This window comes from Coturnix japonica, chromosome 2, assembly GCF_054131305.1.
Source record: "Coturnix japonica strain WE chromosome 2, WE-NBRP24, whole genome shotgun sequence".
Classification (NCBI taxonomy): Eukaryota; Metazoa; Chordata; class Aves; order Galliformes; family Phasianidae; genus Coturnix; species Coturnix japonica.
Genome location: NC_140664.1, coordinates 106,644,915 through 106,766,810, shown reverse-complemented (window position 1 = coordinate 106,766,810; position 121,896 = coordinate 106,644,915). Strand labels below are relative to the sequence as shown.

The 121,896-nt window shown below is 39.4% G+C and overlaps 7 protein-coding genes and 1 long non-coding RNA gene across 22 annotated transcripts; 4 read left to right on the top strand and 4 right to left on the bottom strand.

The window, feature by feature from the left end:
* Positions 1–6,909: 6,909 nt before the first annotated feature.
* On the bottom strand, positions 6,910–8,029 carry LOC146762113 (uncharacterized). Its single transcript, XR_014942967.1, has 2 exons — positions 7,694–8,029; positions 6,910–7,547 (listed from the first exon to the last, which is right to left on the bottom strand). It is a non-coding gene; the product is annotated as an uncharacterized LOC146762113 (long non-coding RNA).
* LOC146762112 (E3 ubiquitin-protein ligase PHF7-like) lies at positions 7,596–10,784 on the top strand. The gene is made up of 9 exons (XM_085538418.1): positions 7,596–7,840; positions 8,167–8,258; positions 8,354–8,455; positions 8,632–8,756; positions 8,944–9,106; positions 9,203–9,309; positions 9,533–9,646; positions 9,772–9,890; positions 10,023–10,784. The coding sequence occupies exons 1-9, from the start codon at positions 7,789–7,791 to the stop codon at positions 10,739–10,741; spliced, it is 1,593 nt and encodes a 530-aa protein (XP_085394544.1). The 5' UTR covers positions 7,596–7,788; the 3' UTR covers positions 10,742–10,784.
* Positions 10,785–16,402: 5,618 nt separating this feature from the next.
* LOC146762111 (E3 ubiquitin-protein ligase PHF7-like) lies at positions 16,403–19,444 on the top strand. Its single transcript, XM_085539266.1, has 9 exons — positions 16,403–16,543; positions 16,870–16,961; positions 17,057–17,158; positions 17,335–17,459; positions 17,647–17,809; positions 17,906–18,012; positions 18,236–18,349; positions 18,475–18,593; positions 18,726–19,444. Exons 1-9 carry the CDS (start codon positions 16,492–16,494, stop codon positions 19,442–19,444), a joined length of 1,593 nt encoding a protein of 530 aa, XP_085395392.1. The 5' UTR covers positions 16,403–16,491.
* A 624-nt stretch (positions 19,445–20,068) lies between these two features.
* Positions 20,069–37,289, bottom strand: EFHB (EF-hand domain family member B). 2 transcript variants are annotated; one of them, XM_015854008.3, is made up of 13 exons: positions 36,991–37,289; positions 36,666–36,728; positions 35,686–35,829; positions 33,754–33,934; positions 33,206–33,316; positions 31,259–31,388; positions 30,794–30,877; positions 29,136–29,203; positions 27,650–27,804; positions 26,092–26,299; positions 24,262–24,465; positions 23,505–23,686; positions 20,069–20,329 (listed from the first exon to the last, which is right to left on the bottom strand). In XM_015854008.3, the coding sequence occupies exons 1-13, from the start codon at positions 37,147–37,149 to the stop codon at positions 20,165–20,167; spliced, it is 1,854 nt and encodes a 617-aa protein (XP_015709494.2). In that variant the 5' UTR covers positions 37,150–37,289; the 3' UTR covers positions 20,069–20,164. The 2 variants fall into 2 exon arrangements, with proteins under 2 accessions (XP_015709494.2, XP_085394541.1); XM_085538415.1 differs by having other exon boundaries at positions 37,078–37,289.
* A 4,304-nt stretch (positions 37,290–41,593) lies between these two features.
* RAB5A (RAB5A, member RAS oncogene family) lies at positions 41,594–58,853 on the top strand. 2 transcript variants are annotated; one of them, XM_015853935.3, is made up of 6 exons: positions 41,594–41,853; positions 48,272–48,520; positions 51,431–51,582; positions 52,495–52,617; positions 54,442–54,535; positions 57,371–58,853. In XM_015853935.3, the coding sequence occupies exons 2-6, from the start codon at positions 48,358–48,360 to the stop codon at positions 57,484–57,486; spliced, it is 648 nt and encodes a 215-aa protein (XP_015709421.2). In that variant the 5' UTR covers positions 41,594–41,853; positions 48,272–48,357; the 3' UTR covers positions 57,487–58,853. The 2 variants fall into 2 exon arrangements, with proteins under 2 accessions (XP_015709421.2, XP_015709419.2); XM_015853933.3 differs by having other exon boundaries at positions 48,268–48,520.
* Positions 58,388–71,085, bottom strand: PP2D1 (protein phosphatase 2C like domain containing 1). Of its 3 annotated transcripts, none has more exons than XM_015853926.3 (4): positions 69,300–71,085; positions 66,669–66,791; positions 62,380–63,395; positions 58,494–59,967 (listed from the first exon to the last, which is right to left on the bottom strand). In XM_015853926.3, the coding sequence occupies exons 2-4, from the start codon at positions 66,689–66,691 to the stop codon at positions 59,051–59,053; spliced, it is 1,956 nt and encodes a 651-aa protein (XP_015709412.2). In that variant the 5' UTR covers positions 66,692–66,791; positions 69,300–71,085; the 3' UTR covers positions 58,494–59,050. The 3 variants fall into 3 exon arrangements, with proteins under 3 accessions (XP_015709416.2, XP_015709412.2, XP_015709414.2); XM_015853928.3 differs by having other exon boundaries at positions 62,380–63,471; positions 69,300–69,370; XM_015853930.3 differs by lacking the exon at positions 66,669–66,791 and having other exon boundaries at positions 58,388–59,967; positions 62,380–63,471; positions 69,300–69,384.
* Positions 71,086–71,140: 55 nt separating this feature from the next.
* On the top strand, positions 71,141–112,579 carry KAT2B (lysine acetyltransferase 2B). 7 transcript variants are annotated; one of them, XM_032443202.2, is made up of 18 exons: positions 71,141–71,518; positions 79,435–79,561; positions 83,687–83,832; positions 84,360–84,449; positions 86,521–86,702; positions 89,326–89,517; positions 91,646–91,752; positions 93,443–93,568; positions 97,284–97,420; positions 98,667–98,875; positions 101,439–101,565; positions 105,027–105,137; positions 105,861–106,004; positions 107,658–107,772; positions 108,550–108,586; positions 108,840–108,903; positions 109,001–109,085; positions 110,589–112,579. In XM_032443202.2, the coding sequence occupies exons 1-18, from the start codon at positions 71,282–71,284 to the stop codon at positions 110,780–110,782; spliced, it is 2,430 nt and encodes an 809-aa protein (XP_032299093.1). In that variant the 5' UTR covers positions 71,141–71,281; the 3' UTR covers positions 110,783–112,579. The 7 variants fall into 7 exon arrangements, 5 of the variants coding, with proteins under 5 accessions (XP_032299093.1, XP_085394536.1, XP_085394537.1 ...); XM_085538410.1 differs by having other exon boundaries at positions 71,142–71,518; positions 108,975–109,085; XR_014942965.1 differs by lacking the exon at positions 108,550–108,586 and having other exon boundaries at positions 71,142–71,518.
* Positions 112,580–114,108: 1,529 nt separating this feature from the next.
* SGO1 (shugoshin 1) lies at positions 114,109–118,817 on the bottom strand. 5 transcript variants are annotated; one of them, XM_015853931.3, is made up of 9 exons: positions 118,722–118,817; positions 118,413–118,555; positions 118,122–118,318; positions 117,743–117,847; positions 117,245–117,309; positions 116,936–117,099; positions 115,512–116,360; positions 114,902–115,073; positions 114,109–114,666 (listed from the first exon to the last, which is right to left on the bottom strand). In XM_015853931.3, exons 2-9 carry the CDS (start codon positions 118,546–118,548, stop codon positions 114,525–114,527), a joined length of 1,830 nt encoding a protein of 609 aa, XP_015709417.2. In that variant the 5' UTR covers positions 118,549–118,555; positions 118,722–118,817; the 3' UTR covers positions 114,109–114,524. The 5 variants fall into 5 exon arrangements, with proteins under 5 accessions (XP_015709417.2, XP_015709418.2, XP_085394542.1 ...); XM_015853932.3 differs by having other exon boundaries at positions 116,936–117,087; XM_085538416.1 differs by having other exon boundaries at positions 117,743–117,849; positions 118,127–118,318.
* Positions 118,818–121,896: the final 3,079 nt, after the last annotated feature.

Sequence of the window (121,896 nt, the reverse complement as noted above, 5' to 3'; positions counted from 1 at the left end):
AAAATATTTCATTGACCTTCAAGAAAATGTTACAAGCAAAATGTGGGGCAAAGTGGAAACTTCAGAACAAGGACTTTATTCTCTCCAGTATTAATCAAAATAAGTAACACTCAAATGGAGGACTGAGCTCAATTTTTTAAGTTTCCTATCCACTTAGGGACTTGCTTCTTTTTTACTACTTTTAAAGCAGAAATCAAATTCAGGAGCCCTACACCAAAGTTAGAGTATGAATCACTGAAAGAATAAGAGTAAGGTAATATGAAGACCTATATTGCTTGAAATATCTCTTGCCTTTGAGTGCCTACATTTCCAGTTACTCTGTGAGGAACTCTAATGGCATTTACTTTTAGAAAGTGCTGATAGCCTTTCCTTTGAAATACCAGACCTCTTAAAAGTAATTCAGGTGAGCCTTTAAAAAAAAATCTCCTGTTCCTTACTTAAAAGTTCTTTTGAACACAAGACAGTTTTTATACTTCATTCTCCTGTCTCTGTGATAATAGGGGAAGATTTCTTCTGGCTTCAAGTCTAGGTTTTTATTTGCAAAATTTTGCAGATGAGGATTTAACAAATATATAGATACACTCTCAGGATCTGCTTGATAAGGGAACAATTTAATTGATTTTCAGTTCAGTTTATTTTAGTTTTGTTTTGTTTTCTCTGGAGAAAGATGAACAGGTATTAACAAAGCTGAAACTTGAGAGCTAGAAACATTCCACAGCTCTGCTCACCTGCTCTGCAACAGTTCCCAAGGGCAGATATTTAACATGAGTCTATTAATGGGTGAATTAGCTTACACTACACTGGGAAGAAAGTTTATCATTGAGATGATATGAGAATCAAAACAGAAACAACATTTCCAGAATATGCTAAATCAATAATCACTCAGTAATGAAAATCAAATGAATGAAAATGCTGTAATTAAGTATTACAGAGCCAAATGATTAACTGAAAAATTGATTTGTTACAAAGGGTATCAGTAGTACAATATGATAAACAGTTTAAAAGATTTTTAAAGTCATTTTTCCGTTCTTTCAGTCTAGAAGTGTTTCATATTATTGCTGGTTAAAAATAAACAAATAAATAAATCCATCAAAAAAATTTAAAGCTTTTTGTTTGAATATTTTTCTAATATAGCATTCACTGATGTTTGGGCTTTTTAGGTAATTGTTAGGCTATTTTTAAGTGCTACTGTAATACATAAGACATACTGTGACTTCTGGAGGTCCATGAAAGATTTCATTATTTTTTTCCCATTATATAATTTTAACTGCTATGCTAGCCATTCACCATAGCTGGTACATAGATCAGATCACAAACTTGCCCTTAAAGGGACATGATTCTTTTTAATACAAGTTTCTCATTTTTTTCTAACAATGGTAAAATATTATGTTCCCTGAAGATCAGAGCTTAAATACAAGGCTATTATCAATAGGGAGATGCTAACCCTCACAGACAAAAATATTCCCAGTTTCATCTGCATTAGTAGTTCCAGATTGTTTTAACACTTATTCAACTTGATTGAAAGTCTGCAACCTGCTTAAATTTGCACGGTGAAATCTCAGCACAACTCAAGTCATACAAATGCTACAAAGGAAATATTATCAATTATATGACTGCATGGTGACTGAGAAGGTATGATAAGGTGTCTTTTTTTTCTTAGACAGTACAATAGTCAGGAATCACAGAACAAGGTTATATGGACCAGAATGAACTTGCAATACTAAGTATCCCCAAATTAATGTTTCCCTTTAAAATTCAGTACAGAGAAAAGGACATAATTATCTCCATTATTCTTCAGTTTACTTCTACCATTCAACAGAAGTGGAACGTGTTTATCTCACCTGATTTTCAGAATATGCAGAGTTAAGTAATTCTAACCTTCAGTTAACAGTTGCTATTCATATTCTCAAGTCTTTCTGTGCTGAATGCTGCTGCTGTGCATGCTATTCAGCACAGCTGAACAGTAACAGAGCTGTATTTCTTTCCTGTTCTGGAAATACAAGAATGCCCCCTACCGATGAAATAATTATTGTTTTTAGCCAAAGCTTCTGTCATTGCTAAATTCAGAAGGGAAATCATAAGGAGACACCACAGAAGAAAGAAAAAAAATTGCATTTTTCTGCTACATCAATATTCAATCAAAAATCAGAGGTGGAACGTTAACACTTAAATTTTATTTTGGGACAAGAGATTTTTCACTCTGGCTTCTCAGTCCTCCTACTGCCACCTAGTAAAAATAGTACTTAATAAAATAACTCTAAGTTATGGCTCATTAAAAGCAAATGTTGAGCCAACATTTTGCTACAGAGTAAGTCATTCAGTGGAAAAAAATGCAGTCCATCAAATTCACAAGTAAAGCAATCTCAAAGAAAATTATCCTCTTTCACATAGTAATCCCGTGTATGCATATGAGGAAGATACAAAGAAGGACTGGAGGCAGAATACAGTAAATTAAGTGCTGAGTTTGGAAGCATCCCATCAAGCTTGTGTGCTGGACTTCTGCACCAAAGTGATTATGAATCTTATTTTAAACTCTGACAAGTGAGAAAGACGCTTGAAAACTGAGCTGCCATAGAAGTGCACATCTTTTCTTCTATTTAATATAAAGGTTGCCTTAGGCAATCTGTTCCTTTGATAAATTGTCTGCAGCTAAGTGACAGGAATAGAGAGTTTGTGTTTAACATGACCAACTAGTTTATTTCAAAACGTATCACATTCATCATATTTATAGTTAAAAATGTGATGTATTCTTGACTGCTGGATGAAAAACAGAAATAAAAAAAAAAAAAAAAAAAAAGTCTACCTGAAATTTCAGGCTAATGTTAAGGATGTGAATGAACTCTATATAGTAAAATTAATAATAATAATAATAATAATAATAATAATAATAATAATAATAATAATAAAAGAAAAGAAAAGAAAAAAAAAGAGGAAGGGAAAAGGGAAAGGAAAAGAAAAAAGGAAAAGGAAAAGGAAAAGGAAAAGGAAAAGGAAAAGGAAAAGGAAAAGGAAAAGGAAAAGGAAAAGGAAAAGGAAAAGGAAAAGGAAAAGGAAAAGGAAAAGGAAAAGGAAAAGGAAAAAGAAGAAAAGTTGTGCTTTTTTACTTTTGTCAGAAATTCAAGGAGCTGTTGCTGCTCTCATGTCAGAAAAATGGATTGAAGCAATACAACATAGCATCCTGCTTGTACAAAACACCTCAAAATATTCAAGGCATCCATATTTTCTTCATTTCCTTAATAGAGGAGCAAGACTATAATCAATAAAGTGATAATGTGTGGTTAGAAAGAATAAAATATTGTGTTCCATTGCACAACTAACAACTAAGTGGAGAATAATCACTTATAAGCTTATTTCTACTGTCATTCAAGATAAAAAATCAGCAGAATAAATTATTCTAGTTCATGAGTCATATATAAGAAGCACTCTGAGTCTTGACAGTATTTCTTCAATGTATAAAGAAAAATCGTGTAAGGACACAGTCATCTTTTAGCCTTCACTTACTATTTTCTAATTAGGTGACTGACAGAATGAAATCCCTTGTGTGGAAGTTTCTTTAACAGTGTAAGAGTGTAAGAAGAACACATTTTGTTTTTCTTACTCCTTCCCTAACTTTCTCTTAACAGGGAATTATTCCTTCCATGCCTCTTGGGATAGCAGAATACTACCTGAACACCTCATGTGCCTTCTGTATTACAAATGCACACTTTGTATTTGAAAAGACTGATGTTGAAATTCAGGACTTGCTTTCTACTTTAAGGGAAAATCTATCTGTTAAAATTATTTAATTACTACATACATAATAACTTCTAGATAAATTCTACAGTCTTCTACAGGTTTTTGTTTTGTTTTGTATTGTTTCTTAATCATTGGACTTATAGTTGTAAAACAAATACATAACTAAACGTATAAATGTCTTTCCCTAAAAAAGTGTTGCATTTCCACATGCTGGGGAGTTGGGTTACACAATTCTGTCATCCAAACAGAATGATCATACAGTCCAATACGCAAGTTCTCAACTATTCAAATCATCTTTTAATAATGGATAATATCTACTACCCTGCAGACAAGTAAAATGCTTCTTTTCTTAAGCTGTCTTCTGGAAAAGGACAACAGACTTTGAGAAATTTCCTTAATGACTACAGCTTTCTTTCTTGTAGATTCTTTGGCAGAAATTGATGGAGCTGACTGAAGAGTTCCTTCAAACTTCATTCTTACAATCAAAGTAAAATAAAAGCTACTTTCATGCAAATATTTCTTTTATTGGAAAATAAATATTTCATTTATTATTAAATTTAAGTTTCCCTACTTTTTTTCTGTTTTCTTATCGTTGTTTTTTTCCTTCTTTCTTCAGTGGAGAAAAGAAAAAGAGTAGAGAGCCTGCTTTCTTTCCTCTTTTTCTTTTTCTTTTTCTTTTTCTTTTTTTTTTTTTAATGTTGTTGTTTTGCTTTGTTTTGTTTTTCTTCAACTGAAGGAAAGAATAACCCATAGAAAACACATTACAGCATAGAAAACTTTGGAGTATTTTCATTCCAAGTAGGTTTTTTCCCCCCACCCATTCTGTTAATTGGTTAACCAGAGGGAGAACTGGAAATGAGTTTTCTTTTGTTCCAAGCCCTGGGCTCAGACTTTTTCAGTTCATGCAAAGTTCCATTCAGGACAACCCTCTACTTTCCTAATTCTCTCTCTGAAGAAGCAGTAAAAATGGAAGTAATCATCACTTGTCTGATCCAGGCCTAGTTTTATGAACAAATATTTGCTGTGCTGATTTCTTCAATCATATCCCATCTCTTTTTCATACTCAACTAATAAGACTAATAACCATGACACTGGAACACTGGCAGCACATCTCCAACTATCTGCAAACGTTATTAGGCTGCGTGTTCATTCCTACTCTACTGCATTCAATATTATCCTTAAGAAAATTCTCTGAACTGGAAAAGCTGATAAATGCAACAAATGGTGGAAAATAGCTTGAAGAAATAATGAGTCAGTAATGAAGTACAAGTACCTTCTACGACAATATGATCAGTCAACTGCTATTGTTTCCAGTCATTAAAAAAATTAAAATAATAATAATAAAAAAAGTTTAAAGAAATTGTTATTCAAGTTGGAAATACTTATTGTGATATCTGAGATGTTGGTTATGATTTCCTCCCTGTTAATATTATTAAGCTTCATGTTGAAGCAGCTTTAAAGAATATCTGCATACTGTCTTAAGCACCAATGAATTAAACACTGATAATGTTTTAACATGGGTTGACTGATTTACTTAACACCTGTGTGACTAACTTTGGAAAAGAAAAGCAGACAGATCTGTGATAGAAAATTATATGCCTGAGTGCATTCAAGGACATTCCTAATGTTTTAAGTTAAGGGTCCCCCAAAAATGTGCAAATAGGGTTTATTTCCCAGTCTATAGAGTAAAAGCAAAAGAGGACCTAAAAAACCACTAAACATCATCATCACTATTTTTACTGTACTTTAAGTCTAGTTAAAATAAGGTGATGAATCATTACATCACTTTTCCTCAGGATTTTTTTATACTGCTTTTCATGCTAAAGATAGTATAAATAAGAAGTGCAAAAGAGATGCTTATTTCAGAAGTCTGGCATCCATTTACATTTGTCCTTTAGTGGTACTGTGCTTTGACAAAGCAAGTCATCCTACAAATGCTGTTTTGTTACCCATATAAATCCACTCAAATAGGAAGACCAAAACAATACAGAGATAGCATCATTCTACACTCCCACAGTGATTCATCAGCAAATGAAATACTGGCAGATAGAATAAGCTTTGGCTCCAGATCAGGAGACCTGGCAACCAAAAAAAGCTAACAGACTGGATATGATCTTTATTTTCACAATGTTAGTACAAGTTTGTGGCCTATCAATGATGTAAGAGATAGCTTACATATCAATATAATAAATATATCTCACTAGCAGCTTAAAAATTTGCTTTGCTTTCTGTAACATAATGTGACATTTATGAATGAAAAAAGACTGTCCAGGAGAGAAAACTGAACCAAGTTCTGTTTTCAAAGCAACATGCAAACAAGAATCAAATCCACTTGACAGATTTTATTTGCAGCTACAAACCAAGTCACAGAGGACTACATCTGCATGGATGCAGCTCTAAGCAGAGCCTTATCAGCCTTCACAAGCCACAATATAACTATACAAAAGATTCATAGCAACTAACCTTTCCCAGTACAGATTAATACTGATCAAAGAAGTTAAATCATTCATACACGTTTGCATACTTTCTGATGGCACATTCAAAATAAAGTTTTGAAGAGAAACAAAATTAAGAACCTACCCAATGAACCAACTATGTTGCACCTTGTGGATCTCTGTCATGCCTAAAACAATGCCCATCTGTTAGAGAAGTATTCTGGCCATTCAACAAGGTAAAATCCACAAGCAGATGGTGCCTGATGACATGCTGTCAAATGCAAATAGCCATATTTCCAAAAAATATCGCCTAACAACAAACATCAACAAATAAGGTGATATAAGCCACTAAAAAAAACATATCACTTATTCATTTTTGTTGGCAAGGCAGAAACATAAATAGTACTTCGGGGAACTACACTTACCACCAAAATTACAGCACAGAATGATATAAACAATCAAACAATAACAACAAAAAACACTTTAAAAAAAAAACAATGTCCACTCAAATATGAAAAGGCACACTGAAAAAACGTACTTAGCAAAACAACTGGAATTGGCAAATTGCAGAAATCCTAACTTCCTGGGAAAAAAAAAAAAAAAAAAAGGACTTTAATGACTTTAATCCTTTGCAGACACACAGTGATGTTACATGTGCAGCACATATTGAGGCAAGGTCTACATTTGATTGTATTACACAGATTTCCATTGAACATGGTTACAGAAGAAAAAACTGTCATTATTTTTATATCATTTTTATTAAAATGTTCTGGATGTGTCAGGAGGGTGTGTGCGTCACACGGTTCCTGCAGCAGTGCAAACACACCTGGGCCCACTGGGGCAGAGATCAGGGAGAAGCCCAGCCCACACCTTGTGGCCACAGTAGCACTCAGCAGCACCAGGCCACACTCCTCATAACTGTACTTATGCTGCAGCCATAGGCTCAGACCGCGGGCGTTCTCTGCAGCCAATGCCCTCGCATCAAAACTAAAATCGCCATATTAAGCGTGCTCAGACATGCACAATGTGGGGATGTCAACCCCACTCGGGCTGGTGTCCTTCTGCTACTCTGTCAGTCCGGGACCTTTCCTGTCCATGAGAGCTGAAACTGGGGGCAAGAGAAAGGCTGACCTAGGAAGGCTCCAGGGCTGCAGCCATGTCCTAGGAAAAGCTCCATTTGTGCTAATGGCAAAAGGAGCAATGCCAGTACGTGGAGGCAAGCAATCCTACTTCCTGCAGTCTGGCAAGCACCCAGCGTCAGCATAGACACAGCCAACAGCGTCCTGCTTAGGTGCTGAGGACCCTCACCTTCACCCCCCGGGCAGCGGCGACTCTGTCACAGTGGGTGGCAGGGAGCGGCCACTGTGACCCAGGCGCCTGCAAACAGAACAACCGTTGCCAAGCTCAGGCCCTGATTCAGTGCGACTTGGTGAGGTGCGGAGAGGGCAGGGACGAAGGGGCTGCCTGAGGCTGACAGTGGGAGGAGGGCTCCCACCCCTCAGAGGACTGAGCTGTAAACTCACCTTCATCCTGCTTCTCCCTCAGAGTTGGCAGAGGTGCGTGCGGAGGAGAAAGCCCAGCGCTGCCGGAGCTGAAACTCTGCAAGTGCTCGCTGACGATGCGCGCCACGTTCTCATGGATTCGGGACGCTCCCCGCTTGTGGGAACCTGGTGAGAGACAAGTATCCCTGTTAGCAGCTCCACGCTGCCAGGCACAGGCCTTATGATGCTCAGCCTGTGGCTAAGCGGGTAGGCAGGTGTGCTCTGGGACTCCCCAGCCACTGCAGGCAGGGCCCCTCTGCTCCTTGGCCTTGGGGGACCCGCTTGGCCTGTGGCTGCCTGCTGGGACCAATGGGCTCGCAATGCTCCGTTTCCCTGCATTGCCTTCAGCCCCATCCCTCATCCAGCAGGGCAGGCACAGTACAGGCCCCTGGGGACAGCCCTCAGGGACACCTGGCCCTGCACCGTGCTCACTGCTTTTGCTCTCTCCTTTCCAGCATGCATGCTGTGCGGCCAGACCGTTGCCGATCCGGACATCTGTGGGCCCAAGCAGCTGGAGTTTGGGATATGTGCTCATGTGTTCTGTATGGTGAGTTCCCCCGGGGCTCCCTCCTTTCGCCTTCCTCCAAGCAATGCTTCCTTCCTTTCTGTCCTCACACCATCCTGCTCTTTTCTCTTGAACAGGCATTTTCCAACGGCCTTTTCCAGCAGGCAAGAATTGTCGGCAGAACAGCAGAGGTGACCCCAGAAGACGTCCAGCGCGTAATCCAGGAAGCAGAGCACAAGGTGAGGACCTGACTGGAGCAGGCTGGTTTGGGCCAGGAGAGGCTCCTCAAGCTCGGCCTGCTCCTGAGGAAGCAATCCCCGCCTGCATCCTGTGTCCTGAGCCCTACCCAGAGGCAGGGCGGCCAGCAGCAATGGCCCTGAGCTTGCTCCTGATGACGCTGCTCTGCTCCTTTCAGCACTGCTTCATTTGTGGCGAACTGGGGGCCCCCATCACCTGTGCAGAGACGGGCTGTGAACAGAGTTTCCATCTGTCCTGTACCCGGCAGGGTGAATGTGTCACCCAGTACTTTGGAGAGTACAGGTAAGGGCTGCCAGGCCTCACCTGAGCCTACAACCCCAGCTTTCAATACAAGCCAAGAAAGTGAGGAACCTGCTGTGACACCTCTCAGCAGCCTGTAGAGCCAGGGCCAAGGCCCAGGGCTCCTTCCTGTTCTTCTGCCCTCCTTGCAGCTCTCCTCACCTTGCTTGTCCCTTCTGTCTTCCCCCAGTTCATTCTGCCAGAAGCACAGCCCTAAGCAGGCTGCGGAGGCGGCTCCAGAGCAGAATACCAACTGCATTATCTGCATGGAGCCAGTGGAGGACAAGAAGTCCTACCTCACCCTGGTGTGCCCAGCCTGCAAGCACGCCTGGTTCCACCGGGCCTGCATCCAGGTAGGAGCCCTCTCCTCAAACAGCGGGCAAGCTGCAGAGAGCTGCCAACAGCACCCGAGCCTGCTCCCACTCCCACTGACTGTGTTTCTGCTACAGGGACAGGCCATCCGTGCAGGCGTCAACTGCTTTCAGTGCCCCCTCTGCAGAGATACGGATGCCTTTCTATCCGACATGCTTGTCATGGGCATCCGAATCCCACTCAGGTTGGTGTTTTCTTGCCGGCTCTCGAAACATGAGGGTACCAGAGCTCTGCCTGCCCAGGGAGTGCTCACGCAGGCCAAGCCCTAGGCTGCCCATGAACCCTGGCTGCCCTCAGTCTTACAGAGAAGCTGGAAATGGGGTTGGGGTAGAAGAACAGTGCTGCTCTGGGTCAGCCTTAGTCCAGGGACAGTGGGAGCTCATCACGTATTCTCCATTCTCTGGCAGCGGGCCAACGTGGGAGGATGACAACGCATACGCATCGCTGGGATTGAGACACGAACGCTGCGATGCCAGCGATTGCCTTTACCCACTAGGCAGGGAGCAGGCAGAGGGAGAGGGGTGAGTTACCTCAGCAGCCCTCTGGGGCTACGCATGGGATCTCAGCCTCACCACAGGCTGTGGGAACAAGCATCCTTGGCTCCGCTGCCTTTGTCCTCACAGACACAACCCGTTTGTTTCTCCAGGCCCTGGGAGCTGCTCCTGTGCAGCTCCTGTGCTGCGGAAGGCACTCACCGGCGCTGCTCCTACCTGAGCAACGACGCAGACGCTTGGGAGTGCAAAGCCTGTGCTGGTGTGGGCACCGGTAAGAAGCAAATAGCCAGGCGGGGGGCAGGCAAGGCCTGAGAGTGGGTACGTGGGGCAGCCTGGCCAAAGTCTCTCTGGCCACACCAGGGCAAGAGGTCCATCCTGCTGACTTTCCTGCCTCTGCTTACAGCCTCAAGTGTCAACTCAGAGGTCACCGTCCCCAACACTGACAGCCACCGTGGACTGCTGCCATCCCACGACTCCACAGTTCCTGAGAGCAGCAGCTCCAGCACTGCCAGCCAGGCAGCAACAGGGCCTGTTCACAGTTCCCAGGTGCCTGAGAGCGGCAGCCAGTCCAGCCAGCCTGGGATAGCCCAAATGGATGAAGACATCCATAATCATCCCCGAGGTTGCCATGGGAGCAGCCATGCTGACAGATGCCCCACAACATCATCCAGGCAGAGGGCATCACGGTCCTCAAGGGCTTCCCTGGCAGTTGGCAGCCGCAGGTCCAGACTGGGAGAGCGGACTCGGACACGAAGCCGCACTCCAATACAATCTCAGGCCCTGGATTCCCACAGCCATCCCCGGAGGCTCTCCAGGAGGAGCCAGGCACCAGCTGCAAGGGCTGAGAGTGGCTCCCAACTCTACACCAGACGGGGAGCACTGCGGCCATCAGCGGATTCCCCAGCGGCTGGTCGCAGAGGACAGACCAGGCAGCAGGCCCAGACACGAAGCCGCTCCCCTGTGGAACGTCGGCCTGCAGAATCCCGGGGCCAGCTCCATAGACACCACAGGAGCCAGTCCAGGCGACGAGGGCCAGCCCAGGTGCAAAGCCGCACCTGGGGACGTCAGGCTGAGAATGCCCACAGCCAGCCCCAAAGATGCCACAGAAGTAGGCGAACATGACCAACACATGTTAGCTCTGGTCCTCAGAGGCCAGAACAATAAAAACTGAAGATCTTATACACATTTCTCAGTGAGGTTCTTGTATGCTTTTCACAAGGTAGCATGTGCCTGGGGCTGGAAGCACAGGGTTGTGTTCTCCCAGGCACCTATCCCCCCATACCTTCCTTCCTGTGCCTGGGTCTAGGCAGTGCTGGGTTCCAGCCCCAGCTCCACTGGGGCTCAGTATCTCCAGTGCCCACAGGTCAAGGCCGTGATAGAAGGGGCAGCTCTGTTCTGGTGGTGCTTCTGGCCTTGGGGCTGTCACTGCATTCATGGCATGAAAGTTGCCTCCCACACCACCCCACCAGCCAGCTGTGGGCTTGGCCAGTGCCTGCCTGTACTCTACTCATGCAATGGCATTGCTGCAATGGCAGCAGGTCTGAGTGGTGGTTCTGCTTTGGGGATGCTACAGTGTGTCGAGTGCCTGAACCACTAAGTTCTGTACCAAAGTCATTTTTATGCTTCCCATATGAGTCCTTTAGGCTTGCTTCAGGTACACCTGGGCTCCGTCTCCAGGCAGAGGAGCCATTTTTTTCTCAGCCTGTTGTCAGAGAGGAGGTGTTGCAGCCTCTGATGATCTTCGTGGCCTTCTTCCAATGTCCTTGTGATGGATGCCCCGGAACTGGGTGCAGTATACCCACAAGAGCGGAGTAGAGGAGCAGAATCCTCTACTACTCTGTTGTTCCTGTATGAACACTACAGCTGATAACACTTCTTGTATATACAATGGCCACCCACCACCTTCTTGATGCAGCTGTCTGCAGAAATATCCCATGGGCCTGAAATATCTTCCATGAGCCAGTGTGTTCTTTTAGCACGTCCAGAACAGTGTGACACCTTCTGTGCACGTGTCAGTCAAAAGGCTTTTCGAGATTTGAAACGTTAGAGCTGCTTTCAATTGAATAAAGGCAGTTTGCTGTTCTAGGTTCCATTCCAAGAATTCTCCTTCTCATTATCGGCTTAAGCTCACAAAGGTTTAATGCTCAGTCCGTAACTTGTTATTCTTCATCTACACCATCCTGCTACACCTATCTTAAGAAAGCGTGCCATTCCTGTTTTGACTTTGGCTCTGTTGGTTGATGCATTGCCTCCTTTCTCTCAGTCCCCAGGTTTTGGTTTCCTTGAGTGATGATACAACATACATACATCACAGGCTGGGATTTCTTCTTTGGTGAAGAAGAATTGTTTTGGGCTGCATATAATACACGTAATGTATCCAGTGTACTCAACCAACAGATTCTTTATGTTTTCATTGAAATACCTTCAAAAGAGAGAGCAACAAAACATATAATAATAGTGGGAGACAATAACCTGTTCCTTGTGAAACTAATGCATCGGTCTACTTTGATGGAAGTGGTTACTTGTGTCTGTCTATGACGAAGTGATGGCATTGATTGACGAAGGGAAGGCGACCGATGTAATTTACCTGGACTTGAGCAAGGCCTTTAACACGGTTCCCCCACTGAATCCTCATCTCCAATTTGGAGGGATGTGGATTTGATGGGAGAATCACTTGATGGATAAGAAAGTGGTTGAAAGGCTGCAGACAGAGGGTGGTGATCAATGGCTCTATGTCCAGGTGGGGGCCAGTAACAAGTGGCATCCCCCAGGGATCTGTCTTGAGACCGGTTTTCTTTAACATCTTTATCAATGACATCTACGATGGAATGGAGTGCGCTCACAGCAAGTTTGCTGATGACACCACACTGAGCGATGTGGTGGACATGGAGGAAGGAAGGGATGCCATTCAGAGGGACCTTGACAGACTTGAAAGGTGGGCCCGGGTAAACCTAATGAGGTTCTACATGGCAAAGTGCAAAGTTTTCCACTTGGGCTGGAAGAACCCCAGACACCTGTAAAGACTGGGAGGAGCAGTCCTTGAGAGCAGCTCGGCAGAGAAAGACCTGGGGGTACTGATAGATGAGAAACTTAACATGAGCCAGCAGTGTGCTCTTGCAGTTCGGAAAGCAAATGGGATCCTAGGCTCCATCAGGAGAGGGGTGGCCAGCAGGGATAGGGAGGTGATTGTCCCTCTCTACTCTGCTCTTGTGAGGCCCCATCTGCAATACTGTGTCCAGGTATGGAGCTCTCAGTACAAGAAAGACATAGAGCTGTTGGAGAGGGTCCAGAGGAGGGCCATGAGGATGGTCAGGGGGCTGGAGCACCTGTCCTATGAGGACAGGCTGAGGGAGCTGGGCTTGTTCAGCCTGGAGAAAAGAAGACTGCAGGGTGACCTCACTGCAGCCTTTCAGTACCTGAAGGGTACCTATAAACAGGGAGGGAGTAAACTCTTTGAAAGGACTGATAATAGTAGGACAAGGGGAAATGGTTTTAAGTGGAAAAATGGAGGATTTAGGTTGGATGTTAGGGGTAAGTTCTTTACTAGGAGAGTGGTGAGGTCCTGGAAAAGGCTTCCCAGGGATGTTGTGGATGACCCGTTGGTGGAGGTGTTCAAGGCCAGGTTGGATGGGGCCTTGGGCAACCTAATCTAGTAAACATGGAAGATTGGTGGCCCTGCTGGGCAGGGGTGTTGGAGTTTCATGATCCTTGAAGTCCCTTCCAACCCGGGTCATTCTGTGATTCTGTGATTCTGTTACAGTTCTTAGGGAGGACTCAAGGAGTTGTTGGTCAGAGATCTTTGATGAGATTTTACTCTCTCTGTGGCTCATTCTTGAAAATAGATCCAAATATACGCATGGCCAAAGAGCGATGACACAAGGCATGACTGGGAAGCCAGAGATTGTTTCTCTGGTAGGATGGGGCTTATAGGAACCTGGTAAAGAGACGCAATCAATTGTTTGATTTGAATATCTGATGGCAACTCCCTACATTCCATTTGAGAATGTCTTTAAGTCAACTGACAATGGAGACACAAATACTCCAAAAACATCAGTTATTTTTTAGGCACTCTTGAAAACCATTCCCAAATTCCTTAATTAAAATGGAATGCATGAGTGTGTACGTTTTGCTATTCACAGGACAGTGTTTATCCAGTGTATCAGAATTCATAAAATGATTTGCCATGATTTGAGTTAGCACTACGCTGCACCCTACTCACGCCCTGGTTGCAGCCCAGGCAGAACTGATCACACGTCAATGTTTAGACACAGGTGAACAGTTAGTGCTCTAAATGAAAGCTCTCCCAGGCTTTTCTGACCACATGGCCTGTGTTTCTATAGCACCTTCTAATATTCTTTAAAATATCTGATCTATTTTTCTTCACTGTCAATGTGAACACTATCAAAGTGAACGCTACCAACTAATAGCTGCCATAGACAATGGGAGTCCTCAGCAATGCTACTGGGCATTTAGATTTGTATTTAATTCATGGATTCTTAACAGAGGCTACATCATGGCAACACTACAGGTCCAACACCCATGACTAAGTACCACAATGTGAAGCACCGCAACCTGTGGATTTTTAAGCACATCTAGTAACTTACCCTAGCCAGTTCTCTGCTATCACTTTGCTGACAAGAACTAACAGAACATTCAAAACAGTGCTAGATGTCATTCCATTCAACGATAATAACACCGAAAATGTCTTAAAATTAATTAAAAGAAAAAAATAAATTAATAAAGGGGCTAGACCTAATGCGTTAGGAGCTGTATTTCAGGGAAAATAAATAAATAAATAAATAAATAAGTGAGTAAGTAAATAAATAAATAAATACAACAACAACAACAACAAAAGTAGAAAATATTGTAAGAATGCTGCATCCTCTTTTCTTCCTTCGGAAACTAACCGTAATGATGGCAGAAATAATCATATAGACACGAGGTGAAGGGGTGATTCTGAGAGATCAAAAACAGCACATTCTGGTTATGTAAGCACATCTTTCTAAAAATGATCAAAATAGGCAATTCCCAGCAATCTTAACTTACTGGGAAGAAAAAGAGAATATGGTCTTTAATCCTTTAACGACATACAGTTATGTTACCTGTGCAGCACCTATAGAGGCAAGGTCTACGTTTGCTTGTATTACACAGATTTCCATGGAACACGGTTGACCAGATCTTTCAGCATCCCAAAAACGAGTCATTGCACAGAGGCACTGTTCCACTGGACAACAGTAAAGGGAATAACTGAGTCCAGCAGCTGCTTTACACAGCACAAGTCTCGGTCAAATCTGTCGTATCTATGTAATGCGTATCTACGCAATACTCACATGCAGAAAATACCAAACAGAAACATAAAATTAGTAACACAGAACTTTGTATATTCAAAGCTTCAGCCCTAACTTTAACAGGTGCTCTCCACTACTGAAATTCGGTATTCCCGGCAAGGCGTTGGGAGAGAATAAAAATCTTACAGGAAGGAAGCTCTTCCAACTCTGTCACTGGAAACTCAACACATTTCAAATCAAATAAAATCAAGAGGAGCTCTACTCCTTAAGTGGAACCAAGTAAAAACACATTATTTATAAAATATACCATTCCTTGGGTGAAACAGGTGGTGACTAGTGATGAAAAAAGAGAGTGTGCAAAGTGTCTGAATGGGCCGGGTCTTTTAGCCACTGTCTATTTTTACTAAAAGTCTAAGAAAGATATTTGACCAAATAATTTTAGAACTCACTATTTTGTTTTGTTTTTACCAAAACATGCAACTCTGTCAAGATTTCCTGATTACTTGTTCCATCTAAGAACTCTAAGTCAAGTTCTTCCCAGTCTCTCTGACCTTATAACACAGCCACTACATATAGAAAATGCACTCAACAACAAAATATGAGTGTTTCTTCTCAGAAAGCTTAACTTTTCATTCACAGTGAACGTTGCTCTCCTCCTTTTCAAGAAAAGTTTGCCTTGGGCATTGCCCTTGCCCACAAGAAACACAGAAGTCGTGAGCTTGCATCTCTGAAGCTTATTAACCTATCATAAATTCATAAAGATAGAAAGTGTCAACAGTGAAATCAGAATATGTCCGCTGCGAGCCCAAAGCACTGAACAAAGGGAAGCAAATGACTGGGAAACTGCACAGACCTAACTGGCTGTGTCGCAGCAATTAAGACGTTCTGAGGTCTTGCATGCGTATTGCAATGGCAATCAAATACACAACAAGTAGACTTTGCTGCTGTGTGCAGCCATAATCCTTTCAAGCGTGCATGTCCACCATTTAAGCCATGCAAGGACCTGCCAAATCCATAATGAGTGAAGAAGAATGGCCTTTGACCACATGTAAAATACATGTCAGAGGTAGGTTACAGAAGAAAAGATATGTTGTTATTTTTTTAATGTGATTTTTATTAAAACATTCTGGATATGTCAGGAGGGTGCGTGAGTCACACAGTTCCTGTAGCAGCACAAACACATTTGGGCCCATCGGAGCAGAAATCAGGGAGAAGCCCAGCCCTTAGTCTAGACACAGCCGACAGCGTCCTGCTTGGGTTCTGAGGGCCTTCACCTTCACCCCCCGGGCAGCGGCGACTCTGTCACAGTGGGTGGCAGGGAGCGGCCACTGTGACCCAGGCGCCTGCAAACAGAACAACCGTGGCCAAGCTCAGGCCCTGATTCAGTGCGACTTGGTGAGGTGCGGAGAGGGCAGGGACGAAGGGGCTGCCTGAGGCTGACAGTGGGAGGAGGGCTCCCACCCCTCAGAGGACTGAGCTGTAAACTCACCTTCATCCTGCTTCTCCCTCAGAGTTGGCAGAGGTGCGTGCGGAGGAGAAAGCCCAGCGCTGCCGGAGCTGAAACTCTGCAAGTGCTCGCTGACGATGCGCGCCACGTTCTCATGGATTCGGGACGCTCCCCGCTTGTGGGAACCTGGTGAGAGACAAGTATCCCTGTTAGCAGCTCCACGCTGCCAGGAACAGGCCTTATGATGCTCAGCCTGTGGCTAAGCGGGTAGGCAGGTGTGCTCTGGGACTCCCCAGCCACTGCAGGCAGGGCCCCTCTGCTCCTTGGCCTTGGGGGACCCGCTTGGCCTGTGGCTGCCTGCTGGGACCAATGGGCTCTCAATGCTCCGTTTCCCTGCATTGCCTTCAGCCCCATCCCTCATCCAGCAGGGCAGGCACAGTACAGGCCCCTGGGGACAGCCCTCAGGGACACCTGGCCCTGCACCGTGCTCACTGCTTTTGCTCTCTCCTTTCCAGCATGCATGCTGTGCGGCCAGACCGTTGCCGATCCGGACATCTGTGGGCCCAAGCAGCTGGAGTTTGGGATATGTGCTCATGTGTTCTGTATGGTGAGTTCCCCCGGGGCTCCCTCCTTTCGCCTTCCTCCAAGCAATGCTTCCTTCCTTTCTGTCCTCACACCATCCTGCTCTTTTCTCTTGAACAGGCATTTTCCAACGGCCTTTTCCAGCAGGCAAGAATTGTCGGCAGAACGGCAGAGGTGACCCCAGAAGACGTCCAGCGCGTAATCCAGGAAGCAGAGCACAAGGTGAGGACCTGACTGGAGCAGGCTGGTTTGGGCCAGGAGAGGCTCCTCAAGCTCGGCCTGCTCCTGAGGAAGCAATCCCCGCCTGCATCCTGTGTCCTGAGCCCTACCCAGAGGCAGGGCGGCCAGCAGCAATGGCCCTGAGCTTGCTCCTGATGACGCTGCTCTGCTCCTTTCAGCACTGCTTCATTTGTGGCGAACTGGGGGCCCCCATCACCTGTGCAGAGACGGGCTGTGAACAGAGTTTCCATCTGTCCTGTACCCGGCAGGGTGAATGTGTCACCCAGTACTTTGGAGAGTACAGGTAAGGGCTGCCAGGCCTCACCTGAGCCTACAACCCCAGCTTTCAATACAAGCCAAGAAAGTGAGGAACCTGCTGTGACACCTCTCAGCAGCCTGCAGAGCCAGGGCCAAGGCCCAGGGCTCCTTCCTGTTCTTCTGCCCTCCTTGCAGCTCTCCTCACCTTGCTTGTCCCTTCTGTCTTCCCCCAGTTCATTCTGCCAGAAGCACAGCCCTAAGCAGGCTGCGGAGGCGGCTCCAGAGCAGAATACCAACTGCATTATCTGCATGGAGCCAGTGGAGGACAAGAAGTCCTACCTCACCCTGGTGTGCCCAGCCTGCAAGCACGCCTGGTTCCACCGGGCCTGCATCCAGGTAGGAGCCCTCTCCTCAAACAGCGGGCAAGCTGCAGAGAGCTGCCAACAGCACCCGAGCCTGCTCCCACTCCCACTGACTGTGTTTCTGCTACAGGGACAGGCCATCCGTGCAGGCGTCAACTGCTTTCAGTGCCCCCTCTGCAGAGATACGGATGCCTTTCTATCCGACATGCTTGTCATGGGCATCCGAATCCCACTCAGGTTGGTGTTTTCTTGCCGGCTCTCGAAACATGAGGGTACCAGAGCTCTGCCTGCCCAGGGAGTGCTCACGCAGGCCAAGCCCTAGGCTGCCCATGAACCCTGGCTGCCCTCAGTCTTACAGAGAAGCTGGAAATGGGGTTGGGGTAGAAGAACAGTGCTGCTCTGGGTCAGCCTTAGTCCAGGGGCAGTGGGAGCTCATCACATATTCTCCATTCTCTGGCAGCGGGCCAACGTGGGAGGATGACAACGCATACGCATCGCTGGGATTGAGACACGAACGCTGCGATGCCAGTGATTGCCTTTACCCACTAGGCAGGGAGCAGGCAGAGGGAGAGGGGTGAGTTACCTCAGCAGCCCTCTGGGGCTACGCTTGGGATCTCAGCCTCACCACAGGCTGTGGGAACAAGCATCCTTGGCTCCGCTGCCTTTGTCCTCACAGACACAACCCGTTTGTTTCTCCAGGCCCTGGGAGCTGCTCCTGTGCAGCTCTTGTGCTGCGGAAGGCACTCACCGGCGCTGCTCCTACCTGAGCAACGACGCAGACGCTTGGGAGTGCAAAGCCTGTGCTGGTGTGGGCACCGGTAAGAAGCAAATAGCCAGGCGGGGGGCAGGCAAGGCCTGAGAGTGGGTACGTGGGGCAGCCTGGCCAAAGTCTCTCTGGCCACACCAGGGCAAGAGGTCCATCCTGCTGACTTTCCTGCCTCTGCTTACAGCCTCAAGTGTCAACTCAGAGGTCACCGTCCCCAACACTGACAGCCACCATGGACTGCTGCCATCCCACGACTCCACAGTTCCAGAGAGCAGCAGCTCCAGCACTGCCAGCCAGGCAGCAACAGGGCCTGTTCACAGTTCCCAGGTGCCTGAGAGCGGCAGCCAGTCCAGCCAGCCTGGGATAGCCCAAATGGATGAAGACATCCATAATCATCCCCGAGGTTGCCATGGGAGCAGCCATGCTGACAGATGCCCCACAACATCATCCAGGCAGAGGGCATCACGGTCCTCAAGGGCTTCCCTGGCAGTTGGCAGCCGCAGGTCCAGACTGGGAGAGCGGACTCGGACACGAAGCCGCACTCCAATACAATCTCAGGCCCTGGATTCCCACAGCCATCCCCGGAGGCTCTCCAGGAGGAGCCAGGCACCAGCTGCAAGGGCTGAGAGTGGCTCCCAACTCTACACCAGACGGGGAGCACTGCGGCCATCAGCGGATTCCCCAGCGGCTGGTCGCAGAGGACAGACCAGGCAGCAGGCCCAGACACGAAGCCGCTCCCCTGTGGAACGTCGGCCTGCAGAATCCCGGGGCCAGCTCCATAGACACCACAGGAGCCAGTCCAGGCGACGAAGGCCAGCCCAGGTGCAAAGCCGCACCTGGGGACGTCAGGCTGAGAATGCCCACAGCCAGCCCCAAAGATGCCGCAGAAGTAGGCGAACGTGATCCCCTTGTGCTAGCTCTGGTCCTCAGAGGCCAGCTCAATAAAAATTGAAGATCTCATAGACATTTCTCAGTGTGGTTATTTTATGCTTTTCACAAGGTAGTTTGCATCTGAGACTGGAAGCACAGGGTTGTCTTCTCCCAGGCACCTATCCCCCCATACCTTCCTTCCTGTGCCTGGGTCTAGGCAGTGCTGGGTTCCAGCCCCAGCTCCACTGGGGCTCAGTATCTCCAGTGCCCACAAGCCAAGGCAGTGCTAGCAGGGGCAGCCCTGTTCTGGTTGTGCTTCTTGCCTTGGGGCTGTCACTGCAATCAGAGCATGCAAGTTAACTCCCCCACCAGCCAGCTGCGGGCTGAGCCAGGGCCTGCCTGGGCTCCCCTCCTGCATTGCTGCAATGCCAGCAGCTCTGAGTGGTGGTTCTGCTTTGGGGATGCTACAGCGCGTCGAGTGTCTGAAACACTAAGTTCTGTCCCAAAGATCTTTTATGCTTCCCATATGAGTCCCGTAGGCCTGCTTCAGGTACTCAAACATTGCTGAGTTCCACCCGACCAGCCTGTCCTTCAAGGCAAGGACATATATCCTTGGTGAAAGCACTATTCAGGAAGACCAGAAGCAGTGAATTCCAGTTATGTAAGCACGTATATCAGAAAATATTTATTGCATTTAGCACCAGAATTATGACTGATGTCAATTTAAATAAATGCAGAGCTCAGAGACTGGATTTAGCAACTATCTTTTGATTCTGATGAATGCATCTCATACAGTATATTTCTGATATCTTCTACACATACCTCTTCTTTTTCTTGTTTCATACAGGCTTGCTTCCATATTTCTTCAAATCTTTCATCTGAAATGTTAGCACCAATGTTTTGAAGTATTTGTGCAACCTACAAAATAGTACGACTCCAGTTATTCTGATTAGTAATTTCTTTACACTGTAAAGTCTAGTTTTCACATACATTTGCATTGCACATCCTGGATCCTTAACCAAAGATGTTCCCATTTCAGTGAAATGGAATCTTATTCTAATGAAAACAATGGTGTACAAAACTCTTAATAAAGTTGATATAACTTTAATGTTGAAAAATCAAATACAAATACTACTGTACAGAGGATAAATGACTGTAAGTTCTCATAACTTTATTTATCAGTACTAAATTATTTAAATGTAACTGTGTCCTAATTCATCAACAGCCATAAAATAATCACTGACTAAACCCTACATTATCAAATGCACACGTAGTTTAATCTGGCTTTTACTATCAACATGATCATGTTGGCTATCAATTACATGCTATTACTCAGTCAAATAATTTCAGTTCTTTATTATAGACTGTTGAATTCCACTGAAGGAAACAGCATGTTTTTAAACACCGTTCTTTTGTAACAGGAAGAGTAACATTACAAAACTGCTTTACTGCTTTGAATTCCCATTAATTACTACATGCCTATTCACAAACTGATATTATGACATGATTTTGGGTTTTCATATAATAATTTTGTTAGCTCCTAAATGTTTCAAGATATTAATGATCCATGTCAATACAAATCAAAGAACATCACCAACACTGAAGCAATCTATTTCATGAGTATTGGATGATTTAATGTACTCAGAGATAGTTCTGTACTGCACTCTGTATAGCCTGTATAGTCTACAACAGGGGATGACATCTCCGGCCACACTGTAACTCCAGAGATCTATCTGGTGCTTGACAGGTTTAATGGACTTTGCAGTGAAGCATAAATTCTATTTACAGTTTGCTATATTCGGCACACATGGATTTCCTTCTTGAGAGCTATGTTACAAAATGGTAAATGCTCATTAAAATGCTATTTTAAGTATATTTATGGAACATGACACTAAATCTTTTACGTCCCCACCACTAATTAGCAAGATTCTTTTATGTAAAATATATACACAAGTTCCAGATCTACTTTCAAATGACTGGATATTTATCTATTAAATGGCTAGGAGAGTTTGTTAATGTTTTTTTTTTCCGTTTCAGGTTGGAATTTTACATTTTCCTATCACTGGCTCATAAATCATATTACAAGTAATCAAGTGATCTATTTTTCATTAGAAAATGCAGACAAATAAAATAGAAAAACCATAAGCAACATCAAGTAGGGGCAACACTGTTTTAGCATTTATGCTGGATGAACTTTGTGTTGGGAAACAGGAGTGGTAGCAGTCCCCAAAGATATCAACTAAAAAAATAGCTTGTAAATTGCTATTAACAAAACCTGGCAATTCAAGGGAAGACAATCTGGCTAAAGTTTTCCACTGAACATTCCTGTGTGATAGAAACTAGTTTTACACATCTGTAAGATTCTTTCTCTAGGAAAACAAAAACATTAACAACAAGAACTGCAAACCCTATTCATATATTTCTTTTTATATAGACAACATACTGTATCTACTAATAGAATTATACAATAATTTATGTGGAAGAGATTTTGGAGATAATCCACCTAACCATACAATTGAAGCAGGGCTAAATTGACCACTAAACCACGTTCCTTGGGATGTGGCTCAGAATTTGAATACATCCAAAGATGGAAATCTAAAATCTGTTCTGCATTACAGAATCACAGGTTCATAGGGGTTAGAAAGGACCTCTGCAGATCATCTTGTTCAACCCCTCTGCTAAAGCACGTTCACTACAGTAAGCTGCATAGGCAAGAGTGAAGGCATGTTTTGAGTATCAATACAGGAGTCTCCACAAGCTTGTTCCAGTGCTCTGTCACACTCAAAGTAAAGACATTTTTCTCCATGTTCACACGGAATTTCCTGTGTTCCAGTTTGTGCCTGTTTGATCCTTGTCCTAGCACTGGACACCACTGACAAAAGCTTAGCCCCAGCTTCTCGTCACCCACCCTGCAGATATTTACAAGCATTAATAAAATCCCCTCAGTCTTCTCTTCCCCAGGTTGAACTGGCCCACGTCTCTCAGCCTTTCAGTCTCTCAGGGAGATGCTCCACACCCCTAAACATCTTCATGCCCCTTCACTGAACTCTCTCCAGTAGTTTCCTGTTTTTCTTGAACTGAAGAACCCAGAACTGCATGCAGTACTACAGGTTTAAGAGACGGAACACCTCCTCTGTGAAGAGAGGCTGAGAGAACGGGGGCTGTTAAGACTGGAGAAGGCTCTGAGGAGACCTGATAGCAGCCTTTCAGTATTGAAAGAGGGGCTTTAAGAAAGGAGACAGACTCTTTAAGCCTCTGTTGTGAGGCTGGTAGGAGAAGGGGAAATGGTTTCATACTATAAGAGTTGAGATTTAGATTGGACATAAGAAAGGTTTTCCAATGACAAGGGTAGTGAAGCACTAGAGCAATGTGTCCAAAGAGGTGGTGGATGCCCCATCCCTGAAGACATTCAAGGTCAGGCTGGGCAGAGCTCTAAGCAACTGCATTTAGCTGTGGAAGTCCCCATTCATCGTAGGGGAGTTGGGCTAGATGACATTTAAAGGCCCCTTCCAATTCAGATGGTTCTGTGATTCTATTTGACCTCACCAAGGCAAAGTAGATGGGGAGGATCACTTCCCTCATCCTGCTGGCCAAGCTCTTTCTAACACACCCCAAGATACCATTGTGGTTCTTAGCCACAAGGGAACACCAGTAGCTCATCACCAACCTGTTGTCTACCACAACATTCAGGTCCTTCTTCACAGAGCTCCTTTACTTTAGGTCAGACCCTAACCTGATGCAGGAGGTTGTTCTTCCTCCTCTCACATTACAGAAATGTTGAAAGAGACTCTGAAGTCCTAAATTATCTACCAAGCATCATTCAACAAAACAGCATTTGAGCACATGAGCAGCAACAACCTGACATATTTCCTTATATTACACATTTTATTGAGATATGACTTCAGGCAGTTTATGAATAACTTTGAATGTGAAGAGCATATAATTTTCAGATATCTGAATGGGTATTAAAGGAAGGTAATGTCAGAACAATGAATTTTAAATCTTTTACAACTTTCCTCTCCCACATGGCTCGAGGCATCACATTTATCTAGAAAAAAAGAATATTTTGAAAAGAAATATATATATATTATACCTCTGCCTTTGGTCTTGATTTAAAGATGTCTCCTTCATACACTCCCTTTTGACTGAAGACAGAAGGGAACAGTAATGCATAAGCATTGGCCTCATCACCATAATTATTTCTGTCACTGACGCGGCGAATTCGAGGAGCTGGAATATCTGAACGAATAGTTGGAACACCACATGCTCGATAACCTGTGGAAATCAATCAACAGATAATATGGAAAAGTATGTAAAGATAGTCTGAGTAAGGATAAAAGATTTTGCATTAAATAAGAGCAATTTTGATCCTTTGTCTCACACAACTTCAAGTGCTTATATAATTTTCCCCCTCATCTTTATTACTTCTAGAACTCTTACTTCCAGCTATAGCATGACACATGAGAATGGGAAATATTTTAGTAACTTTTAAGTATTTCAAAGATGATCTTGTTTTCCTATAATTACATCCTTAATTTCTGAAAAATATAAAATGGTTTGAGTAGAAAAGGATCTTAAAGATCGCCTAGTTCTAACTCCAGAGCTTTCTCTTCCAAATCTCTCAGCCTATCTTCATAAAAAATATCTTCAAGTCCTCTGATCATCCTCATCATGATTGTGCCAAATATTCAAACCGACAAATTCCAAGCCACAATCCTAAACAAATCTATATTAGATAAATTAACTCACTATTGAACATTAGCAATACCTGCAGCAATAGTTTTCAAACTTACTCCTGATTTTTTCTTAAATAATGCTTGGAAGCATGAGGTATGGTCCATTGTACTTACAGTCTGTTGGAAGACCACCTACTACAGCATTATACTGGGAAGAAGTTGTTTGATAGTCTGCAAATACACTGTCTGTTGGTCTTGTAAGTGTTTTTGGTGTCTTTTCTGAGCTTCCTGCTTCTTTTAATACAAGATCTTCTTGCTTCAACAGTGGCTCATCATCTGTCTTTGTGTCAGATTGAAGAGGAACATCTATTTTTTTCCCTGGTAAGTAGAAGTTACAGAATAGCCAGGATTTATTAGCAGCACATCATAAGAGATTTTTAAAATTTGTTTGAACTTCTCAGAATTTATAAAATAGATAACATAAGATAAACAATTTACATGCTTTATAATTATTCTAGGAAATTTTTATTTCCTCCTGATTTATGAGACAATCTCCAAACACAAAATCTGAAGGTGCACAAGTCCATGGGACCTGATGGGATCTGTCCCCAGGTTCTGAGGGAACTGGTGGATGAAGTTGCCAAGCAGCAATCCACTATATTTGAAAGGTCATAGTGGTCTGGTGAAGTTCCCACTGACTGGAAAAAGGGAAACATCAATTTTCAAGATGGGAAAAAAAGAAGATCCAGGGAGCTATGGGCCAGTCAGTCTCACCTCTTTGCCTGGCAAGATCATGGAGCCTGAAGGCCCTACTAAGGCAAATGCAAAGATGAGAGATGATTGGTGGTAACCAACATGGCTTCACCAAGGGTTAGTCCTGCATGACAAATTTGTTGACCTTTTATGATGGATTTACAGCATCCATGGGTAAAGGAAGAGCAACTGATGTCATCTACCCGGACTTATGCAAAGCATTTGACACTGTCCCACATCACATCCTTGTTGGAGTGAAATGGATTTGATGGATGGACCACCTGCAATTTAAGGAACTGGCTGGATGCCAATCAGAGAGTTGTGGTCAATGGATCAATGTCCAAGTGGTGATCAGTGATCAGTGGTATTCCTCAAGGATCGGTGTTGGGACTGGAGTTATTTGGCATCTTTGTAGATGACATGGGCAGTGCGAACAAGTGCACCCTCAGCAAGTTTGCAGACAACACCAAACTGCATGGTGTATTTCCATGATGGAGAGAAGGGATGCGTGCATTTGACATGCTAGAGGGAAGGGATACCATCAAAAGGGACCTGGGCAGTCTTGAGAGGTGAGCCCATGTCAACCTCATGAAGTTCAACAAGGCCAAGTGCAACGTCCTGAATCTGGGTTGGGGCAATCCCAAGCACAGATATGGGCTGGGCGGAGAATGGCTTGTGAGCAGCCATTCTGCTGAGAAGGATTTGGGAGTGCCAACCAATGAGAGAGATAACGAGCTGGCAGTGTGTGCCTACAGCCCAGAAGGCCAATTGTTTCCTGGGTTGCATAAAGAAAAGTAATGAGGGGAAAGAGTTTTAAACTGGAAGAGGGTAGATTTAGACTAGATATCAGAAAGAAATTATTTACTCTGAGAGTAGTGAGACACTGGAACAGGTTGCTCAGCGAGGTTGCGGATGCTCCCTCCTTGGAAGCATTTAAGGCCAAGCTGGATGGGGCTCTGAGTAACCTGGTCTAGAGGGAAGTGTCCCTGCCTATAGAAGGGTGTTTGGAACTAGAATCTTAAAGTTCCCTTCTGGTCTAAACTATTGTATGGTACTATAAAAACAACTCCAGGGTTCTGTCATTTGTATATAGCTCTCTACTATCACTGGCCAACACTGATTGGCATACAAGGGCTGTATGTACTCTGTAAATCCTGCTCTTCTATTGGAGCACCTAGTCTACTTCAGAAGGATTCTTGCTGTTATAGTAATAAGCTCAACTACACAGTTTCTCAGTATTAATTCACGTACCTTTTGTGATTACTTTTTCTTCAAATTCTTTTATAGCCATTTTGTCTTTCCAGTTCAGAAAGTTTGCAAACTCCAGATAATTAATGAGACCATCTTTATTCAAATCACAATAGTCAAATAAGGAATCCAAGAGCTCACTATCTAGTTTCAGATTAAGTTGAAAGCAGGCTTTCCTCAGGTCGTTTTTGTCTATCTTCCCATCACCATTCTATTATAAATAAAATAGTTGTTATAACAAATGATATAAATATAATCTAACATGTTTTATATATATACACACCATTTCCAAAGAGGACAAAAAAAAAAAAAAAAATTAAAAAATAAATACACAAGAAAATTAGAAATTCAAAATCTGAATACAAGAGTAATAATAATTTTTTACCCAAATAGAGTGACTTCAGATTAAAAGTCAGTGTGATAATCTATCGTGCTGAAATAGCAATCTAATCACAAATTTTAAATGAAAACCAAGATTTCTTTTGAAAGTCAGACATCAAACATTTTGCATATGCTATCAATGTTATATATGAAATGGAAATAATATTCTTTACCCATAGAGAACAAAAAAAAAAAAAAAAAAAAGAGAGTGATTTGAAATTCCAGTGCTTGGCAATGCAGTAAAAAACTGCAGTTTGGAGGAAAATATGAATAAAATTCCTTCAATCATTTTTCTTCTGAGGTGATACCAATAAATAAATAAATAAAATAAAATAAAATAAAATAAAATAAAATAAAATAAAATAAAATAAAATAAAATAAAATAAAATAAAATAAAATAAAATAAAAATGTAGAAAATGGTACGGTTATTCTTTCTTACTCTTCTCCCTTGTTTGCCTTTATCTTGGACACCCCAAATACTATTTGGTAAGATTGTTGCAGTATCTACTTTGGTAAGTGGCAATTTGAGAAGCTGGTTTTCAGAAGACTGTTTTCTTTAGGAAAAGCAACTTATCACTGTAGTATATGATCCTGCCTGTACAGTAGATTTGCTAGACCATATGGAATTTGCCTATAACTTTATGCTAAGTATAGAGCCAGTACAGCAACTACAACTTTCCAGAAGTTTTCTTTTGGTTTTTAGGTCTGAGTTGTTAGGTTATTTCTTTTTGGTTCATTGGTTGGTTGTTTTTTATATAGTTGTTTGTTTTACTTTTTAAATGCAACAGTAGGGGTGCAGATTTTGGCTGACAATAGGAATGTGTATTATTAACATAAGTATTCTCTGCAATCTTCTGCAATCTCAGAGGACTGTGAGAAGAAAAAACAGTCATAAAAACAAAAACATACAGAAAGAACACATAGGTAAAAACAAACAAAAAAAGAAATACATGCTCTTTGTCTGTTATTACACAACTTTTAACATAGATTTTCATTTATTCATTATTTAGTTCTTTAGCGTGTGACACTACATCAAACATTCTATAACCAAGCAATCTTGTCTTCATATTATTCTATAATTGCTTTGTTATTATTACCATTCTTCATATTTGCACCTTTGCAATAGAGAAGTACTAATGACACACAATACGCTTACTTTATTTTTTCTAAAACACTAACCTTATCATAATGCTTGAATGCTTCTAGTAACATGTCAAAATTTTCATAGTTAGCTTTCTTCAAGGCTTGTCGAACTGCAGCTAAGACAGCTCTCTCTCTGTCCTTGCCACGGAGGAACTCACTTGGAACCCTGCAGTGAAGAAGGTCTCCAACGCCTACAAGAGTAAACACTCCCTCCATTAGTTGTGCATATATAGAAAATAGACATTTTAAAAAATGACACAGAGTAGAAGAATTTTAATTTCAATATGCTGATTTTAATCAGTGATGAATATTTGATAAGGCTATCTCATTAGAAGATTAAATGGTCCACACAATTTCACTATTTACATGCAGTTAATGCTCAGTACTTTGAAACATCTAAATGCAGCTTAATATATTAAGAGTTACTTAATGTCCAAATAGTTGAGAACAAAATAATACATTATTAACACATCACCACCAGCTCACCATGTTTGAGAATACTCACAAGAACCTAAAGAAAATTCAATGCAATATCTTCAAGGGCTTCAATATCACCAATTTCTAAAAAGACAATACTGTTCTTGGCACTATTTTTGTGTAATTCTTCTAGGTCTCTATGTATCTTAAAACCGTGAGCATTTTCAAACACTCTGACACACTGATCTACAATTTTCATCTAAGTCCCCACCACAACACTGAATATGATACAGAGTGCAAGAAGTTCAGATTTCAATTAACAAACAAGTATAGTTCACCTAACCCCATTCAAACAGGAATGTACGTGCACTATTTTCTACATGTAAAAAATTAATTTTTGCTGTCATTCTGCCTTCTTTTGTTTGTTCTGTTCCTTTTGAAGTTCCTTATAAGGCAAGCATACCTACATTTCACTTATTACCCAACATAGTAAATCAGGTACACGGGCTTATGAGAAATTTAAAATAGGTACTCTGGTCTTGACTTAAATAATGACTTAAATACATTTGAAACACTTAACTTTTGTTGCCTAACTACTTGCAGCAATTTCCTTTGCTTCAGTTTCCAAGTCATTAATAATTATACCAAAACAACAAAAATTTCAACAACAGTTATTTGAGTTAAGCAGCTTTCAAAATGTTGCCACAATGAAAATTAATCTTTTTTTTTTCTTTTTTTTTTTTCCCCCTCATTCCATTTTCTGCCTCTCTTCCAATTTCTATAGATTTCTATTTTTTCTCATTTATTGCTTGTTATTTTTACTCTTGTGAAAATGTACTGGAAAAATCATTATGAAGAAAAACACAGAATTGAGGCAAATATCCATTTTTAGTTTGTCACTTAGATGTCAATATGAGTTTCTCGTGTTCTTCCTGCTTTAGATACAAAAGCTTCAAAAATTACTAATTAAAAAAAAATAATTAAAAGTTACTTCATTTATTTTCAAATTGCCCCTTCAAAATGTTTGTGTTACCCTTAGGATTTTATGAAAGTAATATACTATATTACTTCAACATAGTTTCATCAACAAGTCTGCAAGACTTACCATATTCATCTGGACGGAGTAACATTCCAAAGGTATGGTTTGCAGGCACATTCATTGTTTCCGCTATGCTGTCAATATGCACATTTCTTTGTTATTTGCCAAACAGTTTATTAGTGGCTAAAATAAACTGTAAGCTATTATTAAAGAAACATGCAAGCCTGTTATACAATTAAGAATTATATACATAGTTAACCTGGATTTTTTTTTCATTACTACTCTGCAAATTATAATTGCAGAAAAGCATCCCGTTATAAACATTTAGAAAATTGACTGAATGAAATGAAAAATGATATAAATGAAAGAGTGAGGAAAGTTTTTATAGCATACATGACAGATATTAGTAATGTTTAGGGCAAATAAGATCTCCATCTGGAAAAGTGTCTCCAAGATAAACTACTTTTGACAACAGTAGAAAGATTTAATTACATCTGCTTTTTCACATGTAATCTTTTCTACAAAGCATAGCAACCAAGCAAATATCCATCTAGAAAACCTGCCTCCATTTTATTAATAGAAAATTAAGATGCTGTTGACTCTAAGAAATTATTTGCTCATTTGGAGAAGACGCAATGTTCATTTTATCTTCAGGTTTAATAATTAAATCCTTGTTACATGAATTAGAAGTCTCTGTCAAAAATGAAAAGAGAAGTAGGGCTTGGTTATGAAAAAAACAAACCCACAAACCCAGCAAAAAAGCCCATATAACTACAGAGATGGAAGTATGATAAATGAAATACTACCATGCATTTTTCCTCTTTTCATACTATATGATTGAGATGGTGTAAAACTCTCAAAATTAAATGTTGTTAGGTTATAACTTTCTTGTATTATTAGTGCTGGATTTGAGCTTACATTGCAACCTGTGTTCCCTGACTGATCACACTGCCTCATACTGCTCATAGTCTAAGTCTTCTTCACAGTAAGGACTGAAAGGAGAGAGGATAAACTGGCTCTCCCTAAGAAAGGGAAACGTGTTCACTCCTAGCAGGTACTATCAGCACAATCTGTCAGGGCTGCTGAGCCTCTGATTTTGAATGCAAAATTAAATTTGGTATTAAAGCCAATAATGTTCTGGGTCCCCATATAGTTGTAAAGAAATATCAGGCATCTGCAAAGACAAACTTTGCATTCAGAAACATCAGTTTAGTAGCACAGCTGAATCCTGACCATGCCATGCCTTAAGACTATTGCAGTTCACCATAAGTACTGTTTTGAGAAATAAAAAGTTGTTGTAGATCACCCAAGATTCATGAAGCATTGTAACAATATGATTAAGTACATGCTGCTAGATAATATTACAGTTGAGTTTCATGCCCTTTTCCAACTGAATACAGACAGCCTAAAGCAGGTCATCAAATCCACTGTCAGAATAAGCAAAATAGTTGTTTCCAAACAATACACGAGACATTTCAATTCTTTCAAATCTTCCTAAAAGCAAAAGACTAAATAAACACTTAACTTCATTATACAGACACAACACAGCCTTTATTACTAACTTTCACACACACTAGGGCAGGCAGAGTACCACCGAGTAATTGAGCACTACAGTAGAAGCTTTGAACACACATTTATATTGCTTATCTTAGACAGAAAAAGAAACTGGGGGCTTGGCAAGTGTGAATAAATTTTGTTCTTGGAAGGTAACTTTGCTTACTTACGGATCAAAGACTTTTCCAACCTGAGGCTGAAATTTTTCCTTGAAATCATCATTCCTTTTGGATACAATCTGTGCTGCTCTTTTCCTATGAATTTTGAGAGAACTCTCAAATAGTTGCTTAACAATATTCTACAACCACTCAATAATATTAAAAAAACATATATGCTAAAAGGAAACAGCAACTTTGTGCAGGGGAAATAAAATTCAGTAACTGAAAATTCTTATATTTCAAAAATCAAAGACATCCTTATGTAACACTAAGGAAATGCCAAGTTTTGTGCTCTCATACTATAGCAAAATGGGTTTGAATAAATTATTCTAAAAATTAGTCCTTGCATTTACTATTCAGTTCAATAAACCTAACAAACTGAGTGATAGGATAGCAAGATATAAAATTATATTCAATATGAGGATTCTTTTTTAAAACTCATACTGCTGATTTACTATTTAACACATTGTAACTTACAATTGCCAATCATAGAGCCAATTTAAGGATTTGGATACATTTCGTCCATCTTCAAAGTGAGGGGTTTCTATTCCATACACATGAGACTTGTTGAAGTTTGGTGAGTCATACTTCCTATTTATTGCTTCCCCTATTGAAGAAAGAAAATATAGTGTTTCAACTTGTTTAAAACACTTCAGCAGGAGAAATATACAAAAAAAGTATATTCATTCAAAAGACATAAAAATAGAGAAAGAAACATTAATAATTATTATTTTCAATTCAAGACAAGAAAATTGTGTAACTCACACAATACATAAGTATTTAAGATTAATCTCATTGTCAAAAGAGAAGACAAAAGGCAACAAAAAAGCCACACAAACTACTTGAGTTATAAAATAGCGGGATGTCCACTATTCTCTATATGTCTGAATAAAGACTAAGGAAAATCCCAACAGAATTAATGAAAAAAAATAAATAAAACACAACTGCCTAATCATGCAAACAAAAGCACATTATAATGTCTGCATGTAAGCAGAAACAAACACCATTCAATCTGTTATTTATTATAAATTAATACTAAGGAAAAAATACTTTGACCTGCTGCACTTTCAGATATATACTTCCTATATTGAATTAGTAGAAATTTTGCAGTAATTCTTTTCTTTTGAAAAGAACTGCAATTTGAACTTTCAAAAAAAATATTATCCATGCATGCTTCCTAATAAATGCTTCCTCTGGCTGTAGTGTTGCATGGAACTTTTATATTTGGTTCAAAACTAGAGCATAGCATTGATATTTTTCCCTTTTACATAAAGATGGTGTGTGTTCCTGATGCTTAGTTTGTCTGTTCTTGTCTTGACTTCTCCATGGTCCTGTGGATAAAAGTTATGAAGGAGGCAGAAACAGACAATACCACTTAAACTTCTAATGAAGTTTGGGAGGAGAGGAAATAAAATAACACGTTTGGCCAATTTATAGCAATAGTGCCATATTCTGTAAGAGCAGAATTTCTCAGTGAGAGACCACAGTACTATAATTTCACTTCTCCAAAAACAGTCTCCATGCAAAATTATTCATTATTACAACTGAAATATCTATTTCACAGTTTCTTACATTCTGGGCCAAGGCTTACTAAATTGTTGGTATTAGCACTATAGGTAACTTTATCGTAATGCCAGTTTTACAGACTAACAACGTAAGTTTCACAGTGTAAGTGGAAAAGATGGACATGGGAAAAATAGAAGTGGTTGCATAACAAATATACTTGCTGCATATTTGTCAGTGTTCCTGTGTAGACCTATGAGATATCAGTAACTACTAAGGACCAACTCAAATAAATATAGTCCCTGAAGACTGAAGCAGTGTAGGTACAGCCCACTGGAAGATGATAAACCAAGACGGCGGGGCAGACTCACAGGCACTGTGCTGCAGACTGAGGAATTTGCATTTCAGAGTGACAGACAGCACACTGAAATACACTGTAGCAAGCAGAGCTTGATACTGAGCTTCTATCAGAAGACTAGATGACCATTGTATGAATCCTCATGAAACAGAGTAACTAGAAGAAGAAGTACTGGGACAGGCTGGGCTCAAAGTCTCTGAGCCTGAGACAGCTCTCAATGGCATAGATAACACTGAAGTCACTAAGCAACTAGAGCATCTAGATGTACCTACATTCTTGAGGATACTTTGTTTTCCAAATATCTCCCAACATAAATCAGTCTTTCAGCACCTTCATTCAGCTGTTATACTGCCTAACACACTGACAACGCACCTACAATTCTAGAAATAGGTACTCTTTCAGTTGTATATCTGATTTTTTTTTTAAAATTATTATTTTTTGCACCATTGCTTTTAAAACTGATTTATACTCTATAATATTAATAAAGAAATAAACAGTACAGTTCTTATGTTGCTTCTTACTAGCCTTTGAACAGATGAGAATTATAATCATTGTGAACATACCACAATAATAATCATTGTGTGACACAACATACAAATCATGTCCTTCTCTGGCTTCTTTGTCTACTTCCGCAAAAGTTTTTGGAGGATTTATAAGCACTCCAGCTGGTATATCTGAAAAGTAAAGAATATATGTATGGGTTTATTGTTGGTTTGCTTTTAAATTTGAAACAGAATTTGTTGGAGATGTGAATACCATGGAAATATGACATTTTTCATCATACTTGCAGAAAATCAATAGAACAGGAATCTTGTAACATGATGAGAACAGGGCAAGAATCACAGAAACTGAAACGAACAAAACCATTGCAAAGGGGACTACATGATGAACATGTGATCTGCTTGTATCTGTGGAGGAGAGACTGACAGGTCATGGTAATATATCTTACATAACTGAAAAATATCAGTACATTTTTATGCCTTTCAATATCTTTTACAATGACTTTTCTACTAAATCAGAATTGTTGGAAGCATACAATTCAGGCTAGATATTAAATTGCATTTTATCTTGTATTTACAAGAAGTACGTTTTAGCATTACTTTTTTCCTACCTTGGACAGTTTTTGTTCCAAATGTGGTATTGGTTACATCCAAGCCCTCGGGTAACATAGGAGATTGATCATGTGACCTGCCCAAGGGTGCTTCACGATTACTAAAGTAGATTGCTTCTTTTCTGTCTTGCATTTTTTGTTGAAAATTAGTTTTAGGAGGCGGATTTACCAGTGATTTTACCTAAAGGTGTCACAAACAAAAGAAGCAAGAAAACCAGTACATTTTAATCATTCACATATCAGGATGGCTATCCCCTCACATCCACAAGAACAGCAGAGTAATAGTAAGTCTTCTAAAGACATTTTAGATTATTAGACTCTCAATTTTATCTAACAAGTTGTAATACAGAACTGTATTGTAAGATAAGGCCATTAATAATCAATGCTATGCTAAATCTCCAGCAAAATAAAACACAGACTCTAAGACAGAACTTTTTAATTTTATACAAGATTTTTCACTTGTTCATAAATAAAATTTCAGGCTGCAGTTTTTCTGCTCTTAATGTATATTAGAAACCATTGTCAAAATACAATATGACTAAACCGAAGTGATAGCTGTAACATCTTTTGAATGAAGTCTCCTAGTGCTTTTGAGGAAAGACATCTGTTGTCTAGTGGTCAAGTCTATTCACTAAACGTCTGCTCCCAGTTCTGCCAGTGCATATTTTAAGATACAGACTAATACTGAGATTCAAAAAGAAGTATCAACAGAAAGGACTTTAGGAGGGTTTCTCAAAGCTTAACACTAAGTCGGACAACATGTCTCCCCAGAAGGCTAGGGTCAATAGAAATTATTTGTAAGCTTAGGTCAATACAAGGAGAAAAATAAAATCTCAAAAAAGTAAAAAAGGTTCAAAAAATATCAAAACGGGCTACAGTGATCTTCTTAAATCATTCAGTTTTTCAGACTGACCATCAAAATAATGGGGACCCTAAAGAAGATTTATTAAATATTTAGTAACTGTTACATGAATATATATTGGATTGGAGGAAAAAAAAACACCATAAAATAACGAAATAAAAAGCAGTAGTAGATAAAATGATCCAAATCCATGCTTAGAAAACTGACTCCAACTCTTCCTCCAGTTAACATTTAATTAATAATACAAAGTAAAATGGACTTCCACAGATGATACAAACTGAACAAGTCAATCTCTTCAGCATGAAACCTCTGAGGAGGTACAGCACAAATCTAATTGTTTTATTGTTACTATTATTTTGGATATGCCTAACGAATGTGCTACTCAAATATCAGGTCTTAGCTTTTTCAACCTCAAGACTAAGCCTATAAGGTGACCTAATCTACTTTTGCCTAAGCTTCTTCATTTGTTAAACTGAAAACTGCGAATTTACAAGCTCTGCTAAGAAGACAGAGCAGCAAGTGTCATTTACTAACAAATTGCTACTCTCAGAGATTTGAGTATTATCTGATAAAATTAACAAGAGCTCTTCAGTTGTTCGATTACATCTTACAAAAATAATTTCTGAAAAATACACATAAAATAGACTGTCATGTCCAAAATAGCACTTTTTAACTAACAAAATAATTTACAACTCAAAAGTAAGAAAGAATACATAAGAAATTGCGAAACATTGTCTGATAATAGTCTACTTGCCAAGAGCTCGTTTTGCATCTGTATTTAGAAAAGACTAAAGCAGCAATATTTGTGAGCAGAAGACATTAAATGCTGAAATACAATGAATATTCATTACTCACTGCAAAACTGAAGTTCAACTGTTTCCCTATTTCAATCAAGCTCACTAAATCCTACGAACAGACCTCAGAATTCAGATAATCCAAGCAGCAGTGAAATGTTCAATGAAATCACTCAGCTATGACTTTATCTCCAATGATGAAGGAAACAGCTGCATTTATTAAGCACATTCTTAAGCATTCATCCTCAAACAAAAGTAAAGAAGTCACATTCGTACAGGAACTGAAGAAGGTGATGCTATGCCGTGCGTCAAGTCAGCTGCAACATCAGGATCATCTGCTGTGCCATAGAATATTCTTTTAGCACCAGGAGCTGGATTTGTCGTATTTCGAAACTTTTTCACAGTATCTGGAGTGATGGGCTATATATAAGGCAAAGAAAATTACAATTTTACAGAAGATTTCCATAATACAGTAACAAAAAGAAAATGTACCACAGCCAGTTCAGCACAATTCCACAGATGTAAGAGCAAAATAGATGTTTTAGGACTATAACACATACCAGAAGATGTTGATACACTGAACAGAATGTCAACACAACCCAGACTAAATTTAATCAAATCACCAACAGAAGTAAGGAGAGAGGAAGCTTCACTTTTCTGGTTTAGACTTTTAAAGTGGATAAGAGCTTCCTTACATAAGTTACATTTACCAACTTAAGAAACATTTGGCCTAATCTACAACAGTTCCCACATCAATTATGCAGTTTGAGAAATTACTTCAAATACTGTCTTTTTGGATTATTATTATTATTATTATTATTATTATTATTATTCCTCTATCAGAAATCATAACAACTTCTCAAAATAATCACTGTAATTGTAAAATGTAAAATGACCCTCTTTAATCCTACTTAACATATGATGAACTTCGTAAAACTTACAGACAAAAAAAAAAAAAAAAGAAAAACATAAATTAAAAAAAATAGAAACTTTTACATTCCTACTAGCTACTTTCTGTGATCTCTTTAAACAATAGGTATATATATACGTATTTATATATAGTTTTATATATATATATGTAGTTTCTAAAGATAATGGCTGTAGAAAAAATATGACCATGATTTCATTGATGTTCTTTATTTTAATAAATAGCAGAAGATAGGAGACGTAACAGATTTAGGGCCTGGCTGAAAGCACAATCACTAATATAAAGTTATATAGAAGCTTAAAAGCAAGCATCTCAAAAGCACACTCACCTTGGGCAAAGCTTCAGTGAGGCACTGTGCAACTGTATCTCCTGTTGGAAACAACTTCCCAGCCTAAGCAACACGACAGCAACAACAAAAACAAACAAACAAAAACCAAAAAACACAAGATGTAACCAAGCCAAATGCTTCAGCATCTCATACAAGATGTTGGCTAATTGTCCTCACTGTTAAAAAGGAGCCTCCCACTTTATTTTGGGAGTGAGGCAGGACTGCAGTGAGAGGAGCCCACTGGCCCCACCAGCTGCCTCTGCTTCAGCCCCATGGCCAGACTACGACCCTGGTAAGGCATAAAGAGCACGCAGGCTTCACTCACAGCCAAGATGTAGGGAAATCTGTCCATGAAACTCCCCTTGTAGACAGGCTGTGGTGGACCCGCCATGGTGCAGGTGGGACAGTTTACCTGTTGGCCTGGTAACGGCTGCACCCTGGGTAGCAACCACCAGCTTCTGCCACACCTCCCTCGCAGCCACATCACACACTGATGGCCTCTTGGCCTCAGCTCCTCAGGGGAATGCCAACACAAGTATCAAACCTGCCCTGTGGAAACAGATTATTTCCAAAAAGTAGCTTAGGTGAGGCAGATCAAGTTTCACTGCCGTTTAAAGCTCCTCTGCTTTCAGAAAGGCCGATTTCCCCTCAGGTGACATTAGTAAACTCACCACTTCCCCCTTAGTGTGAAACCTATTCCTCTGTTAAGTACAACACGGCCGCATTGTGATTTGAATAAGCCTGCTAGTGTTAGAAATGAGGGATGAATTTTATCTGATTGAAAGGAATAACTGAGCAAGGATAAAAATGTCAACAGAAGAGGGAACTACTTATTCAGGGAGAGAACAAAGCATAGTATTGCAAACCGATACACTAAAATGATTATGTACAAAAAGCTGAAACCAGGACTTAAACTTTTATTGTTTTATGTGTTTGTATTTCTACTTAGCCTGTACTCAAGGTATTACTGCTTTGTACATTGCTACTTGTGATTTATTTTACAGTGTTCTTCCCCAGCAGGTGGCCACACCTTCTAACTGAAAGAATCCCTTCAGCCTTGCTGGATGGGTTGCATTAAAGGTGGAAAATAGTGCATAGCAATGTGAAAGCAATACCTATTGCAGAAACAAGTAGAGAAGTCCCCAGCTTTTTCTGTTTTGCCCCTGTGTTTTTCAACAGAGATGAAGATCCCTACAAATCAACATGAAACTTACTACCAATATTTGTGCTTCTTGAAGCTACCTTCAACACAACTCTTAGAAGCAGATCCTGAACTTCTTTAGACTGAAAATGTGCTTTTAAAAATGTTCTCCATTAGTAGCTTCTTTATGAAAGAAGGTGATGCCTCACTGGCTGCTTTCAGTACAGGTGACAAACAAAACAGGAAAACATTTTTATCTACAGGAGCTACTTCTACCATAAATTATTATAGGGGAGTCCATAAACAGAAAATGGGAAACTAGAAAGATTGAGATTAATATTTCCCTTTCACCTCCTACATTTAAATATATATATATATTAAGCTGAAATAAGTGCATTCATATTTTCACTGCCTGTTGGGATAAAAACAAAATAAAACTAAGAAATAAAATTAAGATAGTATGGGATGAATTTGGAGAGATTTTGCCTGCATGTGATTTGCCTTAAAGGTAAATAGGATTCACTCTGTTAGAAGTCAGGCTAAATGCATTATCAGCATTTTATGGGTAGATACACAATAGGAAAAAGAGGCAAAACTTCCCATTTTTATTAACCTATTTTCAAGATATTTTCCTACATCCACAGAGCAGAGACAAAATGTGAACTCAGAGTTCAATGTATCCAACAGAAGAGCTGTCCTTTCTCCCTATAATTCATGTTATTTTAGAAATCACGTTATATTCATACTTAGATAGATTGAAAGTTAATTAGTGCATAGGTTGAAAAGGGTAGGAAAGATGTATAAATTTTAAGATTAAGCTGACAAATTAACAAAAAAAATTAACTCAATTTTAGAAAAAAAAATATAAAAATGTCTTCAGTCAAATCAACTCAAGATGACTTTGTCATCTCCTAGGTTAAAAACAATACAAGCTCTAGAGAATTCTGTTTTGGAAGAAACTGAAAAAAAATATTCCTTTCTACAGCAGCACTATTTTATTATTATTATTATTATTTTAATAAACAGTGCTTGTCATCTGAAAGTTTCTATTATTCACTGCCATCTGACATCCAATACCCACAGCACCATCTCTTCTTCCATCTCCTATGGACTAAAACTGAGGAAAATATGTAAAATCTTCACTTTCTTTACAAAGCACAGTGATCCCATGTTCTACAACAGTTTATCAACCTATGGTCTCAGTACTTAGCACTCCCTAAGTCTGTAAAAGTCTGAAGGCCAGAGAACTTCATGTAAAATGCTTCAAGTTTTGTGGAACTCTTGATGAACATTAGCCATGCTAACATCCTTTGTTGTTGGCATTGCTCGGTTACATTTTTATTTATTTATTAAGCCATTTACAGATAGAAAATGACTGCTTCTGTGTGCTGCATATGTTCTATATGCTATATTATGACCAAAACTATGGATGTAAAGAAAACGTGCCCAAACAGAAGAAAGGCAGAAAGGAGGATACTGGAGCAGGTGGAAACGGATAGGTAAACATGATCACTGGAATGGCTAGTCTGGTGATTTCAGACCTGTTCTTAAATTGCTATTAGTCCAGACTTAAGTAGAAGAACCTCATCTTCAGCACTAGCATTCATGGACTCATTAACTCCAAAATACGGCAATGAAAATTCATTTAATTACTGCTCCATGCTCTCTATTTCACACATTCAGAGTGAATCTTTGCTTATGTCAGCTTCAACCAGCTGTGAATGACTCAGGGTTTCACAAAGCAGGAGAGACTGGGTCTGTGTTATAGTCATAGCCAGTGGGAACCTCGTGCACATAACATATGCTTTCTAGGAGCACAAAAGTAACACATGTAGTTCTACCGTTGTAGACAGGTTGCTTTGAAAGTAATACTTATTTCCATGTGAACTACAGCAGATACTACAAAGAACACACTAACACTGTTTGACAGAGCAGATTCTCAGCTACAAAACAGTATTTTTTCATCACAGTCATCAACATTAGCTATTCATTTTTGCCAGCAATGAACAAGAACCTGCATGTTGTGCTTGTAAAAATTTGCAGCAGTGGAGGTGACCCCCACTGTCACCAGTGCTGAAACATATCACCCACTACCTCGTGCTCTCATCCACTGTTTGATCTCCATAAAGGTCCAGCAAGCATTGATGAATGTCAGTTGGCACTATTTTTTCTGCACAGAGACTTTCAATTACAAACCTTTGCTTCACATGCACTTCCATGTCAGACTCCAACTTGTCAGATTGTGCCTCTGCTGCCATCTATCACATGACAACAAAATGAAGCAGAATATTGGTGGGAAGGTTCAGTCTTTACTGCCATATCACCAACATCCTCTTGTGACATCATAGGCCAAGATAAAAAACTAGGCAGCATTACCTTTGGCTCACCCTAGTGTATCTTTCATCCAAAACTGTTCATTTCTTTACTGGCTCTGGCCAGGATGAAAACAACTCTCACGTGGTTGAACTAAAGCATAGCTTGAGAGGAAAATACCACTTAATTTTGATTCAGTATTTCCAGCAATGGATTTTCTAAACAGCCTTCATTAAATTGTACAGATGATTAAACGTCATGAATTCTGAACTCGTATAATTTCTGCTTTTGATTTCTTTCAAATGCTAACTACAAAACCTTGATCAAAGAAATAAAATAAATATAAAAATCAAAGATCAAATAAATAAAATAAATATTTTATATATAAATGAAATAAATATAAATAAAAGAAATAAAAGAAATATTCTTTGATCAAAGAAATATTTATTGTTGCCCTCTTGTTTCCTATGCAACTCACTCCTTAGTCGCACACGTGGGACCAAGAGATTGATCCATTCTACTGTCACTTATGAGGTTCAGCACATCTTCACCTTTTCCTCTTACAGGCCATCCTTACAGGTCTTCCTTGAAGTTTCATCTAACCTTTCAATATTCTTCCTTTATCTCCCCAGGGAAGTAGTCACGACTTAAGCCTGCTGGTGTTCACAGAGTGTTTGGACAAAGCTCTCAGACACAAGAGTTTGAATTTTGGGTGGTCCTGTGTGGCAGGAGGAGTTTAACTTAATGATCCACGTGGCTCCCTTCCAATTCAGGACATTTTACAATTCTATACACATCACAAAAGTATGTGGGATTGTGAAGGCTTCAAACACGCCAGTAACAGAACATCAGTGACAGATGACCAACAGCCTCTTGAACAAGATGTGTCACTCAGTGTCTGCACGTATTACTAGCAATTAAGGCTTGCTCTGCCTTCACAGAATCACAGAATGACCTGGGTTGGAAGGGACCTCAAGGATCATGTAGTTCCAACCCCCCTGCCTGGCAGGGCCACCAAACATACACCTTTACTAGATCAGGTTGCCCAGGGCCCCGTCCAACCTGGTCTTGAACATCTCCAAGGACGGGGCATCCACAACCTCCCTGGGCAGCCTGTTCCAGGGCCTAACCACTCTCCTAGTGAAGAAATCACATCCTGCCATCTTCAGTTACAGCACTCACAATACTAAGCCCCTCTCTAATTTAAAATATATATGGCTAATACAAAATATATACTGCCAATATAAAATATATACTCCTAATTTAAAATATACGTGGCTCCTAGAGGAGAGGCATAGAAAATGCCTGTTCACTGCAAAAGCCTGTTTCCTGAGGAGGGACGGGAGGCATCAGCACCCAACCACCCTCAACGCTAATAGTAATGAAGGGGAGAAAATGGAGGAAGAAGAGACAAGACGAAGAGATCATATGACTCGCAGGACGTGGCGACAGTGCCGGAACTACGTGTGCGTGTGTGTTTTGGTCGGGGAACAGGCGGCGGCGGAAATCGGCGGCGGCGGCCTCTGGGTGAGGCCCGGCTGCGCCCCCGCCCCTCGCCCCCACCCCGCGCCTGCCGTGGAGCCGCCTCCCCGCCGCCCCCTCCTCCCTTGGCCCTGCTCCGACTAGGCCTCCAGCCCTACTGGACGGACGGACACACAGACAGACGCTGCACCGCCGCCGCTTCCTGACACCCCATCCTCCCCTTCCCCTGCGCGGCCGTCGCGGCCCGGCCAGGTGAGGCGGCGACGGGGCTGGTGGGTCGGGGGCCTCATCGGCGGATGTTGAAGCTCCGGTGGTGCCCGATGTGGGGTTGGGCTGTACGGGCTTCTTTCCCTTTCGGCCGCCGCCGGGCGCTGCGGGCAGACTGGGCGGCAGGGCGGGCTGCCAAGGTGGGCAGCCCGATGCTGGGGAAAAGAGGCTGAGCTCTGTTCTTCCCAGCTCAAAATGGCGCCCCCGATTTTCCCACTTCCCCTTATTCCTGTGCCTGGAAGGGAGCTGCGGGGGAGGGGAGGCGGTTGGGCTGGTAGGGCCGGGCCCGGAGCCGTGGCGGGGAGGGGGATCCTTCGCTGAGATACAGCGCCGTTTGGTCCAGCTGCGAGGGGAGGGTTGTGCCCTCCGAGTTGTGCGTGGAAGGGTTGAGGGCGGTGGAACCCACGATTTCCGTTTCGTTTGCGGCTGGAGGAAGGCCAATGAAAAAGGTGGGAAGTAAAATACTTGGACAACGCGTCGCTATCCAAAGAGTACTGACAGGCCTAATGGAAGGTGTGTGCACCCTCTGAGTCTCGGTTGAAACTAGAGATGAAGCTGGAGCACTGTAGAAACATATACCCCTCCTATTTTAGAGCAGAGCTAAACTGTAAAATTACCAGAATATTTCAAGAAACGGGACCTTGAAAGGCTGTTATTCTCCCATGATTTTCTGTGATTCTTTTCAATATTATACCTCTTTCACAGCCTAGGAAAAAGTCATAACAGCTAACAGCTAAAATTAATGTGCCCCATCCACACAATATTCAGACTCGAATGGAATCTTTTTCTTTTCATTCTGGTAGTTGCAGGCAGGCTGGGTGTCTTGCCTAGGTGGTATTTTTATCATGTAATAAGAGTCGTCAATAAAAGGTAGATGTTACCTGAAGTGAGGTAGTTATGGACAATGATAGTACAGTCATCATTACTTATATTTGCTGTATGATGAACCAGTTTGCCTCAAAGCAATTAATACAATATATCACTTAAATGAGCTTATTAAATAGCTGTTGCATTTAATTGGAAATCAATGAGTTTTTTTGTGATGACTGTTGATTCACATCTTTAATTTACAGCTTTGTAATGCTTCAGCGCAAACTGGAACAAATGTTTAGATAGTTATGTGTGCCACTGTCTTGAATGCTGCAGAAGGATGGCATAATAATTATGGCATAATAATTTTGCCATAATTAATAATTCTGGAAGAGAGTAACAGAAAACTTTGTTAGCAGGAGTCCTAAATAAGTAAATTTATTTTGTTACTGCTTCTTAAAACAGACCAGATAGTCCAATATAACCAAATTAGACAGTGGTGGCAAGCTCGATGCTGTATGATCTCTATTTGTGAAGCATCAGAAAATTGACTAGAAATTAGTTCAGTGTTAATTAAGTTCATGATAAGAAATATTATCATTTGCTCTGAAATGTGAAGGTATCTCAAGTGATAGAATGTTCCATGTTTGAATTAACCATTGACTTTTCTTGAGGCCTTTGATTATGCACTTAATCACATTCATTGTAGGAACAGTGTTAGCTGTCTTAATCCCTTTAGTGGGCTGGCTTTTGTCACAAGTGTTATTTTGATACTTCTGTATTGGCTTTCTTGTTGTTTAAAATAGACACTGGTCTCAACACTTGAATGACTGAATTATTCCATTAAGCTGTGAGTTTGTAAGTATTGTATTGTTTTATTATAGGTATGGTATTGTTGTATTGCAAGAACTGATAGAATTCTGCGTATGAACTCAAACATGAGAAATTTGCCATGAAAATAATCATGACCCTTTTCTTTTATCTAACAAAACTTGTTAACAAAGACTACCTAGAAAAATACAGATTTGACTTCTAGAGGGATGGTAATACCATACCCAGCATCTGGTAAATTACCTGGTAGGATTAACAGGAGCACTTTCCTGGTAAAGGCAAGGCTAGAAGGTGGTGCATTTAGTGGGTCTTTGCCTGGTGCCTTTAAGTGAAGCTAAGAGGGGGTAGGGACAGCTGCTAAGCTCTGGAAGTAAGTGTTCAGAATTGCCTTGGAAGTTATTTATCAAAAAGGAATTAAAGTTGCAGGTTGTGTTTGTGAGATACTAAAAGTAACATTCCTGTCTTCTGTGTGGTGCTTTTTTATGATTCCCAAAGCCTGTATTGTACAGATGACAGGAGCTGGAGAACAAGTGTGGCCTGAGTTGTGGAACCTATGTGGGTTCTGTAGCATTGAAATCTGCCTTTGCATTCTTGTGAGTCAGTATGTTGAGTGCAGATCTAAAAAGAAAGGCCAAGAATGTGATGTAATGACTGTCAGACTACTTCAGATTAAGAAGATCTGTAAATTCCTCTTTTGTCATGTTTGTATGATGTCACTTTGTGAGGTTACTGGACAGCTTCAATGTAATCTGTAACTTTTAAAAGATGATGATTTACAGACATACTTATGGAAAATGATTGTGACTTTATGTATATTGAAATCAGCTGGATATGCTCTATCAGGTTTCCAGTTCTTTTTTTCTTTATTTATTAAAAAGTGTGGTACAACTGTGGTAGGTTTCATAAGTTAATAGGCATACTGATATAGCTATTGAAGGAAGGCTGTTCGCAGGATGTTTACAGGCAGAACTTGTTGGCCTTGCAAGTAGTGTGATCTCTGTCATCTAGACAGCTAGTTATTTTTGCACAATACCTGAGTGTATAGAATGCTTTCTTCTGAAGGAGGGAGGGGTATATAAATTTCAGAATTTTCTGGTTGGGCATTTATAAGTGACTGGTACTCATAATGACAACTTCAGCTTTGAGTCCTGAAAGAATTTTGAAGGGAGTAGTAAAAAATATTTTGTAAGTGAATAAATTATTTGCTAATCTCAATAACTAAAGTCTGTAAGCTAAAGTTTGTAAACGACCAATTTAAACAAGTAGATATTGCATAGGATAAATCAGTCTTTTCTGTTTTTCTTCTATATCTCCCTTTGTATGTGAGGCAGCAAGCAAAAAGATGGTCATAGAGACTAAGCAGGTTGATTTTTCACACTGCACATCACCTGGAAGTCACTTACTCCAAAGAGTAATTCACTTGGTTTCACTTGGATTTAGCCCTTATATTTTCATGCACCAGAGTCTAGAAGAACATGGGGTGAATTAAGATTAAAGGTTTTAAAATTATTTCAGGTTTACCCAAGCACACTAAAATGCTACAGTGCAAACAGATGTTTTATTTTGAAACAGAAATAACTTGCCTTCATCTTCCAAAGGAAAAACTAAATGAATGGCTAACATTCTGAGCTATCTGTATTTTGGCCAAGTCTTGCTGCTTTCTCTTGTGTTATAATTAGGGAGAGATTCAATGTTTGTCGCTGATCTACTTTTATCCAAGTTCTTCCACAACTTCTCGAGCTTGTGGGAAAAAAAAGTCTTGCCTGAAAACTAGTGCAACAGCTGCGTGTCACTTTTTATTTGCCTTTCAGTGCTTTAAGGATGAAAGACCTGGTGTTCTTAAATCAGCTAGATCCATTCCTGTAGTCTAAAGTATTCAACCAAAACAGATTTAATGAGAGGACTTTAATATATAATCATAGGGGCTAATGGTGGAATATGCAGTGGTTTTTTTGCTTCATAAAACTTTCTTACATTATTGCAGACTTTCTTCCTAATGTTTGAGAGAACTTATGTCTGCAACTGAGATAAAAATCCATTGATTTTTAAGGATAGTCATAACTGTCCAACAGATCACAATCTTGGAACAGTCAGGTGAATAAAATATTGAAATATTATAACTGGAAGAAGCTTAAATTATTCTAACAAAGGAAAAGGAGCAGCATGAGCTAGTTCTGTTTACAGTGAGAAAATAAATTTTTCAGCTTATTCAAAATGTTATGTTCAATAATAAATAATACTTATATTTCTTTATCATTTAGTACTTGTGAAAATTAGGTTTAAGGGAGTGTTTCAGTGGTGGGTTGGGTTCTGCCAGAGCTGTGGAGCTCTCACAGAACATTCCTCAGAACTTGTGCTGAGTTTACAAAAGGGGAGTTAGGAAAAGGAATGAAGGCTTAGTCTCTGAGGTAGGTGTGTAGTAAGTTGGAAGGCTCAGATGACTGATAGAGAATCATCTTAGCTATGCTTTAATGTTTCAAAGTGGGAAGGTGGCTAATGATTAAGACTATTGTTTGATTGATAAGGTGCTAAATTTACCATAAGGAAGACAGAGTAACAACTTCTCAAAGATAGTACCTTTGCTTGTGTTTTGCAGAAGTATTAAAGCCATTCTCTACATTGGGATGCTACGCTCCAACCTAACTTGCTTTTTGTTTGAGACGATAGAGAAGCTATATCTTTAACAAATGCACACAATTCAAGTAGGAAAACAACTGTTGGAACAAAGTTGTAGGCTAAGAGATTTTTTTTAATAAATTACTTTTAAGGAAGGATATAGGTTGGATGTTAGGGGGAAGTTCTTCACTAGGAGAGTGGTTAGGCCCTGGAACAGGCTGCCCAGGGAGGTTGTGGATGCCCCGTCCTTGGAGGTGTTCAAGACCAGGTTGGATGGGGCCCTGGGCAACCTGATCTAGTAAAGGTGTATGTTTGGTGGCCCTGCCAGGCAGGGGGGTTGGAACTACATGATCCTTGAGGTCCCTTCCAACCCGGGTCATTCTATGATTCTGTGATATAAGGAGGATACATTTTTCTTGCCAAGATTTGAGTAACAGTCAGTTAGGTAGACTTCCTCCAGATTCACTTGGAATTTTGTTTTGGAAGAGAGAAGAAAGAAAATGCATGGAAAAACTGGAGAAGTATTTTCTATACCAGTACCTACCTGTGAAAGTTTAATCTCTACTATTAAATCTGTGTGTAAAAACACCAGTCTTTGACTCAGAAGTGAGAACAGCAGAGACTCAGTGCTTCTTCATCCACATGAATAAATACTGTGATTTTTCTTTTTCTTTTTTTTTTTTTTTTTTTGAAAGAGTTTTCAACAAGAAGAGATAAATCGAAGGAGAGCACAGTTAGCATCTGTTCTTGGCAAAGATTTCTTATATCCTAGCAGAGCAATATTTATATTTTTGCTTTGGAATTTTTGATTTATTGCCATTTAATAGATGTCTGGTGGCTTGCATAAAGCAATCAGAAATTCTTGACAGTCAGGGCTGCCCATTTTCCCATATATGCCATGCTTTGGGTTTTCACTTCTAAAACTGCAGGTGTTAACTATAAGGTATATTAAAGCTTTGTACATCAAGATCTGCACTTCCTAATATGTGGAAATTGTATTGGATGTGTGTGATAAAAGTGAAACAATAAAGTGTATTTGGAAAGAACTCTATGTATTGATTGGGTTTTTCCCAGTTCTCTTTTTATTTTTATTTTTTTCTTGTTTTGCATTGTTTACTGTTGCTGACTTTTGAGTGTTGCTTAGTATTAGAAAAACAAGTCTAGGTTATTTCTTGCGTGTTATTGGTAAAATATCAAATAACAGATCTGAAACTGTGCTGTTATACCTTGATCTTGATATGTTATGAAGTAAGGGACTAGGTTGCATGAATGAGGGTTGGTCAGCAGGATGAGGGCAGTGGCTCCCTCTGCTCTACCCACATGAGTATCTCCAGTACTGAGTGCAGCCCTGGGCCCTCCAGCACAAGAAAGATGCAGAGCTGTTGGAACAACACCAGAGGAGGGCTGTGAAGATGATCAGGGGGCTGGGAGCACCGTTCTTATGAAGTAAGGTTGAAGGAGCTGGAGAAGGCTCCTTATTGCAGCCTTCTAGTACTGAGGGGAGCTTATAAACAGGAGGGAAATTGATTTTATATATATATATGTGTGTGTGTGTGTGTATGTATGTATATATATATATATATATTTTTTTTTTAACATGGTCTGATTGTGATACGGCAAGGGGGAATGGCTGTAAACTAAAAGGGGGGAGATTTAGTTGGATATTATGCAGAAATTCTTTACTCTTTACTTTATAGTGAGGCAGTGGAACAGCTTGTCCAAAGAAGCTGTGAGTGCACCATCCCAGGAGGTGTTTAGGGCCAGGTTGGCTGGGTCTTTGGGGAACCTAATCTAGTGGGAAGTGTTCTCGCCTATGGCAGAGTGTGGAGCTAGTTGGTCTTTAAGGTCCCTTCAATCTCAAGCCACTATATGATTAAGAGACTGAAGTCTTGCAAGAAAAAGCATAATTCGGCTTTAATGTCATAATTGAAAGCTTTAATGGGTGGTTTCGGTATTGAAGAAGATAACTGTTTTGTTTATCATAGATTTTTACCTGGGAGGGTGGCAGTTGACCCTTTTTACCTGGGGGAATGTTGACTGCTGTAAATATTAGTACACTTAGATATTCTGTGCTACAATGGTGAATTAGGTTTTTCTTACTTGCCCTGTAAATCTAATACCACACATTGTTTTTTTTCTTAGCCAGGTTGTTAACAGCAGAAGCACCCGAGTTCTGAATCCTGGAACTTGCTTTCAAGAACTTGAAACAAAGGACTTCTTTCTAATTTGGGCATGGCTAATCGTGGAGCAACAAGACCCAATGGGCCAAATGCTGGAAATAAAATTTGCCAATTCAAATTAGTACTTCTAGGAGAGTCTGCAGTTGGTAAATCAAGTTTGGTGCTTCGTTTTGTAAAAGGACAGTTTCATGAGTTTCAAGAAAGTACAATTGGAGGTGAGAAAATTATTCCTTTTTATGTTGTGTTTTTATTCTTACTATTCAAGGCAGTCAATGGAAAGAAAATAGAAAGGCAGTTGCAGAGTGGGCCATTGACAGCAAGGATCGAATCTGAACTGAGGTCTGTAACTTATTTTGAAGGGAACTGTAGTTGACACGCTTTGATGTCAAGCAGACGAAGTAAACACATGCTTGAACTGCATGGCTGTGGGAAGTGGACTTCATGTTGAATTTTGTTTGTATGGGCGGGTATGTGGGTATTTGAGTTGTGCTATGTGCATAAAGCATAGAATATTATATAGATAAATATAGATACCATTCAAGTATTCTGTTGTTTTTGACACAATGAACTATACATCTTTCAAAAAGGTTGTAGTGTAATTTATGCAGCCTGTTGTTGCTTTTGAACTGGGAGAATTTGTACGTTTACACACGAATGGTTGCTGAAATGTAAAAATCTGCAAAGCTTACAAAAATAAAGCCAACCTAAATTTTAAACATCACCTTTTTTACACTGTTCCTGAGTGTTAGGTATATATTTTTTGTATATCTGTCAGCATACACAGAAAACTTTTTTCTCCTTAAACAGTTCTGCTTATTTTTTCACTTGGTACCTTTTGAAATAGATTTAATATAGGTGTTAGCGTGAGAGGTTTGTGTATCACCTCATGTGCTTTATGGTGATATAGAAGGAATTCCAAAAGATGTATTGAAAAGTCAACAAAAGAAAGTCTGGGTATAGTGAATAATAATGATAATAAAACTAATATTTTCCACTTCTGATAATGATTATTTTTATTATTCATTTAAAATCCTTTTTCTTTTCCCTTTTTGTGTGTAGGTAGGATTAGGAAAAACCTAAACTGTTTCACAATATAAAAGCTATGCAAAGGTTAGAAAAGACTTAACTTCGAGCCCATGTGTAGGCTCAGTGTAATCTCTCTATTAGTTTACTCTTCTATTTAGGAACATGGAAATGCCATACTTTACAATTGAGAGATATTAAATTCAGCAGTGTTGGGATTTCTGTGTAAGTTTTCTGTAGAGGAAGCTGTCCAACTATAGGCTGCATTTGCTTTAGGCATAATTTTCTTTGTGTTCAGAAGGGCCTTTTAACAAAGGGAGGCTTATCTGCATTGTGAGCTTGAATAAGAAGTTCTGAAAGAATGCAGTGGAAAACAGGCATCGGAGGGTGCTGTGTTTGATAACCGGCCTTTGCCACTTCAGACTAATGCAGTGGTGCTTGTTAGCTACTTAAAGCAAAGTACGGCAATAAAGGATTGTAGGCTTTCAGATAATTAACATAGTTAATTATCAATTAAGTATAGTCTTGCAATCTAGAAGAAAGTTGCCTTGTTTGCAGAAATTAACTGACATTCTCTTGTAGTCATTGAATGGTTCCTTTCAACAAAAACAAGAGGGTGACAAAGAATAAAGCGCTTGTTTTAATATGTTTCTCTGTGAACCCCTTCCCTTATGGAAAAGTAGGTACATTCTTCTCTTGAGGACAGTAATATCTTGAAGACTTCAAATTCCACTTTTTTAGCAGCTCGTCTCCCCCTTGGAGAAATGTAACATTCTGATGACTGAAGAGGAAACCCTTAGTATAGCACAGAATGGGTTGGTTATAATTATTCTTTTTTATCTTCATTATGTTTCTGGACTGCTTAAGTAGCTGGTGTGGGAAGCCCATTTTACCAGTGCTTGGATATTTAGCATTCAGAGACCTAGTGATTTAACATTGGAACATCAAAGCCTTTTTCTTCTCCAGCCTGCTTGCTCATCTCTGGTGGATGCTTGTACCTCTGATGCAGGAGCATCTGACTGCTTAGTAGTCAGCTTTTCTACATTAGTTTAGTGTCATATGTATAAAGCAAGATTGACTTGCTTTTATTGAAATAAGCTGAGTTAAGGTTACTGCAGAAAGCAGTTCAGGAGAGATTCATAGGCTACGGTGTCTGTACAGTATGTGGGACAGGATAAGCATCCAAGCTGTGTGTGAGTTACTGGTCAGTACCACTAAAGGCATTTGATTTAAACTGACTGTTGTCTGCGAACTGTGTTGTTAAGAGTCCTAATTTCTTTCTCTTCCTAGTAGGGGGCTTGTTTTCAGCATGTTGTTGAGATTTTTAGCATAATTTTGAAATATGGTTTTTAAAGAGACACTTCTGTGTTTCTAGTATGTAACCTTAAACTGAATGGAAAGCATTTTCTAGGAGTTACTGTTTGAAGTCTTGCTATTAACTACTTACTGTTTTTCTGTAATTATAAGGTAACTCAGGGTAATAACAGATGTAGGTTTTAGATATGCAGATTAACATGTTAAGCTGTAGTGGCAGAAAATACAAGTTGCCGTGAAACTGCAGGTAGTGGAAATCATGCCTTGAAACAATTCTTGAGTTGACTTGCAAGGGAAAAAACACAACTATATGACTGCTTTATGAGCAAGAAAATTTCAGAATTTATTTGTACTTCTGTAATCTTTAACCAAGGTGGGATGTCAGGAGCTGGAAATCTTAGCTATAATATACTGTTCAAATAACGTAGATTTAGTCCAGAATTGTACATGTCAGAGCTATTGGATTGTAGCATGAAGAAATACTGTTTGTTGCATCAAGGTGAGGTGCATCTAGAAGATAAGAGAGAAATCTTGTGGTTGCTGAAATGAACTGTTAGAAAAGAATAATGGGAGTTTTTCCTGAATTTTGTTTCCATGTATCTTTAATGTGAGGAAAGTTTGCATGTTGAATTCTTCTGTGTCAATCAGTTACAATCTAAAATCTTCAGACCTGCTGTATTTTAATAATAGGCTTCAGTTGTCAAGGAAATCGTGCTTGATTCATCTTTTGTGAACATAATTTGATATGAGCAGACTTCTGGTTTCAGCCCTTCTGTCTTTTTTTTTAGCTGCTTTTCTAACCCAAACTGTGTGTCTTGATGATACAACGGTAAAATTTGAAATATGGGATACAGCTGGGCAAGAGCGGTATCACAGTTTAGCACCTATGTACTACAGAGGAGCACAAGCAGCTATAGTTGTATACGACATTACAAATGAGGTAAGTACAATGGAAGAGGGAGTTATGGGGATTCTTAGTGGTCTCGTATCTGCCATTTTTATATATAACTGTCTCATGTGTATCTGTATCAATTCATCTCTTAATGTTGGGCTGTGTGATATTAATTTGTGCCTGGAATCTTTTCTTACCAAGAGACCCGTTACTGTGCTCTTTATATTAAAAAGTAATCAAACAAACTAGAGAAAGCAAATGCCTTTGCAGAGTTTTTTCCAAGCCCACATTTATATCAGTTCGTCTGAATTGTTACTCACCAGGCTACTGGTGACAAATAATTTCTAGTGGTGAAAGATGTTGCATTCATTTGTTATTGTTGCAAAATAAAAGGCAGGTATTAAAGGCAGCATAATCTACTGATGCTATAACATTGTTTGATTTCATTTTGTTTGAGCTGGCATCAGACAAGCTTTGTATTAAACAAGGTTTAATATAATAAATATAAATAATAATATATAATTATTAAAATAATAATATATAAAGAAGGTTTTGGTAAAAATGAAACTTAAAATACGAAACCTCCAAAAAACCCAGCATACCTCAACTGTAACGGTGGTCACTAATTAGAAATGTTGAAAATTGTTGAGTTTATGAATAAACTTGATTCTTCTGGAGGAGAAAATAAATTTCCAATTTTCTCTCAACTGTTTCTCTACTTCGTCTTCATAAATCTTTATATCTTCATTTATTTTCTCGGCATTGTCATGACTAAGAACATCTGAAAATTAGGGTAGGAATGTATCATATAAAAAAACTCTGAGTGTATCTTTGGACAAAAGTAGCAGCCTTGCTTTAATTGACATTTTGCTTGAAGTATAGATAACAGAGATTGGGATAATTGGTGAGTGCAAAAGGATGGTAGAGACTCAACTTGCATCATTTTGCAATCATTAACAGGAGTCCTTTGCCAGAGCAAAAAATTGGGTCAAAGAACTTCAGCGTCAAGCAAGTCCTAACATTGTAATAGCTTTAGCAGGAAACAAAACTGATCTAGCTAACAAAAGAGCTGTGGATTTCCAGGTATGTACATAACTTCTGTTTAATAGAAATAGTTTGTTGTTTTGGAGGAGGAGGAGGAGAAGGTAAATAGGCCTACTGAGGAGCTTACATGCATAGACCAGGTGGTTGTCAAGGAGGTCATGCTGTTAAATATAAACCTCAAGTGAGAGTAATTCTAGGTGCTGCTGAAAAATGTTTTTGTACAAATGATATATGGCAGTAGACTTGTTTTGGATAAGGAATTAAGTATGAGGAATAACTAATTTATTTGCATATCTTCAAGGCTAATTGAATTCCTGTTCTATGATATGATCTCTTCCTGTCTTCCACTCAAAATTATCTGTAATTACAGTGTTAGTGGAAGCGATAGAATGATCTGCACTGAATTTGTTCCTAAGCTCTCTGACGTGTCCAGAGGGAAATTTTGAGAATCTTATGATACAAAGTTGATTGATAGACTTAGCTTGCCTAGGGTATACTGTTGAAGCAGTGTTCAGCTTTAAATTCTCCTTTTCATGGCATTGTTTTTGTTTATGTTGATACACATGTGCTCTTCGGTTACATTTATCTTCTTGAAAACACTGATTAAACTTAGTTATCAGAAAATGACTTCCAAAACAAATGAAATTCACTACAGATGTTCTCATCCATGCAGCACTGATTGATCTTAAGAAAACTGATTAATATACGCATTTATTCATTAGTAATTAATTATGTTTCTGTTTTCATCTATGTCATTGTGTTAGTTACTGCTGTGTATGGTAATGAATCCTTTTATAACTTTAGAAGTCAGTCTGTGAAGATTAGGAGCTATAGGTACTTTTCAACCTAAATTCAACATTGTCAAAAAATTTTATTCTTTCATGTCAGTTGCAACATAAAAACTACCACAGAAAAAGCAGGCATTCTGTGGAAAACTTGTGGTTTGTGACAGATCCTGTGTATCTGTATAGATAAAAAACTTAATCAAATTTTAAATATCTACACTTTTTTTTTTTCCATTAGTTTTGTTTCTTACAGTTATGTACTCAGCATTTTTTTGTTGTTATCTTCTCTTTTTTGCAAACAACTATCAAACCCATTTGAGATTAAGTACTGATTAATGTGTTATTTCTGTTGTGGTTACATAGGTTTTAGCACACGTTACTTAAATGAATATTGAGCTAGACTGCAGTTTTTCTTTGTTTCATCATAGGTATAGTTTGGCTTTATGCAGATTTCTGTTGGATTCAAAGACAGTTTCATAATCTGAAGATACCAGGGATTCGTAGCTGAACTGGCTAACAGGAGGTGGCAAAAATAGGGAACAGAAGTATTTCAGATGTGTATTTCAGATAGAAATTCAGACTGGTAAAGGAGATCATATGACAAGACATTAGATTTTCCTAATTAGTTTTATTATCCTGACAAAAATCCTCTATTCTAAAACTTCTGATCAATCTGCCTTAGTGGATGAAAGATTGAGTAAGGATGAAAGGTAATTCTTCATAGCAGTGATAATGGGGCTTTTTGGCATTTGAAGGCACTTTCTGTTGCTTATTCTTGCTATTACAGATAAAGTCTTGTGGTAGGGTTGTCCTTCTAATATTTACTATTTAGTTTTGTATTAGGTTTGATCTGGAATATTACTTTAAGACAAATAAGGATTTCAAGATTGCATTTCTTTTACCTGATGGAGTTACAACTTCCCTATAGCTAACGAGTAACACACAGTCATGAGTGTTTCAGCAAACCTTTTTTGAAAATGGAATAGAAATTCTTCCTTAGTAGTAGTAAGAGTATGGTTTGTAATAAAGTGATGCTTTGACTTTTTTAAGAATGGACCAATGCAGTATTTTCTTTCAGGAAGCACAAGCTTATGCAGATGATAACAGTTTGTTGTTCATGGAGACGTCTGCCAAAACATCTATGAACGTAAATGAAATATTTATGGCAATTGGTGAGTTGATGAGGGGAGATGGGGGGGAGTTAGAAAATCGAATATAATTGTTTTCTTGAGATTCATGTAATCAGAAGCATCCTAACTAACTAACAAGCTCTTCCAGATTTTCACTTCTTTTTTCTTTCTGTGGCACTGATGTTTCCTTAGGCCCCTTAGACTCTTCTATGATATTGTGATAAACTTATTTGAAGCATATTTGCACAGGTCTTCTGTCAAGCATTTAAAGCTTGGATTAATTTGTAGTAGCTGAATGAGCTTAGATTAATTAAAATTCTGTCAGCAAGTTTCATGTAACTGCCTTTTTGTTGTGGTCAGTGATACTACTTCAGGTTGAAGTAAAATTAAGCTGTAGTTGCTGTTCTGTATTTAAAAACAAATCAAAAGAAAACCTTCCCATGGCATAGCTTACCATTAAAAGTTTTGCATAGTTTTACATTACTTCAACAAGTCCAAAATATATTTTATGGTTATCACGTTAATATAGAATGTAAATAAAAATGTATAAATTAGTGTCTCTTCACATTATGCTTTTTGCAACAGATCTCATACTGCCTTGAGTAGGTACAAAAGTCATAATATTGTACTTATAATACAATCATAATTGAAGCTGGAAACATCAAAATAGGAGATGACAGTGACTTGCTTTAAAGATATCAGGAGTATTCATTTTAGTCTAATCAGCGAATTTGCTAAATACTGTTTTATAATTAAAAACTGTTTGAATTCCAAGTGCAGCAATGTAAGATGCAAAGGGTATGCCAAGAATGAGCATGTGTGTGTTTAAATTCAAAGTCTGAGTACAAGTGAAGGGTACTTTGTGTGAAAAGTGAATTTACTAATGGATTTTTAGAGCTGACACTCCTTAGGAATTTCTTTAAAGTTGACTACACATAAAGAAAGTTGAAATTGCCAACAGCCTTGTTAGTCATCTTTCCTTGATGGATTTAACATATCTCATTATTAAAAAGGAGGAAGAAAGTGGGCTCTTCTAGGTGGGTTACTTGCCCTATTTAATAACCTTAATTAGAGTAGTCACACTGTTACTAGGAGGAAACAGTATAGTGTCAAATATCTGTATTAATCTGTTTCTTGTGTTGCACTATGATGACCTCTTTTGCTTTCAAAATAAATTCTTTTTAAAGAGCCCTTTTTCTTTGCAAACCAGTTAAGTAGAAGGTAACCTAATGCAGTTCAGACTTCCAGCAAATGCATATTAAATTATGGCTATAGCAACATTTTACAGCAAATACTCTCCTTATATTAACTGTAATCATGCGGGTTAGGGGGGTTACAGAATTCCAAGTAGAAAATGTATTTTTGTCATAAATGCTGGAGGTAGCACTGCATTTAACGATACAGAAATGCTCAGTTATAATCCTCTTTGTGGGACTGCTGTGCAGCTTCAAAAATATTTCTTTTAATGTCATGATGCAAACTGCATCTTTAAAAGTTATGTGCAAAATGAGTCTTGAAACTCTGTTGGGATTTTGGTAATTTATTACATAAAGAGAAATTCTTACCTGTCCCTACTTTTAATGAAGTATACGCAATAAACATGACAAAAAGTATGTACTTAGTACCTGGATATTTAGTCTGCAAGGTTCTTAGTCTGTGTGAGTTATTCTTTGGGTGAAATGGGTGACATTCAAACTTAGCATTGCATCAGAACAAGATCTGTGCAGCGCTGAGCTTAGAATAGCCTTTTGCACAACATGGGTTCATTTCTGTGGAACCATATGTAAGTGTGATCTTCCAAAAATGTGAGAATAGTCAAAAATGAGAACATGGAAAGGAGTGGATGCAAGCTACAACTGCTTGTGAATTAACTGCCTTAGAGCTTGTTCAAGGCTTCTGGTTACTGAAAAAAATAAAAAATAAAAAATATTCATTTCCGATATCAGTGATCTCAAGCAACAGTGCTTTGAAGATGGTTTGCTGACTCTGTGTCTCTTCATGCCGTCTTTGCAGCATAGTGTCATGAGAACTCTTGGGTTCTGTTAACCGAGTTAATTATTTTCATGTGCTAATTTTCTTATTGCTTCCTGTAACAGCAATAAGTAGTTCTTGAAAACGCTGGCCAACATTATAGTTCTGGAGTCAAAGTGTACATCCAGAAAGTAGAACAGGAGTGTTGTTTGGGTCCTGATAATATGAACAAGACAGTCCCGTGGAAGTCCTCTGAAGTAGAGCTTACCTTTCTCTCTATCAGAAAATTACTCCAAGGAGTTGCTACTGAGAAAGGCAGTGCTTGTCACCTGTGTTTTCCTTGTCTGATTGAGAGTTATCCTTGAGCTACAAGGGTGACAGAAATTAGCGCAGTAAATTGATTTATGAGAACTGGGCATAAGATGCATCTTTGAGGAGTGGAGGGAAAGAAAAGGAGGGGTTTGGTCTTGGGCTGAGGACCATTTCTTAAGTTATTTTGCAGCGTTTACACTGCATAGTTATCTGGGCAGTAGATTGACCCATTTCTGTCTGTTCTGTCCTCTTTCATTCTTTCAGTATCTTTTACCCTCAACATTCTTATCTTAGACTATTCTGTGTAGATGAATTCCTGCAAGAGCTGTCACTTTGCAACACAGCACAGCATGCCCAGGCAGTTACTTTTTACTGCTCAAGATACTAATGCATTTTGCTCTTGAATCTTAGATGTGATAGTTAATCATTAAGAAGTGTCTTAACTTCTATTACCACCACACTGAATTGAATTAGACTTTAAAATGATTACATTGATATGTTTATAGAGTAACAAAGTGCTGACTGTTTGTGTACTCAGATGATTTAATCTCACTACAGAATTTAACTTCTTTTTTGTTGTTGTTCATTTTATAGCAAAAAAATTGCCAAAGAATGAACCACAGAGTACAGGAGCCAACTCTGCCAGAGGGAGAGGAGTAGACCTTACTGAACCCACACAACCACCCAAGAGTCAATGTTGTAGTAACTAAAACATCAATTGCTTTAAACTGTTCTGAATATTCTTCTGCTTCCTAACTGTTAATAACCATGGAATTGGAGTGCTTAACCTGGCCCAGTACAACTTCCAAACAGCGAAGAGACTTACAATAATAGTCAAGTTTATGATACAGAATTTCCTTTTGACCTAAAATTTTAACGTGCATGTATCCACCGCTGTCTGTAATGTTTCAGCATAGAGGAGTGATGGAAGCGGAATAAACTTCCTGCAGTTGAAAGGTTTTAAAAATGGCTTTCTATTAGGGATATAGGAGATCTACTTTCCGTGGACCTAATTGGCCAGTTCCTGTTGCTTCAATACTGATTACTCCTACAGTGAATAGAATCTGAACTTTTCATAATTCTCAGTTGTGCTTTAAAAGAGTTTTAGAAACAGGGTCTAAAAATCAAACTCTTTCACAGTATTGATGCAACCACTTGTTTCTGCAGGTATCTACTGTTTAGTTATACATTCCATAGTTTAATAACTTAATCCCAAATACTACTTGCATTAACAATTTTAAGAACTCTATGCTTGCAGGAAAGTGGATTTTTAGTTGGTACACTGTATGTAAATTATATCAACCCAATTAGTTACTTAAAGAGAATAGGAGAAATCAAGTTTAACTTCATTTCTAATCTGTTCAGGAGGTACAAACCAGTCAATTCATCTTTACAATATAGGATATTTTTCCTTTACAAACTGTAAGAGCTCTTCAAGTAAAACCACAACAAACTTGGTGTCTGTGACTTTTTTCTTGTTTTTTGATCATTGCTGGCCATTACAGTTTGTTTTTCCCCTGAGGAAAAAAAAAAAAATAGCGCACTAACTATTACGGACATTCAACTTGATTTTAAATTTGGATATTAATGTACTGTAAATAGGTACTCTGCATTGTAGTCTACATTTGTTTAATACTTTCTGTAATATTTAAGAGTTGCTTAAAGGTATACAGAATGTACAGTTACTTAAAGCTAACATTTTTCCTCTCTAATCAAAGGGGGTTTTAAGTTCTTCCTTTATGGCTAGAACAGTAATAAATGATGCTCCTGTATCTGTAACATAAGTACTGCTGTCTGTCAATAATGAACTTTGCAACTTTGTTTTCCAAAGTACATTTTATTTTGACCTGTCCAGTATATTGCACTAATTCTTAGTTATTTTCATTATATGAAATCTACCGAGTGTGTCAGAAGAGATGAATTAGTCTATTTAAATGTTGAACTGATAGCAGAAACTTACTCGTGCAGATTTTTAATTTGCAGTAATCTGGGTTTAGCAAGGCAAATGACAGTTCACCAGTGTTTAGTTTTATATTGAGGTGCTCAGGTTTGAATAAAGTGGTTAAAAAAAAAAAAAGTTTGTGGTTACTGTTTCTTATTGTGTCTTTCAGAAGTGTTTATTTCGTTTGAACAGTTTGAGCGTACCTGTCAGATTTGCTATATGGGTCAGCACTTAAGGTGACTGCAAGTAACTTCATGACCTGGCTAAATATAAGCTTGTGCTGTGTGTTCTGTGGAACTCCATTTGTCACATGATACCTTCTAAATGTTGAGTTAGTTGGGTAACTTATCACATCCATTTAGAAGTACAATCAAAATAGTAATGTTATCTCTTGAACCTGCATCTAATGCAGCCTTTACCAATTGTTCACTGATGTAGCTTGCTGCATTGTCATAGAGTGCCTTGGAAGCGACCCCACCTTTTCCTGCAATTTGTGATTCACAACTGGACAGATATGTTTTTGTGTCCTCTGACTGTTCCAGTTCTTCGGAGCTGACTTGTGTGCTAGAAACAGATTGTTTTATCCCCCTTTTCTCCAGACCTATCTCATCGTTACTGAAAAGTGTCGGTTCTGAATCAGCTTGATCTTTGTGGTCATCAGTTTCCTTAAGAGCAACTCCATTTTCACTCTGCAAATAGCTCATCCTAGAACATTTTGGCTGTCCATGTGTAAGGCCACCTTTTGAGTCAGGGAGAAAAATCTCCATGCTGGAGTCCAGCATCTCTGTTTCAACTTGCTGATAATTCATAGTCTTTGGGTCACTTAATGCTTCCTGAGAGTGAGGTAGCAAATGCTGGCAGTTATACAGAGAAGCCTCATTTTGTTGAATACCTTCATGCATTCTCAGATACTGAGTGAATGTTGTTAGTGTTAATGCACATACTTCATTGTAATCCAAAACCTCCCAAAGCCCGTTAGAAGCCAAAATAAGAAATTGACAAGAATCATCTATTGGGACAGAGATGCTATGAGGTACGGGTATAACAGATCTTTTTAGTACGGGATCTCCATGATATCCAAGACCTCTTGTGGTTCCAAGGTGACCCTCTACTAATCCATCTGGTTCATTAGTGCTGATGTTTCCACCATTCTGAAGTATGCGTTTTTTCTCCCTTACATTAGAAGTGCTGTGCTCCTCTGAGAGGCGATAACTCTTGCCATTTTTACATAAAACTGCATGTGTGTTACCTAAAAGTAAAATAAATATTTTGAACTATAACAAACTGATTTTTCTTCTTACACTGCAGTAATATCAGCGATTAGGAAGGAAAAAAATAAAAAAATAAAAAAAAAATAAATCATAGTTCAGTTTTTCTATTGCAGGCAGCGATATGACTGCAAATTAATCCAGCTCCATTTTACAGTAACATTTTGTGGATTTTTTTCCCCCTCCCATTACTCAGAAGTCTGTTCCAGAATCTTGTTTTTTTTCTGACTGCAGCTAAACTTTTGTGAGGAAACTGACATTTCAAATTGACCTAATATTCAGTCTGATAGAAATGTTGCAGTTGAAGCTCCTACTTGAGTACATAAGGATGGCGTCAAGTACTCTACTTCTCATGTACTTTCCTAGGAGAGAGCGTGCTCTCAAAACATTGTGGCTGAATTAACCCATCAGAAAGCAAGTTCAAACTTTTTAAAGCACTCTAAAATATCAAGTAACTGAAAAATAATTTGGACATTATTTTGGATTTACAGTTCAGTAGCATGATGCCCTAAGTCTATTCTTTGGGTAAGGAACTCAAGGGAGCAGGATTTTTTGCAGTCACTAGGCTTCTTTCTTTCCTTTAGTAGAAATAGTTGCTTTCTTTCATTTAAATGTATTAAAATCCAGAGGATGAGAGTGGAAAAAGTATTAAAAATCGCAACACTCCAGGTGATCAGCCTTGTCAGATTTGAATGCAGGGTATAAAGGAAAGCATCTCTGAAACGGGGTGTGCAGTGTTTGAGATCACCTGTGGTTACACTGAGAGGAGGAATTTTTTTGTTGAGGAGAGTCTTTGTCTGATCTTTTGACATAAGGACAAAAAGTGATGTGCTAAAAACAAATTGAGTGGGATTGTAACTTTCCAGATACTAAGTTGGCCATGGTGCGTTCTTTTGCATTTTGCATTTTCTGACTAGAGGAGGGCATGAAAGCACGAATACAGTGAAAACAGTTGTGGTTATTGAATCTGAAAACATTGACCTTTATGTGTATTGCTTCTATATACCATTGTACGTGTGACTGTATCTCTTTCAAGAATAACGTGACCTGGTGCTAAACTAACAGTTTTGATACCAGTTATAGTTAAGTGGTGGCTGGAAAAATGCTTTGTTGAAGATAAAGCATGGATGTAGTTACAAGTGTTGGGAGAATAGTCAGGAAAGTTGGGTAGAGCACAGTAACGTCTTCCAGTGTCATTACGTGTTCAGGTTGGCTTAAAATCCTCAGATCCGCAAGGAATTGCATATTATTACTATAATCACTTTTTAATCTTGTGTGAATTGGATACCAATGTGGTATTTAATATTTCTGCCTCTTAAAGAAATGAAGTATCTTAGAAGACCATCCCTTTCCTTCTTATTTCTGACCTTGATTAATTGCGATCAAATTTGAGAGGAAGAAATATGAAGAAGTCATAGAAACTTTCTGAAAATACTTATCGAGGAGGAGAAAGTACCCCTGTTGATAGAAAATTACTGTTAATGTGCTTCCTGATAATGATCCTTGAGAACGAGATGAGAGTATTAGTGCTGGGGGTCTAAATCAAGCAGAGACTGGAATATACTTGAGACTGTAGACAGCACTTCATTTGAAACTATTCATCAAGCAGCTTTCTTTAAAAAAGAAAGAATATTTGCTTGTGTATTTTTTCTGTGGCAAAGCATCTTCTGTCATGTGTATACAAGAACTTAGCTGATAACAAGAGTCTCCATGTCGGTAGATGTAGTGACTAGTATTGTAAAGGACTGCATAAACTTTAGTGTGCTGCCTGCAGCAAGGCAGGGAGGAGAGGCATTAGGAATATAACAATATTTCTTATTGTAATTATTAATTTTCTACATAATAAAAAGGTGACCTCTGAATGGAAGAGGGACTGAATAGGTTTGACAACAGTAGATCACTGATTTCTGTTTATGTTTTAATCAGGTAATCCCTATGGTTCGTATTTCCCAGTGGCATATGAAATGGCACTCAGTGAAACAAAAATGGCTAAGAGAAGAAAATAAATGTGTTTCTTTGACACTAGGGATTTATCAGATCTAGAATGTTATGTTTGTGTTCTAAAATGATTGATAACTTAAGCTTCCTCTTGATTTTAAATGAATAGTTACTACTTTTACACAGGTCACTTGCATATGAGCAGAATGCTGTCCAGCTGTATGTCTCATGTTAGTAATCTGACTGCCTTAGTTCAAGAACCATATCGAGGGTTCTCATCCAATAAGCCTGATATTATTCCTTGATGCTGTTGTCAATTACAGTTTCCTTCACATTGACAAGTTAAAGCAACAACGGCTTTTTATCTCCAAATATTTACTGCCAGAAAACTTGTAAATTAACTTATTTTTCTTACTGGGTAGAGAGGAAAAAAATCCAGTGTGAATCATACGTACCTATGTTAGCAATGTGCAGGAGCCCAGCAGCATCCTCAGTTGTGCTAGTTAATGAACTTTGCATGCTGCTTTCTAAGTTTTTTCTTTCTTCGGTGTCATCCGTATTTTCAGTGGGAAGTCTTTCCATCAGACACGTTACAGCCGAACAGCCACTCCATCGAACTCTAGAAACCTCATTCCTTCCTAGCTGTAAAAGTCTGTCCATTCTCCAGAAGGCCTTGGCATATGCTTTGTGAATCCATTCATAACTATTTGTCTTATCGGTCTTGTTATCCTGCCTGTCAGAGAAAATCTTCTCTTTTTCCCTGTAGTCTTCTGTTATTACTGTGGCAAAAGAGTCTAGAATTTGCTGTTCCTCCTCGGTCATTCTGTATGAGGGATCTGTTTGAGCAAGCTGGTCAAGAAATAAAAGTGGAAGCTCTGCTGCGACTGTTTCTGCAGCTGTCATGCCATGGTGTCCATCAATTAGTCCGAGAAAGCAGGTATCTGACCTACTTCCATAGTTGTCCACTACAAAAAATCTATCTTCCATGTCTCTCTGCCACGTGGAATTTTTATCTTGGCAAATTGATAATGCTTTTATTGAAGAGTTTTGTACTTTCTTGAGAGTGTTAACACTGTTTGTATTGTCAGGATGGCAATATGATGTAGAAGCATGACTATCCATAAGAAATTCAAATGATTCATTGATTTTCTGCCGATGTCTTTCAGAATTAGTAGGAAGCTTGGCCACCTTTGAAATTAGCGCCTGTCTCTGAGCTAAAAGGGTTTCATTATCCACCATCATTTGCGAGCTATCATAGCCCAACAAAGTTAGGGCTTTGTGGGTTTTTTTGTGGTTATAAAAACAGCGTGGATATATTGGTTGTTGACACACTGAGCAGAGAATTGGAATGCCTATGGAATCTGCATTCTCAGGCGCCATCATGATCTTCTCCAGATGATCTTCCTCATCTCTGCAGCTTTCATCATAGGGTGGTCTTGCTTTGTCCTGTGATTTTTCCTCCCACGTCATTCTATAAAGGAGTTTAATGTGCTGTGAATTTTCACTTCAGTATTCAATAAGTACGACATCACTGTGTAATAGGTGACCTGTGTTTGTATAAGAAATTATGTAAAAGGTGTAAAAACTGTTAAAACTTAGTCACACAGCTAGTTCAAGAACTGAAAAAAAAAATAAATATGGAAATAGTGCATTATGCAGTTTGTTATCTTACACCTGCTATGGTCTCTGTCACATTTGTTTCCTCATTGTGACTTGATGCATAGCTCTGCACCTTCACTCTGATGCTGCAGGTATGATGTAGTTTCTCGTCAAGTTTTCTGTACCTAATCGTCACTTTGCAGACATGATAGTGGAGTAGGAGCATATTAAAAATTGAGAGATGAAAAAATACCTGCCAATTTTGTGTGGACCAGTAGCACTGATATCTCTCTTTAATCAAATGTGCTTTAGGAGTAACTGGAAAAACATAAGATTGTATATAGACACACAAGATATATTACATTTACATGGTTTATATTCTATTGGGGTTTTTTCTCACAAGAGCCAGACTTAGCAATGTTAATGTTCTCATAGTGTAGAATGCACTTTGAAAGTGTCAATTTCTGAATTAAGAAGTAATAGGGAAAAGCAAAATATTACCAAGCAGTGTTTGGGCCTTTAGATCTCTGGGAAACTGTCTCTAGTGTCTTGTCAGCTTCCTGTGCTGCATACCCTCTTCTTCAGCCTAACTGATGTTTGGCAGCGTCATCCTATTTCAAGTTTTCCAGAGCTCCCTATTTAAACTTAATACAGCCGCACTTTAAGTAGTTATTTGGCAACTGTTACCTCTTCTAGAACTTTAGCAGGGAAGAATGTTTTTTTTCTGTCATTCCTTTTGTTCATCTCCTCTGAGTTGTAAGAATCTTAATGAATTGAAGTGCCTATGTGCAGCTGAGGCAGATCAATCATAAAATTTAACAAAGGAAAATTTATTCTATAGGGAGTGATAAATGCTAAGGTATTAGCAGAGCTACTTAAACCCTTTTCACACCATTGTATGTGTTGTACTTACGGATGTGAGCCTGCATGTGGCTACTGCTCTCAATCTACTGTGGGACCAGTTTATGGTAAGTTCACCCCTCTATTGGAGTAGAGCATCAGGGTGCTTCAGAAATGCTACACTGCTTCAGTGGGCAAAATATAAGGAGGTACACGTTCAGAATACCAGCAGAAGGCAATCTTGAACAGATCTCTCTCTTTTGTTCTGCATAATCTGAATTTGAGCCTGGGAAATTGTACAAGCCTTGTCACTGCTGTTCTGGTAGTGATGCATTCCTGTCCAAGGAAGGTTAGGGCTAATATATACAGAAAGAAGGGTAAGCTGCTTTCTGTCAGCCTATTAAATATACCGCGTGTAATGTGAGTTCACATGTAAAAGCTTGTAGGATTACAGACAAGAAGTTGAAAATTTTCAACAAAATGTTAGTTTGGCTTCAGGAAAACTTAGTTCTGAACACTCACTGTTTATAAAGCTGGAAGTGGGTGTGAGTGCTAACAAATGGCTATTTCAGAGAGCCAGAACAGTCCTGGCTGATTATAGCATGAAATAATCAGGATAATATGTGTAATAATTCATGTAGAATAACAAGATGTGCTGCAATTCTTCAGTTGCAATTTGGCTCAAATTATTAAAAGATCAGCCACCTTGTCAGATTTTTATATACGTATATTGATTGTGCATGCTATATATATATATATTACAGTCTGTAAACTTGGTAGCAATAAAAAAAAGGGAAAAATTCACTTTGATCTTTTGTGAAGGAAAATGACTTGTTTATATTGTCTTCTCTCCTTGCTTTTCCCTCACCAGAAACAGACTTGCAAATATATTGCTGTAGGTTTAAAGGATAGCAGTGAGATATTGCCATTGCAATATAGGAAGCTTATGCTCTAGTAGCCTCAGAGAGGGAAAGAGAAAACAGTTTTCTAGCTCGCTGCAGTTTCCCTCTGCCTATTTAGGGGGCCCTAACCTGGCGTGTTTAATGTTCTGAGCTAAAAATAGAAGTGCAGAGAAGGAAAAAAATAAAAAAATTAAAAAAAAAATAGAATAGACAGGAAAGCACTTTTTGAGATCACTTGTTTTCAAGGGTAAATATTTTCTCTACTCATTGTGTTCCAGCTAAGAATGTCTTGGTCAGCTCTCAGTCTGGTTCCAACAAAGGTAAGCTGTCCTGCTGCTCTGCTTGCCCATCCACTGCCATATGCAAGGGAAGAGGCCAAACAGAGGCAGAGCACACAGCTGTGGCCATGAGCTTGTGTGACAGAGCACCATTATCTCAGTAACCCTATTTCTGGCAGCACCCTGTAGCTCTGGCACTTCTAGATGCTTGCTGATCACACAGCAAGGAAACTACTTTTTTTTCCTTCAGTTTTGCCCTGAAAAGTGGTGTTTGTTATTTTGTTTCTTTTTTTAAGTAGTTAAGGTGTTGCTCATGGAGATTTAATGATCCAGGATCTGATTTGCCTCCAGAAGAGTCCCATGTGTCTTCATCTCCTTCTGACATGTCATTCATGTCTCCACCCAGAGCATGCTTCTTCCTGTCCTACCTTTGTCACAGTCAGCAATTAACTTAGTATCTAGCTGAAAACTCCTTCCTTCGTGAACTCTGTATTACTGTTACAACTAGCTATGTGTCAGTGGCCTTAGAAAACTCATGGATGCTGAGAGCTGTGCCAGGAAGGTGCCTGCAGGCCTGAGGGTGACAGGAGGAGGCAAAGAAGATTTGTATGGAGATTGTTGTTTCACTGAGCTTGTAATCATGATTTTACCATCTAATGTGTATAAACAGGAGGCTCTGCAGCCAGTCTTCCTTGAACAGGTGAATTCCTCAAACCTGCATACTGAAACTGTGACAGGGACTCTTGGCATCATTGGGACTGTGAGGAGCCAGTGTGAGCAGCTGCTGCAGCTGTAGTTTTGTCTGTGGCACAGTCCTATGGTTCTTTGCAAACCACACCCTGTCCTAGCAGGTGCTGCCAGCAGACCACACGTTTACTTGGGCTCTTTTTCATGTGGTCTTTAGCCAGAGCAGCCACAAGTGTATATCTAGCAGGAAAACACTTTTGTAGCTTTATTGAATGCATATACATCCTCTTAAAAACCCTTTATCTGAGAAGACAAAGCAGCTGTGTCCTATATCTTCCTCAAGGTTTAAGAGGGCTGGGCCTCCAAAACCTTCTGCAGGAAGAACCATGCATCTTCTCCTAGGTGTGTCAGCCTAAGTCAGCATAGCATCTGACTTACTGTGTCTCCAGCAGCAACAGCATAGCTCCACGGCAGCCCTGTTGTGAAAGGTGGGAAGTGATGGAGGTGAACCCAGTGAGTCACATGCTGTACTGGGGCTTGGGAGCACTCCCTGCACTGGCCCTGATAATAGGCAAGAAAGAAGGAAGTGATTAATAATTAAAGTAATTATGGAATAAATTAAGGTAAATTGGCCTCCTTACCTCTTCATGTTGTCCAAAACTGGAACCGTGGGATTCCAGCCCCACTTGTTTCAAGCTGACATGATACTGCTTCCTGCATTAGGTTCTTTTAGAACTGCCTTTTGTGACTCTGTCCTCCCAGATAAAGGCAGCTCTTCACCAAGAGACAAGTCTTTGAAGTGGGAGTTAAATAAACTTCCTCTACCACAGGAATCCTGCACCTGATGGTGGTAGCTGGACTTGTTGTGGTGGGGCAGAGGTGCCAGTCTGTTACCCACCAGAGGCCTACTGTAACAATCATCTTATGGATATAAAAGGGTTTTTCTCTTTGTGGCTTCTCTGTTTGGACTGGTGTGACCTTAAGGGTTCAGCTTGGAGGAGTGAATCCACATGATGACAGAGTTGGGGCTGTGTCAAGATATCAGGGATGGATGATACCACCACTGCCAGTGGGCCTGCTCCTGGTGGGGGGTGGTTGGGAAAAGAGCCCCAGAAAACTGCAGAGCTCTCTGTCTCACAGGAGAGAAGCAGAGTAGCAGAGAAAAGGATGTTAAGAGGACGGAGTAAACAAAAAAAAGAATACGGAGGCAGAAGGAAGAGGAGGTGAAGGAGAAATAGATGATGCATCCCGTGCCTGCATGAAGCAAGGTAGAGTTTGCCACCTCATAACAACACAATGTGGTGCTGTACAGTGTGGACAAAGACTGTGTTAAGTGAAGCTGCCAACTTCGCCCTGATTTGTGCCTTTCAAAACTGGCTGTGGCCCCAAAGAGTACACTTGGGTAAGAAGTGAATAAAAACAGCAAAGTGCTTCAGCTCTGTCAAGAAGTTTTAGCAACACAAACAGCCACGGTTGTTGCACTGACATATTCTCCATTCTTTTTCTCTATTTCTTTTCCTTGAAAAAAAAAAAAAAAAAAAATTAAGAAAATTGAGTAATTGGGGTGTGATGTTCTCTTTAACAAAGGCCTACTGGTAAGTTTTGTAATCGGCATTATTAAAGTTGCAAGTAAGCACCATGGGAAGTTGACAAGCTGCTGGAGACATTATAATGAACGAAACTGTTGTGCTGTTGCTACTTCCAGTGACTCATAAAATATCGATAGCAGCCCAGAATGCCTGCTGGCCAAGAGGAGGCTGCTTCGTGCACTAAGAATGTGCTAATGAAAGAACACAATTGGTTTATATACTCTGAGCAATTCACTGGAAGGGGAAGATTTCCCCTTTCTCCATATGCATTGAATTCATGAATAAAATAGGTGGGACAGCAGGAGGAGTCCCATTATGAGCAAGAAGGGAGGGAGGGAGAGAGGCGTGGGTTGGGCACAGGGCTCTGCCTGGGCTGGGAGCTGGGGTGGGCACAGGGCTCATGGAGCTGGGCCCTGGGCAGGGAGGCTCCTCGGATTGCTATATATCAGGCTATTATTAGTTGAGTCATTTACGTGGCCTAGGTAGGCCCCAAAAGCTCCAGATGAGCAGGTATCAGGCACACCCTAAGCTTCATTATTATTGTTATTATTTTTCCTGTTCTGGCATTAGGAATACAGTCATCTCCTTTGCTAGAATAGTGTGTGCACTTCTGCATATAAGCTTGCCTGGTGTTCACAGTGAGTCCAGGCATACTGTGGATGTGATGAGGGATGGGAGCCTCAGCTGTGAGCAGAGCTTCCCTGGGGCAACAGCAGGCTGAAATGAACCTGAAGAGTGTGGGATCTGGTGTGGACAGTGCCCAGCTCCTGGCTGTCTGTGGAGCAGATGATCAGATCTTCAAGAGTCACAGGGCTGCCCACCTGAGCTCATAAGCTGAGTAGGAGGCAGCTGGGCTCACCTGGCTGCTACTGCTCCTTGCTGGGAGCTACTTCCAAGCTTGGCTTCTCTTGAGCAAGCCCACTGAAATGCCCCAAAGGATGGAAACTGAAAGATGTAGCAAGGATTTTTAAGACAATGCTTTGAGTTTGATTCTAAGTTAATATCTTCGTATTACATACTTACTGATTGAAAATAAGCACTGCAGCCATTCTGTGGTGCTCAGATTGAGCTACGTGTATGTTTTAAATGGGAAATAAAGACGCACTTGCTTGTGAATTCTGTCAACAGAAAAACTCAAATATATGAAACTTAGAATAGCGTGTATACTGTCATACGTCAAAGCACAATTTCTTCTGCTTTTCCAGTGTAGTGTGACTTGTTATTCCTGAAGCTACTACAAGGCAGCTCAGCCCATGCTCTACCCTATGTTTCTAGCCAGCAAATTGTCTTTTCTTCATACCTTTGGCCATTCTTGCTGAAATTTTAACTGGCCCTGGAGCAGTTTAAGGCAAATCCTTAGGGCTTGTTTTGTTTTAAAAAACATAATAGCACAAGTTAGATGGAAACAATGATTTAATAGATGTCACAGTTCTTTATGTCTCTCTCTCTCTGTGTATACATATGTATAAAGAGGACTTACCTATCTTCAGTTTAAGTGTGTTTTCTTTTATGTTGCTTCATCATGATAGCGGGCAACGCTGCATTTGTAGTGACATTGGTGTTTATAAATGTTACTATAGTAACTGTATCCGTAGCCACAGTCTGGTAGACTTACTGTTCTGGTAGACTTAGTGCACTGGTTATCTGGCGAGCAGAAGGTAAAAAGCAGAGTTATGGTGTAAGGCAGACGTGCACTTGAGGCTTCAAGGAGGAACTGTAGGAATATTGAGTTTTGCCTTTATACTAATCATCATGCAGCTGTGCAATGCGGTTTTGCAATAGACCCTCATAAACACACTGTGAAATGTTTTGTTTCAGTGGAAGTAAAAACTTACTGGGCTTTTAAGAACCTTGAAAAGAGTGAGAAGGATAAGTTCATTCACCTGTGGAACGATCCTGCAAACACTTGCCTGTGCAGCTGCAGATCTAAAGGGCCTAACATGTGTTGGTGGAATCTCCCATCACAAAAATAGTAAACGCATGTTGAGAATTGAAACGGGGAATTCATTTGTACAAGGGTGTGCAAATGATAGTGGGTTACATAAATGCTATTAACCGTGGAACGGCTCCAGCAGCTCCCGTCAAGCCCAGCAGCCCGTGTCGCTCAGCGGCCCCCCCCGGCCGCTCGGAGCCAATTATTGTTTCGGAGGATCTGCTCGGTCGTCACTAAAGCGGAGCGGGGTAAAGCTGAAAGTGAAACTGCGCGGTAATAGTTTCATTTTCAAGTCGGGGGGTAGGGGGAAGTGGAAACGTCGCCGACATAAAAGAACGCGAGCGGAGAGGCTGAGGAAACCGTTCTTCGGTGGTTGTTACAATACAGCGGCTGTTTGTCATTCTTTAAAAGCGATCCGACCACTTCCAGTAACAACAAAGAATTCTCAGATTTAACAGAAGCGACTCGGTTCATTCTTTTTATTCCCGTTAATCATCTGCTCAGCCAGGGGCTGCGTTTCCCTTCGCCTCCGAGCGTAGCGGCTTCTCCACCTTAACAGTCCGTCTTAAAGCAGCGGGGATGGCAGCAGCCATCTTACGGGTCGCTGTCACAGCTGCCAGGCTCCGGGGCAGCTTTAACGCCGGGCAGGGAACGGAACGAGGCAGGTGCAGAAATCGGGAGCTGCTTTTTCTTTTTTACAAGTGCACGTTTTACACGCACCGGGATCCCCCTCCCTCTCAGTATTGCAGCCCGAGGTTGACACATCAAAGAGCTGCGGATCGCACACCAGAGCCCAGCCTCAATCCCGACCTTTTAAGCCGTGGTGCCCCGCTGTGTTAGTGCCATTTGCGGTTTCTCACGGCTCGACCGCGATTTTACATACGTGCGACAGAGCGTAACTTCCTCGGGACTCCTGAGCGCTCAGCGCAGTTACTGCTGTGGGATCACTTGCTTAATTGTTGCTTTCAATTAAAAGGCAATAGACATAGGATGACCCGCTGTCAACACTCGGTCCGGGACCAAAACGAGACGTTCCTGGACCATGCAGGGAACGGAGCAGAGGATCTTTGAGTTTTACGCTTAAAATAAACTGACAGATATGTATAGACTGACTTGGAAATCACCTACAAACCCGTTGAAAAGCAGCCGCAAAGTGCAAAGCGTGGAAAAGCACCGCTGAAGTCAAACAAACCGTGGCCCTACGAGGGGCAAAGGAGGCGCGTGGGCTCCGCCGGTGAAGCGGCTCTGCCGCCCCTTTGCCGGGCTCCTCAGCCCCTGGGGTCGGGCCCACACTCGGCGCCCGTTGCCGCCGCCCGCCACCGCTCGGCTCCGCGCTTCTCAGCGGCGGGAGGCGGGCACCGGCTCCCCCCGCCCGGCGGGACAGGAGCCGCCCGCGGAGCGCCGGGGCCCTCCTCCCGCCCCCCCCGGGGCTCAGCCGGCGGCGGCGGCGCGGCGAAGGGGAGGGTCTAGGGCCGGGCGCACCGCGCCGGCCGGCCGGACGGGCGGGCGGCAGCCGCCGCGCCGCGGGCATGGCGGAGGCGGGCGGCGGGGCCGCGGCCGGTGCGGCGGGAGGCGGCGGGCCTCAGCAGGGCTCCCCGGCAGCCGGGGGGGTGGCCGCCGCCTCCGCCGCCGGGGGCCCGGCTCGTAGCGCCGCCGAAAGCCCCGGGGGGCCTGGCTCGGCGCGCACGGCCGGGAAGAAGGCTCAGCTGCGCGCAGCTCCGCGGGCCAAGAAGCTGGAGAAGCTGGGCGTCTACTCCGCCTGCAAGGTACCCGGCCGCGAGCGCCCACCCGCCCACGGAGGGTGGGGATTGACGGAGGGAGGGGAAGGCAGTGCCGGGCCGGGCGGGAGGCAGCATGGCTGTTAGCCCGGCGTTCCCCGCGGAAACGGCGGGTCCGGCAGAGCCTCGGGTCCCGCTGCCCCCGGAGCCTCGGGAACGGCGGCGTGCAGCCTCCGCCCAAGGGAAAGTTGCGGCCCCGCCGTCACGTAGCGCCCGACGGGGCCCTGCCCTCCGCCGCGCCCTGCCCCGGCCTCCTACACCGCCCCGCGTTGGGCGCTGCCGCCCTGCGCTGTGCTCCGTAACACGCCCGTCCCTACACCTGCAGCCCGCTTATGGACGCGGGGGGGGGGCCGCGACCTGCATGTTCTGTGCGGGTGCGGAGAGCGGTTAGAGCTGTGCTGCCCCGGGGCTCTGTGACAGCGGGAGCGGTATCGGTGTGTGTGCGGTGCAGGGCTCAGCGCAGGCCGCGCCGGGGCTGTCAGGGCGATTCCTGGATGCGCAGCGAGCTGACACGCTCGGGTTGGCAGCGCTGATGCAAAACACTCCAGTAATGCTCTCGGTGCTGAAAATAATTGAGCAGTTTGATGGAAAAGTGTGTTTCTGTTCTTTCTGTTCCCTTACTTTGGGATTTCCAAGAAGGCATGAAGTGAATATCCCAACTAAATGCCCACTGACGCGAGGGAGCATCCCTGTGCAGGTCCGCTGTCCTGCTTGGTGATGTGAAGAGCTTGCTGTCTGCTGGGGCCATGTCGCAATACTGTCATTTGAGGGCAAGCTCAGGAAGCCACGCGCCTCAATGTCTCTACAGTTCACCAATGTGTGAGCATCTTTGCTTTGGCCTGGTTGAGTCCATGGCATGATGTGAGGTTACACTGTGTCAGTCAAAACCAGCCAGTCTAGAAACCGGCTGCTCTCTTGGAAGGTGGGGGAATGTGGTTTGAAGCTTTCCTAGTGCGATGAAACAGTGTCTCTGCACTCTGTGCCTCAGCAGCCCCTGTGCGCTGGGGGAGAGGTGGGTGTTTCAGGGAGGGCAGGGCCTGATGCCAGCCCTGCCAAACCTCTCCCAGGCTGCTGGTGGCACAGTGATCACTCACCTACTCATGCCCTGCAGGGGTGTCTGTATTATCCCAAGGGTCCTGCAGGGAGGCCCACTTGGTGCTGTCTGGTGGACCTGGGTGTGTGGCTGGAGTACCCTGGGCTTCATCCTCATCCCTTGTCGGTAAGCAGGCACAGCACAGTACTCAGTGTGACTCCCTATGCACATTCCAATGCAAACCTGGCCTCTGCTACCTAACTTTCCTTCGGGAATGTACTGGCAGACAACATTCCTTCGGGTCTCAGAACATCAACAATGAGACACCCTTGTAAACTCATCAAGTGCTTTCTCCTGTGGGACAGGGAGAGGATGAAGCTGGGTGGAAGGATGTGTTGTTTTTCTTCCTGAACACCTGGCTCCAAACTGCTTGGGCATACAAGAGTCTGTAGCAGCACAGAGTGGAACATTGAGCTTTTTCTTACTCTGGGTTGCAACTCCTGTTCCACTTGTTCTGTGTGCGTGTGAAAGCTCAAACAGCCTATCTCTGAATGAGGTTTCTGTGGTAGCAGCCATGTTGATCTGCAGATCTATGTAGAGCTGTATAAGTTGGAGGGCAGAAAATGTGTGACAGTTTCCTTAGTGTTAACAACCTTTGCCTAAGTAAAATTCACCCCACATTGCTGCTACTTCAGCACACAAAATGTATTACAAACTTAACCCCCAGAGATGCAGGGAATGGCAAAGACCGTGGGTTCGCTGGGGTGAGCAGCAGCATGAGAAGATGGAGAGATGTCAATGGCTGGGAGAATGCCTGGGGTGGGGGAGGAAAGGTGCCATGGTGGAGAGAAGGCTGCAAGCAGAAAGGGGTGGGAGGTAATGCTGAGCTGAGTGAGAACTGAGGTTAGGTATCTGCTGCCCTGTCCTGGGACAGCAAATACATGTTTGCTTGTTTTTGTTTGAGTGGTTTGTTTTTGTTTTCCTGCTAAGGAATTGAGGCAGGAGAGTGGTCACCATGGAGCTTCACTGCTTGACTTTTCTCCTGTGAAATAAAAAGCTCGGGGTAGAAGGGCAAGAACAGACTCTTCTGTGTAAAACAGCCTTTTAAATGCCCGAGTCTGTGTGGGAAGAATGTGCATTCTGAACAATAAGAGATATGTAAGGAGTTGGCAGAGTATCCGTGACTTTTAGAAGTACACAGTAGAGCTGTATTTGCACAGCATTTTGCATTTGGCAGTCACTATATCTGCACACATATGAATGACCGCATACATCGTTTTGGCTTTGCCCGGTGTGAAATTCAGCATTGGATACATGAGTTTGCAGCACTTTCCATAAAAGCAGCACTGTGTTGCTTACACACATCAATATGTTTAATGAAGATGAAGGAGGAAGTCTTTTTATTTTTTTTCACACTATTGGTTTGTGAAAACACAACTTTCTTTCCAGTCCCACTGGGAGTTTTTCTTTAAAAATATGTTGAAATAGGTGCTATTTTAGTAAGCTAGATTTTCTGTGCAATTGGTTATTTCTCACAGCGTATGTTGCAGTAATACCTAGATGCTTGTTAATGTAATTAGAGCCCTATCACTTAAGGCATTTGCACAAGCAGCAGGGAATAACACCTCCATAAAGACCCCGCGCTTTAAATAACCGAAACATCATGAGCAGGGCTGTGAGGGGATTTGGTCAAGGCCCCAGGAGGGGCAGAGTCTGAAGTGTGATCTGGATCTCTGTGCTGTTGTTTTCTGGAGAAACTGAGGAGACTATACAGGAAACCCAAACCTTCCTTATGATTGTTTTTGAAGTGAGATGAATATGTTTTGTGGCTACTAAAGTCGGACTTAAAGCATCTTCATTTAAATCAAACACGAGATCTACCATTAACATCACCAGGTGGGAAATGAATCCCTGTTTTTAATAAAAACCTTTATACAGTAGCCTACATCTATCCTGTAGGTGAGAGAAACCAGAACAAAAAATGTGACATAAAAAACCTGGACTGATCTACAGAGGAATAATGTGCTTAGAGCTGATCATCAAACTGTTTACTTTGTACTGTTAAAGGCAAATGGGTTGGCTGCCTTCCTGTTGCATAGAGTAGATCTGTGAGCAGCATCTGACTGCCTGGTTGCTGGGTGCTGTACACCAGAGTAGGAAAAATAGGCATTTAAATTTCATCCAGGTTTTTGTTGTGGTTTGTGTGGTGTTCTTTGTTACAGCAACAATTTGAGATTATTGTTGTAGGAGGCAGCTTGTTACATTAGGTTTTTCTGCTCGGCTTTTGTGCTGGGAGAAAAAGTAGTTTTTCTGGAGCAATTGTACTTGCTGGAAACAAGAGCCACAGTTCTGTGTATCTGCAATGTGCTGAGTGAGCTTGGCTTTTCGGTTACTGGGCAGGGCAGGCTGCGTGGTTTGGAGCTGAAGAGAGCCCAGAGCAACAGCTGCTGTGAAATTCAGTTTTAAGGCTGCTGAAATCTTTCACTTTGTAGTTAAGTTAGCTTGAAGCTTGCCTTCCTTTGCCTGTTTCACAACTCCAAAAGGGGATAGATTTTTTAGGCAATAAGGTATTGTAACAGTGCTCATTCATTTAGCCATCATAATTAAATAATAACAGCTTCCTAACAGGGCCTGGGGAGTGCAATGCTGTAACTTCCAAAGGCACTTCTTTCGAATGACATTAATGTTACCTTTCAAGATCCATTTTGGACTTTTGGACCTGACATGGGTATATTGGGTATTTTAAAGAAAATGGTAACTTTAATTTGTCCAGAGGTGCTGTTTTCATGGCCTTGAGCTATTGCACTATTCAGTTTTTCCCATTATGTCTAACATGGAAGGAATCTAAAAAATTGATTGAAAATACATCACTTTTCAGTTCAAAATGTACGTAATTTCCGCACTGGATTTGGGGGGAGTGTGTGGTTATTGTATTTAAAAATGCCAATTAAGATGCTGTGGTCATCCTTGGGCCTGGCAGGACGATGCAGGTGACTTTGTAGGCCTCAGTAAGCAGAAGTGCCCATCTTTCTGCAGTGTCTTTATCAGAGCTCGGCAGATGTCCCAGAAAACAAGACCCGAGGACTGGATGTGCAGCTTAAATGCTTCTTTTCCTTCCTCCTTCCCCCACTCCCCCCTTCTCACTCCCTAACTCTTTTGATCTTAAATGAAGTTTTTGTGGAGGTGAAGTCATACATTATTTTCAAATGAAAAGCAGATGAGTGACATTAAAAAAAAAAAAAAAAAAAAAAAAAGAGAAGAGAAAAAAAAGAAAACTAAAAAGCTGAAGATAGTCAGGGAAAGGACCGAATTAACAGAATACAGTGGAAGACTTGAAACCACTCTGCAATTGAAGTCACTGAGGAATGCACATTGAATATTCAGTGCAAAATACTTGCACTGTCAACATCTACAATGAAGGCTTAGTTTTAAAGAGGACCCTTCTGGGCTACGTTCCCTGTTAGTTAACAGAACTTTTATGATGATTCTGGTGTTTTACAGAGAGAATAAAAGGGAAAAAAAAATAAAAAAAGAAACAACCAACACCCTGAGTTGTTAGAGAAAGATCTCTGGAGTAATTCAGACAATACAAATTAACATCTGCTTCAAAGTATCTGGCAAGGAAATGCTACCAAGGGCTGAAAAAGATCTGCCACTGAACACACTGTTTTTATTCTGCTGTGCGTGGGTTGATATTTATTTTTGGCAGCTTAACTGAGCTGTTATCGCCATTCATACATCTGTTTGTTTGCATCTTTGCTGTTAATTATCGTGTGACACTAAAGTTTGTGTAGTTACTCACTGTTTATAGATTTTTAGGCTTTGCCATAAACATTGTGTGGTGAGCTTCTGCAAAATTGCTTTCACTTGGAAAAGAATTTCTCAAAACGCTTGTGCCAAGGTTTGTGGGGTTTTTTTTTGTGCATATCAGTTTTCACTGCGGTATGGTTTAAAGCAATTAATAATGAGCATTGTAATATATCAGTAATATACATAGTTCAGTGTTTGTTCAATGTCTGTATGGAAAGGATCAAATCTTGCTTCCCTAAACTAATATTCATTCTTTTTTGTTTGTTTGTTTTTTGGTCTTCTTGGGAACTTAAAACTCTCTCTTGAATTTTCTTTGGCAATATTCTCATTTTCTGACAGTCTTCTCAGTTTCTCTTCTTGTTTTAACTGCAAAAAACTCTCATGGCAACATTATCTCTTTCACAAAGCAAATGTGGATAGATTATTCGGCTTTCTTTTTGCCTAACTTGAAGTGCTGATTGAAAATGTGGCTTCAAATCATCTCACTTGCATTCCTAGTCCTCACAACAGGGCAATCCTTGGTTCTCAGGTGCCATTCAATCACTGTACTCTCTTTCTAGTCATCAAACATTAATAGGTCCTGTAGGTTTGGATAACAAACAAAAATAGAACTCACTCAGCGCCTGAGAAACTGCAAGAGATGGCTTCTACCACAAAATAACATCAGCCTTTCTTCATTTCCTTGCCAATCCTATTACTCATAGAAAAATAATGTGAAATTCACTGTAAATCATTCCAGGTCGCATTTGCTGAGACTTAAAAAAAGAAGCAATTTTATTTTCCCTAGATTTCCTCATGTTTTATGTTGAAATCTCCCTGATGCAATATTTTAAATGTATCATTTGCATACACACAGTATGCTGGGAGATCCACTGGATCCAGACAATGCAGCAGGTCCACTTTGCAAGGGGAGTATGTGGAAGTGGCTTTGCTGGGCACTTGCAGGTGTGTTTCTGAGTCACCCTGGTGCTGGAAGCACCACTCTTCCCTTCTACTGTGCCTGAATGCCATCAGAAACTGAGGCCAGGAGTCTGGTTGGGTAAACAGCTGTGCAGTAGGAATGGTAAAAATATCACGTGGTGCTCAGCAGAACACAGGCAGCAGTTGTCCCAGTGCTCAGGTTTCTGAATACTGAAATTGGAGTGGGGGAACATTTTACCACCGGTCTACAAAGCTGTCAGTTTTAGGTGCTGTCAAGCCACAGTCTTTTCTGCTTCTTTTGGGTACTACCTCCTTAGGTGAGATGAGATTTGGAAATATAATAGGGAAATGAAATGGGTTCCTAAAATAGATTCTATTAAATGTATTCATAATCATTTTGAAAAATGTCATGTTAGTGCTGAATGTATTAACACCACCATTTTTCCTACTAAGGTTGATTCAGTCATAAATATCACACAGCAGTTGGCACACTTTCCTCACAGAGCTCTTGGCATTGCAAATTCATGAGGATCTCGTTACGGCCCAGTGCACAGATATCTCTGAACAGTAGAAAAACATTATTTTCTTCTGATTAGATCTTCAAATGGGAATATGAATGCTGTTAGAAGAACCTTTCTATCAAAATTACTAAGAACTTTTGGATGTACAGAAAAAAATCTCTTCCTGTAAAGCTGCTCTTCAGATAACTGGAACTGCTTGGACTTAGCTGACTGATTTGCAATGTGATTACCCAAGACTCCACCTCCCCGCTTCATGTCCATCCCTCTTAGCTGCAAGTCCTTGTTGTTGTTTCAGTTAGTGACCATAACAACATAGGTTGTTCTGAAAGTAATGCCTCCTATTTATTTCTATGTAAATTACAGCAGTTACAAAGTCCACAACAGCAGTATTCAATAGAGCAAATTCCCATCTACAAAAAACTTTTTCAACATAGTCACCACCATTAGCTATGTGTTTTTGCCAGTGATGAACAAGAGCCTGAATGACCCCGTCATAAAGAATCTGTGTGGCCATTCAGAACTTGGCTTGTGTTTCATGTTGATGTCGCTGCTGCTGAAATGCACCACCCACTGCCTCACTGTGCTCACATCCACTCTTTGATGTCCATAAATGCTCAGCAAGTGTCAGTGAAGGTTAGTGGGTTCTGTTTTCTCCGCATGGAGGAATTCAATTCAACACCTTTGCAATTCCATATCAGACACCACTTTGTCAGACTGCCCCTCTGCTGCCATCTGTCACATGGCAACAAAATGGGAGTGTTCAAGAAACGTCTGGATGTTGTGTTGATGAGTATGATTTAGCCGGGAAGTATTGGTAATGGTTGAACTAGGTGATCTTCTAGGTCTTTTCCAACCTTGATAATTCTGTGATTCTGTGAAAATGTAAAGGCATATTGGCAGGAAGGTTCCACACCACCACCATCTGCCTCTGGTACGTACCAACATAATAAAATAGGAGACATTACTTTTGGAGCAGCCCTCAAAGATTTTCGTGGTTTCAGGGTCAAGGTCTTCGGCATTTGCTTTGTTGATGATGTGGCCAAGCCTTGCCCCGGACAGCTTTTTTGACTAGCACTGTTGCTGTTTGCTTATTTCAATGTTTGGTTAACCCTGCTTGGCCTGTTATGTGCTTATTTTTAGTTGCATTATTTCTTGCTGCCAGTGCCGTTGATAAGGTAGTGATAAACACATTGCCTGCTGGATAGCCTGTTTGTGTCTAAGTCATTAAACTGTCATGGTGGATCTGTATTTGCTGATATGATCTATTTGTGTTGATATACTGGTAAATGTTTGAATGCTTCTTTTATACAGAGCCTGGAATGAGGGCTTTCTGTAAAGGAATTGGCCAGAGTTTGCGTATTTATACAGTTTACATATCATGATATACCATGACAATCTCTATATTTGGAGTAATAATTCCATTTCTGATTTTATCTAGAATATAAAACCTAGCACTGTGTTTTATTAAAAAGAAATGACTTGAAAATAATAATATTGTTTCCTGTTGATTCTAAAATAGGACAGTTTCACCGAGTTCTTTTTTTCTTGTCGTTGTTCTCATTGGTTTGTTATTGAGTTTTTAAACTCTGTTGGTTGATACTCCTTTCCTTTGGTTTCAGGCTGAGGAATCATGTAAATGCAATGGCTGGAAGAACCCCAACCCGCCACCCACTCCCCCTCGGGCAGACCTGCAGCAGGCAGTTGTGAGCCTCACTGAGCCGTGCCGCAGCTGCAGCCACACACTAGGTAGGATTTATCTTCTGGAATCCACATGTCTGTACCCACAAGTCTGCATTCTTGCAAGACAAAATTTAAGATGCCGTGCCAAGACCTGGAAACTGTTGGACGTAAATGTCTTTTCACTTCGATTAAAATATGTCAGAATTATCTCAAATGATTTTCAAAGAAATAGAGCTAAAGTACAACTTCTAACAACCCAGGTATTTTAAGCTGTTAAAATGCAAAAGCACCATTAAGATACACGTAGAAATTTCAGTACTTCATGTAAGACATGTATTAACCTCATGGTGTTGGGGTTTTATTTGTATATATTTTGGAAGTACCTGCACAAAATCCTCAGCTACGTATTTTACTTCTGCAAATGAAAATATTTATTTATTGCACCAATTACCAGAAAAAGAAGAGTTTATCACTATAGTTTTTTGATTTAAAAATCGTGCTTATCCAAAATAAAAGCTGATTCCTTTTTTTCAGTATACATTAGCAGATATTTGATAAAAATTGAGCTGTCACAGAAGTCAGAACTAATTGAACAGAAGCAGTTGCTTTTAAATTTTTTTGACATGACCATAACTTAGGACAGTGTCATACAGAAAAGGAAATCTAAAGCCTTCACAGTGGATCATTTATTCACTTATTTTATTTAAATAACACGGAACTCTGAAGGGAATGTTTTATTTATTTATTTATTTTTCTTTTTTTTAATGAGGAGGTAGAAGGACAGGGAGGGTACAACATTTCTTTTCTGTTCCCTTTTCATGCCATCATTACATTTGACCTATTTCTGGGCTTTTCAGCAGTTTCCTTTCTGAGTGTCCCAAATCCCTGTTTTTTTCTTGCCAAAAAGATTAACAAATGCATAGTATCACAAAATGCTTGGTCTCTTCACACGTATCAATTTCAACCTTTCATCACACTGCTTCTCTGTGCTGCCCTTGGCTGTGCAGCCAGGGTAGCTTGTGTTACCTGTTCCTTTCATTCCTGGCCTTTGACGGAAGTGGCTTTTCATTTTTTGTAAATGTTATAAGATGTTGTATCTCTTGGTTCCCAGCTTTTTTTCTGGAATTTGTGGATACTAGTTTATTTTATTTTTTTTCCTCAGAAAAAAAAACCAACCTGCTTTTAAATTGGAGCCTGATTTTGGTCTATGAGGAGTCTTAAATCTCCCATTAACTAGGGATCCAGGGAAAACCAGTACCAGTGACAGCTACCTTATGAAACACATTTTAATTTTATTGCTTTTTTTTTAGAAAATGTATTTTTTTTTTTTTTTTTCTGTCAACTGTGACTAATGAGAATGTTTTATAATTTGAAATGAGTAGCTGGCTGTTTCCTAAGACATAATATGTCATTCAGTGGTCTTTTCCAAGACAGTGTTCATATTCTCCTCTAAATGTTACTGCTGAATGCCCTTAAAACCAGGCTGAGTGCAAGCACAAGGTGTTTAGGCATCAGACTATCATCTCTGTTGCATTTCTTTTTTCCCTCTGGGTACTGCTAAAAGAGAGATGTATAAATTCCACTGCTGGTTAAAACCATACCTGATTTAAAGTATGGGACATACTACCCCCCTTTTTGTCTTTCCTTTAGAAGGTTAATCTAGGCATTGGCCTTGCATAAGACATCCCTTTTTTCGAGGAGGTAGTTCAGTTTTCAAAACAGTACAGTTTTGGGTGCTGTACATGACTTAGCTTATGGTTATTTCTGTCTACTTACCTACAGTATGTATTTTTCCAACAAAATTTAAAATGGCTTAGAATGCTTCTCTTATTGCATTGTTCACACCAGTCCTACTTTTGTCTTAGGACTTAAAATTTGTCATGACATCAAAAACTCTGCCTGTTGCTTGTGGTCTTGGCCTTTTCAACCGTTGCTCTTTGCCTCCCTAGACTGTGCAACCATCATTTACACTTTGTATGCCAGTGTTTGCTACTGACAGTTCTGCTTCTCATCTGCTTTTCTTCAGGGATGGCATTGGCTCAGTCTCTTTCAGCTTGCCTTACATCTGGATTTTTACAGAATATTTTTTTTATGTGGGCAATATGCAGGGTCACTGGCATGAAACTGAACTGGTGACCAAATTGTGTGCCAAAAGAATTTGCTGCCCACCAGCCTCAAGGCCAGGTGTTATGTACTCAGAGATTCTTCTAAATTTAATTAGTTTCTCTCATTTAACAGTGCATTTTCTTGTTGGTAAACATTATAAGTCCTAAGGATAATACACTGGTTAGTACACTGTGTATGCATTCAGGCTTCCCTCTTCCCAGTTCTGTCCACAGTTCCTGCTATGCAACTTCATGTAATGTGTTTGAGTATTTCTTGGTTTGCCTGTCCTATGTATATTACTTGTGTTTTTACATAAACATAGGTTTTGAGATAGACTGCAGAAAACATTCCTCCTCAGCCTGCTTTCTGATTGCTATTTCATACAATCAAATATTTTGTTACTGAAGTTGCACAAGCAATGTACTTAACCTGGTGTTTTTCAGGTCTTCACATCACTGAAATCACTGCATTGACCTTCTTCTTTCTGCTTGCTTTCTTCTCCTGTGTGCTGCAGAAACAACCTATAGTTGTGGTGCTTTTTTCCTATTTTTATTTTTTTTTCTGGCAAACATAACAGCAGCTGAGGTAGCAATAGAGCAATGCAAATGAATGGTACCATTGAACACCAGTTAAAAGTAACACGGCATTTGATATCAGCTTGTTAAAGCTTTTATTTTAATAAAAGGTTTATTATTGGCTGCAGAAATTTGGGAACAGTTATCGGTTTCTCATGCAGTGCTTGTCTAGAATTGAACTTATTACTTTTACAGGATGAAAATAGACAGCTGGGAATATTAAACTGTCATGTCTGGCTCAAAGACAGAAAAGAAATAGTTTTATTTTGCCTAGATTGCTGAACATTTTTCCTTAAAGAAAGCCTTTGAGGGCCACCTTGCTTATTTGCTCTGTTACAAGCGTTCATTTAAGCATAAATGAATGCTTGCATCTTTTTCATGCTCTGAACCAAGGCGTTCTTTTTACTTGAAACTGCATGAATTTGTTGAATTTAAATGTTTTGGCAGCTGTCACACTGAACTACAACTTTCTTTGGTATTTCCTCGGTGGCCAATAAATATGTTCATTTTCAAGTTACACTGAAATTCTTTTACTAGTACTGATCATGACATATGATGATAATATAATAATTGTCCAATAAGAGATGCATTGATAAAAGTTAACAGAAAAACATAAAAATCAAAATGCTCAACTTTTAAATGCTTTAATTTTCTTTTAAAAATATTTCCTTGCCCTTTCTGAGAAAAGGATACTCATACCATGTGCATTGGCCTGGGGTCAGCTAAGGTTGTTGCTGTTTAGTGTAAATGTCTTCTTTTCTGGGAACTGACTTTTTGTTTCAAATTGCCTTTTAACTTCCTGAGGCCAGTTGCTTCAACTAGCTTTGCATGAATATACCACTTCACAGGTACCAGTCTCAAGCTTTTTGAAAATCACAAACTTGTTACTTAGAAATTATGACATGTTAAAAGAGCGTTGCTCATATATATATATATATATATATAATTTTTTTGTAAGCTTATGAACAAATGAGTGTGTACGGTCCACAGAAGCTGTATTAGTATAACATGCACAAAAAAATGTCTAAATTTACATGTTAGAAAGGTTTGAAATTTAACTGGTAATGTCCAGTTTAAAATAAAAGGCCTATTTATGGAGCCGAGTTTTTTAATCTTCACAAAACTGGGTGCTACTTGTATCAGTCAACACCTGATTTACCTAATTTATGTGAGTTTAATTGAGGAACTTTGTCTCAAAAACATAGTTCTCAGAAAAAAAGGAGCGTAATTATTTATATATTACAGCATATTAATACAGACAGGCATCACTTTTATTGTCTGTGATTCCAGTCAGCCATGTTCGTCGTGCTGTGGGAATTACCTCCTCGAGGCTCTGGTATGACTTACATTTCACTAGACTCTGATAAGAAGCTCTTTTCAAATAGTTTTTGTGGGGTCTTTACCTCTGCAAATTTGGCTTTGTTGGCTTAGTTTGAGATATCTTGGGAAATTCTTTTGATAAGGATTCTGTCAATAGGCTTTCACATATTTGAATTTTTATTTTATTTAGCTGCTCATGTTTCCCACCTGGAGAACGTGTCTGAAGAAGAAATGAACAGGCTGCTGGGGATTGTACTGGATGTGGAGTATCTGTTCACCTGTGTCCATAAAGAAGAAGATGCAGACACCAAGCAAGTTTATTTCTACCTGTTCAAAGTAAGCTGAACTTGTGCAGGATCTTGTCAGTTTTTCCACTCTCACATGTAAGCCACTGCTCAAAATGCTCCACATACATGTATTGACTGTATCCAGTGAGAGATTTTCTTTTCTTCAGCTTTTCTTCTACTTTAGCAGCTATCCCTGGACTAGAATTGGTAGTGCTTGCAGTGTATCATATCTTATTCCAAAAGTCATCCAGATGATTCAGGAGCTGACCCTGACTCCCATCTATAAACTGCTTCCACCCACATTTCTTTTTGTCTTCACTCACAAACTGGGAAAAGTCACTTGACATAAATGCTAATTAAGCTGCCTACGCATACTTAGAAACCTTTTGTATGAGTTTCAAAGAAGATATGAAGCAATTCATGGTGAAGTTAAGGAGCTATAAATTTATATGACTAAGAAAACAAATATGTAGCTAGGAGATTTTCAGCACTGCTTGCAATGTGTTTTGTATTCCAGCGACTTTCACTGATCCTGCATACATCTGTTAAGTTTCCTAACTTTACATATTTTAACAGCTTTTGAGGAAGTGCATTTTACAGATGGGAAAACCTGTTATTGAAGGATCTTTGGAAAGTCCCCCATTTGAGAAGCCTAGCATTGAACAGGTAAACAAAAAACTTTTTTGTTGTTTTTTTTTTATACATAACCAATTTCAAAATACAGCATTTCAGGCAGTTTACAGATTTTCTGTATATTTATTAATACAATGACTGGATCTGTAGGAGACTTCTGCAACTTCTTCTACTTTAGCACTGATATGATAGTCGCATTATTTCACTTCACTCATCATTCATCTTATGCTTTACTGAAACTGACAGGCTTTTTGTGGGTTTAGAGAATGAAACTTAAAAAACTACTTTTTTGTGTGGCGGTTCTAGTCTTTGTCTTGTGTGATGAAAAGTGCTGACAAAGTTTTGAAATCCAATATTAAAATGACTTTTGTCTTCAGTAAATCAATGTAAGTGTTGCAATCCAGTTCAGTGAGATCATAGCCTTATCTTTCAAAGGGCACACAACAAAAAACAGCCCCAAAGAAAGAATAGCTGAGGCTTTTATAATTCTCAGTGGATAAAGAGCATATGACAAATTCAGATTTTGGTTTATCAAGTTCCTGAGTATGCGTTTTTGGCATACAAGTGGGCCCATTAACTCCAGGGACACTATGTAGAGGCTTACATACCTCACTCAGTCAGGAGCTGAATTTGTTCCCACTGGTGGATGAATGGCTGCTCTATTGTTAAACAAGACATTTTAAATGTGAAGGCTATTTAGTATAGTATGTCTATCCTTACATATTGCATTTTATAATTTATTGTAATAAAAGTTCTTTATTGCTGAATTTCTGGGAAGACTTTACCTTAGGTTTTCCTTCAGTTTTAGTAATAAGCAATAATTCATTCATAATTCACCATACATTCCTGGTCCTTGAAATATGCTACTAAAAAGGTTTTGTGTAATATAATGTTTTTTTCCCCTCATTCTGCTCAAGGAGGTAAAGCACAAAGATGAAAGGATAATTGTTTTTACAGCTTATTTTAAAATAATTTTCCCTCAAAATAGACTAATAATTTCACATTCCTGTTTTGGTGGTTCAGCAACTCAGTTACACAAAGCAGCAGTGTTATAACTGATTTTCAATATAGATGTATTTTAGCAATTACAGTCTTGCATTTTAACTATTCACAATATTTTATAGAATGATAAAATTGCTAAGGTTGGAAAAGACCTCTAAGGTCATCCAGTCCAACCATCCATCCATCACCAATGTTTCTCACTAAACCATGTTCCTCAGTACAACAACTACCCTCTTCTTGAACACCTGCAGGACTGGTGGTTCCACCACCTCCCTGGGCAGTCCATTCCAGTGCCTGACCACTCTTTCAGAGAATGAATTTTTCCTAACGTCCAACCTGAATCTTCCCTGGCACAACTTGAGGCCATTCCTTCTAGTTCTGTCACTGGTTACCTGGGAAAAGGGGCTGACTCCCAGATTCTTTGGTTCTTTGTTTTATTTTATTTTATTTTATTTTATTTTATTTTATTTTATTTTATTTTATTTTATTTTATTTTATTTTATTTTATTTTATTTTATTTTATTTTATTTTATTTTGTCTTAATGTAGACAGGCATACAAAGTGCACTGAAGTGTTGAACTTGTGAAATACTGGCACTTATTGAAAAAACAAAGTGCTGCATAGACTAAAAATTAGATAGAAGCCCACAACACCAACTGTACCACTTAAGGTGATGAAGAATACATTCTTTGTTTACAGAGAAAATGTGTAAATCATGCAGCATGGTTAGCAGCAAACTTGTATATATATGAACACAAAGAGGAAAAGCCTGTGCATCTTTCTCTGTTCCCTCATTTTTTCTTTTTCTTTTTTTTTTTTTTTAATTTGAAAAGCAGTAAAAATTAAAGAATCTTCCTTCTCTCCCACTAATTTGGGTCCTAGAGAGGAAAAGAATAGAAACACTTGAATGCACTTAATTCTCTGAACAGAAGAATCAGCTTCTGGCGTGTGACTCAGCAAGGAGTTCTTGGTCTTTGGTACTTATTTTCTTTCCCATATCTTTTTCCTTGTCCAGGGTAAATAGACATAAAGCGATAAGTGTTCAAGGACGTGCCTACAAAAAATCTGGGTAAATAATTAGATATTTTTCTTCTCTTTCAAGGGTGTGAATAATTTTGTGCAGTACAAATTTAGCCACTTACCTTCAAAGGAAAGACAGACAATAGTGGAACTGGCTAAAATGTTTTTGAACCGCATTAACTACTGGCACCTGGAGACACCTTCTCAGCGAAGACTAAGATCACCCAATGATGATATTGCTGGGTATAAAGTGAATTATACCAGGTAATGGCACTTTTGCTTGTTACAAACCTTGCTTACATGTACACAGAAAGCCTGTACTTCCTAAGTGTGCCATGAGAATTCCTGTTGGCATTGAGCTTATTGAAAACCTGATGACTTTAATGAAATTGTATTGGAGTTCTGCACACAGAACAGTGAGAGGAGCGCTTTATCAGCCAAAGAAAGGGATTATATATTTGTAAACAGCTAAACATGACAGCTCTTTTGCAACTCGTGTTTGCAAAGTTGTCAGTCCAGTTATGATATGTGGCTTTTATAAGGTCCTTATTTCATGTAGTAAAATTAAGACAAGTTCATACTCAACTTTAAAAATATGTATTAAACTTTGCAGATCATCTAGTTTGAAGCCAAATCATGGAAGATATGAACAATTAAAATAATTTCCTAAGTGTGTGGTTGCCAAATTGTGAAGGGGTATCAGGTTAGTTACAATTATAGTTCCTGTATGACCTTCTGATACTCCACCAGAATTCAGAAGAATGACTTAGTCACTGGGGGAAGAAAAGCTAGTGTGAAAAGCCAAGTCTCTTTCAGTTTTGCTTTCATCATTCATCAAACAGTGCTGTACCTTTTCCAGTTAGCACAGAGACAACAGGCAATAAGTTCATGTCAGTGCAGGCAGCAGTTAGCTACCACTGCTGTAAGCAGTTAATGTGCTGTCAGCACAACTGTTCCAAGGAATGGACAAAGGCAGTTTCTTTCTGTTGAGGATGTGCATGGACTTCTCTCCACTTTTCAGATGTCCTTTCTCCTCAAAAACTCCATTTCCTTGAAGCAGAAGAGCAAAAACCTGTGTAAGTATGTACTATCGATAGTGCATTCAGATGAGAAGTCCTGTGACTGTGTGAAGCAGAACACTGATCTGTACACTGTCTCTCTGCCAAGTCACACCTCTTCCCCAAAACCGGAGGGGGTTTTTGTTAGTCCTTGACCTACCATAAAGCCTGGACATGAAGAGTCATCCCATCAAGATTTTTTCATGCACTGCAACATGAAGTAGCCATGCATGCTGTAGCAGGGTGTCATGGGTGATTTGAGTGAGTCAGTAGTTTGCCCAGATATGGCCCAGATCATACCTGTAACACTGGGAGATGTAGCCCTATACAGACCTGTCGCCTCAAATAGCTGCCTGACATGAAGGAAGAGGTAATGATGGGACTCTTCAGGTTGTGTTTGATATCTCTGTTTTTAATAAAGATGTCATAGCCAGTTAACCGGGGTGTATGTTTTTAGGAATCAATAGCTAGCACTGTTTGATGGCTTGTGTTTTTAATCATTTTGTAGCTTACAGTTTCTCAGACCTTTCTGTCCGCAGATCCTAAGGCTTCCTCAGACATGAGGGCCTCTTTCCATCTAGTTCCAACTTCTCAGTATGAGTTTCTCCCTTCTGCTGGGTTTACGCCCTGCCCTGTCACTAGACACACTGCTATGCGTGCTGAGGAACACCTGTACACCAAAGGTGCCATTTGGTGGCCCTGCTAGGCAGGGGGGTTGGAACTACATGATCCTTGAGGTCCCTTCCAACCCGGGTAATTCTGTGATTCTGTGATTCTGTGATTCTGTGCACCATGCAAATTCTCACAAACACTGAGCATACTGGAAACATAATGATTTCTGTGTAACTTTATCAGAGTTTTACATGTGTTCTTGTGCTGTAAGAGGAGTGCTTTATCAGTCATGAACATGAAGTAGAGGTGCGTGAACAACTATATTGAACAACAATTTTGCAACTCTGATGTTTGAAAAGTTGCCCTGTCTGATTAAGATAGAAGAGTTTTGAGTGAGGCTGTACTTTGGATCTGAATGAGATAAGCAGTACAGAAGCCAGAATGGCCTGTTTATACCCAGATATCCAGTTTTCATTGTTTTTATGATGGTTGTAATCTAATTTTGTTAAAGCTATAGATAACCATTGGCTCTGTTCACTTATTCTCCAATGTTAAAACACTGGAGTCCTTCTGACCTAAAAGGTCCATGTTCTAATTTACCTCTTCAATACTGCAATGCCTTTGCCAAGAACAGTGACATGACACGCTACATTTTAATATTTGCTTCTTCATACAAGACTTCTTATGCAGTGAATTACTGGTAAAGGAGAGCATTGAATCATGGCTAATGTGAAGAAGCTAGCTGGTGGGATACCAGAATTGGAGTCTAGTTGGATTCTGGTGGAGCTAGTTAAAAGTGTCACCTCTTTTGTATATGTGTGGGGAAATGCAGAAGTTTAAAGAGGGGGAAAATAGACCAAGCTAAGGACAAAGTCATTGGAGTCACAAGGTGCAAGAGGCTTCATGAATGACTTGAGATAATCCTTGAATTTTACACAGTGTATGAGTATTGTCTATCACAAGAGCACCTTGTGGAAACTGTAGCATGGAGAGAAAGAATATATGGAGACTTAAGAGGACTTGGCTGATAGTTCCCTAAAAAAAGTCGGACAATAGAAACGCTGTTTAATTTTGACCAGTCTTAATGTGGAAGTGGTTTATACAATTATATGGCTCTTGGTTGTACTATAAATGATGTAGATAGTGCTTTTAATGCTTTCAGTTATTAATTTATATATTAGATGGTGATAACTATCTGACTGTTTTCATCCTTACAGGTGGCTTTGTTATTGCAATGTCCCTCAATTCTGTGATAGTCTACCTCGATATGAAACCACACAAGTTTTTGGTAGGACATTGCTTCGCTCTGTTTTTACTGTAATGAGACGGCAACTGCTGGAGCAGGCCAGGCAAGAGAAAGACAAGCTTCCTCAAGAGAAACGGACACTAATCCTCACCCATTTCCCAAAGTAAGGTGTCACAAAGCAATTATTCAAGGGTAACCACTTTTATGTGACTTTGACATGGAAACATCACTACCTGAGGAAAAGAGGACTGGGAGGGGATCTGATTAATGTTTATAAATATGTAAAGGGAAGCAAAAGGCAAATGGATAAGGCCAGGCTCTTCTCTGTGGTGTGTGATAGGACAAAGAACAATGCCTTAAAATGAATATATGAAGTCCCATACAAACTTGTGGTAGAACTTCTTTATGGTAAGGATAATGGTGCACTGGAACAGGTTGCATAGAGAGGCTGTGGAGTCTTCTACTCTGGTGATATTCAAGACCTGTCTGGATGCCTACCTGTATAACTTACTGTAGGGAACCCTCTTCAGAAGGAGAGTTGAACTTGCAGATTATTGTCTGGGGCTAGAGTTGGTTAATCTTCAAGGGAATGAAAAACCACGTGGACTTTCTAAGGTTGGGTAGAGATAGTTTTTCTTGCCCCTAGTTTTATTAACAGTGCCTTTTAACACTTTGAAGTGTGCTAACTCTTTCTGGAGTAGACTGAGTGCTTGGTATATATGAGAACAGGATTGTGATCTGACCCCGAGACAGGTATAAGGAAGATTCAACACCACATTGGTACAAGGAGCAGATTTGCGCAGGGAGAAGCTGCGCATATACCCCTATGTTTCCACAACCTGGAAAAGTAATTTGGACAACATTAATTGTTCACTGCAGTTGGGGAAATAAGAGAAGAAAAGCTCTGTTTGCTGAGTGTTTTAAGTTTTCTACAGGCTGCCTTGTCTGAAGCACTTGTCTCTGACTGCTGATGTTATGCAGTGAGATATGCCAGAGCACTACATCTCGAAGCACGGAGCAGGAGTCCTGTGCTGGGGCTGGGCTCCCTCCTGCTCCTCCAAAGAGGGTCTTCCTGCTCTCAGGAGAGCTAGGTAGATGTGGTTCAAAAGAAATATAGTTAGAGACTTGTCATGCAACAAAGCTGTGAGTGTGCTGCCAGCAGTGTGGGTGACCAATAGCCCACAGATAAGAATGAGAAATGATATCTCAGGAGAGTTTCCAGGACTGCAGATTTCCGAGTTCCTTTGGCACAGTGACATGTCTGTCTTAGCCTAGGAAACAGCTACCTTGGAGCTGAGTGCAAGTCACACTACCTGAAATACAGCTTTTCCTGAATTTTCATTTGTGCTTGTAAGAGGTCACAGGTGGTGAAGTTGCTTTCTAGCCATTATTAGCTGTAGGAATAGCAGCTAGCACCACATGTTGCTGTGCTTATGTATAAACACGTTGTGTATAAATATATCAGCAGCACTTGATCTTGAACATCCTTCCCCTGTTCATGAAAGCATTACTCAGCAGTCTGGTTGCTTTCAGCTGGACATTTTCTGTATATGCAGATGACTATAGAGAGTAAATAAATGTCAGATATCTTCTGGTCTGAAAACTCCTGTTGTGCAAAATAGGATAAGCAGCTATGTTGCTTCAGAAAGGGAACAGATGTATTAGCTGCATGAAACCAGGAGTCCTGAGCAGTCTGCTCTGGAGTTCCTTTTGCTTGCAGTAAAACTGAGAAAGGTTTAGAGTTTCTGTAAGTGTAACTAAGTGAGATAAAAATTATTACTATGGAAGCACAAACATGCAATTAAATGTTGCAGTAGCACACTTAAAGTAATGAAAATGTGCTCCTATTGTTAATAACTAACACTGTGATTTTATAAATCTGTAAGACATAGGAGGCAAATACATCTACAAAACACTGGTTTATTTAGGTAGAGATCATCTTTATATAACATCAATGCTTATAATCTGCCTACATTCAGCTCTCTTTTTAGTGCTCAGTTTTGGTCTAGTTTCTACCTGTTTATTGTTATTTTTTTTCCCCCATAAAATTAGGCACATATTGCTTATAATCAAGGAGAAATTGTTGTAGATATAATCTCTCTACTGAATTAAGATACTTATCGTCTTCTCCAGTTTGTGATACTGTGCGTGTGAATTTATTTGAAGACTGACCGACAATGTTTTTTATACAGAGTAATTAAATATTTTTTACTTTAAAAATGCTTATTCTAAAAAAGAACCTGTTATGAATTCTCCTTTTAAGTTAATATTTCATCTGCTTTTGTGCCAAGGTTTCTGTCAATGCTAGAAGAAGAAGTTTACAGCCCAAATTCTCCTATTTGGGATCAGGATTTCCTGGTGTCTACATCTCGAACTGGCCAGCTGGGAATCCAGACAGGTAGGTTGGGTTTAGTGACCGATTAAAGAGCATCTATATGTAAAGTACAATACACCTCCTCAAGTGAGGAATTATAAGGAATGAGAATTAGATATGAAGCTTTATCAGTATCTGGCTGCATCAAAATGAATCTGCTTCTAGTGAGAACAGGTGTTTGAAGCTACCATGTTTCTTCCTACAAAGATCCCATCCTGATGGTTGAATCCAGCCAGTCAAAGGCACTTGTGGAGCAGACTGGCTGCAGGGGCATTTCTCCTGAGTATGCAAGTGATGCAAGTGAACTCATTATAAGTGAATGAGAACACTGGGTGGATAAATAGCTGCAGGACGTGCTGGACAGTAATCCCCTATGCTAGTCCACTTGCTACCTAGCAGCATTTTACCATCTACTTTGGGTGCAAACATGCACATGATTTTTTGGCATTTGAATAGCTTTTCCTTATTTTGGTTCCTGTTCGTGTGCTTCATCATCTGTTCTCCAGCTCTATTCACTTCACACCTAGGTAACCGAGAAGTCTGTAAGTCACCCTTGAAACTGCAGGAACACACTTGTGATAATTTTTTTTTTGTTCTCCTTGTCTCCCTCTCCATTCTGCTCAACAGCATTTAAAATCTGCTTTTGCAGTTTATAGGTTGACTTGATTTTTCATTATTTTAGGAAGTAAGGACTAGAGTCATTTAATTCAGTATTTTGCAACAATTGCTGATTATCAGTTGATTAAGCTGTTATGTCAGGACTTCATCTGATAATTGCTTTCTGAGATTAGTAGAAAAAATTCCACTGTAAGAGAAACACATTTTTTTTTTCTTAGAAATTCCTGATTTCTGAGTTCACAAACTGGTAAATTATGCTTTGGGCACAAATTTATTACAACTCTAAAATCATCTTGCTCTCAGCATTTATTCTTTCATGTATATTTCTGAAGTGCTTCATTTTAATTTGCAGCTCTTAAGCACTGGATTCTTGGCACAAAAGAGCTGTTGCTGGTGATGACACCAGGATAAAGGAATGCAAAAAGAAAGACTGCAGGTGTCCAGGCTGTGAGCTGGCACCTCATTTCTCCTCCTCCCTCCTATTTTGGCCTTCCTGCCAAAAATCCTGAAACAGTTGAAAGCTGGATGATCTTATGTGTAGTGTTTGTTTGTTTGGTTTTGTTTGTTTTTAAATTTAGAGAGAGGTTAGACTGTGACTTTCTGAAAGAGCAGTTTCAACTTCTTAACTAGTTTAACAAGTTCTCCCTTCCTTGAGTTTGATTTGTCCAACCAGCCTTTAAATGCTATTCAAGTGGACAGATGAAGCTGAATGATGATATTTTAGTTTCCAGTGGACCCCTACAAAAAGTCTTTTCATGAGGCTGAATGCCAGTGACCTTGGCAGACATGTGAAGGAAGCTCATTTTCTTAATACGTGCTCAGCACTGCAGAATAATAAAGCCAGACTTTTGCAGTGAAGTGAAACTAATGCTGTCATCCAGCAGTAGTACAGTTCCTCAATAAGTTTAGGAAAAATATGTTGAGGTAAAGCTCTAATATCTCTGTTTGCCCACCAATTGCTCTGTTGGTATTGTTAATGTTACTTTGTAGGTGAGTTGTGGTGAAGCTGAGTCCATGGTCATGACAGTTGTTTGATCAGCGCTGTAATTGATTTTGTATCCTGATTTTGATTTGTGTGACTTTTGTGCCATTGCAGTTATCAATCCTCCTCCTGTTGCAAGATCTGTTTCGTATTGTGCAAGCCCGTCATCTTTAGAGCAACCCAACAGTGGAAATATGAGTCCTGCTTGCAAAGTTTCTTCTGTCCTCGACCCAAACTTAGGTAACAAACATGAAGACTCATTTTCTTGCCTTTGTTAATGTTAACAGTAGTTATAGTATACGATGACCATGGCCTTCACTTTCCCATGAGGTGGTTTTACTAAATGACACAGACAGACATGCATAGCTTTTCTCCACTGTGGTAATATTTAACTGGCATATATGGCAACTGCCTTTGAAAAAAAAAAAAATCCATCAGTTTGTTTAAATTGTAGTTATATGGTAAAGGTTCTGTATGTGACAGAGGTTACTGATGAAGAAAGATTTCATTTAAATAGAAAAGGTGGAGTAGAAGGGGCCATTGTTTTTTATTTTAAGATTTTCAAGTTATTGAAATTGCATGCTTATGAGCAATAAAGTAAAGAACAAATACACACATGGTTAAACAGAATACTGGACTAAGGTCAGATTATAAGGTATTTTAGGGAAAATAAAAAGGTGTTGAATAAGTTCTCCTCATAAACACTTTTCAGATACCTCAATCATGAGCTTGTCAAAAGAGTTTGTAGGTGAAAGAGATGATCAAAAGGTCGTGTGAAGTAAGTCTTCAAGGAAGCAGAAGAAACTAAGTGAATTGTTAGTGTCCTCTGTAGAGGAACTTAAGGAGTCTCCTGAACTGCAGCCTTCTTTCTGAAAAACAAGTTGGGAGATGACCTTAAAAGTGATAAAAAGAAGAAGATTTTCTTACTACAGATCAGTAAAATGTGTGGTAAACAGTTACAAGAAAAAAATGATATTTTCTCAGTGTGTGAAAATAAATACAGGATTGAGAATCTAATTAAGTTGTGCAGCTGGGCTGTCATTCGATTTGCCTTCAGCGCTGTAGAACTGAAACATCACAGATACAAAACTGGTTTTTAAAGGGATCCTAAGAAAATTCAGAAAACTGTTTAATTGTAAGATTCCCATTTCAGATGGTTAGAAGAGAAAATAATAAACTGATTAAGAATGGAATGTGTATGTAACATGATATGTGGAAATATGACATTTATTTTATAGAACATAGGGATGTCCATGAGAGAACTGGTGAACAATTGGAAAAAGTTTTGAATGATGTAATGTACCTGGATTTCCAGAAACCTTGTGACAAATTACTTATAAATAAATAAATAAATCTGATTTGGGAAAATAAATGAATCCAATCAGAAACAAGGAGGAAAGTTCATTCATATGTGGGGAAAGAAAAAATAAAAAAAGAAAAAAAGAAAAAAACACCCACTAAAAACAAACAAACCCCAAACCTCAAAAAAACTAGGAAATAAACAGGAATAAACAATTTCCACATTGAATTAAGGTTAACAATAAAATTCTATTGCTAATTAAACAATTACGCTGCTTGAAAGCTTGAAAAGGGGAGTGAAGAACTTAATATTTGTGTACTTAAAGTACTGTATCTGTGGCAAAACAGTCTGTACAATGTATGTAAAATATTGGGCCCTGAACTATCTGGTGGTTTCAGAGGTAGCTCAGCGTTATTGTGGATTTTCCTTAGAGTAAAACAAAACGAAGTGAAAACAAACAAACAAAAATGTAGCTCATTGATAAGTGCTGTTCTCAGACAAAATTCTGTATCCTGGCTCTGAAAAGAAGCACTAGCAAATCTCTAGGCAAAAATAGCTATAAGAAAGAGGTAATTCTGGAGTGAAATTCCTGTTTGTATGCTTTCCTAGTATTTGTCTGTCTGCAGTTTGGATAAATCCTGAGCTAGTGACTGGATTTATCAGTATTATTGTACCCACTAGTCTTTGCTAGATGCTTCCTTCATGAATTTGTTTAATTAGTTGCTGTTGCAATATCACATGTTGGTCCACAGTTAGCAGTGTGGTTAATAATTAACATGGTGTGTTTTGATTTGGAAGCTTCATATGGATTTTCTAAGTCAAATATGTATGACGTGTCAGACTGCTCTTGTTTGGTATAAACTAAGAGTGAAAAAAATCTATAATGGATATTTAATTCCAGTGAATCACAAAATGAAATATTATGTTATCCAAAAATATGTATTGAACACTTACCCTTGAGGTCAACAGCATAGAATTTCACTGCAGAGTGCTGAAGTAAACAAAGAAATGAATAATTTCATTACGATTTTGAGAGGGAACAGAACAAGGAGAGGTATATTCACTCTAATAGTATAGGAATAAAAAAATACATATAAATCTCCATGCTTCACATACGAGCCAAAGAACATAGCAGAAGTACTGGAGTACAGGACTATTTAACAAAAACGTTTTTGAGAAATGAGATGGGTTAGAATACAGAACTAGCAAATAATAAAAGCAAAAAGTATTGAGAGAGGAAGGAAGGGAAGCAGGGGAGAAGTGTTAATTGGTCTTTCTAATATGCATCAGTCTGATGTAAGGCCTGAGATGTAAGAAGAGAAAGACCAGGTGATAGTCAGAGGGACAAAGATTCATAAGAATAATAATCATTATTGTGGCTTTCCAAGATGGAAAGGAACTTCCTCAGGATCCACTACTTATTTTTTTGTAGTTACATTAACTCTTTGCTTGTGACCAAAGTTAAAATAATGCTATTTTTTTCCTGCTAGGTTATGCGTGTTACACATGTGTAGGTTCAAAGTGTTATCAGTATCTTATTATATATTGTATTTACTCTTGAAGTGGCAGTGGAAGAATAATACTTTATTAAAATACAGCAGTCTTATGAAAAGGCAAAGATGTTCAATATTGTGTGTGCAGTAGTGCATGTTAGTGAGCAAAAGTCAGTTTTGTTGGCATTTTTGTGACAGTGCAAGATGAATTTTCCATATAATTGCATCAACTAAGGAATATTTCACACTTTGTACTTCTGTGCTGACCTAACTTCACTGACAATTAGGCTTCAGTTTAAGAGCATTGAGGAAAGGGTTCTTAGTGTGATTTTTTTTTAATCATTCAATTTAAATGGATCAGGTAAATCATAGTTTCTTTATTTATTATACTGGCATGTGTATTTGTTGGAAAGTACTGCACTTTTCAGATACGCTGCCAACTAATCTTGCTATTTTGTTCCCGTTTCTTCTAATTTTGTATTGTTTGTGAACAGCTGTTGTCAGATGTTGTTGTCCTGTTATTTTTGGAGGGACAGCATGTCTCACGGTCTACGTGCCTTTGCTATCTTGGGGAAAAAGACGCGAAGGTCAAAAGAGCTGAAAGGCAGACCTGTAGATATTACCCAACCTCATTCTCTGTGTTGGCTGAGGATGGATAGCATCCTGCTCTGGAAGGCTGAGCTTTGTTAGCACTGCTCCAGGTTACTTTGTGTTGGTTTTATCAGAGGTTAACTTCTGTTCTGTGTTCCTGAAGCAGTGTCTTAAGCCCAGCACTTGTGATTAAAGAAATGGAGTCTGAAATAACTTGCGTTTGCTATCTTGATAATATATTCAATATTGCAGTACTTCTTCATCCACAATGTTTTCTTCATTTACAATTTTTGAACAAGTAATGCCATTCAGGCTTTCTGTATGTATGTACTTGGTATATTAGTATTTAAGATTCAAATTTCTTTTCTATCTATGAAAAAACCTTCAAATCCTAGCTTTTTATTAGAGAGTGATTCATTACAAAAGTGATTAACCTTCTCCTTGTATGTGAGAATATCTAAATTGATTCACAGTCATGCTCTGCTTCCTCTTAGCTGGTTTCATGAGCATAGTGATTAAACTGTTTGTGACAGTTTGGTCATTCTTAATTTGTCCTGGTTTTGTTTTATAGGGGAAAAGAGAAAAAATAACGAACCGTATTCTCTGGAGGACTCAAAAAGACCAAGGGTTGTAGGAGATATTCCTATTGAGTTGATCAATGAAGTGATGTCAACAATCACAGATCCTGCAGCAATGCTTGGGCCAGAGGTGAGGAATGTACAGATCTGATCTGTCTGTAAAAGGCCAGTTTTTAATAAATGTTCCACATGAACTGAGTAAGACAAGAGTCCACAAAACATGCTATACTTAACAGTAAGAAACATACAGTCTTTAAAAGCGTATTTTTAGATAAGTAAACACTATTGGTGAAATGCATCATTAAAATGATGAATAGTTCTAAAAATTTTTAATGCTTTGTGTGCTGTTTGCAAAGAGATATGAAACTATAATAATGAAGAAGAAGCTTTGAGGTTATTTTGTAAGGCAATTCTTTAGTAGGATGATTCCAGAGTACACTTTTTATTGTTAATCATAGATGCATCATGTCAGACGAGGCAAAATATGTTCAAGTCCCACAGAAGGATTAAAGACCCAAATTTAAATCTTCTATCTAGTGCAGAAGAGCTGATCTAAACACTTAGTTGCTCCTTCTTCCACAGTTGCTCTTTTTTTTCTCCTGTAAGAGAAAAACAAACAGAATTGCAGAATTGCACACTTTTTTTTTTGGCTGCCTTTTCCTCCTTCTGTTCTCTTTGCCAGGCTATGTTTTGCAAGCAGCTCTTGTTTGCCAAGATTTAGCTAGAGAGTGCTGAAGGTTTGGAACCACCTACATTTCTTGCTCAACATGTATACTGTGACTGATGGCTTTGCATATTTGCAGTCTGGATGTTGGGGCTGGCAATGACTAGAAATTCAGCAGCCAAACATCTTTTCAAAAAGTAAACAGTATGAACATGCAGGAATCTTTTGGCATTGTGAAAGGATCTTGATAAAAGTTTAAACGTCTATATGAATTTAATCTCTGTGCAAACATACACATGCAGTTGCTAGATATATAACGACAAAAATAGTAGGAATTAAATTTTTTTTTTTCTTTTTTTTCTTTTATGATAGTAATGTAGGTGGTGGAAAGCACTGCTAAAATGAAAAAATAAAGCTGTGCCTCCAAAGCCATTAAAATCTCTGGTCTGCAACACACGTAGGCAAATCCATTACTATTTATGCCTTAGTATACTGTAGCATAGATTTTATATCCGCTTATTTGATGTTGTCATTTCTGCTTAAAAAAAAAAAAAAAAAGAAAAAGAAAAAAAAAAAAAGAGAGAAATCATTGACAGCTCAATTTTTGTATAAACATGGCTTGGGAAAGGAGCAGGGTTTGTTAGTTTCTTAAGGTTTTTCCAGCAGAGGATGTGAAATATACACAATGTGATTGTGTTCCTCTTTCGTACAGACCAACTTCCTCTCAGCACATTCTGCTCGGGATGAGGCAGCAAGACTGGAGGAGCGCAGGGGGGTAATTGAATTCCACGTGGTTGGGAACTCCCTGAACCAGAAGCCAAACAAGAAGATCATGATGTGGCTGGTTGGTTTGCAGAATGTATTCTCCCATCAGCTCCCTCGGATGCCAAAGGAGTACATCACACGCTTGGTTTTTGATCCGTGAGTACGGCTGGAGAGGACTTTCATGATTGGGATGAAGAGAGCACGGTGCTTGTTGCAGACAGTGATTTTAGAATGGGCCAGCCCAGATACTGTAGAGAGGAACTCTACCCCTGCTACCCTTATGTTATTCTTATGAATGTTAGAACCAAAATTCTGAAAATAATTCTGGTGTTCATTAGTGGCCTCTGGGCCCATACTAACTTGCAGACTGCTCCATCCTCTGTTTTTGGAGTTTGAAAACCAAATGGCAGCAGAGATTGAAGGCTTTTCAGTGAGAAGAACTTGCGGAATTTATGAAGAACAGCATCTAAGTCAACATGGGGAGAATGCTTAAAATCACTGCTCACAAGAGTACATTGCCTTTCTCTTTATACGTGCACGTTTCCTGCCTTGCTTTAGGTACAAATCTACACCACAGGCACTTTTAAAGAGATATATTTGCTGTAGCAGCATCCACAGGTTGCATGTTGTCCTTCATCCACCCTAGTGAACTGATGAATTGTGTTTAAGCAGGAGAAAAAGGGTTCTCTACATTCATGGATATTTACGCTCTGCCCATTCTGACTTTTGTCTTCTGCTTAGCTGTTGTATTACACGGATGTTTTTCTTCTGTTTACAGCCCTCATTGCCTTTACAGTTTCAAGGCTGTCAGGTGTCAGTCTTCTTATTGATCAATACATTAAGACAATTTGTTGCCCTGACATTTTCTTTACCTTTTGCTCAGAAGTGTCTATTTTTAGACTGTTGCACTTCTTACAGAGCCTACTTCCAACCAATGTGCTTTCCCCAAATTTCTGCCTGTGTACAGTCCATGTCCATTGAAGATCTAGGGGCCTGCAATATTAACTGCAGCACTTCACAGTGTAGTGTGCTTGTGGACTCTTTGCTACATGTCAGTAGATACCATAAATGGAGCTCTGCTTGAGCTGATCTAGATGTCTGCCTAGCCTGGTTAGTGGTAGAGCCTACCTCCACCACCAGTGATATGAGCCACTGTCTTCATGTCTGCTATTATTGCTGTAGCAGTTATGAAAACACTTCTGGAATGATTTCCTCTGCTTTTAGACTTGCTAGCACTTCCCTCTGCACTACTTTCTCAGTGCCAGCAAGCTCTGCTGCTGCATGCTCTGTGCAATCTCTGAAGCTCAGGCCACCCAGTTCTGGGACAGGTGGACAAAACTTCAGTCTCCAAGCACAGGAGACTAGCCCTGGGACTTTTTTCTGTGTTCTTCAGAAGGGACCAGCAAGGTTCTTGTGAGGACCAGCACCAGTCTGGACTCTTTTTCTTCTCCTATGTGAGGGTAAATGCTGCTCAATTTGGAGGGAGAGGCAGCACTGAGAAATTTTCTGAATTTCGGTGTCTTAGCAGCACTGTGAACTCAAGCAGAAGCTACTGGTTGAAGAAGTTCAGGTTCCACAATAACCAAACATCTGAGTAAATTTTGAAGCAGTGGTCTTGTGCCATGGCCTCCTCCCACATTTCTCTAGGCCCTTCTTTATTAGCAAAGACTCTTCTAGTAGTTTGATAGGAAAAAGTGCAGTCTAACTGTTCTCTTCCAAAGACTTTTCAGCCATTAATATAATTATGATCTATTTTGTTCTTATTTCCAAAGTGGTCATCCTTACTAAATCTTTTTCCAGCAACTCAAATACGGAGAAACAAAATTAAAAACACAAGCTACTACACACTACTGTCATTCTACAAATTAAAAACACAATAATAAAAAAAAAAAGAAAAAAAGAATATGTACAATATATAAATTCTACTTCAACACTGACATTTAAAATACATCTACTTTTCAGACTGACCTTTTTTTGGAAGAGTCTCAATTTGGCACCAACTTTCCTTCACACCAAAGGCATCTTCTCTGAATTTACAGTATTGTTTATACAGTTTATATTATACTGTGTACTGAATAATCTAGAGAACAGCTGCAGTGTAAATCTTTCCAGACCTTGAGGATGATGCTAAAATTCTTGGTCCTTGATGTGAGAGTTCAGATTGCACCTTGCTTTATCTTTCCTGGCAGTCAGTGCAAGTGCAACAGAAATGGATATTTATTCTGGTCTCCATTTTACTAGGAATTAGATTAGAAATATGAAATATCATTTATTGCTTGATCAGCTGTGTTGGAAACTGATAGCACAGCTATTCAGAGTACATGCAAGGAATCAGGAATCCCTTAGGAAGGACTTGCTGTCCTGTAACTCCATTAATTTCTAATTTAGGCAGGCTAAGATTATACTGAGAACTGCGCAATGGCACAACTGTCAGTAATATAGTCAACAAAAGCAATATAAATCTTATTAATAGAAATACTCTAGTATGTAGGAGTACTTGGCAAGGCTAGGACATGCTGCATAATGATGAATTTTATGGTAAACTCAAAGCATGATGTTAAGACAAACTCTTCGGTAAATACAGATATCTTAACAGAGGCATATACAATTGCAGTGGCACCATGGAAAGAAGTGAATCAAGTTTCTGAAAAAAGGAAAGTAATGGCACATTATGTATTATGTACGTGAATTAAAATGAATGTTATTTTTGTCTACTCAGGAAACACAAGACTCTTGCATTAATAAAAGATGGTCGTGTTATTGGTGGTATCTGCTTCCGAATGTTCCCTTCCCAAGGATTTACAGAGATCGTTTTCTGTGCTGTGACTTCCAATGAGCAAGTCAAGGTAAAATTAACTCTCCACTAGAGTTTATTAAATGCATATGAATTCCATTTACCACCGTATATAGTCCTAATTTTGTGGTCTCATTGAATATATTGTGCTACCAAACAGAAATCAAATTTGATAGATACAGTGATTCTGAATGTACCATAGAAAACCTAAATAATAGGACAGATTTAAAATCATCAGAATAATAGTGGGACTATTTTCTAAGAAAAAAGACACATTCCTCAACACAAAAATAATGGTAATTTTTCTTTCACTCTTGGATTATTCACCCTTTTCTTCAGCAACTGCCTTTCAGTGTGGCATAACGCATCACGGTTGGCTGAATTAAGTGTAGCTTACATGTGTTTGTAATTTATGCTCAGTCTCTTTGTGATGTTAAACAGCTTCAATGAAAATTAGTTATATCAAATAAATTAGGTATAGTTTCACAACTCAAAATAAGCATACACTGTTTTGCATACTTATTTTTGAGTACAGTGTGCATAATGTTCTCAGTGTTGATCTGTAATGTTGAGAGAATGTAAAGCACTATAAATATACAGGAGATTCTGCTCCTCTTCTCCAGGATTACAGGTAAATCTAAGTGGGAGTATTTAGTTCAGGATATTGCCTTTAGATGGTGCTGTAGCTATATGTTTTTCAGTTGAAATTGTTAATGCTGAGATGTGGGTTAATTTAGAGTTTCTAGCAGATGAACAAGCAGAAACTGTGTGAAAGCCTGTGACAACTTTTAGTACTTGAATTATATTTGAATTTATGAGACTCTGAATTCATAAGGTTAACATTTCCATGGACACAGTAGTATATAAAAAAAGCACTCAAAGTGTTTTATATGAACAGTAACAGAGTTTGCTGTTGGTATGTTTATTCTATGTCTATATAATTCATAAAAGGTGTTTTAATTAAACTGAAGCATTCAAATGTGCTACAGGAGTTGCCAAATATTAGTTGTGATTCTCAATTAACCTTTCCAAATGTAATGGAGCAAAACTTGGACTCCTCACGTTGCCTTACTGGGGTTGCGTATGCACTCATAAAGCACACTTTCTTCTGTTACCCTTCGGGTGTCTCAATATTTGCAGAGTTCAGTTGACTATTTCTTAATTTTGGCCTTCCCACATTCCTTTCTAAGTAAGATGACCCCTAGCAGCAGATATGTGAGAAAAAACAAATGTTCACACAGGGATATCACTGCAAACTCTTGGGAAAAATAAACATGTTTTAATTCAGTTTGAGGTTGGAGTAAGAAATATGGAAATATGGATACTGTTTTGTGTGTGATCTTTAAAAGTTAATTTGGTTTTGAGATAGATTGATGTTATATTATAAAATTATTTTAAATTGTATCGTACGTGACTTTGTTTCTCTTTAGTATAGTTGGACTTTGGCAAGCATTTGTGAGACCAAATAAATCCCAGGGAGGTAATAAAAATAATAAATCAACTAAAAATATTTGAGCTAATTATCATAGTAATTTCTGGAGTTTCTTAGAGGCAAGAAGATGATAATTAGTGCTAGAGATTAGCTACTTTGGGATTTTTGGAATGAATTGCAATGTTTCAAGTTGTAAGTAAAATGCCTCACACAGTTTCTTGCACCCTGTTGATGAGAAGGGAAGTGAAAAGCTTGGGTGGCTTATGCACTTCTTGCATTTAATTAAAACATTTTTCTTTAAAATTTATGAGACTTTCTGTCCTTTGCTGAGTTATTTGCAATTATCTCGTTATTTTGAGCACTTCTCAGTTCTAAGAAATGCTGTGCCACTTAACATGCCTTCAGTTGTAAAACTGCTTTGTAATTTATACCATGCATAATATCTGCTGCTTTAACAAGTGACTATTCTGCTCTAAGAGCTTCCTCAAATTCAGAAGTATTTATTTTTACATACACAATATCTTCATTTTAAATATGAGGTCTGAATGAGATATGCTCTAAACAATATCAGGAAAGGAAGATAAATGCACTAATTTTGTGCCTAGAGCGCTACATTTTTCAAGAATGAATGTCACTACTTTTTCACTACTGGTGTATCCCTGTGTTTTGTTTTGGGTTTCAGCAATTACCTAACTTGCTTTTATCTGGCTGTTTTCATGTGTGTGGCTATTAAAATTTCAGTCATAAGTACATATTTTGTAATGTACAGTTCCTAGTTACGTAAATAAATTTTTTGCCAGCTTTCAAGAACATTCTATGTACATTTGTGAAAATATCCAGTTATTTCCCATGATGTTAAAATTTGAATATATGGAGGAATAACACATTATTATGGGATTTCCTGTATTTTACCTTTTTTGCCTCACAGCGTAAGGGGACGAATATAGCTCACTTGGAAGTGTGAATAAATGGAAACTTTTGTTTACTTTGGGGTTGAATGAAAATAAAAATTATTCCTGTGTGCAGTCAGAAAGCATAGCTATTTTTTATTATTATGTTACCTATTGTGATAATAGATAGTTATTTCACTATTCCCTTTTGTGCCTCATGACCAAAAATGAAATCTTTGAGGAAGAGACTGTTTCTGCTGCAGATACACAGAACTCAGTAAAAGAGAGGCAAGAATAGTTTTCTCTAGGAGGAGCTGGTGTGGCAGTCCCTCTGTCTTGCAGATTTTAAGTGATGTGACATATTACAGTATACATAATTTTGTTTCTATTAGTAGACAGTAACTTAAAAGAAGAAACATTTTTTGCATGTTAATTACACCTTTCAAGACAATGTATCCCTTTTGAGTCTCACTTTACTATGAAGAAGGGTTGAGGGAACTGGGCTTGCTTAGCTTGGAGAAGAGAAAGCTCTGGGGAGATCTCAATGTGGCCTTCCAATACTTGAAGGGAGCATATAAACAGGAAGAGGAATGGCTGTTTGCAGGGGTGGACAGTGATAGGACAAGGGGGAGTGGTTTTAAACTGAGACAGGGGAGATCTAGGTTAGATACTAGGAGGAAGTTTTTCACACAGAGGGTGATGATGCACTGGAACAGGTTGCCCAAAGATGCTGTGGATGCCCCATCCTGGAAGGCATTCAAGGTCAGGCTGGACATGGCTCTGGACAGCCTGGTCTGGTGGTTGGCAACCCTGCCTATGGCATGGGGGTTGAAACCAGATGATCTTGAAGGTCCTTTTCAACCCAGGCCATTCTATGATTCTGTAATTCTATTATTTACCCCTAGAAAGACAATAGGTTTGGGACTCTCCTAGATTAAAAGTGAAGCAGGAATCAGAAGCTGCAATATTTTGTGTTCCCTGCTAGGTCACAAAGATATCTCTACAAGGCTGAAAACTGTTAGGTCTGGAATATGCCTCACTAAGATATTTATGACAAAATGTTTAAAACTAGGATCTAGAGGAAACACTGCATTTTGTAAACCCTTTTGTAATAACTCTTGGTACACAGTTTGTAATATTTGCAGTCCCCAGAGGCTTCAGAATGTCTTTTTTCTTCTGCATTTCACACAGGGTTATGGAACTCACCTAATGAACCATTTGAAGGAGTACCACATCAAACACAACATTCTCAACTTTCTCACATACGCAGATGAATATGCTATTGGCTACTTCAAAAAACAAGTAAGTCACACTAAGAAATTACTTGGTGCAGGAAGTGTGCTTCTAGAAGTGATGGAACTGAATAAGAAAAGTAGTTAGATAAGCATACTTTGAAACTGCAACTAGACATAAGGAGTTTTAGTTTTACTTTTTATACTATAAGGGAGGTGAAATGGGAAATGTTGCCCAAATTGGTTTTAGAACTTCTGTGTCCTTGGCAGTCTTCAAGACTGGACAGAACACTGAACAGCCTGATCTGATGACCTCCACGAGTCCCTTCCATTCCCATTTATTCTAGGATTAAATGTACAACACTGAGTTTGTTCTTTACACATTCAGAATGGATAAATTGTAAACTTGTGATTCTGCTTACAAGATCTATGCAGACAGACTCACCTCTGAAATGTCCTTTCCAAATTTGAAGTTGCTCAGTATCCAGGTAAGACTGAAGCCTTTGACTGTAAATGGTGAGGTAGAGGTCCTGGTTGGCTTCCTGTTTTTTACCAAGGTTTTATAGAAAGCACTGCAATGTAAGAATGAAATAGAACCCAAGTGAGAGTCTTACACTGATTTTATTGTGTTTGTTTTTCACTTTATTTTTTTAACTGTATGCAGACTGTATCAGTATATATGTTCATATACATATAAAATTACAATTTGATTCTAAATTATTGGAGCTCTTTCATTTAAAAATACATAAAAAGAAAATAGCATAATTACAACTTCAATTTATTTCTTTTCCAGGGTTTTTCCAAAGATATTAAAGTACCAAAAGCAAAATACGTTGGCTACATCAAGGATTATGAGGGTGCCACATTAATGGGATGTGAATTAAATCCAAGGATTCCCTACACAGAATTTTCAGTCATCATTAAAAAACAAAAGGAGGTAAAAGCTGAAATGAAACACTGAATACTATCATCTCTTAAGATGGTCAAAAGCTATCTAGGAATGCTGTTTAGAAACGGTTTATTAGTATCAGGTTTTCTCTCCTTTTCTTTGATTCATTAAACATTGAAGTGTATATTTTTCATTTAATTAACTTTTTTTTTTAGTCTCAGTGCCATACTTCTGCAGTTTAAGTATTAAAAAAAAGTAGTGATATTTTGAGCTGTGTTGAATAACTTAATTGATTCATTATATTAATGAATATATTAAGATTTTAATGTTTTAAAGTACAAATCTAGATTACTGTTTTCCTGAATTCAAAACGATAATGTTAATGGATCATAGTTTTCAATATAATAACAATTTATAAGCAGAACAAGTAAGACATTTCAAGTTGTGTTTAAATACCTTCCTAGACATTTAAAGAAATAGGAATTACAAGGTTAACTTTATTCTTCCAAGGATAGTCTAATCTCATCACTTCTAATTTTGTTAAAATGCCCCTCTGTGGAACAATAATTTTCCTTCCAGTAGAACTATTTGGCCTGTGCTGACAAAAAGAAAGAAAAAATCAAAGGGTTATGCATTTAATATGCTTATCTCTTCTCTCTGGTAACCAAAGGAATAGCATGAAGCTGCATCAGGGAAAAATTACACTGGATATCAGGAAAAAGTTCCTCCCTAGAGGGTGGTCAGGCACTGTAACTGGCTTTCCAGGGCAGTGGTTACAGCACTAAATTGCTAGAGCTCAAGAAGTGTTTGGGCAATGCTCTTGGACATAGTATTTGATTTTCAGATAGCGCTGTAAAGAGGCCCTTTTCAACTTGGATGTTCTGTGATTCCAGTAAAAAATTTCGTAACTTTCTGGGAAGTTTTGATAACTCAAGTCCATATAGCACAAAGAGTTATTTTTACTTCTTATATCTGTTTGTTTGGGTTGCTCTTCAGATCCCAGAGTTCTTTTGGACCCATCATTTCCTCATGGATGGGATGTTGTTGGGGTGGGCACATAACACTTATCTTTTGTAGTTTGCTACAGTTGCTTCTCTTAGACTTGCCTAGTAGTAGTAATACAGTTCTAGGCTCAGGCCACCTGGGCTGGGGAAGCCTTTTTTGTCATTTAGGAGCAGAACATAGGTTCCAAAGAGCAGCATCAACTTTGACTTCCTAATGGTAAAATCTTCAGTAAGAACATCTCTGGCTGATATCTAAGCAAATCCTGTATTTACATGCCTTGAAATCTCCAGCTACTTCTAAAATACTGCAGTATGAGAACAAATGTGTCTTGAAATTTCTGACCAGGATGTGTGAAAATAGTTCACAAGGACCAGCTGTTGGAGTTAGTGGCAGTTCCCCAACAACTTCCAGGAAATTTCCTTCCCTTCATCTGCCATCTGCCCATCTGGCAGTGATCAGTGAGCTGAGACTCCTTTCCTCCAGACCTATACCTAAGTAGACATCTGAGAGATTTGCTAGACTCATCCGCAGAATTAGTACTTGGCCAGGTATCTTGCCTCTGTTACCCACTTGTATTTCTAAGGACCGTAAGTTCAGGATATGAGTGTTTCTTTGCTGATGATGGTTTTGCATTAATCTTCTTTGTTACTTTGGAGCACATCAACTCTTTTTGTTTTCTCTGCTGCTTTATTACAGATCATTAAAAAGCTTATAGAAAGGAAACAAGCTCAGATTCGAAAAGTTTATCCTGGCCTTTCTTGCTTCAAAGATGGAGTACGACAGATTCCTATAGAAAGCATCCCTGGAATTAGTATGTATCAACCTCCTTTAATGTAAAACAGAAGAAGAACTCAAGAAATGTCCAAGATTATAAATACTAATACAATACCTTATTTATTTTTTACTAATGTGCAATTGATCTTTCCTCTGTTAATTTGATTCCAATGAAGATTATTGCATTTCCATTCCAGTTGATGTCTGCAGTACATCCTTGAGGCATCGCAGGCTGATGCTCTTTTGTGTACATGTGTTTGATTTGATTTACATCAGATCCATCTTTGATTTATATCACAGTATAGTCAGCAATTTCGATGTCACCACTGATGCACTGCACTCCTGAATAAGGTTGAATTCTGTGCTAAACATGGACTTAGAACAGGAAAAAATAGATTCAGAACACTGAAGTATCTATTTTTTTTTCTTTCTGTTTTCTTTTTTAAATTCTGTTTGCTCAGCACTGTTTTTCTGCAGTTTATTCTATTTCCTTAGGGAATCAAATTGAACAACCTTTCCATCTTTTTCTTTACAGAGGTTATGGTAAAATATGTATTGAATTACTTTTACAAATGGGTGTATCACAAAATAATAGTTTTAGAATCTTTTGCAGTCTGGAAGAAGAGACATGCAGAAAATTGAATGGGGCTCAGAGTTAGGTTTTCCCTTTCTTATTAGGAGGAGCTTTTATGAAAACTAACCTATTTTGCTATGACAGTACTGAAATTGCTTATATTTTTAGAGCTGCCATAACTGAGTTAATGCTTTGACCTACTGTAGTTCTCATGTAATCTCTCATGCTGTTGGTGTACAGGAGAGACTGGCTGGAAACCAAGCGGAAAAGAAAGAGGGTAAGTGCTGCGCAGAGGAGGATGAAGTGGATTTGAGATTCCTTTGAGAAAAGTCTTTCAATAATGTCATTTGAGTTTTCCTCCCATTCACTGGAAAACAGATAAACAATCTGCCAGGGATGTGTTCTTATGAGTTTTGTTTTACCTTTTATTTTGCTTGAATTTTTGGAATTGCTTTTAGGCAAGATGCACTTTAGCTTGAATCCCAGATCTTCACTCCAGTAATCTTTTTGTATTAATATTTCCTTTCAAGTAAAGAGCCCAAGGATCCAGATCAACTTTACAGCACGTTAAAAACCATCCTGCAGCAGGTGAAGGTGAGTGCTAGTTCTAGCTTACCTTCTATAAAGATTTAAAAATAATTTCTAATATAGAGTTTCCATATTAGATACCTTACTTTTTTCTTTACCAAAGAGCCATCAAAGCGCTTGGCCCTTCATGGAACCTGTGAAGAGAACAGAAGCTCCTGGATATTATGAAGTTATAAGGTTTCCCATGGGTAATGCCATTAACATTTTCTAAGTATAGTGTTTAAAAATCTTTACAGCTAGAGGCATAACAGTCAAGTTGTAATCTGATTGTTTTGTGTTAAAAGATACATTATTTACAGCTGGATAAGTTCAGCTCCAATGTACTAAGAGTACAAAGCTGTCATTTGAAATTTGGCTAGTCTGTGATCTTTCTGAAACATTTATGAGGTATACCTGTGAAATCTAAGCATGCCCTTAGAGACTCGCTGTGAAGCACTTACTTAAAAGATGCAGTCATCTCAAACACTCTGGGATTTAGCTGGTTTATAGGAGTTGCAAGAATATGTTTTTGTGTGGTAACTGGTCATTGCAGTTCCTACTGCTACGCTAAAATATCTGATGGTAAACTTTCAAGAACACCTGTTCAAACTGATTTGAAAACTAGATTTAAACTTTCTAAATCCCACAGAGAAGACTTCATCAGAAGTGCAACAGTTTTCAATTTAACTCTTAACAAAGGACTTGCTTGCTTCAGTTTAAATTTAGGAAAATTCTTTATTCAACTGCAATACGAATCATTTCTTGTTACTTTTATCTTTGTATTTTAGACAGAGCTATTTTTTTTCTTCTATTGTTAATGTGGGATGACTTGCAAAGGAAAGTACATGAAAACTGATAACATTTTTCTCCGCTTTTGACTGCTGTCATGTAACTTCTATAATGATTCAGTGCTATTCTAAAGAGTTCCTTGTTTTGATCACTATTGCAGTAGATTTAAAAATGAATCCTGGCATTCCTTCACTGTTTATGCAATGCTCACCTCCATCTTTCTGACTTCTCTACCTTTTAATGTTATTAGAGAATGAAATACAAGTTGATTGCAGGCTACTATCACTCCTTTTAGTAGAACAGTGTTCATGTTGCTTTCTGTAGACTCCTGGCCTGTTTGTACTAATTTGTGTAGTTATTAAAAGAGCAGCCAGCTTCCTCAGTTGCTAACACAAATGTATTTTCTAGCAATGAAGAAAAAGAACATTGAGTACCATCCCTTGGCAGAGTTTTCTTTCTCTGCTTTTCTGATGCCTGCTCTTTTCTGTGTTTATACAGAAATAAGGACTTTTAAAGTTAACATGTGTTGCATGTTATTGTCATAACTCTTTACTTCTATGCTCCTCAGGTCTTCTCCTGCAGAGCTTGCAACAGCTTTGCCTCACAGAGCATTTAGGAGAGAGTTAGGGACACTTCATACCCACAGGAAAGTCAAGACAAGTATAAGAACAGACAAGAATGAGTTTTGAAGAATTAAAAATAAACTCTACACAAATTTGTTATTACCGTAAAATATTGCTTAGGTCCAGGGGCTCAACTGGTCTTTTTGTAACTAAAGGAAGGCATAGGCCTTAGACTAATGCAATTGCAAATAAGGCCAACTGTCGCTTCACCATTTCATGACAAGTAGCACATCAAGAGGAAGGGATATTGCATAAGATACTGTTTGAATCAAACATTAATCTATTTTTTTCCCTGCACAGATCTCAAAACAATGAGTGAACGACTCAAGAATAGGTACTACGTGTCTAAGAAATTATTCATGGCAGACTTGCAGCGAGTCTTTACAAATTGCAGAGAGTACAACCCCCCTGAGAGCGAATACTACAAATGTGCCAATATACTGGAGAAATTCTTCTACACAAAAATTAAAGAAGCTGGATTGATTGACAAGTGACATTTCTTTTTGTTTTATTTTGTTTGTTAACAACCAAACCAATCAGTGTGCCTATTTTATGGGCAGGGGAAGCCATTATATAGCTGAGTTGTGGGACTATAAGGTTTTGAAAAACTTTTGTTTAACAATTAGCACTTTTAAAAACCATTTCAGTTTTGCAAACATGTATTATAACAAAGTTACAAAAATTATTTTATTAAAATGCTTTATAATGTATTTAATTATTGATATTATTTTTTTGTGTTCCCACTATCCTGTGTTCATCATATTCTTCCCAGCCTCAGAAAAAACTACAAAATACGGGAAGTTGCACTTGTTTGGGAATACAAAAAAAATTCCCAGACAATGAATGTTACTGCATTAGTTAAGCTTATAACTATTAGAAAAGCTTTATGATTTTTTTTTCCCCCCATTAAAAAGAAAACACAGTAAGGGAGAACAAAGGGAGGGAAGGAATGTCTGAGACACGTATTTCCTTGTAGAATCTTTTTATATTATTTTTTAAAAGAAACATTCAGCTGGTTGAGAAGCTGTGAAAGAACAGCCAGTTCAAAAAAAGAACTGCCTACAACATTTGATAGATGCAAGTTTTTCTATTCCTTTTTTTTTTTTTTTTAAATAAATATATAATCTGCAAATTGCAATCTCATAACCACTATTAAAAGAAATAATTAAAAATCAGACTAGATATGTAATGTCATAATTGACTTATGCAGGACATAAGTACTCGAAATACCTTAAAAGGTTCCAATTTAATTATACTATATTTAATTTTAATTGGCTTAATGGCATTAAGGTTTTGATGCACTTCATGATCCACCCCATTTAATACTCTTCACTCATAAATTCTTCAGGTTACTCAACAATGACAAGACTATTGTACACAAAAGTCAGTGTATTTCAGCTTCAATCTTATATACTTGCTTCTGTGGTAAACTGGATTTTATACCAAGCTTTATTGTAAATACTTATTAACTGTGATTATTTAGACCCAGGAGCACATTAGCATTTTACAGCTCATATTAGCATATCTTCAAATTGAGCACATACGTAATATATATATTTTGCTGCCTACACTACATTTAAGAGGTACTTCTAACTTCCTAATTGAGATAGTACAGGCCAAAAAGTCATCACTTGATATTTTCTAATTAGAATTTGTAACTATAACGCTTTTGTGAAAAACAAATTTAACTCTCATTCTTAGTGTTTTATATTTACAGGTGATACACTGGTAATGTTCAGTAGTTATAAGGCTGAAATAAAACCACCCTATGCTGCATCAAGGAATATATTCCTGCAAAATACCTGTGCAATGTTAAAGCAGTTCAGCAAGTAGATGTCAGGAACTATCTGGTAGCAAATGTGGTATACACAAGGTATTCAAGCGTTAACACTAGAATTGCCACAGTGTTTCACATGAGATTAGTCAGAGCTACATTTGGATCTATAACTGAGGTACAAAGAATTTTTTTTTTTCCTAATAGCCAGTACCAGATGCTATGATCCAGTTTTGTAGATTGGGCCTACAGGTGCACCTGTAAGCTTAGTATCCTGTGAAATTTTGTTATTTTCAGAGTAGATTTTCTTATTGTATTTCAATCAGATTGTCTCTTCTATATTGAAGCATTTGTTTTCTAATTTAAGAATTAATATTTTCATAGATACTGTGCAATAAAGTTACAGTAGAATATGTGGTTTTGCAAATGCTTTAACAGCTGATGAATTTTACATTTGTAAAATTAATATATTGTATTGGTACAGAATAGTTTTAAATTATATATGTACAAAATCTTACTTGGTCTCCTCTTCTTTTTCATTAATCCCTGCATTGCAAATATACACGCTGAAATGGTTTCACAACTGAGTACCACGAATCTGTATGAATGCAGTCAACACATTTTCCATGTGCACTTGAAAGAACTATTCAAGAAGTTCATCAGGAGTGTTGAATTGACTACAATATACAAAGCTGAGCTGAGAAAGAAGCAAGAGAGGGGAAGGTTCCAAGTATTCCACCTATTCTCAGCTTCCCATTAACTCCCCACACCGACAAGCCTCCCCCCCCCTCTGGAGCCCTTTAGTATCAGCATCCAAGGTACTGAGAAGTAAACAGTTGTATAAAAGCATATGGTCCATAAGGTAGTAAGTAGCTTTCCTAGATACATCTAGGAATACCACTTAAGAGACATGGGCTATATTCAGAGTACTTCCTGCAGCTGTGATTCCTCAGACTTAACAACAACAAAAATATGTATTATTATATATAATATATAAAATATATTTTAATAAACTATATAACTATATATATAAACTATATATATAGTTTATATATGTATTTGTCTATCACTTTATTCTTTTTCCATGCCTGATTAATAGCTACTTGCAGATGGTTGAAAGAAAACTGAAATTAAAAATGTACACCTAAAGTTAAATCCTTCTGTTGCAGTTCATATAGTGCCAAAGATTTTCAGAGCAAAAATAATAACATCTAGAGTCACAATTTTAGGGTAGCAGTGGAAGGTTAAAGTGTGGTTCCAACATCCAAGGGTTGTTTATTGCTGAACGTACTCAGACTCTGAGGAGATGCAGCTTTTAACTGGAACTGCTGAAACAATCATGTAAAATGTTATCAGTAAACAGTAAATCAACACTACTTTTATCACAGAAAAGGAGAGCTCTGATGACTATTGAAGCAGGACAGGCAAGCTAGGCAACCTTGCAGAGCAAGTAAAAAACCTGTATTTTTATACTTACCGTTACTTATGTTGAATGCAGCTTTTCCCTTTTTATTGATGTACCCATTAACACTTTTAAACATCCCTGAAGTGAAGAAATGTGCTATATTTTAAGCACGACAGAACCTTGAAATCTTGCTGGATAGCTTCCTTTCAGCAGTTTTTTTCCTCACTTTCTGCCTATTGTTGCACCAAATAGTAAATTTTCCTCTGGTAAAGGTACTTACACAGTGAGACCAGAATTATGAAGTACCTAACAATAAAAGCCCTGTGCTCTGGCTTACAATTTGCTTCCAGTCCCCAAAACAAAAAGCTCTTCACAACATTTGCAGATAATCATATAAGATTAGGAACAAAGCAAATTAAGTTTAACTTATGTTTGTAGCAGTAACAATCAACTAGAATCGACACTTTTGAAAGCTCACGCAACATAATTGAATGACAATTGACAATGTTCCTTCCAAGCATACTTGATATGAGAAGAGGAGGAAAGGAGTGCACTGGCTCTCACTGTGTCTATAGCTGATGCTGCTACCCTTTAAGCAACTATGGAAACCCTTTAAAAAAGGACTGCAATTAATTCCGAGCTGTTTCCAAAACTAACACTTTTATTATAGGCTTCAATATGAAACTAACTGTTACATAAATAAGACCTGTACAAACATGGATAAGATTTGAACTTAAGCACCTGAAGTTTGCTTGCGCCAACCACAGTCAGATGAAGAAGTGTTTAAGTGAGAAAATTTTGCTCATTGCCTTTTTCAGATATTTCTGACCTATTTACAAATTCACAAAGTAGGATGTCTCCCAAAAGAGTTTAAGTGGAATCACCTCAGTCATAAGAGTAAAAATGTCTTCTGCATCCTTAAGAAGAAGTCACTTGATTAAAACCAAAACCCACTTTGTTCCATATCCAGTTAGACACCTAGAGACAGTTGCTTAATGTAAGTTCTCTGGCTGAAGGATTTCCCCCCTTCATAGTTCCGTTAGCATCACAGGATACCTCAACAGCCACTAACAAATTTCTCGTTATATTCTGAAAGAGATTTCTTCTTAGTGGAATTGTGTTTAGCATTTTTTTTCTGCTTGAATATTGGAGAATTCAGAAAGCATACATCTGTAAATGGGTCTCCTCTTCGAAGTTTCCTGTTTAAAAAAAAAGGAAAAAGCAGTTTGAGTTCTCCTTCCTCTCCTATTGAAAACATCAACTTCTCATTAGTAAGTTCAATTTCTCATCAACTATTTCATACTACTGCCAACAGCTGTTGTTGGCAGTAGCTGGATATTTTGCTAAGAACTTATTAACTGTATTTAAGTACCCCCTCAAATCACTTATTTAATGGATTATCTTTAACTTGATATCAAACTAAAAAACACCCACCCTGCAATACTTGGTTCCTTGTAGTTCACACTAAGCGTACAGCTTCTTCGATTGCGTTTTGGAGATGGTGATCTTTCACCTGCAGGGCCAACAGGTGCATTCTCTTTGCTTAGGAGTGAGGCAATATTAGTAACATCACAGAGATGACCATGAAATGAATTAGAAGATTGCCCTGTAAATAAAATAAAATAAGAAAATTGATTGTGCTTCATCAGAAGTTTGCAACTTAGGCAAAAAATACCTTAACAGACAATGTCAATGAATGGATTAGACATGAAGAAACTCAGCTATAACTATCATTTCTATCTTTCAACATCTCCCAAATTATGCTTTTGATCTCCCTTTTTCAGACTCAGCTTTAGTACACCTTGAAATACAACTAAAATACAAAGTTAATTCATTGTTGAGCAATTTCTTAAACAAAACTTATCTTCAAGTTCAATTTCTGCTGTGAGGAAAAAGGTGGACAAAAGAATGAATCCAATTATTTTCAGCAACATTATTCTGACATTATTCTGTTTCTATTAAAAAAAAAAAACCCTAAACCTCTGGAACAACAATAAAACTCAATGAAACACTGAAACAATTACAGAGCACTTTCCACACTTACTAATAGACTTTTCACTTGATTTACTGATTTCAGTCTTCTTTTCAGTCTCTTCTTTATGGAGTTTCTGCTCACGCTGTGCCAGACATCTTTTAGACCTTGGCCTTACATGGATTGGTGATGTATTCGGCCCATCCACTGAACTTTTTCTTTTTTTTGATTTATTCCTATGAGGCACATAGAGGCTATCATCTGAATCTTCTTCAGTATCACTCAACTCGTTGCTATTAGATTCAGATGACTCTTCTTTGTCATCCACATCAGTATCTGCGTCATTCACCTTATTTTGCCGAAAAGGTGTAACGTGAATGCTCTCTTCAAAATTAAAATCGTAGGCATCACTGGAACCACCCAACTTTTCTTTGGAAGTCTCTTTACATTGTCTTTTCTTTGATCTTGGTCTGGAAGTACCTTTAGTCCCTCCCATTTTCACCTTCTGATCCTTCCCTCTCCTTGCCTGAGAGTCTTCTCTGCTTTTACATGCACGCTGTTTAAGATCTGAACTGTTGCCTGAACTGACCTTTGCAGTTTCAGAATCCGTCTGCCTTAACACCAGCTCTGAACCTACTTTGTCCACCTGAGAAATACCTGAATGTATGTTTTCCACAGTATACACATCTAGACTTTCCTCAAGCCTGATTTCATCCTGTTTAAAAGGCTCTTTTACTGAATCAGATGCTTTCAAATGGTCCAAGACACCGGTGTAAAGTTCATCTCTATTTGACATCTTCGAACAGTGGCGCCTGGTAGACACATTCTTTGTTAACTCATTACCAAATCCATCTTCTCCACCTGAAAAAACACCTCCCAGCATTGATGCAATGTTGTACACAGGACAATCAGATGTTTGCCCTTGTAATTGAAAAGAAAGAGTCATATTAAAGCTAAATAGTAACAATACAAAGGAGTTTTACTCAAATTCTTAATCTGTCAAAAATTATGACTAGCTTAGAATTTTCTCAAGAGATCCGTATATCTTGATTGGTATTTATTAGGATAAGTTATGTATAATACAACCTCCAGCCAGAAAGCAGTTACGAACACTAAATCAGGATTTTCCTGTACTGTTTTATTTGGAGAGGTTACCCACAAGTCTTTTGGTTCTTCAATTATTTTGCACTTTTAACAGTCATCGAGTTTTTAATTGCACAATTGAAGATTAATTTACTCTGACCAACTGTTTGGTAGATAAATAAAACTAGGTTGGAGATAAATGGAAGACAAAGCATTTTCAAGCTGATCCTCTATTTTGTTACGTACCTTCATTCATAAAAGCTTACCAAGTAGCCAATATCGTAAAGCTCAGATAGAAATAAATAAAAACTACTTGTCAATTACATCAAAAGCAGTAAATCTGTTTTAAACTTGTATTCACATGTCTTCCCTGCTTTTGACTAGAGCAATGCCAAATACTTTGATTTGTTTACCTTTCTCTGGAATTATTTTGGCTAAGGAAGTGCCACTGTCAAGTTCCCGACAGATCTCAAACACAGAATGACCTGGCTCACTTTTCTCACAGTCAGCTTCCAACCTACGTTGAAGTATTGGATCATCTCCATCGGCAGGCAGTAGAAGCTCTCTGGAAAAAATACTGAAGGTAATATTTACTGAATAGCAATATATTTTATAACAACAAGCTGCATGCACTGCATTGAACTTCTTCCCCTTGCTCACAAAATTAAGTTGGTTGCAATGGAATTTTCAAACATAAGTACATGTTAACAAAAGATACTTACACAGAACTTCTTTCTCCTACATCACTGGAATTATTTTCAAGCTCTGAAGTACGCACTCTCTGATTCTGTGGAGAAAGCAAATCTTACTTCGACTCAACAGCTGAAATAAGCTCAGGCCACATAAAGATGTTAGAAAGTAGTCCAATTGTGCACAGAAGAGCTAAAAGGACCCTACCTTGCTTTTATTTGCTTCCTGTCTGGCTGACATACTCAGTCCCACAAAGACAACAATAAGCCCTAACCCAATCATACATAGTTGGCAAGGCAAGGAACTGTGAGGATGATACTGGGAGGAAGACGCAAAGCCATAGAAAATCAGGGTGCACCTCTTACCCTACAGCAGAGCCTCAGTCCTACTACACACCCCCACAGAGGTACTACTCTTGACCTCCAAACTGAGCCTCAAATCTCAAAAACCAGAGCAGCACAGATGCATACAAAGGAGGAAGGGAAAGAATTCATAGAACCCCCCCTGCCCAGAGAGGAAAAGGTACTCACTACACTCCTGGAACACAAATCCTTCGCTGGGCCAAGGAGATCAACTGACTCCAGTAAATTCTGAGAAACTTTTGAGATTATCTCACTCAAGGCTGACAGTCTAGTCTAATGGACAGGAGAAGGAAATCAGCATTGTTGCTGTTATATTCAGATTTCAGCTACTAATATAATATTCTTTCACCAATATCACAAGAGAACTAAATTCTGGAGACACTATATAAAAAACTTGCAATCAGGTGTTTTAACTGTGATTACAAAGATAGTTTTATGCATTAAGTTCATTTCTGTTTAGCATTTACATTCACAAAGCTATTACTGGATTACTTGTGCTGATTCTCAGAGCCAGCTTCACCAAATTATAAAGAATTGATTAAAGTACCTCAACAAGTCCTTCTGCTTGCCTGAAAGCAAGGCTTCTTTGCAAGTGAAACATCTGAAACTTCAGATCTTGATACTCCCTCCTCAGCTGTATGATAAGAGCTTGAGCATCCCTCAGTTTGAGCTTTTCTTCCTGTAAAGCCTGAGCCAGAGCTATGTTGTTGGCCTGGAGGCTTTTCATTTTCACAGAGGTGGTGGCTGCAACAAAATTTCAACTAGGTTAAAAGGAAAAACAACCACCACAACAAAACACTTAAAAAAACTGATCCATCAGGATATTAAAGTATCTTACTCGCTCTTTTGCACTTCACAGTCGAGATCTGGCTCTTTTTACCCAACGACACCCATTTCTGATTTCTCTTCTCTTTCATCCGTTCCTTTATGTCGCTCAGACTGTCTTTGAAGGGCTTTTTCAGGTGCTCAGCCATCTTTGACCTTCGCAAGCAGAAACGACAAAGGGCTCATTCAGCTGCCGCACAGGGCCACTCCAGGCGGGTGGCAGCTGACCCCCCTGTGCGGATGGCAGCCCCAGCTGCGGTCGCAGCGCTCCCTCCCCATCCCCCGTGAGGGCTGGAGAGGCCCAGCCTCATCACCGACTTACCCCAGAGCGGCGCCGGCCGCCACCCTCACGGAGACGCCGAGAGCAGCGGAGCGTCCCCGCGCGCAGCCGGACGGTTGGCGCCGCTCCCCGACGTTCAAAACGCAGCGCCGCGGCAGCGCATTGGAGGGAGCAGCGTGTGGCGTCACGAGCGGCGGCCGCTCGTATCCGGGCTGTGCCGGGGCTCCGCCCGCTGTGGGGTGGTGCTGAGGCGGCTCGTGTGGGGCGGCCGTTGGGGTTGTTGTGCTGCACCGGGTTTCGGCCTGCAGGGCTGGATGCTCGCAGGGCGCTCTGAGAAGCTGAGGCAGAGTGTAACATTCAGCAGCAAAGACGGGAAGAAAAGAAAAAAATATATCGTTAAATAGTTACACAGAATCACAGAATGACCCGGGTTGGAAGGGATCTCAAGGGTCATGTAGTTCCAACCCCCCTGCCTAGCAGTGCCACCAAACATACACCTTTACTAGATCAGGTTGCCCAGGGCCCCATCGAACCTCACCTCCAAGGACGGGGCATCCACAGCCTCCCTGGGCATCCTGTTCCAGGGCCTAACCACTCCTAGTGAAGAACTTCCCGCTAACATATTTTATATTTAACTTCATTTGCTGTTGTAGCGTGTAACAAGATGAGCCCTTCCCAGGCTTCCTCATCCTGCTAGAGCAACTCCGAATCACTGATGGCTTAGTGTAGCAGAAAATACCTTTAAAGATTCCCAAGGAAATCCTGTTCTTGCAAACTTGTTTTATAAATGAATCTGCTCCAATATTTGGTCGATGAGCTGCCAATAATATGAGATTTGTGTGTGGAATGGCCATTAAGCACAGAATGGAGAAGTCAATGTTAGATGAAAGTTGGGATGCAGTTTGGCAAGCTGATTTGAAAGTGGAAAAGCTCTCGTGATTGTGACTGAATCCACAGTCAAGCCATGTCTATGTGGGCTGCATACAGCCCAGCCCACGCTGTGGCTGCCCCATGCCCCACACCATCCTGGCAGTGGCTCTGCCCCAAGGAGGGACACAGCCTGGCCCTGGGTGTGCTCCCATTGCTCACAACAACCAAACATTGGCGTGCAATCAGTACTGCTTGGGCTTTCTCTTTACCTGCCACTGCCATTGAACCAGACTGGTGCATTAGTTTCACAATAAGGTAAAATATCCCTCTGAAGTTTCTGTTGCTCTCTCTTTTTATGTATTAATTTTATGTATTAATATTAGATATATATTAAACAAGAACTTGTGTTAGTTATATACACAAAATACATTGTGTATTTTATACTCAGCCCAACAGAGCTCCTCCTCACTCATTGCAGCCCAGGCAAACTAAAAGGTTGGAAACCATGCCATAGTCCATGACACACATGCATATCCTTTCCTTCCTGGAAGATCTTATTTTTTTTCCTCCAGCTCATAATAACTAGCCTCATCTATGTCGCTTTTCCAGTAATGCAGATAAATATCATTCACCTTAGTCTCTTTGGTCATCGATAGCTAATGGGTTTGCATTTCCTCTCAAGGAAGGAGTTGCTCTGTGAATGCTCCTCATTACAATATGTGAAGATCCTTTTTTGAGATGTGAGATAATGTCAAAAATAATCATACTTTTTTTAGGAGTTAGCATGAGAAATTATGGGCAGATTAACCACGTTAGACTCTCGTTTTGAGTTTACAGGTTCATGCAAGTGTTGAACAACAATTACAGCTGCTCTTTACATCTTTTTACTGCTATCTGTCTGCTTGCCTAGACTAGCAAACACCAACCCTTTCTTCCAGCCCTCAGGTAAACCTGTCATTGCCCAACAAAAGCTCTCATAGGCTCACTGAAATGAAATCTATCAGATATTGCAAATCGCATTCTCAGTAGAAATACTGGTTTCCTAATAATGTACAATTAACCTCTCATCTACTTCCTACAGGCTTCTCAGTTCTATAGGTACTTATTAGGCACATCTGCTCAATAGTGGCTCACAACCTCATCTAGACTCTTGGAAGCAGGTCTTTTTAAACATTAGATTAAATTATCTAATAGAATTCAGCTTCTGTTTTTTTACTGCTTTTTTTGTTTTTCAGCTAAGCACCAACTACTCTTAACCAAAAATAATACATTTTGTTACAAACTTTATTTCACTTAAATCTAAAATGTTCTGCATTTGCCCAACTAACAATTAGTGGTATCCAGCAATGCTGGTAAGATCTTATAACCATTAGTCACTCATCTGCTTAGCACAAATACACTGATTGTGATTAAATGAGCCATGCTTTGAAAAACAGTGCTTTCCTCCTTGCTATCCACATTCTACTCTTGATTACTTATTCTTTTTTTTCCCCCTTGAGTGTGCCTATGTCAAGATTAAAGAGCCTCTCATTGCATTTTTTCTTTCTTTTGTATTTAATTTTATTCACAAATTTATACAGATCTTTCAGAAACACTCAGAGATGTTTCTTCAGGTTACCTTTTATTTTTTTAATTCTTATTTTTTAACGTCCAAGTTATATGTCTGGATAATCTGCTTCTCTTAGCAGTGTATCCTTATTTTTGTGTTATTCTCAGGACATTTCTATCTGGTTATTTGCTGGTTAGACCCTCCATGTTCTGTAGTGTTTATAATATCAGATTCCTAGTAGTGAATTTTTCTGACTCAACTGATTCTTTGCTGTAAGCAATTTCACGTTTTCCTCTATGAAGGCTGATGCTGTGATTGATTGCAGAGGTGCTGTAGACTAATTTATTGCTAGTGGATGAACTTAAGTCGCAAAACAGCTTCTACCATTACTAGAGTTGGTGTAGCATTAAAAGATATGATCTCATCTTAGGTTTACTGACTTGCATTAAAGGGAAAGAGTTTTCTCATATTTACAGCAAATTAAAGGAATCAGAGCAGTGACTGTGGGAGCATTTTTGTTGCATCTTGCCAGAGCTTACACCTGAATGTGACATTACATCCTATTGTCCTGATACGAGCATTTCTAACCAGTTTTGAGTAGGATGTTTAGATATCATCAATTTGGAAGTGTCATATCAGAAGTTTAAAAGCATTTGGTAGCTTGGGGGACTGTAAGATGCCGATGTGCCCACTGCTTCCCTAACCAAATAAAAAACAATAATCATTTTTTTAAGAAGCTGAAACAGGCATATCTAAGTGAAAAGTTCTTGTTATAACTTGACCAAGGTTGGATGAAAA

What these genes read in the sequence shown, in the direction of transcription:
- SGO1 (XM_015853931.3), bottom strand. Translation starts at nt 118,548, where the DNA reads ATGGCTGAGCACCTGAAAAAGCCCTTCAAAGACAGTCTGAGCGACATA. An exon ending in TGTGAAGTGCAAAAGAGCGA is followed by an intron (nt 118,319 to 118,412) that starts GTAAGATACTTT and finishes ATTTTGTTGCAG; the next exon opens with CCACCACCTCTGTGAAAATG. An exon ending in AAGCAGAAGGACTTGTTGAG is followed by an intron (nt 117,848 to 118,121) that starts GTACTTTAATCA and finishes CCTGTCCATTAG; the next exon opens with ACTAGACTGTCAGCCTTGAG.
- LOC146762111 (XM_085539266.1), top strand. Translation starts at nt 16,492, where the DNA reads ATGCGCGCCACGTTCTCATGGATTCGGGACGCTCCCCGCTTGTGGGAA. An exon ending in TCCCCGCTTGTGGGAACCTG is followed by an intron (nt 16,544 to 16,869) that starts GTGAGAGACAAG and finishes TCTCCTTTCCAG; the next exon opens with CATGCATGCTGTGCGGCCAG. An exon ending in TCCACCGGGCCTGCATCCAG is followed by an intron (nt 17,810 to 17,905) that starts GTAGGAGCCCTC and finishes TTTCTGCTACAG; the next exon opens with GGACAGGCCATCCGTGCAGG.
- PP2D1 (XM_015853926.3), bottom strand. Translation starts at nt 66,691, where the DNA reads ATGCTGTTGCTGCTGGAGACACA. An exon ending in CTGTTGCTGCTGGAGACACA is followed by an intron (nt 63,396 to 66,668) that starts GTAAGTCAGATG and finishes ACTCCTTTATAG; the next exon opens with AATGACGTGGGAGGAAAAAT. An exon ending in CCTGCACATTGCTAACATAG is followed by an intron (nt 59,968 to 62,379) that starts GTACGTATGATT and finishes TTTTACTTTTAG; the next exon opens with GTAACACACATGCAGTTTTA.
- KAT2B (XM_032443202.2), top strand. Translation starts at nt 71,282, where the DNA reads ATGGCGGAGGCGGGCGGCGGGGCCGCGGCCGGTGCGGCGGGAGGCGGC. An exon ending in CCAGCTGGGAATCCAGACAG is followed by an intron (nt 91,753 to 93,442) that starts GTAGGTTGGGTT and finishes GTGCCATTGCAG; the next exon opens with TTATCAATCCTCCTCCTGTT. An exon ending in TCATTAAAAAACAAAAGGAG is followed by an intron (nt 106,005 to 107,657) that starts GTAAAAGCTGAA and finishes GCTTTATTACAG; the next exon opens with ATCATTAAAAAGCTTATAGA.
- LOC146762112 (XM_085538418.1), top strand. Translation starts at nt 7,789, where the DNA reads ATGCGCGCCACGTTCTCATGGATTCGGGACGCTCCCCGCTTGTGGGAA. An exon ending in TCCCCGCTTGTGGGAACCTG is followed by an intron (nt 7,841 to 8,166) that starts GTGAGAGACAAG and finishes TCTCCTTTCCAG; the next exon opens with CATGCATGCTGTGCGGCCAG. An exon ending in CTGTGCTGGTGTGGGCACCG is followed by an intron (nt 9,891 to 10,022) that starts GTAAGAAGCAAA and finishes CTCTGCTTACAG; the next exon opens with CCTCAAGTGTCAACTCAGAG.
- RAB5A (XM_015853935.3), top strand. Translation starts at nt 48,358, where the DNA reads ATGGCTAATCGTGGAGCAACAAGACCCAATGGGCCAAATGCTGGAAAT. An exon ending in TATACGACATTACAAATGAG is followed by an intron (nt 51,583 to 52,494) that starts GTAAGTACAATG and finishes AATCATTAACAG; the next exon opens with GAGTCCTTTGCCAGAGCAAA. An exon ending in AAAGAGCTGTGGATTTCCAG is followed by an intron (nt 52,618 to 54,441) that starts GTATGTACATAA and finishes ATTTTCTTTCAG; the next exon opens with GAAGCACAAGCTTATGCAGA.
- EFHB (XM_015854008.3), bottom strand. Translation starts at nt 37,149, where the DNA reads ATGTGGCTGCGAGGGAGGTGTGGCAGAAGCTGGTGGTTGCTACCCAGG. An exon ending in ACTCCGTCCAGATGAATATG is followed by an intron (nt 27,805 to 29,135) that starts GTAAGTCTTGCA and finishes TTACTCTTGTAG; the next exon opens with GCGTTGGAGACCTTCTTCAC. An exon ending in CATTCAAGCATTATGATAAG is followed by an intron (nt 26,300 to 27,649) that starts GTTAGTGTTTTA and finishes TATTTATAATAG; the next exon opens with AATGGTGATGGGAAGATAGA.